This window comes from Conger conger, chromosome 17 (assembly GCF_963514075.1).
Source record: "Conger conger chromosome 17, fConCon1.1, whole genome shotgun sequence".
Taxonomy (NCBI): domain Eukaryota; kingdom Metazoa; phylum Chordata; class Actinopteri; order Anguilliformes; family Congridae; genus Conger; species Conger conger.
Window position 1 is genome coordinate 26,273,888 of NC_083776.1, and position 130,251 is coordinate 26,404,138.

At 45.1% G+C, this 130,251-nt stretch overlaps 6 protein-coding genes across 8 annotated transcripts in view; 2 read left to right on the top strand and 4 right to left on the bottom strand.

Moving 5' to 3' along the window:
* LOC133116290 (partitioning defective 3 homolog B-like) overlaps positions 1-6,857 on the bottom strand; it is a 107,196-nt gene extending 100,339 nt beyond the window's left edge. Inside the window, exons 1-3 of the mRNA XM_061225729.1 lie at positions 6,760-6,857; positions 909-994; positions 139-192 (exon numbers count right to left, since the gene is read on the bottom strand). The gene's annotated coding sequence lies outside the window, so the exon portion shown is untranslated. The remainder of the gene's footprint in view (positions 1-138; positions 193-908; positions 995-6,759) is intronic.
* A 2,904-nt stretch (positions 6,858-9,761) lies between these two features.
* On the bottom strand, positions 9,762-13,453 carry cpo (carboxypeptidase O). The gene is made up of 8 exons (XM_061227180.1): positions 13,372-13,453; positions 13,045-13,146; positions 12,611-12,715; positions 12,315-12,431; positions 12,099-12,195; positions 11,324-11,526; positions 11,107-11,191; positions 9,762-10,686 (listed from the first exon to the last, which is right to left on the bottom strand). Exons 1-8 carry the CDS (start codon positions 13,378-13,380, stop codon positions 10,382-10,384), a joined length of 1,023 nt encoding a protein of 340 aa, XP_061083164.1. The 5' UTR covers positions 13,381-13,453; the 3' UTR covers positions 9,762-10,381.
* Positions 13,454-19,031: 5,578 nt separating this feature from the next.
* LOC133117127 (melanoregulin-like) lies at positions 19,032-23,749 on the top strand. The gene is made up of 5 exons (XM_061227273.1): positions 19,032-19,255; positions 19,895-20,036; positions 22,854-22,944; positions 23,068-23,231; positions 23,492-23,749. The coding sequence occupies exons 1-5, from the start codon at positions 19,170-19,172 to the stop codon at positions 23,564-23,566; spliced, it is 558 nt and encodes a 185-aa protein (XP_061083257.1). The 5' UTR covers positions 19,032-19,169; the 3' UTR covers positions 23,567-23,749.
* A 24,094-nt stretch (positions 23,750-47,843) lies between these two features.
* LOC133117100 (fibronectin-like) lies at positions 47,844-83,717 on the top strand. 2 transcript variants are annotated; one of them, XM_061227226.1, is made up of 44 exons: positions 47,844-48,210; positions 48,802-48,927; positions 49,203-49,340; positions 49,449-49,580; positions 49,877-50,014; positions 50,669-50,827; positions 52,116-52,313; positions 52,804-52,986; positions 53,445-53,624; positions 55,099-55,254; positions 56,072-56,200; positions 57,136-57,276; positions 58,906-59,027; positions 59,817-59,985; positions 60,142-60,324; positions 60,662-60,787; positions 61,004-61,093; positions 61,179-61,373; positions 61,929-62,207; positions 62,495-62,758; positions 62,850-62,944; positions 63,068-63,236; positions 63,887-63,973; positions 64,246-64,437; positions 66,069-66,347; positions 67,598-67,864; positions 68,247-68,363; positions 68,804-68,968; positions 70,226-70,381; positions 70,828-70,941; positions 71,693-71,962; positions 72,792-72,979; positions 73,848-73,935; positions 74,987-75,166; positions 75,418-75,507; positions 75,639-75,821; positions 76,792-76,881; positions 77,703-78,151; positions 78,669-78,807; positions 79,710-79,871; positions 79,998-80,123; positions 80,831-80,937; positions 81,043-81,156; positions 82,758-83,717. In XM_061227226.1, exons 1-44 carry the CDS (start codon positions 48,057-48,059, stop codon positions 82,830-82,832), a joined length of 7,164 nt encoding a protein of 2,387 aa, XP_061083210.1. In that variant the 5' UTR covers positions 47,844-48,056; the 3' UTR covers positions 82,833-83,717. The 2 variants fall into 2 exon arrangements, with proteins under 2 accessions (XP_061083210.1, XP_061083212.1); XM_061227228.1 differs by lacking the exon at positions 66,069-66,347.
* A 787-nt stretch (positions 83,718-84,504) lies between these two features.
* On the bottom strand, positions 84,505-108,775 carry cfap65 (cilia and flagella associated protein 65). Its single transcript, XM_061225730.1, has 32 exons — positions 108,701-108,775; positions 107,558-107,736; positions 105,650-105,752; positions 104,408-104,574; positions 103,631-103,830; positions 102,941-103,065; positions 102,322-102,544; positions 101,463-101,731; positions 100,885-101,091; positions 99,825-100,163; positions 99,297-99,434; positions 98,796-99,035; positions 97,624-97,848; positions 97,335-97,481; positions 97,092-97,254; positions 96,878-97,006; positions 96,043-96,256; positions 95,546-95,674; positions 95,138-95,314; positions 94,984-95,050; positions 93,879-93,989; positions 92,877-93,068; positions 91,863-92,006; positions 91,250-91,399; positions 89,508-89,615; positions 88,824-88,967; positions 88,506-88,556; positions 87,806-88,026; positions 87,249-87,356; positions 86,648-87,112; positions 86,185-86,319; positions 84,505-84,636 (listed from the first exon to the last, which is right to left on the bottom strand). The coding sequence occupies exons 1-32, from the start codon at positions 108,773-108,775 to the stop codon at positions 84,567-84,569; spliced, it is 5,415 nt and encodes a 1,804-aa protein (XP_061081714.1). The 3' UTR covers positions 84,505-84,566.
* Positions 108,776-116,339: 7,564 nt separating this feature from the next.
* Positions 116,340-120,797, bottom strand: LOC133117122 (motor neuron and pancreas homeobox protein 1-like). 2 transcript variants are annotated; one of them, XM_061227262.1, is made up of 3 exons: positions 120,356-120,797; positions 117,509-117,669; positions 116,340-116,690 (listed from the first exon to the last, which is right to left on the bottom strand). In XM_061227262.1, exons 1-3 carry the CDS (start codon positions 120,795-120,797, stop codon positions 116,340-116,342), a joined length of 954 nt encoding a protein of 317 aa, XP_061083246.1. The 2 variants fall into 2 exon arrangements, with proteins under 2 accessions (XP_061083246.1, XP_061083245.1); XM_061227261.1 differs by having other exon boundaries at positions 120,353-120,797.
* Between the last annotated feature and the right edge of the window lie 9,454 nt (positions 120,798-130,251).

Below are 130,251 nucleotides of genomic sequence, written 5' to 3' on the forward strand. Positions count from 1 at the left end.
TTCCAGGAAACGGATAAGATTTTAATCATGATTCATAGTTCATAGCTACAGGCATAGTTCCTCAGCGCTTACAGGCTAAAGCGATAAACAAATACCTCCATTAACAGGAACATCACTTCTGTGAAAGATGGGACTCACCTCTTTTCCAGCATGAAAATGCAGTCTTCAAACCCTCTATGGAATTCAGGAGTGCTGGAGATGACACGCACACACACACTTTAAATTTAAGAGTACTCGTGGGATTTGATGTGGGTGAGAATGGAATAGATGATTAATTATAATTATATTACTTAATATTCAATTTGAGGAAAACCATCATCACCCTCAAATTCAGATTATGCAACACTATTGTACTGCATGCAAAACAATGTACAGATTATGGTCTACTACTGTACAATACTGTTTGACTGTGACCCCACTTCTACAGGTACCCATTACCTGTAACCAGAATCCCCCTCTACAAGTACCTTTTACCTGTAACCAGAATCCCCTTCTACAGGTACCCTTTATCTGTAACCAGAATCCCCTTTTACAGGTACCCTTTACCAGTAACCAGAATCCCCTTCTACAAGTACCCATTACCTGTGACCAGAATCCCCTTTTACAGGTACCCATTACCAGTAACCAGAATCCCCTTTTACAGGTACCCTTTATCTGTAACCAGAATATATCATCCAGGTGTTGCACTGATGCCTGCGCCCTGCTCCATCCACCCAGTAAACCATGAATTCTAATTTATGACATAAAATCTGCATCAGTTACAAAAACATATAGACATCAGCCAGTACCAAACCTATAACTGGCTAGGAGTGGGTGTTAGACGAATGGAGAGAAGGATTCGAAGCCTTTGAATGGTTCACTTTATGCAGCACTATGCAGAAATTAGAGACTGTACAGAGGAGAGTTACCTGGGTTTACTGCGTCCCTCTCTCATAATCCTAGAGCCCATCCATTGATTATGCACAACAGAGGAAGGTCATGAAGTGCCCTTGTCCTGTGAGAGAACACACCCAAAATACATTCATATATCACAATCATCACATCACACTGAAATATCAATCAACACATATCACACTTTCTTTCTCTCTCACACACAACACACACTCACACACACACACACACAGACACTCACACCCACATTACACTCACATACAGGTATCATTCCTCACATACATATCACACTCACATATCACACTACTCTCTCTCGCTCTCTCTCTCTCACACACACACACAGAGACACGCACCCCCACATCACACTCACATACAGGTATCATTCATCACATACATATCACACTCACATATCATACTTTTCTCACAGATGATTCGTTTATTTTTCATACACACACACCACACTCATCACGCACATACACTCAGAGAGCACTTTATTTTTTAGACTTATTGCTCTTCTGCTGCTGTAGCCTAGGCACTTAGAGGTTTGACACGTGTGTTCAGAGATACTCTTCTGCATACCACTGTTGTAGACCCCCTCCTCAGACCTCTCTCATTAACAACACGTTTGTTTTTGGCCCAAAGAACTGCTGCTCGCTGGATGTTTTTTTTGTTTTTCGCACCATTCTCTGTAAACTTTGGAGACTGTTGTGGGTGAAAATACCAGGAGATCAGCAATACTCAAACCACCCTGTCTGGCACCAACAATCGTTCTACAGTCAAAGTCACGAAGATCGCATTTCGTCCCCATTCTGACATTTGGTCTGAAAAACAGCTGAACCTCTTGACCACGTCTGCATGCTTTGCATGATTGGCGGATGAAATATTTGTATTAACAAGCTGGTGTACAGGTCTACCTAATGAAGAGGTCACTGAGTGTACACCCACACACAAAATACAGATGTGTCCAGATGAAGAATCCCTGTGACTGCGAGCACAGCGGTCTCGCCGGAGTGGCCAGACAGAAACCAGATTGGTTGGGGTCGAGGAGGTCGTTATGTCGGAGATGGAGACAATTGATTGCAGACAGCACGCTGGAGTTTTAGATAAAAAAGAGAAGTGAGACAGGTCGGTGATTGTGTACATCTGCTGGCATCATTGAGGGCTTTTGAGGAGAGGGGTGAGCGATCAGCAGGGATGGTCATATGACTCCCTCTCGCTCTCACACACACACTCGTACATTCACACAGGCGCTCTGTTCCCCCGGAGTCCATCAGATCACCCTGACAGATACTCCCCGTGCTCTTGCTGAGCGGGAGAAGTGATGGCGGGTGATAGGAATCGCGGGCAGGCGGAGCCGCGGCGGTGAAAGCAGTTTGTCTGGCTGCCAGGCAGGAGGCTACGGGCCGAGATCCAGTCTCGGCTTCCTTCACTATCATCGTCCCCTTTTTCTGTTCACTTAAACAGATTTACAGCTTCGTGTCCTTTTTATTTCTCCTTCAGTTTGAATAATTGTGCCTCCTACTTCTGTTCCACCTGCACCCAAATAAGGGGGACTCTGAGGCACGTGCACTCTTCTGCCTGACCCACCTGCAAGCCAGTGGCCATTTTACACGCAGTACTACCACCTACGGAAGGAGCGTAAGCACCGCTAATCGAACAATACTGTAGGTTCCCAGGTGCAACATTAGAAGGAACTAGTTTAGTGGTGAGACACATATCTGCCCTAGTGGTGAGACACAGATATCTGCGCTAGTGGTGAGACACAGATATCTGCGCTAGTGGTGAGACACAGATATCTGTGCTAGTGGTGAGACACAGACATCTGCGCTAGCTAGAAGAGACGGGCGGTGGAGAACCCATCGTGAAGGACTTACAGCAGTCTTCGGCTGTGTTAAAAACCACATACTGAGCATCGTACTATATTTAAATGAAAATCAGTCTGAAGTTTAGTATGACTGGTCTGAGTAGTATGCTAGCATGCGGTTTCGAACACAGCCTCAGTCAGCCAGTGACGACCAAGCCTTGAAACCGTGACGAATGCACAGTAGAGGCTGCATATCTAGACTTTACTTTGGCAAAAACATTTGGTAGCACTACACAGCACAGAGCACAGAGGTGACAGAGCGGTAAAGATGTGGACAATTGGAACGGTCTGTTCATCTGAGCGGCGTTTCATACCACGCATTACATGTCACCAAGTCTTACGGCCGAGAGAAAAAAATCTGTAGAAATTTGGTTCACTTTAAAATTGAAGAAGGGGTGAAAAATTTGATATGTGTGTGTGTGCATACATGTACATGCGCGTATGCGTTTGTACATGTTGTATGTGTGTGAGCGTGCACCCGTGTGTGCGTGCGTGTGTCTATGTGTGCGTGGGTATTTGAGCGTGCGCGTATACATACAGAATGTGCGTGTGTATCGCACAAAGCGGACCCTGGTATATTGCGAGCAGCCAGGTTATATCAACTTCTCAGGCAGAGCACTGTTCTGTCAGTTACCCTGCACTGTAGACGCATTCTTGTTTTATCTATTTTAATTTTAATCTCTAATTATCATGCACCAGGTGCGTCGCACTCATCCTGCATCGAATAGCTCACATTTAATTAGATGTTTCTTTGTTCACAGTCTCAGATTTTAATTAATGAGCTGAGCTAAATTAAAATTGTCTAATGAGATGTTATCCTAACACCAGACATTTCACTTGTTCCTCCGTGGCAGACAGGTGGGGGTGGGGCTGAGAAACGGGGTGGTCGCTGTGTGTCCCCCCAGACGTGACGGATCGAGTGAAGAACACTGCTGTCTGAAGCACTGCTCGGGGGGGTCCGGACCGCATTTGGGCTAATAAAATCCAGCGATTCATACACAGCTTGAGCTGTACATCAGCAGTATGCCCAGATGTACAGCAGAGTTACAGTATGTTTTCCCCGTATCTTCTCATGCATAAATGAGGAGCGTTTGTTCAGATGATGCACGCTGTCACGAACGCCAGCCGTTCCACCGGTGATGTGGCAGTTTCAGTGTCATTATTTAGAGGAATGAAGATGGCAGGAGAGGAAGGAGAAAGAGCTTCTTTGGGGGGCAAATGCTTCCCGCTAGCTCAAAGATGTACGAAGTAAATATATAAAATATTAGTGCAGACACAATACAAAAGACAAAAAAAAAAGCCATCTTGCACTACCTGTTTGTTGGAGTGACAAACAAACTTTGATTTGATGCGCTCGTCTACTGAATAAAACAGATATACTGTAAATCAAATAAGATGGCTTATTTAGAAACACACTCTTAATTAATTATCATGGAATGTAAGGATTATATGTTGCACTTCTTTGTATTTTTCACTCTTATAATTTTTGTATTTGCATGTTTAAAGTTTGGTATAGAGGCTGTCAGTGCCACTGTCCCAAGCTCCTGTGGAACACAGCGAAGCAGACAGAAACTGCTGTAACAAGCTTCACTGTAACAAGCTTCACTGAACTCAAAATGTTTCTCTGCATCAGGTGTTGGTGCTGTCATGGGTGGACAGAGGAGCTCAGTCTATTTATGATTCTGATTTATATTGATTCATACTTAATTATAGTGATGTTGATGTGGAATGACATAAGCAGTGAAGGCAATTGGAAAGCCTCTTGCACAGGAGTAAATCTTCAGACCACAATCATGGAAAATAACTGACTGAACAGTAATTGAAAGTGCACACCTAATCTATAGCAATACATTACAGCTTACTCATTTTTATTGTTTTTGTAGTATTCAGAATCAATTCCAAAACAACCATAATCAAAAGTAATATCTGACGAGTTCTCTCTGTGGTGCATGTGCGTTTGGGGGGGGAGTGAATCTTCTCTTTTCTCATATTGGCCAATATACTAACAACTGGATTTAAATAATGAAACTGGCTTATGGCATTCATTAGACCCTACCAGAAAGTTTGTAATATCGATAACTCCAAATATGTAATTAATATATCTCTTAATTATGCCGCTGCCTTATCATGACCATTATGTTTCAAATTTATGTGAAAACTAAAGCCAGACTTCAGTGCTGCCTGTATGCTACCACTGTATACACAGCATAAACACACACACATAGAAACATGTTCGGGAGAATTTAACATACTGTCTGTAGCACACTTCCAACTGTGAGTTTACCATGACCAGAAAGTCTACCAGGGACAGCAGAAAGACATCACTTAAGACCGTAATAAAATAATACAAGGAGTCGTTTTGATGCATACAGTGGCTTAGTGTAAGGCTGAATCACAACTTTAAAAACAGTATGAATCAAACTCACAATGAATGCTTTTGATACGAGCAGAAAAAACAGCTCCTCAAGTCCCAGGTCTGGAGGTTCTGACAATGTGGCACGAACAGAGCATTTCCACAGGTATTTCAGCCGTTTCATGGATATCACAGGCGTGACGGAAATGGATTAAACTCTTGTGTTTCTGGAGTAGACAGAACGGAATAATTGTGTGTGAAAGATACATACACACAAAGCAGCACTAATCTGATTGCGGCAGAGTTTAATAACTGCTCCAGCGATATACACACAATCACTAGTGTACATGTGCACACATGCACACGTATGTGCACACGCACATACACATCCACATTTACCCACCGGACATGAGAATGTAATTCTCTGGGAATTTATCAAATACAATAGTAATTTACCTTATACAGCACTTCACAGTATATCGGTAATTTACATGATATAATACTTAGACGGATGCAGTAATTACTAAATATCTGCGGTATTAAGGATTTTAGGTTTATCAGTTGCCATTGTGTAAAATTGCATTTTTGCAGCTTCCGTCTTTCCTGCCAGAGTGACTTGCTGGAACAGAATGGTTACATTTCTGGGTTTGAGTAAAAACAGCTCAAATCGAATTACGCAGGCGGAATTATATCCCGCTTGACTGGAATACATAGAACTGACATCCATTATGGCATTAAGGTAAAACTCAGTCCAACAGAGCCATCCATCTGATGGGTACAAGGGAGCCTTGAAACGGGCACATTCCAAATAAGTAAGCCAGCCGCAAACTACAGTACACTGCATTTCTGATTTAATTCAACATAGGCAGTATGCCGCCTGCCCATTTTCACTGATACCGAAGAAGAGCAAAAATAAAACGGGTACCCCCTTAACAGAAGCATTATACTCTGGACCAATGACATTCTCGTGGAAAACTGATTAATGCCAGAAACATTGAGTACATGAACACATTGATATGCACATGGCCAGGCTCTGTTTTTTGGGAGGACGCTTAAGCTGGTGGAAGGAGTATAGCAACCACACACAGAAACTAGTCTTGTTTACACAACAGCCTTGCCTAAAGCTTGGAGCAGTCAGACTTTCGCTGGGGTTTTTTTGTTACAGTATGTGCGTTTAATTCATAGCCCACAGCTAACCGGGTTGTTGAGTGTTTCACCAACTCTTGCCTCTAGTTAAGGACTACAGTGAGCTCTAGTGGTGACTACGTTCCTACTCAGTCACATTGCGCACTTAAATTGATATTGACGCAATTGGATAGCGTTGCATAGTGTTCTTCCACATAAAGGCAGATTTCATACATTTCTAATATCCCTACTTTCACTGGCTGCTAGGGTATGATTATGTGCGGTTAATTTCGTAGGTACAGACGAAATTAGTCTTCATACGAACTGAAAAAAAGTTTGTTTTTGTTTTTTTCATTATTACAATACACATTAAAACTATACATAATTATCCACGGTGTAATGGCGACGCCCAACCGCACTCTCTTCTGCATGGGTTCATTGTTACCTACACCTAATGAGGCGAAATCCGTCTGCGGCGTGTGTGCCTGTGGGAGACGATACAAAAGAAAAGTAAAGCGGTACTTACCCGCAGCATTACACAGCAGGACTCGCCAGCGTCTCATGCTTCGCTGACGTTCCAACTTCTGACAGCCACCTCAAGCCTGTATGTAGCTAGGTACGGTGGTATTGGGATTTCACACGAAGGCACCTTGGGGCGTAATTAAGAACACAGGTGTTCCCAAATTTCTTTGGTTCACGTGATTAACCCGCAAATGATTACTTAATCATTTGTAATTGGAAATCTGTTATTTTTTTAGATTAACTGTCAGTTATGCACATTTATATTTTGAATTTTCTCCACTAATTTCGTTTCCTCTTGCAAAGTCGTCCAAAATTAAGAATCATTATTATTCTGATGTTGGATGACAAGTTACATGATAGTAGCAGTAGCCCTCGGTATATGGTAGTAAGTCTTTGGCTTGAGTATAGCACCAGTTCATAAAATATATGGTAGCATTTACAGTAATTAGCGGCAGTAATATTGGGAATAGTGGTAGCCCTCCTGTAAAATCCAGCTATGCCAGCTCGACTAGCTTGAAAATTGAGCTGGTCAAGTTGGTCATAAGCTGGTGTAGCTGGGTATGAGATGGTCAACCAGCACGGGCAAGCTGGTCATAAAGTTGGTCTAGCTGGGAGCTGGTTTGAACTGGTCAAGCAGCTCAACCACGTCGAGCTGGGAGCTGGTCTGAACTGGTCAACCAGCCACCAGCTGTTGCAAAACCTAGCATGAGCAGTTTTCCACAGGGAGTACTCGGCTAATATTATTATTTGTAGAAGCAGTGGAAGTTGTAATAGTATTAGTATCCCTAGTACAGTACTTGTCCGACAGGACACCCCCAGTTAGTCTTTTTAAGTTCTCCTCGGTTCCTACTGTATGCTATTGTGTGTTTTTAACAGGCCTGCTGTTAGCAATAGTGAGAAAGCACACCTTTCACCTGTAGGGCTTGACTGCGCCTCTTTACTGTAATCTCTGCTCACTGTGGTTTCCATGGTGATGGAAGGACAGGCGTGCAGACAGAGTAAAAACAATACAATTGGGAGCACAGTCCTGGCAGATATATCTTTCCAACCTAATTATCATCCTGTTAAACATATGACAGGGTAGTAATGGAAACAACTGTCATGTGTGGTTTGTCTTTTTCTCTTTATATCAGACATATTTGTAAAATTAATAATGCAGTTTTGTGTGTGTGTGTGTGTGTGTGTGTGTGTGTGTGTGTGTGTGTGTGTCGTTTGACATCCCATTACCCACATAACACGACTTCCATGGGGAGAGTTTATTCCGACCTTCAATTACCAGTACGGACTGTTTCAGTTAAGAACATTATAATCATATGTTTGTGACCTCACATCTTAAGGGGTTAAAGAGTTGTTTTTTTTATTTTTTTATTTTTTACATTGGCAAAGAGGTGAGGCTCATCTTTACAACAGCGTTTAAGATTTTTATTTAAGAGTTTAATTTAATGCCAGAGATTACTATGAAATCCAAAACATCCAAGGGAGGTGTAGGATCAGCAATGCCTGTAATTACGAAATGGTACAAGCCTGTCTTTCCACAGAGAAGACTGTGTTAACTGTGTCAGCCGTCTTAACATCAGGGATGTTGGGAATGGTAATATTTCATTCCTGTAGTCAATACAAATCCATACGGACGCTGTAGATAGTGTTTAGTATGTATGATTATCATTAGAGTCTAGTTGTAGTATGCAGAAATCATGTTACAGGTTAAAGAGGATGAACTAATCACCTTGGTCTGGAAATGCTGAGGATGACTGTAGTGACTATAAACCATGAAGATTACAATCTCACAGCATCTGCTTCCTGGAAGCCAGACTGGGAGCCATTTTATTCAACCTCACCATACGGCAACAACCCCACCATACAGCTACTGCAATGACGACTATTATGACCGTTTTTATTATTATTAGTGTTATTATTATTATTATTACTGAACATTGCAACATTTGCAGAAGAGAAGAGACTTGCGTCCTTTAACTGTAATATTACAAATCCTTCCTAACAGTGAAACTGGTACAGCCATTACCCTCCTAACCCCTCCTGCCCAGCAGGTGGGAGTTCTGGTGTCCAGTAACTACCTGCTTATGTAAGCTCTGCTGCCATCCGTCTACAATAAAGATTATGCAATCCAAGCCGCAGGATGATGACATCGCACAGTGCCATTTTTCATCTTTCAAAACTTAAAAAGCTGCCCCAATGTTGAAAAGATTCAATCAGCCATGTGGCAGAGACTCATTCCAGCAATCAACTGCACACTGAGATAACAAGACGTCTGAACCGGGTGAGATGAAGAAACACCATACAATCTGCATGAATCGCAGATCATTTATATAACCGATAACCAATGTAATCTTTCACACCCTGCTTTTACCCAGTCACATGTTCAAAACGTGATGTCACAGCAGGTGTCACGTGGCTTGGCAGTTTACAGGAATACAACATGGATCAGGAGCGTCATACAGCCGTAGAAGTAAAGCAGGTCTACACTGGCCACAGCATGTTCAACCACCAGCTATCATCAATCTTGTATTTCAGCCACAGATAATTAAATGAAGCATTCAATTTAAAGGGGCACAGTGGTTCAAGTAGATGCAGTCGTCTTTAAGACTCAGTACTGCTCTTGATTCTTAGGACCTGACAGGAGCATTCTCAGCTACACAGAAGAACCTACACTATAAGAAAAAGATGTACAAAGCCTGCCTGTCTCCTAAGATTGCACAAATGCTCATCACTAAGGTGGTACCCTATAAGTACATAAAATTGTACCCCTCATAATACATTCATTTGTATATTTTGTTTGTCAAAGGTACATATTAGTGACTAAATAGAACATGATTGTACTTTCAAAGTACATTTGGAATAAAGAACAAAAATGTGCCCTCACTCCCCATCAGAAACAGAACACAAGCAAAACCAGACCTTTTTCCATAGTACAAGATAAATGCTAAATGCACATTATTCGAGATAAATTGGAAGAAATTACATAAGGAAGAAAGGGCCATTTTGTAGATTGTGTTGATGCACTATGTAATTACGGATTGTTAAATCCCAGAATAAGCGAAATAAGGAAAAACCGAAGGATCATTAGTGAACCCATCTGCTTTTCCGACAAAGAAATCAGTAAACAACAATCAGCTCTTAGCAGATCGTCTGCAAGAATAAAGCCTACTAAGAGCAACACTGCCCTCTGCAGTACAACAGAGGAAATGCAGGACATCAATTCTAGAGATGGGGTTCACAGGCTGCCCATGTATTTTGGTTGTTTTTCTTTGAACTCATTTTCTGCAAGTGGCTTTAACCATAAACTAAACCACGGGCAGAAAATGAGTTCAAGGAAAAACAACAACCATGCCCTCAAAGCATTTAAGAAAAAAACAATGGAAAACACATTTTCAACAACCTTAATGACCAATATATAGCTAGGCTGCAAAAAACTTGCAGTGAACTGTCAATGGTGATTACATCAGATTTTCAAATATCAAAGCTTATGTTTGGAAACTTATACCCAATGTGGGCTGTTTCCCCAAAAGCCCAGAAAGATAAATAAATCAAAAGAAAAATATACAAACAGTGAATGAATTCTCAGTGAATTACAGGTAAAAAGTGATGTCCTGCACAGTGCTGGGAGTTTACAGAAGGCCAGCCGTGGTGAGAGCGCAGGCCAGCAGAGTGCTCCAGACGGCCACGGTTGCCGTGGCAGTGCTGGGTGTTGTGACTGGTGCGGTTGTTGTGGTTGTGGTGGTGAGGTTAAAGGCTTTGTCGTGGACGTAGTTCATGATGGAGCGCGCTCCCACGTACGCCTCCTCACAGGCCGGCTGGATCTGCTCCTCCGGGAGCTTGAACCCGTGCTCGCCCTCGTCCCGCAGCTCAAAGGTGAAGGAGAACGGGATCCCGATGAGCCGAGCCCAATCACGAGAAGAACCAGAATTCGGATCTAAAACCGGAAGAAGAAAAAAAAAAAACACTCAGGAACAAAGTAATTCGCAGGTGAGATGGTATAACACAGGCATCATCAAATCACGGTCCTCGAGGACTGAGAACTGCTGGTTTTCCACCCTCCCTTTTCCTGGGTAGGTCTGTCTCTGGCCAAACACTAGCATTAATTGTTCAGTTAATTACCTGGTCACTAATATAACAACAAATATAGGGCAGTTTGATTAGAGGCTAGCCAAAGAAGTTTAATGATACTGGCATACTTTATCAATAAATAAAGGATACTTTATCCTGTACAGCAGAACTCTGATTCCGCGACCTGTGCAACATGCTCTGCTTGTTCACGAGTGCCGTACACACCACACACACTGCGTCATACACGTATAAAGCTTTAAGCCTTGTGAAAGTGAGCTGCACTTACACAGAACATCAGGGGAGGTGCCCACGGTGTAATGCATCCCGTGTACCCCCTTCATCTCCTGAGCAGCTGCCAGACCAACCTGCATCTGTGGGGAAACACAGAGAAACACACTCATTATATGGATGAATGCATCGAGCGCAATACAGGATGCTCTCTCTCTCTCTCTCTCTCTCTCTCTGTGTGTGTGTGTGTGTGTGTGTGTGTGTCTCAGACTCACCAGCTCTTCATAGTTGGGGGCAGAGATCTGTGGGTGCCCGTAGGGTACGAGGATCAGTTGCCCGTAGGAGTGTATGGTCAGAAAGCAGAGAATGTCCTGAGCCCTCTTTTCCACAAACTCGGTCAATGACATTGCTTCAATCTCGGACAGGGGCTTAGATCCACAGTATATTTCAGAACAACAGTTCCTGGATATCCCCACCACTGAGGGAGAGGTAGAGGGAGAGAGCATTATTTCACATCTGTTCTTCATTATGAAAAATACTTTCTACAAATACATTTGATAGCGGATGACTTCTTTCTCACAATACCACATTACTCCAAGGTATCACCATCCATGAATATGCTGCGCATGTTTAATCTAATGAACACTGCAAATTAACGCAAGCTGTGTTGTGACGGTGAAATCAATCTGAATGTTGTTAACTAAAGGTGCCAATGTTTGTTTCTTTGCCAGTCAAAATAGAGACACATCTTTACAGACAGCCGCAGGTATAGAATATTCCTCTTTATGGCTTATTGTTATGGATATGGTGAACAATGCAGAGAGAGGTGCAATGTGCAATGTAGAGTTGCAGCACAATGCCTATTGTAATGTATTGTACTTCAGACTTCAGATATACATTTGAAACTCTGACTCTTAGTAGATCCACTACTGAATGAAAGTGAAGAGAATAAATACAAATAATGAGAATTTATCCAATTCATGCACTCGTTTCAATGAGTGCATTTACAAATATACATTCTTCAAATGTCAGGCATCTAGAGAAACTCACTGCCCCAGTTGGCATAGAAGTTGCGGTTGAGGTCTGTGCCGTAGCAGGAGCAGTCCGTTTCTTGGGGCTTTGATCTGGTTTTCCTCCAAAGACGAGTCTGAAATTATAAGAGCCACCACTTCACTCAATAAAAGGTCACATCCCAGTTTTTCTCGAGAAAATCTTCAAAGAAAACCAGATTCAAAAGGACAGCACGCAGAGGAAAGAGGAACTCACACTTTCATTAATCCAGGAATACTGGTAGCCGTCGACGTTAAGCACAGGAGTGACGTAGAAATCCACGTTTTTCAGCATGAGGTTCAAATGCTCGTCTGTTTTGTATGTCTGCAAAATCTGTTTTTGAAAGATGAGTTACAGTATGCGGTCACATGTAGACCCCGCCCCCACCCCTGCCTCTGCGACAACCACAATGGCCCCGCCCCTCAGCACACGGCATGCATCAACCAATACAGCCCTCCCTATTGGCCCATTCCCGCATTGCGCCAAGCAGAACCAGCCACCCCTGGCCTCACCTCTTTGACAAACCACTGGCAGAAGGCTGGAGCGATCCACTCTCGGGCGTGTATCCCACAGTCCATCCAGATCACCTTCTTCTGACTGCTGGACTCCAGGCCAATCTGGGAGGCAATAGGCAAACGACTGCCATGTTAAACACCCATTTGAACTCCGTCACCCATCTTCCCCAGCGGTGCGTTACAGGTAAATGTGTCCCCAGGGGCAAACACAGCACTGTGCACCCACATTAAGGGCAAACCCCACACCAGCAGCTACTACAGTAAACAGTGTGCACCTCTGTGTGTGACGAGAGGTGAGCTTCTTGCAAAGGGAGCCTCTTACCGGCTGATAGGTTTCACTCCCATCACGCTCCTCTGCTGCTCGTTTGCAGCGCCCCCTGCTTGTAGGATGCGGGAGCACGGAGCAGTGCCTGGAGCAGAACAGGATTTACCTTGAGAAGGGTGATGTTATTGCCTTCGTACGTCTTGCCATACACCTCAGAAGACACCAGCCCTGGGTACTCCTGCTCCAGTTGCTCCATCCACGTGGATATCTGGAAAGCACAAGCAGCGGCTCAGCATGTTGGTCTGAGAGCGGGTGGTGTCTCTGAGCTCTGGGCTAAACGCAGGAGGACGGTGTCTGAGCTCTGGGCTAAACGCAGGAGGACGGTGTCTGAGCTCTGGGCTAAACGCAGGAGGACGGTGTCTCTGAGCTCTGGGCTAAACGCAGGAGGATGGTGTCTGAGCTCTGGGCTTAGCGTGAGGGTGGGGTGGCTCACCTCGTCCATAGGGTGGTACTTGGTGTAATTGTAATTCTCCACAGCCCTACAAACACCAGGACAGAATAACAATGAGGTCAAAGGTTCAAGCTTCAGATTAAAAAAGAATCTGCATAGATGGCACTACAGAACTACACACAGGAGCACATGCAGACACAGACACAAGCAAACACACTCGGCACTACTATCAAACATACATATATATATACATAGTGCTAGTGTATGACCAAAACTGCCAAACACACACACACACAGCAATAGTATCCCTCTGAGACCCTGCGGATGATAAATTCTGGCTTCCATGTGCTCCATCCAGTATCTCTTAACAAAAGACATTCAATTTTAATTAAATTAAATATATATTTAGAAAATTCTTTCACTGCAAAAAGTTTTTGTCATCCAAGACGCTTGTATTCTGTCGAAAAATACAATGGGTCTCAGGAGGATAAGATCATAACTGCAAAACGCACATATGCATACTCTACAATATTAAAAGCATAACCGTAACACTTTACAATAAGGTTACATGAATTGGCATTAACTAATGTAGTTGTAAAACGAGCTAATGAGAAGTTAATGTGTACAGCTTTGTTTATGTATTTGTATATAATGAATTCATGTTAACAACTACATTAGGCAAAGCCAATTCATAGTGGATAAGCCAATTCATTGCAATGAGAAAAACAGCTGTATTTGTTAATGGTTAACAAATTGTTTTTTGTTAACTAATTCATGTATTTGTTCCCAATTAATTAATGAGTTAAGACCCATTCTTATAATGTTATTGTACAGTGTGACCAACATAACTATTACACACATGCACACCCGCGGCACTAAAGAACAACCATAACAAGCGGAAAGTGCTAGGTGTGCTCATATCTTCATGAGGATAAATACTGAACAGATACACTCTGCAGGAAGAACCTGTGGCTGCACCCTTCACCCCCCCCACCCCCACAACATGGCCGCAGCTCACCTGTAAGAAGCTCCATTACTGCTCTGCATGAACAGAGCCAGCAGAATCAGCCCAGCACAACCCAGCATGGCCATACTCACTCCAGTGTCCTACTGACTGCGCAGGCCTCCTTAAATATGCACTCACTGTCCACTCACTCTGGTGTGTCACCCTGCTTTTACTACAGTCAGCAGGTGTCATCAAAGCCAACATGCAGACTAGCCCCTCCCCTCACTTCGTCAAACCCACCACCCCCCTCCGTACCCTCCTGACCATAAAGACCGGGCCCATAAATCAATCTTATCTGTGACGTACATTGATAATAGTGTTCTTTTTTTAACCCCCTTTTAACCACCACAGGCATTTTTTCGTCTTCTTGGATGAGGTCCTGTACACTTGCTTTGCTATTAAATTGAGGGTCAGAATACTGTTTGTGTATTTATAGAACTATGAGAAGAACAGGGTTGGGATGCATCGCACGTTTTTTAAACATGCATATGCATGGGCTATACTTTTATGGAAGACTGTGTACCCTTAATCGCATGCCTGCTTGTATACGTTTGTCTGTCGGCAGTTAGATAAAGTTATTCTACCCTGCTGTATGATAGAGATGCTTGTTTGTTTGTTTAGAGCTGATTTCCGCAGGAACATTTATACACATGGCTGGAATGTGGAAAGTGATAAGTGACAGTTTTGACGTACTGTAAAATAGTATAGTATATAGAGTGCATAGTATATCAGAGAGCTTGCTGCTTTGTTTCAGAGAATGCACCATGGTGATGTGTGGCGAATACTCTCCATGCTGCATGTAATGAAGAGTGCCTTATCACTAGAACACTTTGAAAATAAAAATTATACATTAGAAATTAACAAACACACACACACACACACACAATTGATTGAAGCTTAGTTCCATTTAACTCAATATTCTGGAGACTGCAGTGCTCTGTACGCAGTTGAGGGCAGGCTAATCAACAGGCAAATCAACCAGCCCGATTAAAATAATCCATGAAGAGAAACAAAACCTTGGAGAAAGCGAAAGTATACATTTTAAACAAGATACTCAAGTCGGAGGGACTACCACCTATTTTCAGTGATGTTGTACGTTGTATGTTGTACGTTGTTTTATGCGGACAAAACAGGAATTGAGTTTGACTGAATGTGAATCTCCCGACAGGATAAAAATCCTGTAAAAAAGAAAAAGAAAACTGGAATTTTACGAACTGGTCATTTTGAATGTAAAAGTTAAGTTTGTGCGTGCGCATATGTGCGAGTGTGTGCTGTAAGGGTAATTTTCTGAATTTATTCTCAATTGACAATGTGTGTTAACAAAGACTATCACATGATTGCAAATTTTAGTGATAATCCTTATTACTATTAGACCACTTTCTGAATTAAGTGCTTACTATGAGTCTTTCTCTGTCTCTCTCCCAGCAGAAAGACAGCCTTTGACCTTAATGTCTCTGCTTCTCAGCTAGCACATTCTGATCTTACAGCACGGTCAACAAGGGGTAATTCAGAAGACAAAATACTGATAAATGTAAGTGACCAGCTTCATGTCTTTCTGTTTTGGTAAAGCCCCCTTTCTGGAAAAGTGTGTATAAGAGTCTTACTATGTCTGATTCAAATCAGAAAGCCGGTAAGCTTTCTCACTTTCTGTTATTTCTTTGCAAATAAATACGAAAGTTAAACTCAAGTATAGCTATCGCTGTTTTTACTGGGATCTGTTTCATCAGACGATGCTCACCTGTGAAATGTTAAAAAGGGCATTTTTCCCTAACAGTGCACACGTGAGTGTGTGCGCAGGCACACAAGTAGAAGGTTCAAGGGTGAGTGGGGAGAATGTGCTGTTAACTGCACTCTGTTCCCATCACTCAATCAGTGATTATCTCTGCGATAGAGGGGCAATAAGATTCATACAGCCCTGGCTCAGGGGCAATACTCAGCTCAGCCCAAAAGCACCACCCAGGAGCACCTTATGATACTTGGCTTAGTGAAGGGAAAACGTCATCACACCTGCACAAGGTTTTGAGAGATTCCCAGATTATTTCTGCTTCATAGATTATTTCAGGCAGCTAAATCAGTTACATCAGATGAGTTTAAGAGACTTTTGCATTTAGATTTGCTATGAACAGCAGGACTAATTTCACACTGTAATGGATGGTGCGAGTAAGTAAGTAAAAGTAAGCAAAAATAAGTAAGTAAGTAAAAGTAAGCAAGAATAAGCAAGTAAAAATAAGTAAAAGTAAATAAAAATAAGAAAGGAAAAGTAAGTAAGTAAAAATAAGCAAAAAGTAAGTAAAAAAATAAGTAAGTAAGTTGTGATGGAGAGGCACACTGGTGAGTTGTGATGGAGAGGCACACTGGTGAGTTGTGATGGAAAGGCACACTGATGAGTTGTGATGGAGAGGCACACTGGTGAGTTGTGATGGAGAGGCACACTGGTGAGTTGTGATGGAGAGGCACACTTGCAGCACAAAGACGCGCAAGGAGGGATGGGGAAATGTGAATGCCAGCAACCAGAAGATTTCGCAATGAGAATTTAAATGTGTTTTTATAACATCAATAACATTTCTCTTACATTTTTCACGGTATGTAAATGATAAACCCATTAATTTTCTTAAAATTGGATAGCACTCTATCCAATTCACCGGACTTCAAATTGGGCAGAAAATAGTTTTTGTTGAATGAAGCAAGTTTCTGTCCCCAACTTGAATTTACATTCTGAAATACAACTTCTGATTTTAAATGAAATGTGTTTATTTCAAGAATCTGTTCCTCAATAAAATTTACCTCATTGAGTGTTCATTTTCATTCTGTGGTGTTAATGCTGTCTGAAATTTGGTCTCATACCAATTCCATTGTGCTGCAAAGTACTAAATAATAATATATAATATACCATTTCAGCAGTGGCATTGATTGATTGATATATTCTATTGATTATTTCAGAGACACATAACTTACACAGGAATCATGGCAAGACATATAAAGTATTTATCTATAGATTTGTGAGAAAAATGGCATTATCGGCGCATATTAGAAATATGTGGATTGATATTTTTCATTTCAGTAAGTTATCCTTCCATTATACAGCCATTATTTGCTGCAGCAGTTGTGTTTAATCAACCAGACATGCCCCACCTGCAATTACAGTTATAAATAGAACTACGCAGTCAATAAAGGCAAATATAGGCCTATTACAAAGGTTATAAACAGTGGTACTCCACCAACCCAAGCAGAACATCAGTGGTCACAGTTCATGGATAGAGAGTTGGGAACACTCAGTAGAACTATGGATATGGGCTTTATCTCCACAATAAATTATTGAGTCACATCCTGTGATAACACTTATTTTCCTACAGCCAGCCGCTGTACTTAAGAGAAAAATTATTAACTAGACTTTTAATCATGAATATAATCACAATGCAAAAGTGATGAGTGCAAAACTTCATTCATGTGGCTGAAGATGGAATAATGTACTGGAACAGGAGTGGGGGTACATAACACGCCCTCGCTTGACTTTTGAGGGGTTTTTTTTGCAGGGCACGAAAATGGTGAAGTTGGAATGCACACTTTGAAATAATAACCTGCTGCGAATCTCACATTATCCAGGATTAGATCCGGATCAGGACTGCCCCTCGTCAACTCAATGAACGAACACAGAGGACCAAACAAAATAAAATGTATTTAATCACATTTAGACAATAATAAAAGCAACAATGAAAGATATCTGTGGTGAAATCTGCTAATCACCTACTTTACACAATGCCTTCACAAAATGAACGTACTGTGAATTTAATCTCCAGTGGTTCTGTGGTTTAACAAATCATGAATGCTGCCTGACCCCCTTAACAATTCAGGGGTTCAGGGGTGCCATAAATTAGTATGACTCCAAGGGCCCTGAATAACAGGAGCCTTTGAAAATATATTAGGATTATCTAGGGTGCTTTTGCAATGGGTGCTGAACGATTTTTTCATGGGGATAAAAATCCCTGGTGGCACCCCCCTGGATAAGCTCTACAGAGCCAGGTCTAATGAGTAAAATAAAGAGCAAAATAAAAGTCACTGGTAACCTAGTGTAATTGTTTCCAAGGTCCGTTGATATTTGCAGATCATGCATACACACGTGAACAAAGAAATTATTAACAATCAAATCTAGTGCCTTATTAGTGACACGGATAACTAAACCAGTCACGGGTTCTGCACTGGTCCTGTTTGGCTGTGTCGAACTGTACCAAGGCATTGTTTTTAATGCGGTATCCAGACCACGTCGTAATTGTAAAAATACTCAAGTTCTTCTAAAGGGGGGAAATTCTGTGATTAGGGGATGGTAGGCACACTTTTGACTCTTTGCCATATTTCCCTGACATAATCTCATTAAGTCTCATGAAGTCAGAATTAAAGGTTAAAGTCTCAGCAACATGTTAACGTCCAGAAATGTTTTGTAAAGTTAGATAACTAATGATTCAAGTCATGTTGCGCACTTGTGCCAACCAGTCCATCTCCCCACCAATACATCTCCCAAATTGGGGCAATGCGTAAAATAAAATAAATATCCCGCAAAAAAATATCAAACATCGTTTATTTAATCTTCGTTCGAAACTTTTAGATTAGCTTGAAAAATCATTAAAATCTCTTTGTCGTTTCCTCTTCTCGCTTGCAGCTCTCGAGTGGGACTGTCCGTGATGGGGGTAAATCCCAGCGCGCTGTTCAGCTCGGTGAGCCGGCACCGATGAACGTCACGCGGTGCAGTTGAGGGTACAGGGCGACTCCGCACTAAGTGCTAGAGCGTGAAAAGTTTTTGAAACAGTCGATTTAATGCTGAGGAACGACCGCTACCTCGATGGGGCTGACGGACATCTTTTACTCCGTGTTCTGCTGTAGATGTTATGTGCAGCAGGAAATCGAAGAAAAGGACGCAATATTAAGGTACTGATTTGGGCTCAACAGCTGTAGGCGATTGATTGTCGATACTGTCGTTCATGTAACTGGTGAATCCACTTATGTTCGCTTTCAGTTAATTAAATTAAATCAATGTAATTTAATGGGTTTTTATCTTTTTTGCCATCTAAGATATATATTTTCATTTTCGCTTGATGTCTTTTCAACGTATTTTGAAATGAATTAATAAATTAGACGGGATTGCAGCCAGACCCCTACTACACTGTAGAATGAATATCCAAGAATAAAACTCCGGAGCCTGCAAAATAGAAAATCTGGACGTGTGTGTCCTTGAGTAATACATTGATAGAAAATCACTCGGCGAACGTAACTGCCTAACAGTGATTAGGCTATAATATAATATTTATGATGGAAAATTACACAGGTGAATGGTGTAATTTAACCATCATAAATAGTATAATCACCGGCATCTTTTGCATCACCAGTAATTATTTAACTTTAACTGAGACCATAAGACACATTACATCTCTTAAGTGTGTGTGTGTGTGTTGGGGGGGGTGGTTGACTGGAGTAGCAGCACGCTGCCTGAGGGTGGAGAGGCAGAGTTCAGAGTTTGTGGTCAGGTCGGTGCTAGGTGCTGGGTGTGACCGTGAGCGCCCCCTGCAGGACCAGCACGCTCTGTGCGGGTGAGCAGAGCCGCGACCCGGAAGGGGCCATGTGGACCCCCGACTCAGTCAGAGAACCCCAATCTGACGGAGACCTGCATGCCTTTATCATGATGAGGAACCAGGTGGACAAGGACACAGAGGTGAGTGACTGTACTCCTGAACACACCACAGCTGAGCACCACCCGTGCAATTCATTCAGTTACATTTTATTTATATAGCTCTTTTCACAGAGACCGCCACAAACGCACTTTACAGGGTAACAGAGGGGCAAAAAGAGAAAGGGAAAACGCTCCAAAATAGCGAGTACAGGACGGTAAAAACTCTCTCCCCAGTGGGGAGAAGAAACATTGGCAGGAAAAAAATCGGGAGGAACCTGGCTAGGCATGATGGATAAAACAATAATGGAGTAAGAAAATCTATTCAATTGCATGCAGTTACATATGCACTGAACACGACACCTGACAACCCCGAGCTATGCTCTGGAGCAAGAGCATAGGCATGGTCATGCAGTTATATCAGGGATTCTGTAAACCATGCATCATATCCAATTGTATCGCACAAGTTTAAACAGGTCTAATTCCAAGCACATTCACATACACTCATTTCTTATTGATTTCGTTATGAAATTTAAAATATTCAGTGTGTTTGGACACACACCATTTAGACCAATCAGGGAGGTTTCTTGGACACACACTTGGAGTGCTTTTGAGTTGAGTTTTAGTGAATTACGCAAAATTCAGATGAATGGTTTGGCAGATTCATGCACGCTCTGGTGGGAGATCTCCTGGTGAGAGCAGTGGATTCTCCAGAAATCATTCTGTAAAATTAGTGACAGACTGATTCCTGGAATGTCTGGGAAACGAGTCTCACACAAGGCCTGTGACAGGAAACAAGAGGGCCTTCTCTGCGAGACCTTCTCTTCTTAAAGAGGAGCACACAGTCACCCCCCCCCCCCCCCCCCCCCATACTCAAACACGTCACAGCTGCAGGTCAAGGAGGGGTACGGTAATGCAATCATTGAATCAGGACTGCATAACCACAGGAGCCGTGGCAGAGACAGCCAGACACAGACAAACAGACAGACAGGTAGGCAGACAGACTGACACAGAAGGACAGGTAGGCAGACAGACAGACACGCACACACATAAGCATAAGCAGGAACACACTGAATCAGAGTGTTTTAAACAGGAAGCTGAAGGGGGGATCACTCTTGTGCATGTTTCCCTCACGTTTGTGCTGACACAGCTCATCCTCACGCATGACTGACACTATGAGAGGCGCAGAAGTTGCACGAGAAGCGATATTTCACAATATTTTATTGTGAAATGTTATATTTCAAGAGGAAAGAAATATGTGGAATGCAGTCGTTCTGTTCCTCTAACCTGCTTAGAAGCAGACGCCCAAGCTACATTCCACGCACACAGACGATGCTTGTGAGGGCAAGCATGTGATGCGTTTTTGTTGGCTGATTTGGTTAGCGGGTGCTGGCATAGGGCACAGACAGAGAAGGTGGTACTGAGGAATGTACAGAGTGGAAGTCTGGGAAACGTAGTGAGGAAAGGCCCACGGCTGTGAAGGAAAATGGAGACCATCTCTGCACAGTCCTGTTATCACTCACACGCTACACACCTGAGAGTTTGTGTGAAATCTGCAGCCTTCTTTCAGCAAATGTTAAGGGACCTTGCTATGGAGTCCTTTTACGCCTGACCAGCACCCTGACAGATGTCATGGCAGGGAGTCTTGTAACCAGCAAAGGTTACTGAAACAAAATGGCCTCCTGGTATGAAAGTTTCCCTACATGTGCTCTGTTTCCCCTGCAAAGTAGACACTGAGATCTGAGGGTGAAGCACTACTGAACATAATTTCCACACTAATGCGCGCCAGTTTTCTCCATGCCTGTGATGTTAATAAAGCATTTCCTGCTTTGCTCAGTGAAGAGGCTGTAGGCCACATGCTCTTCATTCACTCACTCACTCAGTAAGTGAATACAAGGTAACCCAATAGAACGGATTTGGTGCCAGACTTCTTTGTTGGTGGTGCAGTTTCCCTGTTGGTAAGGTTCCCACTCAGAAAGGTAGAGTAGGGATTCTTGGTGCTGTGGGTTCTGTTCGCTCTGGCTGCAGTACCCGCACAGAACCTGGCCAGCTCTTTACAGACTCTTTATTCATTCAGACAGCTATTTTTAATTCATTCATTCAGAGGTGTAGAGGGTGACCAGTGACCACTTCAACTTTGCTGTTCTATATATATTCAATAGAGAACATGTAAAACATTAGCCTTATTGGATTTGTCATTATTTGCTCTTGTTGGTTGTTGGGGGGTTGTTGGCACCCAAAAAGTCACTCGGAAGTGGAAATCGGAGTGTGCTGATTTTGGAGTGTCATATCTCTGGCATTAAGTTATGATCTAAATCATGCTACTTGGCCATTTCTTCTCAATATTTGATGGCTGACTACATCAGCACCACTTGGTGTATGGCTTCCCAATTTTCTAAGACTGACTAAGAATAAAGTTTCCAAGCAACATGAAACGTCATTTTCATCATTATTGGCATTTTTGGCAGACGCTCTTATCCAGAGCGACGTACAGTTGATTAGACTAAGCAGGAGACAATCCTCCCCTAGAGCAATGCAGGGTTAAGGGCCTTGCTCAAGGGCCCAACGGCTGTGCGGATCTTATTGTGGCTACACCGGAATTAGAACCACCGACCTTACGTGTCCCAGTCCTTTACCTTAACCACTACGCTACAGGCCGTCCCAGGTTTCAAAAGGTTTAATAGCCCTACTTGTGTCCAAGAACTTGAGTTGAAACTATAATGGCTTTTGATCAGTTCAAACGGGACCAAATTTGTATGCAGCACAGTGCTGGGCTCCATTAGACGTCTTGCATTGAACCATGTGGACAGAAATCTGCTGAAGGCTGTGAGCTCAGTTCCTTCCTCTCGCTCTCCGTGTCAGGAGTGGGAGAAGCTGAACTACGACATTCACACTCTGAAGTACGCCCAACGGGAGGTCAGCACCCGCTGGAAAAAGATCCTGCTGCAGCTGGGTGAGACAGACACCATCACTCACAGGCTTTTGATGAGCCTGCAGTGCGACATGTTCACCAGCAGCTTTGTGCGTACCGTGTTTGGGTGTGTGTGAATGTGCGTGTGCGTGCTCTGTTGCCCAGGCTACCAGGGGGAGGTGGACCGGCTGCTGAGGGTGAGTAGGCGGGGCACTCTGAGTCACTGTGCCAACCTGCCCGTCGCCACGCAGCTCCTGCGCACGCTGTGGGCCGAGTCCAGCCTCTTCCCCACCGGATACTGTGCCCAGGACACGTACCTCTTTGTCATGGTAACGCACGCCCTGCACAACCCAGCACCGCATCCAAAAACATCCACACGACTGTCAAATAACATGGGGTTGTTTCATCGCAAGTTCTGTTTGAGAACATTTTAAATTCATAGTTTCATTGGCAATTTTAGTGGTCATTACTGTAATTTGTAGCAAGTAATATAATAATTGTAAGCATTTGTCTGGTTTATGATTTGACATGTAATGTATTATGGAAGTATTTAGTATTTATTGTAGTCGTTCTTCTGCTGATTTTGCAGGATCGCCTGGTCTCTCTCGACAGTGCCAACGACTTTGTCAGATTGGCGAAGGAGAAATACCCAAAGAACAGATAGGAGGGAGACCCAGAAAGAAGAAGATGAGAGAGAATGAGAATACAGCTGTCTACAGCTCCATGCATTATAACGCTGTGCATACATTCTCATTTCAGAGCACAAATGTCACTTGATGCCAGGCTACGATAGGTACAAGGTACAAATCTGCAAGACAACTTCTGAAACTGTGCAGTCACTGGACAACCATCAATGCACCAAGTGGGTTATGGAAATGAATTACCTACATTAATATACAGTTATGCTCTTTACAGATGACATGGATCTGTGATGCAATCCATATGATGTAAATTCTGTAACATATATTTGTGTTTTTTTAAACGTGTATTTTCTTTTGCTGAAAGACCAATTTAAATGCTGAAAATAAAACTGAATATTGAGAAATAATCACCTATTCCTATTCACTAGTGCTTTAACATTGTAAAGTAGTGTTTGGTACACATACAATAGTACACATACAAAGATCTCCTGGTTTGCTATGTGCGCTTGCAATTCTTACATCTAATCAGCAGAGGTCAGTAATGTCCACCTTTTAAGGATTGTGGAAAAAAGCCTAAATACAATTCAGAAAAAATTTAAAATGTGTGGATAAATAAAGATAACAGGGGTTATGGACTTTTTTTTTTACAAAATATTGCCAATGAGGCAAGATCGTTTAAGTTTTTAAGTTTTAAGTTTTTTCAATAGGGTAAGACAATTTCACTAATCAAGCAAAAAGTAACTTAAAACGAGCAAATATTTTCTACTTGAGAGAAATGGCTAGGGAGGGAGGACGCTCACCCAAAACCGTTGTGCGGAGCAGACAAACAGAACCATCACGAAAAGACCTGAAGACACTCTTTTGCAATAAATTACTTGTGAGTATAATAAAAATGTCACTTGAGAGAAAGAAATAAGATTATAGGGGTGGAGGCTGGCTTGGGTAGAAGGTGTTGGACTATCCGAGTGTCACATATTGGCAACACAGAGCAGCAGGCTGCAGCCATTACCTGGCTTTGTGAGACAGCATTATAAGTCCATGTCACTCACAGGCCCACCAGAACATTCTGGAAACTCCATAAATATAGAACACTTTGGAAACTGCACCCTTATGCTGACTGAACAGTCATGAAACACTAGCAGCAGTACCAGCCCTGATCGCCGAGACAAGCCAGATTCCAGCACTGCAGAGAGAAAACAAAGCATCGCGCAGGAAGGCAGACACGTACACACGTACTTTCATGGCCTGCGAATCACGCTGACACACTTACACCCACACTGGGGTGTGAATTGCCACACTTTTGCTCAGTTACACTTGCTGGGTGTGGAACACACTTAACACCCACCGTGTGGCGTCGCAGTTCAGGTAGAACATCCAGAGGAGGCTAGGCGGCCCTAATGAACCCTTGACCCTAACAGTGATCCATAACCCGGACCTCTGTTGTGACATTAGGTAAACACAGGTCTGAACTGAGAAGATTACAGTTGTGGGTGTAGCATGCACAAGTGTGTACACGGGCGGGTGAGCACGAGGTCACAGGGAACTTACGAAACCCGTTTGTGGCCAATAGACACGGTTCTATTATTTTATCGCTGCATCAGGCACTGCTATGTGTGTGTGTGTGTGTGTGTGTGTGAGTGTGTGAGTGTGTGAGTGCCTGCCTATGTGTGTGATGTGTGTGTGTGTGTGTGTGCGTGTGTGCGCGAGTGTGTGAGTGTGTGAGTGTGTGTGTGTGTGTGTGTGTGTGTGTGTGTGAGTGTGTGTGTGTGTGTGTGTGCCTATGTGTGTGATGTATGTGTATATGTGTGTGCCTATGTGTGTGATGTGTGTGCATGTGTGTCCATGAGCATGCTTTACAGCCCTGCTGGGTACAACCCTTTGGCCTCGCTCTCTATTCCTTTAAAAGAGAAGTGAAAGTGCGTAAGCTGTGTTTGTGCATTTCTGCCACTCTTCTATCACGCCCTTCAAGTCTGCATACTGTAGGCGGGTTGTGGCTGACCAAGAGAGAACAGGGAATCTAAGGACACTAGCTGACACTGGAGTACTGTCGGGTGTGATACTCACTGACTCCTCCTGACCAGTCACAGATCACCCACCAACTTGTCTTGACCAGAGTTCACCATCTCCTCATAGCAGCTGGATATTTATTCCTCAAGATTACAACAGCAGTTAACAATGTATTCCTCTCAAGAGAACTAAACTCACAAACCCACAGAATGTCACACTGACCCCCCCCTCCCCCATAAAGCCTCATCCCTCATCCTTTCAAAAAGGATTTTTTAAAAACCTGAGCCGTGCAGTAATGATTCCATGCCACGGTTTATTTGTGAGGAACATAATATCCTGTCCCAGAACATATGACTGTGAGAATGTGCAGACTCGGTATCACAGCCCCCTTAGCATACACCAGTTCAAAGGATTAACAGTCTGGGAGTGTTTCTTTCATCAAACTCAGAACTGGGAGGGAAACATGTCAAACTGTGCCTGGTCCAGTCAGGAAACGCTTAAACCGAGTGTAAACTAATCACTTAAACCAACTGTTCATCTCCTTCCGAATGCCAAACAAATGAGATGACTGAGACCAAGATCCAGCCACGACCACACTGGCTGCAGAACCAAAGTTTTCAAACCATGAAAATCTTCAAGCACAACACAAGAATTCTAATGTCCATTTCTAACTGTGTTGAGTGTGTGTGTGTGTGTGTGTGTGTGTGTGTGTGTGTATACTTCTGAGCCCCTAACAATCTCCTCACCAGTTAGGTATTTTGTGTGAACTGTTTTCAGACATACTAATGGCTGCTGCTAACATTTAAGAATTTAACAAGGTAACAAGAAATAGCAAAATGATTTTAAGAGCCCCTCAGGAGTGGGGGAGCACTTTCTGGGAAAAAAAATAATAATTAAAAAATCTGACAAAAGGATGAAACCAAGGTTTCAAAGTGCAGTTGTCACATATATTTAATGTGGTTTCTCTGTGACTCAACTCAGTGAATATTTTGGTACTAAACATCAATCAGCATTATTCGCAGATTCTCTGCTGCCACTGAAGCATTTTTCCGAGGGCTTGATGGGAGATGGATTCCAGAAACAGAGCTTGTTTTAGTATATTTAATTAAACCAGGACTTTCACCCCCATGATCCAACCCAGAAAATGCTCTGTAACCATCTGTTGATAGAACACACTCCAGAGGGGGTTTCAATACTCATGCTTTGATGGTAGCAGAGAGACACAAGGATTCACAAACTGATGCCAGGACCCAAAGTCATGAAAACACAACATTAAACAGTGATGTCATCACCCTAGCTCATCACCAACAGCAGTAACACAACTAATGATTTTCAATCCTCGGGTCTGGTACAGCATTTTGAGCAATTTGTATGATAATAGAGTCTTAAATACAGTGACTCATGTAGTACACACACACACACACACAATTCCAGGTGCTTGACCAGGACGAACGCCCTCAACCCTTGAAAAACATGCGCACACTGTCAGTACTGGTGGAATACTGGGAGTCATTGAGTTAAAGACTTTCTTTTTATATGCTGTTTTTGTTGCAGTCAAGTAACACTGCACTTAAAAAACAAGATGGGAGACAAATTATTATTGCATAAAAAGCCATAATAACAATTACAATAGTAATACAATAATAATAACAATAATAACAATGAATAGCAACAATTGGGATCATAATAATATTAGTATTGGTATTAGTATTAGGATCAGCCTGAGTAATAGTAGTATTAAGAGTGTCCACATATGGGAAAGAACCCTCTGGTCTTTCACCACTGTGCCACACTGAGGCTGAAATCCCTCACATCTCACTAATGATTAACCACCGCATCCAGTCTGTCGCACTTTGAGTAAACTGATCTGTTGCAGGTGATTCACTGTGCTGCAGAGTCAACAAAAGATACATTTCTCGCTCCCTGTTCGATGCTCAATTCCCAAAAGTCGTTCCGAAAGGGCAAAGAGTCAAAACGTATTTGAGGCCAAAGGTCAAGGGTTATCTAACGTCATGAACAGTGCTGCTGCTTCAGAGGAAGAGAGAGGAAAATCAGGCTGGATTTGGGTGATGTCAAACCTGCCACGAAACTGCACAATCCCACAAATAAATCTACAAGAACACCATGTAGGGAGGTATATTAGCACAGAGTATACTGACATTCAGATTAAAGAGGTGTCCAGGTACACAGTGTAGAGAGGCATATAAGCATATTGCATATATAAGTATACTACCACACAATGTAGAAAAGGTAAATGAGCACACAGAATAGAGAGGTGTATTAGAACACAGTACAGGGGTGTATAACTGACACATACAATATAAAGTAACATAGGTTCAATAGAGGAACATTCTGTCTGTGCCCCACTGGTCACCACTGCAGACCCAAAAGCCTTTTCACAGTGCACTCCTGTATTTTCATCAGTTCACATGTCTGAGGAACAGCAGGCTTCCTCTGGGTCCGTTATCACATGTGCCCAGACCAGCAGCATGGAAAAGCCTTTGTTTCACAGCGCTCGGGAACAATGGGCCTGCGGAAGTTTAACCGCCTGAGTGAACTGTGCGTGCGTGGACACCGCAGCCCCTGAAGCCGAAGTCTCAGCACACACAGCGGGACTTACAGTCTTACCCACAAACTGGGTGCAGGCCTGTGTTCCAACCAATCAGTTACACCTGATTCTACTAACCATAGTCCTAGCCAAGACTCTAATGGTTAACTGGTTCTCACTAGGTAAGACTGAGTATCCCTGATAAACAGCATCACACCACCACCCCTGTTTCAGCAGGAAAGAACAACATCTCTGCCAGAATCACAATGGACTCCACAGAAACAGTAACATCCTTCCCTCTCGTGACAGGAAAACGGGTCTAACGCACCAGCATAGTGACTTCATCCACAGGTCAGCATCGGTTAATCCGAAAATGTGGCAGCCCGCAGCGCGTAGCCCGTGTTGACAGCAGAAGGTTGGAGAGCATCCCGTGTTGACACGCCCGCGTAGCTTTGGTGGTTTCAGCACAGGCACTAGACAGAGGCCACAGACATGCACATATCAGCAAGGAGAAGGAAGGAGAAGTGGAGAGGGTTGTGAGGGGAGGGAAGGATCGAGAGGAGGCTTGAGAGAGTGGAGAGGGCATAGAGGGAGCAATCCACTGCATCCTGTAGAGACTGAGGAGAAACTGGACCCAACCACGTTTTGCTTCAGCCCTAATGTCATTTCCAGAATGTTCTATCGTGAGGTATGGCCTTCCCTGTCAGAGCTGAAATTAGGACAAAACAGGACAAAAACACATTAGCTTGTTTCTGCCTCATTCCCATGGCAGCGTGGGGTTATTTTTCCATAGTGGAGGGGAAAATGTATTTCAAGAGAGGGGTGAAGTTATTGCATATAAATTGGCGGGCGAGTTTACCCTCTGATGTAGAGCGCATTTTTGCGCTTGAGCGGAGAAAGCTGGGTAAGTAATTAAAATAATGCGGTTTCAGAATGTCGAGTGTGGCACTCCAGCACTTGCATTGTTTTACTTCACCTCCTGCATTGTCTGAGTGGCCTTACAAACGCAAGGGAAACTGCGCCTTGAGCCAGTATGACGTAAATCAGGCTGTGAAAACCATCAAAAGAAAACCTAAGACTCCACAATTATACAGTCATATGCAAAAAATTCCAAAAGCCTTTTACAATTAATATCTTGGTGAACAGAAGCAAACCTGAACTGTAAATGCTACAGAGTTACACATTAGACCTTTCTGCAAATTTTAAAGCAAAATTGCTTTTTATTGTAATTTTCACTGTATATAGTAAATCATAGAAAAGTAAAAGGGACCTGTGCAAAGGTTTGGGAACCCTTTTGGATTCTTTTTTTCTTACTTTCTAAAAAGATGAATACTAAGGCCCAGACCCAGGTGATTTACTCATTATGGCTTCAATGAGTCAGGTGAGTATAATTCCAGGGCTGAATTGTTTTATTCTGAAGTAACTCCATGCCTTCTAAAGTATCTAAATGCAGTGGCTGTTCTGTCTGATGGTAACAACCATGTGTTTCTCTAAACAGTTGTCCAAGGATGTTAGAATGAAGATGGTTCATTTCCACCAAAAAGGAGAAGGCTACAAAAGCTCTCTCAATGTTTCAAATGGTCTATTTCCACTATCAGAAACATTATTAGAAAATGGAAGATAAATGGGACAGTTGAAGTCAAGGCAAGGTCTGGAAGTGTTCTGATGGAATGGCCCGAGGCTTGGTGAGAAATGTTCAGAAGAACCCACACATCACTGCAAAAGAGCTGCAAAAAAGTGTAGCAGGCACAGGTGTAGTTTTATAAACCAATTCCTGAAAAAAGCAATATGGTTTGAAAACTAAATTCAATTAGAAGCTCTGAAAAATAAAGGAGATCTAGCAGAGACGGAAAAATAACAAACACGGCTTTCAAAGGGTTCAAATTCCTGGCCTTACGAAGGCAATGAGACGCACCTGGGCGGTTCACCAATCATCTGAGCTGTGTGCACCTGCAGGTGGGGCCGCTGCTGTCCATGGTCCTGAATGTCTCCAGCCTTTAATCAGGGTTAATGAAGAGGGTTCGCACAGACTGTGTGCCAAAACAGAACTAAACATTTCCTTATGTTTCGATAGCATCAAAGCACAATCAATCCCAGACAAACCTCTACTCCTCTCCACCCCAATGTGGTCTCAAACGACAAATATAGTTTCACTAAAATCATGATGATGTAATAGTGGTAGTGGTAGTGCTGGTAGTAGTAGTAGTAGTAGTAGTAGTAGTAGTAGTAGTAGACCTAATAGGAGTGGGGATTATCAGTCAGAATAGTAGGAGTAGTAAGTCTTTGTTTTCCCAGCAGTGTGTTTGTAGCTAGTCTGAGGAAATGCTTCAGAATGTCCCTTTAATCTGAACAGGCCTGGTTAACACCCCATTAACTCCCTCATTACCACAGAATCAACTGCAGCTTGTTATCAGCCATTATTACAGCTTCAGGCTAAGTGTCACTGCTCTAAAACCAAGCACTGCGGTTCGGGTTTAGGTCATATTATGGCGGTGCAATCAGCACCAATAAGCCCAGTTAATATTCTTCCTGTGAGTCACTACATGCATAACTTTCAGTATCCCTGTTTCGCTGTTATGCCGTTCTGTACTGCATGTAGGCCAATGTGTGCATTTGATATGACATAGGTTTGGTCTAAACTACGCCTTCTGCCCCAGAGTTAGTTACTGCAGGCTCAAGGAAAAACAGACTGGACAGGGTCAGTTTCTGCCAGCTCTGTTTTGAAAGGAAAAGCCTGACGCATACCGAAAGCTCAAGGGTCACTGGAGGCCAGGCCCCGTGTTAGCAGGGCTGCGTCTGAAGATAAAGCCACGCAGGATACAACCAACACTCCTCTCACGAGCAGCACAGGGCACTCTGCAGCACGACACAAAATAACCTAAAAGTCCAAACTAATAATACCGTTTATTAGAATTTTACATGCATTTGTAAGCAGCATGACACATTGAGCCCATCTCAAAATGAGTCAGCGAGAAAGTGGGGTGAAAAAAATAAATAAAAAGATAAATAAACTGTGTAAAAATGCACTGCTCATTGAAGTTCACAGCACATTAATGATCAGGCAGCGCAGCGACAGCCATGCAAGGATAGGCGAGACCTCACACCAGACATCTCGGATGCTGATTGGAGCTGAATTCAAAAAACGATGTGCAGAACAGCTAAAATCTCTACTTTTTTACGCAACTGCAAGGGACAGCAAACAGATCAAACGTTGCACAACGCAGAGAGTGACTGGAAACTGACGCTGGCGGTCTATCAAATCCTGCGAGCATGAAAGTACAAGGCCCTGAAGTGACCTGCGGCCCACGACACAGACCTTAAATTATTCTGTGAGCAGGGATCCAGACCAGGGGCGGGAGACGCACCACATTCATCTTGAAATGGCAATCATAACTGTGCATACTCACCTCAGGAGCCAGTCATGATTCTGGACCCACCCATTGGCTGATGCAGTCCTATGAAGCCTCCTACTGACGCATCACAAAGAAAACCTCAGACTGCTCCTATCAAGGCTATTTCTGTCCGCTTATCAGGTTTCCGTCATTTGTGGCCACAGCGAAATAAACACTCACGGTCTTGTCAAGGCTCCATAAATTCCTCATCTTGCACCTCTGGCTGATGGTTGCCTTTGGCTTTTATCTTATTTTATTTTTGTATTTTCCGTTGTGTTTTCCCACAGGGAAACACTGGGCGTTTGTCTCGGTTCTGCGGGAAACAAATGCATTCAGAAAACAGCTGTTTTTGTTGGCACACAAAGTAGGCTACTGCATTCTCCCTTCTCATTGGCCGTTGGTTGACCGTCACTGATAGTGAACAAGTATCTGGTGTGTTTAAATGATGGCCTCAAGAGCAAGCCTTGTTTATCTAACCATACACCCTCTGTCTGTTCCAACTACGCAGGTCTTAAAACTTCTGTTTATCTTTAGTGCCACGAACGCAGAACTTAAGACCCCTCAGCATGCTTAGTCTCAGAGGTAAACTGATGGGACACGCTGTAACCCCCTTCCACACCAAACTTAGTGTGACATTTGGACACTAAGTCCTGCGGGTAAGCAGGGCATGAAGAAATCTTGTTGAGGGTGCCCGGATTGGTGTCTGAACAGCTAGCATAGCTATCCAATACTTAAAGACATTATTCTGTGGTACAATGTCACCCACTGAGCTACTCATGAAATGAAATTTCAAAAAGGGCATGGCGGCCTGTTGCAGTGTTAAGAATAAACTCCTTAACAATATGCTCCTGCATTTTATGGTATTGCAGTAGTTACAGCATGTAGCCCTCAGTTAAGTTTCTCATTCTGTGGAAAAATATATATTACTGCCAGTCTGAGGAATCCCACACAGAAAAGGAAAGCAGGCTACAGCACCACAGGAAGGGAGGGCTTGTGTAGGCAGGGCGTGTCCGTACCACCGTTCCAGCATGAATACTGTCAGTCGCCGAATACAGCAGCACATTAATTATAGTCCTCAAAACAAGGGCTATGCAGCCCAGCTAGACTGCAAAATGCGATAGACTGACTGAAACGGTACAGACCTACAAGTATGGCCATTTCATATTAACAGAAAAATGAATAGTTGAATACCACAAGAAATGAGGCAAAACATTCCGCACGTCTGCACTGGATGTACCAATACAGGCTTTTTTATGACGAGCAGTGAGATTTGGGGAAAAGCCACATTAAACAGCCGATGACTCAGCCCTGTGGTCTTATTGACAGCGGGAGAGCAGAGACACACTATATTCCTCTCACTGCTGCTGTGAGAGACCCTGATTCTTGCTGAACCACCTTTAAGAAAACATTGCCTCAGAGCCAAAATCTGCCCTTAGTCTGACCCACACCAGCCTGGCACTTGACCCAGTTGTTCTGGGTCTGCAAGTGGAATGTTTGGGTTTTGTGCAGTTGTTTGGAAAACATTTGAACTATATGGCAGGAGAAGTCTACAGTTAGAAACAGCATGATTCTGTGATAGGATGTGCGATAAGACACGGGGGGGGCTTCCACACAAAGCACTTGTCCCAGCTGACAATGGACTGAAAGGGGAATTCCAAACGCAAAGAGTTAAGAGGTACAGATGAGGGAGATTGTTGACTTTTATTTTGCGATTACTGAGTCTACTTTGCCCACAGCCCACGGCAACAACCCACAAACCGTGCTGTAAATCACAGCCCTGGGGGTTCAAACAAGACCTGGCAGCCAATCAGAGCCCAGAACTCCAAGCACAAACAGAGCCGGCTGCAGCCCAGAAAGGGTGGTGTCACTTTATCACAGTGTGAATCACAGATGCGTATGATCTGCACAGTCACCATCGGCAATACGCCTGCTCTTACATACGAGACAGCATTCTTCCCTTACAGCTTCTCTTACAGCCATCACAGTAACACTGTGACAGGCGTTGAAATCAATTTACTGACTTTCATTGTCTAAACTGACTCTGATCCTCACGTTGACAAATGCCAATAACACTCCAAAGGCTAGAATGAAGACAAGATACTGAAAGTTCTCTTATACCTGCACAAAGGAAGCAATTCAACAAACCTGACCAATCATAAGCATATGTGAAGCCATTTATCCCAAACATTATGGTGCCCTGAACTGAGGGGGTGGGGGTGTTTCTACATGTTGAAACCGCAGTGTATAAAATACCCGTAAATAAAAACTGAGAAAGTTAATATGTGGATAAAGTGCACAATTTCAGTAAAAATCGGAAACGTGAATACTTATATACTGAATACAGTATATAAGTGACACAGTGGCTGTGACCATGTTGAAGCTCCAGGGGGCTCTGTCGCAGGGTCATAGTTATACGTGTAACAAAGCCTCCATTCTCTACCCTCTGCCTCCAGACTGGTGTCTCATTGGTGCGGAGCTGACAGACAGCTGGTCATATCCTAATTAATTAGATTAAACATGCTGACTGCCCTGTGCTCCATTCGCCACAGTAACAAGCACCACAACTACACCATGTCTCTCAGTCCTGCTGAATCCTCTCACTGCCCGGGGAGAAGAGAGATAATTGGGGAGAGAGGGGAGGGTACCCACAAGCCTGCCCTAGTTCATTCTGTTCTCTCAGATAAAAACTATGAATACAGAATAGAGATCAGTGCTGCACACAGGAGAGAAGCCATAGCTCACAACAGCAGACAGACAGTCACAGGAATGGTCAATATCATCTCCCAGCAGTGAACAGTATGATGAAAGAAGTGACACTGTGCTCAGAAAAGAAGTTGCTATGCTCAAGAAAGTGGTCACGATGGTCACAGAAGTAGTCATTTGACTCACTTAAGTGGTCATTGCACTCTCAAAATTAGCTATTACACTAAAAAAGTGGTCCTTTGAATCAAACAAGTGGTCACTCAGTATTCTCAGAAAAGCTGTCGCCAGGCTCAATTAAGCGGTCACTACAGTCACAGAAGGGGTCATTTTGCTCCTTTTATTTCAGTTATTTAGTGTCGCCATGGTAGCATGCTTGTCTGATACACAGACCTGAGCTGAAACAACCAGTAGACCTTTGCTTAACTTCTTTGTCCCAGCCCTGTCAAAAAAGAAGCCATTTTTAAGCAATCCTGCTTCCTGTTTCTGAAGTACTGGGCCCACATAACTGCACTGCTCTGCTGGAACATGTTCTTATCAACAGACATCAGTATAAGTAGCACTATCTGATTTTCTTTGTGTTTATTCAGACTCTTAACTGTGTGAGAGTTACCAAATCCCAGCCTGGCTTTGGCAATTGCAATCCTATAGAACAAGCTGTGCTCATTGCCTCTACCCAGACCAAGGTTAATGTTTACCAGGTGGAATCCTGCTCACTAACAGACTGAGAAAATGTAACCTGTCTATTGGACAGGTGTCCTGCAAATGGTACTGACAACGCCAGACAACACCAAGACCCTAGCCTTTAGTTCAGCCCCTCCCCTTTATACGACATGTCCCATCAGTTCCCATGACAAAACTAATTCCAACAATACTAATCAAATACAGTGTTTTTATGTTGATGATGCAGACGTTATGGAATTTCAGCCTCTTTGCAAAACCACAGAAAGTTTTGTACATTTCCCAAGAAAAAATAAGAGAAAAAAACAAGACCTGTACCTCCACTCCGTGGGAACCGCAGACAGCACATGCTAAAGAAAACATACCCTGCAGCCTAAAAACAAACAGACTTTTTTATTGTTTTGGCCCCAGACTTATCCAAGAACCGCAAATTGAAATTGCTTGTTTAAAGTCATCAGGCCATGTAGAGTCAGAATATAAATCATTGCCTTTTTGGGTTAAATCTTTTGTGACCTGTATGCTGGCAGCAGGTTTGCACTTTGTTTGCAGTGATGAGGAAGTGCTTTGGAGGAAGTAATTAGAGCACATCATCTCTCGCGTTTGACGCAGGGGGCAGACCATGTAGCGTTTCCTGAAATCGGATGAAATTATCTGCGGGCACATTCGGCTCCTCTTGAAGTCACGGCTTGGCTGATCTCCAGAGAGAGGACATCAGACGGATTCTGCCTCTCTCTTATCAACGGCCCCGGGCTGGCACTTCACGTCAGGACATGTCCCATCTTCCTCCTCCATCTTGTTCCCCAGCTGAGCTCTGGCACACATTCTAAGATTCACCAGATTACTCAGCCGTCTTAACCCAATACTGAACACTTCTGACCATCTCTCAACCATTACATTCCAATTTCTTACATTGAAAACTCTTTATGGGCCTTGACCAAGTGCTGTACAGTGACAGTGAATAGCCCATCGGTCTACATCAGGGCTGCCAAACCTTGTTCCTGGAGATATCTACTCTCCTGCAGGCTTTCATTTCAATCCTAATTTGGAATACCTGCTAAGCAACTCAACTGGATCTCTAGCTGAACGAGGTGCGCTTTGGTAGGGTTGGAATGAAAACCTACAGGACAGTAGATCTCCAAGAACAAGGTTGGGCAGCCCTGCTGTACTGTAATACAGCACAGTAAGCTCTGTTTACCCAACAGGAGCCTGCAGGGGATAAGAAGCAGAGCGGACTGAAGGAATGCAGGAGCGGACTGCCTGACTGTAGGCTCTGGCTAAGATCATCTGTTCCACCTCAGCAGGGTGTGAGGGCAGAAGAACTGGGAACACTTTTCTTGTTAGTGTGCTTGGCGTTTAAGGTAATTATTAGCTTATTGCTTTACATACGCCACTTGAAGGTGGCAACCTGCCATCTGCTATTGTATCTACAGTACCAACTCAGTTAGGGACAGCATTTAGGTTTGGGATCAGCCAAGGTTTGGTCACGTGAGGAAACATACAGGTCTCCTTGAGTTCTGGGGTCCCTCAAAATTGGCCCCCCAAGCCCAGAACAATGTTTGGACACAATGTTTCGGAATAGTGCCAGGGAACACCTGGCTACACTTGGCTACACTTGGCTACACTTGGCTTACACAGTCCAGTCAGCTGTTATTCTGCACAGTGACCAGACCATAATGCACACAAGATTAAGGAAGTCTTGGAAAGTCATACTAACAATAATAATAATGATGTATGCCTATGCCCTTCATTTGACAACTGGCTGTAGTTATTTTAAACTTCAGGACAGACTTGAGTTTTGCTTTGAATGCAATAATGTCCCGCATTATTTATGATCACTTCCCGCCCTGTATGAAACAAATGAAAACATCCTTATTAAAGGCAAATGGTGTCCTGCACAGTAGAAAAACACAACACTTGTGGAAGCATTAATCATCAAGGCAAGCTCGTAAATCCTAGCCTGCTCTCACTCTGTTCCGTGTCTTTCAGGTCCTACGGAAACCCCACCAAGGACCAGCATACGTCATTAGAGAGCAGCAGCAGTTGCCGAGGGTGACACACAGACATGAAACTGCTCTCACAGTCCACGGGCTTGTGCAACATTATCACTACCATCCAAACTCATCTGTCCTGACTAGACTTCCTCCTCCACTTCTTATCAGCCTCTTTTTGCCTGCGTCTGCAAAATCCTGACAAAACGTTGCAGTGTGCTGGCTTCTTATTGTGATTCATTTTTATTTAGCCTTTTCTCGTTAGATTGCATGAACTCAGTTGGGATACATGAGGCATGTACAATACAGAAATATGGTGCTCTGATGCACATTTAGACAGAAATGTGATGTATATTCATACATGTCCATGGCACGTTCATGCATACATGGTGTTCCGATTCATATTTGTTGTCCATGTAGACATGGTGTCACTGCAGGAACATGGGTGGAGGAATCCCAAATCCATATCAAAGTGCCCCATATCTATTTATTTATGTCCAACCCACTGTGAGAATGAATACACATACACTGAACACACCAAAGAGACTGGGCACAATGCCCACAAACATACGGGGCACAATGAATGCACAACATTTTGCAACAAAAATATATATTGATTTGGGCAAGTGATGAGAGCCATTTCCACAGTCTTACTCTCACACATTCCCAATATGGGGTGGGAAACAGACTGTGTACCATGAACAGACCATGAGTCATTAAGATAAACCATTTCAGGCCCAGACTGACCTTGCAGCACATAACCCACAGAACGGAGGGAATTTGATTCTGATCACAGACTGCACAAACCCAGCCAAGTCATGGGAATGCTTTTCCTGTTAGTGTGCTTGGCGTTTAAGGTAATGATTTGCTTATTGCTTTACATACGCAACTTCTTGTTTGTAATTTCAATTCCAGCTACTGGTCAGTGTTTAAAAGGGAGAGGGAGAGGGCGAGAGAATAGACATGTGTACTGTGTGCATGTCTGTGGCTGTGTGTAAAAATATGTGGGTGGGTGTGAGAGGGTGGTGTGGGTCCATAGGAGTGTGTTGTGAGGACAGGTCTGTTTTTCATAGTAACACCACCAGAGGCCATAAACCTGCTGTAGCTCTGTTAGCAGCCGTCCTGCACTTGCTTCTTGTCATGGTCATTAAACTCTGAGGTATTTCCCCCAGCCAGCTGCATGGACCCACACTGCTCTGGAAACAAATAATCACTCCCCATTGTAGCTCCTACCTCCTCACCTCCCAAAGCTGCCCCTACCTCCTCACCTCCCAAAGCTGCTCCTACCCTCACCTCCCAAAGCTGCTTCTACCCCCTCACCTCCCAAACCAGTTTCTACCTCCTCACCTCCCAAAGCTGCTCCTACCTACACACATCCAAAAGCTGCACCTAGCTCCTCAGTCCTCACTGCTGCAACAACCTCCCAGTTAAAGGCTCCTTGTTTACATGTGCCCAGGGACTATTCATCATGATCATGATGAATAGTCCCTGGGTCTCGGGACAGAAACCATTGGCCAGAGTTCAAAATTGGGAAGTTCTTGTCTCTGGCCAGGGATGACAGAGAGAGGTTGAGTGTGGGGTCTGTGTCATCATGATTTCTGCCTTTGTTTGGTCTCCCCTGTGAGGTTGTAGGCATGTCATCTTTACAGGCTCCTTACTCTCACAGGTCAAAAACAAGCTATTGTTATGGATCCTGGAAGACAACACTGAGCATGTCAGAGTCAGCATCAAAGACAAAATCAAAGATGGGTCAAAGAGTCAAAGACAACATCATCAATGGATGAATGGATGATAGTGATGAGGGATGGATGACGTTTGCACTGAGGCAGGCAAGTCTCTCTGAGACAGACATGAACAGGCAGGCACACCCTATATCCCCACACAGAAGGCAGGTGGCGTGGAACCTACAGTTCCGCAGCAGTGCTGAGCCATGGAGACCACCGGGAAGAGAAGTGGAGACAAGGGAAACAAAGGGGCCAAAAAGGAAACTCCAATATTATCCAGACTTGTTTTGAGTTATGATACCCAACTTGACCTTTCAGGGTTCAGTCATTTCATCAACATGGTATTTTCACAACTGTAGTCCACAATCAAGAAGGAAACGTATATTTGCAAACCGGCCGATCGCAAGCCCAAGAGTTACTGTACTGTACTTCCCAAAATTACTCCCAACACCCAAAAGGCTTGTGATATTTTGCGGCTGGCTAACGCATAAGGAACAGAGAGTGAGAACTGAGGTCATGGTCATGACATTTGATTGCTTGCCTTGCCTATATGCTGCCATTCAATCAAATATTTGACCTCCAAAATTATGCTGCAGTACAGATTAGTGGCAAGGGTGTCAAGGCATGTACGGAGTTGTTTCCGTCCTGTTTTGCACAGTCCCTACATCAAAGACCAGAGGGATATTGCACCTCACCTCACCTCAGCCCGAGAGTGCCTGGTTACACATAAGTCCTTATTGCACCCATAATTGATAGGTTGTGTCATTATTTATCACTAGCAGGCTTCGGAGAGTGAAGAGGAAACCACATTCCTGCAGAGGACGTGAGGTTTACAAGCAGCCCTGCGGAGTGATGGCACAGTAAATATTAGAGAAATGTGCAGCGAGATCAACACCCCAGCGAGCACCAGGCTCCCTCAGCGCTCGTTAGAAATTCTTCACTGACAGACAGAGCGCTTCCCACGGCTGCACAGGGGCCATCCTGTCGGGTCGCTCTGAACAAGCTGTACACACAGAACACGCTCGTAACACATGAATACACCCCGTATGGCAAAAACATCCTAAAACACACCAATAATACTCCTAATGCACTAAAACATCAAAATGACATGTTTGCGTGGGCCAAAATAAAACTGCCGTTTCAAAACAAATCACAAAGCAATTTTACAGGGGGACTACAATCGCCACAGGCTCACCATATACTGAGTTGAGTAAATCTAACCTTTGTATAAAGAATTAAGACTTATTTTTGCATCTAGATCCAGGGGATCCCAACACAAGACCCCTTATTCTGTTAGAATTCCCTGGCTTGTAGACTTCATTGCATTACATTACGTTGTAGAATGAGAGTTTTCAAAATTCAAATTTGAATGAAAAATTCCGAAGTTCTGATGATGATCCATAGACTTAAAAAGGAAATATTGAGACAAAGAGAGAGAAAAAAATCTGGCTAGTTTTGCAGTTTGAATAATTCCATCATTGTAAACAAACATGAGAACAACGGGACACTTATGTCTACTATCAACACGCACAGGCAGCAGATAAGCACACTGACAATAGCAGCTAGGCTGTCCAAGTCTCTGTCCAAGTGGCAAGCTCTCAACTGTCATTAATGTGTCAGATCCAGAAAAGCAAGAGCCGTTAAGAGACCAACTAGGTCAGTGTGAATCACAGAAAAGTTCAAGCACACTGGATTGCCTTATTTTGAGCTGCACAAAATGCAAATATGAAGAGTGTTCGCATTGTACCTTAGCTAATGTAGCTAGGTACCATTAACTGGTAAGGCTTGGGGTCTCAGTTCTCTCGTCCTGCATTGTATGAAAACAAAATGCCGCAGTCATCTCGAGATAGGTAGGTCATGTTCCCTAGCCAGTTAAAACCAAAGTCTATACCTGAAGAGCACAACATTTTGAATCTTAATCTGGAAATTTAATTTCCTGTGTTTTTAGACTTTTCACTTTCACTTTCAAAAATAGAAAACACTTTAATTTGTTTCGGATTTTTCCCATTTTCTCCTAAATCTATTCCAATTACCCATGTTAACTGCCTACGATACACCATCTACAGCCCGTCCCCTGGTGGCCCTGGGAGATCTAATGATTCGGAGAACGACCCGCTTTCTCCAAGCCGCATCACCTCATCCCGCCGACAGTGGGGCTACTGGTGTCCACACTGAAATAACTAATACCAGCATTATTCCATGGCAGGAACACACACAGTGTGCAACCATTCATAACAGTGATGGTGGCAAGTCTACCTCAGCATTGTGACGGAGTAAACACCAACCTCATTAGCAGGCAACCCACCAGGTTTTAGATTAAAGGCACTTCTCTGCTTCCATATACAAGCCTTAGCCAATCGCATACTGTCTCTCAAACACAGCCAGAAAATAATGCAGAAAAGTAAACCAAGTCAGCGGACCCATCAGAGGTGTGAAAAAAAGATCTAAAAAGTAATTTGTTCAAAACGGTTGAAATTTTAGTCAGACACTTTTCCATGTAGGCCTGTAATTTAGACATTTTTTGCAGTCAGGAGCGAGTTGGGTTATGACACAAAGTTTGAGCTGAACCCAGAGTCTGGTTCCCATACCTCATCTGCAAGGTTGTGCAAACAGTAGCCTGACAGGCAGGGCTGAGGGGGGCCCATGACTGGGTGAAGTGAGAGAGCTGTGGGGAGCGACTGAGCAGCAGGTGGCTCATTTCAGCGCAGCTGGGACTTACATTCTACCCCAAAATTGAGTCCAGGCTCTGCAGGACATGAAGATTTTTGGATGAATTAACCGTACAGCAGAGGAACATATAGGTAACAACAGGTGAAGATGCCAGTGGCCTAAACTTTATGCATTGTGCTACACATCTGTCAAACAGCAGGGAAGATCGGATCAGTCTTTTATCAAGGTCCCGATAACCAAAAGGCCCCTGTAGCTGCTCTCGCAAACAAAATGACTGCATTCCACTTCTGCAAAGGGCAAGTCATTCATGCTCTACCCTACTTACTTACAGTCTCCACATTACCTGTGTGGAAGAGCATCATCAATCCAAACACAAGCCCCTATATCCAGGACTATGAATCATTACATGTCATGTAATGATTGGATCAATGATAGGCAAGTATGGATGCGTGGCCTCCATGACCAAGACAATACAGTGCATACCCAGACAAGCGCGCCAACCCAAACAGATACAAGTCAAGACACGAGATGTAAATGTGTCTGTTTAACACAAGGAGGAGCTGTAGAGGCATTATTTGCAGCATTCTGTCCTACACAATATTCCTGTTTAAAAGTATGAATATTACCTGTGAAGTTACAGTAGCACTGTGCAGGAAGTGCTGCTGCTGACAAGCTTGCAGTAATCCGATGCCCTCCCTTTGGGAGAGAATCCAGCTCTATGCACCCGTCATCACCCCACCCCACCCCCACCCCCGCCCCGACTCCATCCTGTATTCGGGCTTGGGGGCTTCCTCAAGGCTCAACAATGAAACTTCAGGCCAGACCCACTGTCTAGACAGGAACCAAATAACTAATCGGGGCACCGACTGCCCTACTAAACCCTCTCTGCACATTGTTACAGTGCTAACTCCCCACACGGTAGCCCCCTCCTCCCAGTTCAGCTTTGAGGCCAAGCCTGCATCATGCAAAATAGTTTATGTCTGCAGTTTCTGTTTCAGCTGGCTCTCACACAAGCAGCTCACTAAACCAGCCCCATGAAATTAGGCTTTTCTTGGCCTGTTCAAGTCGTGGTTGCCTTTGGTGCTAAATAGATCTTGCAAAGAATTCAACCAACGTTGGAAAAGTATAAAACAAAAAGTGAAAAATGTGAACGCTCTAATTGATTTCTATAATTTTCTCATACCTCTCATTCAATTTCGTGGTGGCTTTGTCTGGGCAAGGGTTGCCCTCACAGTTAAACGACATGCTTAGGTGGAGACCGTGTGATGCAGTCTGTCAGGCTGCTGGCTTTTAATCCATAAACAACCCCCCCCCCCCCCTCATTCAGCTGGGGGTTTTGATTTCCTGTTGTGGCAGTTTCTGTACGGCAATGTGCAACCATAACATTATATAAGGAGGGAGACAGCCTGCACCTTTAAAGGTTTAGAAAGGTTATCACTCACTCAGAACGTCACACTTCAGATAATTCAGGAAAAACCTTAGTATGTGCCACCTCTTCCTTCTGCTTGTAATTAAGAATATAAACACAAAGTGTGACTGAGTACCTGCTCAGATTAAACCTCAGACTGAACTATACAACCATGTAAATCTATAGTGTCACCTGTGACACACACCTGTAACACCACAGACTCAGGGTACAGTGGACCTGGAGGGACAGGGGGTCAAATCTACATGAGTGTAGAACACTTCTCTCAGTTTAACAGTGTGTTTATGGATCTCTGTAAAAACAACACCATGACTGTGGTCTGGTTCCACAGCCTTTGTTTTAACAGGCAATAAAAAAAATGAAATTGCTACAGTATATATTGCATGGTCTTATCTCCCCCCCCCATACAAAATTATGTTTGTAGGTTATGAGTTCAAACATGCATCTGCTGAAAGGGTGGAACTGGTTTGTTTATGATGATGCCAATTCACAAACGATCTAGAAAGCTTGCACCCCCAAATCTGTTACATGTCTTTTTGTGGTGTTTGGGGAAGGGGGAAATAATTCCTTAGGCATTGATGACCCCACCCTTGACTTAGCCAAACCTCAGAAGCAACTCCAACCACATGCTACTTTGGCACCCTCCTCGACTCTCTGTACAACAGTTCTGTTCTAAAACTGAGGACAGCATCTCTCCCCTGCAGCCCTGAGACAGGATCACAATTCCCTTCTGATTACATCATGCTGCCATTTTATCAAATGTAATTGCAGAGAACAGGCTGTTATTTGTGAGTCATGGGCTTAAAGGTAAACAGAATTATTTTCATGAACAGGAAAATGCTTATAACGGCAAGGCATGACATCCAGCAGTGGCACTGTCGGCAGTCAAACGGGAACACTTCATGTGTATCTTACGAACACTTCATGTGTATCTTACGAGCACTTCATGTGTATCTTACGAACACTTCATGTGTATCTTACGAGCACTTCATGTGTATCTTACGAGCACTTCATGTGTATCTTACAAGCACTTCATGTGTATTTTACTAGTTATGGATGTGTTGCTTTAACTTGTGGAAGAACCTAGGCACTTGTAAGTCGCTTTAGATTAAAAGCGTCTGCCAAAAAAAAAAAAAAAAGTTCTCAGTTTTATGTCACAGATTCCTGTTTCACATGACAGGAGTGGGGATGAAAGTAAAAAAAAGCCATGACTGAGGCTGAGAATGAGCACTGAAGGACAATAAAGACACTCAAAATGGAGGATGGTGAGTCTGGTATCATCTCTGTCGATGGGTGTTTCAGGAGAGCAGCTGTGTTTTAGGAGTGAGAGAAATGTGCGGTACAGGGGTGGGGTGCTGGACAGGGGTGGGGTGCTGGAGTTATGAGTGTGATGAACCACAGAATGAGCCTCGGGGGAGGATGAGGTCATGGAGTGGGGGGAAGAGGTGGAGAGTCCAGGCAGAAAGCGCTGAATCTGAGCATACCCTACAAACCCCGATTTTTCTCAAAAACATCCTGGTGTCGTTTTTTTGGACGGACCTTCTGGTGCGAACACACAATGACAGTCCTAAAGCGTGACCCCGTGTCAAATTTATGAATCGGCTGCCGCCATTATTGTTACCAGAGTTAAATGTCAAACTGAATAGCCTAATTGCCTAATTAGCATTATTCAAGAATTAAATTTTGTTATAAGGTATAAATACGTAAAAACAACTAATGTTAAAACATCTTATCCTAAAGAAAGGTGATTATCAACTCCCCTAACACACACAGAGACACACACTCATGAAATGCATACAAACATGTATACACATGCATAAGCGCACACAGGGACACGCTACCAAAAACACACCCTCACATGACTGGGGGGAGGGGGGTAGTTGATCGAAGTTGGGCATAAACACAGCTTGAGAAGAGCTGGACATGGTTAGGCAGGGTGCAGGCAGGTGGAGGTGGGGGTGGGGCAGGCACGGTCTTCTCTGCCAAGTTTTACTTTAATAATTAACTGGAACGTATGGATTCATTCCTATCATGCCCCTCAACTCATATCCAAACCTCCAATACGACTTAAGGAATTTTTTTAAATAATGAATAAATCTCGTATAGCGGTTATTGAATGCCACTTGATTTCGCTCTATGTAAATAAGTGCAGGGGGGTTCCTGTCCCAGGGCTGGCCCAAGTGAACTTTTCCCCCGTCGTTGATTAAACACAGGGCTGAGCTGACAGCTCAATCACCCCCCTCCAGAGGCCAGGGCTCTGCTCTCCCGAATGAAAGAGCGCATATCTCCTCCTCTCACTGGCCAACACAGGGGAGGACTTCAGCCTCCAGCCAAGGACACACATCTCTATCAAACTTTGCTTTCCTAATGCTGCCGATTGCTTGTCCTCACAGGTGTTTATTGGTTGTGATTGGTTTCAGCAGAGTTCACGGAATGGAGGCTGATAAACCGTATGGGTTGGGTACAGACGATGAAATCAACTCCTTCTCTGCAGTTTTGCCTTACTGTTACATGGCTGCACTTGCATGTCTGTTACACTGTGGCATGTGTTACATGGCTGCATGGTAGTTACACTTGCATGGGTGCATGACTGGTAAACTGCTGCATAGCTGCATGGTTGTTATACTCTTGCATGGCTGCATGGTTGTTACACTGTTGCATGACTGCATGGTTGTTACACTGTTGCATGGCTGGTACACTGTTGCATGGTTGCATGGCTGGAACACTGTTGCATGGCTGCATGGTTGTTACACGGCTGCATGGTTGTTACACTGTTGCATGGCTGCATGGTTGTTACACTGTTGCATGGATGGTACACTGTTGCATGGTTGCATGGCTGGTACACTGTTGCATGGCTGCATGGTTGTTACACTGTTGCATGGCTGCATGGTTGTTAGACTGTTGCATAGCTGCATGGTTGTTACACGGCTGCATGGTTGTTACACTGTTGCATGGCTGCATGATTGGTACACTGTTGCATGGGTGCATGACTGGTAAATTGCTGCATGGCTGCATGGTTGGTACACTGTTGCATGGCTGCATGGTTGTTAGACTTGCATGGCTGCATGGTTGTTACACTGTTGCATGGTTGCATGGCTGGTACACTGTTGCATGGCTGCATGGTTGGTACACTGTTGCATGGCTGCATGGTTGGTACACTGGTGCATGTGAGCACCCGTGTTGCTGCATCCTGTTGTCATCTTCAATGGTTTTCTGGCTACTTATCTGACAATGAGGTTGTACAGGACCAGCTGTTGCAACACTACACTCTTGAATACCATTACAATTTTTACAATCCCAGGATACACAGGCTGACCTTGCATTAAAACTGCATCCTAATCAGACAACATTTCAGCAAACAAATAACTGTTAATATCCCCGCTAAACTGGAGTCAAGCTGCACGATGTATGGATGGAATACGGTTAATGTTATGATTAGTTTGGTCTTCTTCTGGTCAATAAAATTGTCAACAAAAACTAAATAGGGCTTCCGGGCTTTCTACTGTAGTTTACTTTCACATTTCGATAATGACAGGCAACAGCACCATTTCCAGACCTGATATGAGACAGTGCTTACTTCAGACAGAAGCTCAAATTACCAAGCTTCACCCTGCTCTCGGATTGGCTCAGAGGCCTCACTCTGCTCTCGGATTGGCTATGAGGCTTTATCCTGCTCAGGAATTGGCTGAGAGGTTTCATCCTGCTCTCTGATTGGCTCAGAAGTTTTACCAGGCTCTGACTGGCTCAGAGGTTAAAGGGTCATTGCTCATGAGATTTCATGCACAGTGTCAGGAAGACTGACTTGACTTTCTAAGCAGACAGTCCTTCTGACTTTTTAAAAATGAACGCATGCAAGAGTTTGCTATGGAAGTGTGTCGAGAAGGAAGAATCCTCGATTCTCACAGAATTCTCCCAGCCACTGGGCACTGGAGACTCAAGTGAGGTACCAGTCTCCCTGAACAGAGAGAACAGACATCTGGGCCTGTGTAATGAGTTACACATGGGGCTGAGAGCACAAGCTGTATCAATCTCTTCTGTCCTGTGTGGAGTTAACTCTGTTCAGCATGCAGTATTAAGTCCATCTATAGGTGTGGCATTAACTCCGTTCAATGTGCAGTTTTAGATTTTACTGTTCATGGTTTGGAAAGGCTTGATATGATTATAGTCCTTCTAAAATAAAAAAATATGATACATTTTACAATTGTCACATATAATAAAGAGCAACGAGGAAACAAACAAAGACAAATACGCACAGAGGCTGTTATTTTGGTTTGCATTGTTATACTGTAGGTTGTTATGTGTTGTTATTGTAACACTATATTTGAATTTCAAGGCACAAACCATAGAATGCCATGCTCATAGAACAACAACCTTGATAGCAGATTGCAGTTTATAACAACCTTCAGAATAGTGTCATAATATAACTGAAATTTGCAGCCTACATTTTAACAGAATAATGTCATGGTTATGACACTGCTGTATTGGCTGTATTTCAACTTCAAAATTTCAAGAACTCTCTCAAACATTATCCAGTCTAAAATAATACATTTTACAATCCTGGATGTATGAAAATTTGACTGGTACCAGAACTACTCTTTAACAATAGATTACTCTAGGTTTATGGAATGAATCATTACTATCACAAAATAACCTGTATACCATGAAAAACATGCTAAAATAAAGCATATAGAACAGCAGCTTTTCCTTTCTTAACTATGTGAAACTCTATTTTTCTTAAATGGGTTCAAAAAAGGACTTATTTGGTAATCTGGTGGCTCTACTCTCCTAAATTCTAGTCAGTCTAGAAGATCAAAACACAGACTGAAAAAATGCAGTGTTTCCATTATAATTGCTTGAGGTTACTCACAATGGTTGCATTTCAAAGATGCACTGATAGCCCTTTGAAACGTACAAGATAGCTATCCCACCGCCACCATGCCCCCATTATAGGACATGGATCTAGCCATGTTAGGGGTAAAATAAAAATGAAGTAAAAAAGTAAAGAACGAATAAAAATAAATAATACGTTTTCCTAAAGTACATGTTTTTGTCCTTATTCTTGCTGGTAGACGATTAAAGAACAATCTTCCGTGCTGACGTCAAAAAAGAAAAATGTGAAACCTCTTCCTGCCGAGAGGGGGTATATCCCCGAATAAAACCGTTCTCGCGCACAGCGCTCCTTCTAGTCAGACAGGCTGCGCGCGACGGGGGCCAGTTAGTCTGGAACGCAGCTGGACATTTGAGAAGGACCAAACAATACAGCCTCCGCTAAAACAGAAAAACTGCGCCTTCTCTTTTCATATACACATTTAATGTATAGGCTACACAAGCCCAAAGGATAAAGCACCCCACAACGGACTTTCCTTAATATCTCAAAATGACCAGTAGCCCATTAACAGGGTTACTAGTTGCGCTCTGCATCTGGAGCGGGGTCCGCTGTATGCCGAAGGTCCCGGGCAGAGGCAAACGCCAGGCTCAGCACCAAATTTACCCTCATATCGACGAAGCATCATCTGTCCAACGAATTCAAGGTAAGTTCACCGTTGCGTGGATTCAAAATTACTATTTTATTAATTGCATACGGTAACTTTGTCTTTTATGGAAACTATTTGGACGTCCAACGGGTATTCTGGATGCTACTTAGAGCAGATTAGATTTGAATTCCAAAGAATGCGCACTTGTGTGCTTTAATGGTGACATAACACTGATTACATTTTTATTTCCGCAGCGCCTGGGTTTGATGAAAACTACAATTAGCATAGCCGAGTACATTATTTTGAAAGTTGGTAGATGACACACAATTGAAGATAAACCAGTTATTTTTTCGAAAAAGATGTTTACACATGATAATTTACTAGCATGAATGTGCGTTGAAACCAATATGCACTCATGCCTACGCGTTGTGTTGTATAAAATGGTTTTATGGATATAATCAATTGTCAGATTAATCTACAAGGCCCAAGTCCTCTATTCTTAGCACTTGAAATTGTACTTCCCTGTCGGGTCTTTCACCGCACTTGTCCCTGGTTATGGGTATGTACTTTGTTGTACGTCGCTCTGGATAAGAGCGTCTGGCAAATGGCAATAATGTAATGGTTGTGGTTCATCCATCTTCCCCCTAGACGGCTGCATTGACAACGGTCGGTATTATACAGTGAATGACCAGTGGGAGCGGTCCTATCTGGGCGGCACGCTAATCTGCACTTGTCTTGGAGCCGCCGGAACTAAATGTAAAACAAAACCTGAAGGTGAGTTTGGTTTTTCACTGATGAAAGGTCAAGGTGGGGCATAGTTCGGTGGTATAGAATAGAATCTCAATTCATGTGGGCCTATTAAGCAACAGTTTTTTCCACCATGGGGAATACATCGGATAAGTAGGCTCATTTTGTGTCAAATGTAAATAATTGAGAAGTTATTCACAACTCAAATTGGATTTAACTGAAAAGTAACCGACTTCGTTCTTGTTGTAATCATGCGCTCGGCTACTTTGTGCTTCTTATGAACTGTTGTTCCCGTTCTGCAGCCGAGGAGACTTGCTATGATAAAATAAACGCGCGATCGTATCGGGTGGGGGAAACCTATGAGCGCCCCAAGGAAGGGATGATCTGGGACTGCACGTGTATCGGCTCCGGGCGGGGTAAAATCAGCTGCACGATTGCAAGTGAGTGGATCATTTAAAAGTACCAGTGAGTACGTTTTCTACGTTTGAACGAGTATGGGCTCGTGAACGCGCACTGCGATGACTGACATGTTCGGCTCACTTCCTCAGACCGCTGTCACGAGGGAGGCCAGTCCTATAAGATCGGGGACACCTGGAGGAGACCGCACGACACCGGAAGTTATATGCTGGAGTGCGTCTGCTTGGGCAACGGCAAAGGAGAGTGGACGTGCAAGCCCGTGGGTGAGAAAGCTGGAGGGTGAAGTTCTTGCAGCACTTCGAAAAAGTGGCCCAAGTTGACCTCTAAAGCCAAGTTTGCCAAGAACATCAGGATTCTGACGATTATTTGACAATGTTTTAAACATTGACAGGCCACCTTCCCATTTCCCGTTATTCAAACACAATACCTGATGCAATGTTTCACAAGCTGTACAAGTCTATCAAAAACACTTTTTCCTGAAAGAGTATTTTGGCCTCGGTGAGAGCAACATGGATGGGGCGCTGCTGTTAAACGGTGTACGCCTGTCCCTTCTGTGTAGCGGAGCGTTGCTATGACAACACAGCGGGCATGTCCTACGTGGTGGGCGAGATCTGGGAGAAGCCGTACCAGGGCTGGATGATGGTGGACTGCACCTGCCTGGGGGAGGGAAGTGGCCGTATCACCTGCACGTCCAGAAGTAAGTCCCTGTACCCGGCACTGCCCACTCCATGGCCCGGATGCAGCACATGCACAGCTACTGACTGACCAAGCCCCTATACACACACACGCACACGCACACACACTTACCCGATGGGCTTCTCCTGAAAGCAAGAGGAGAGATCCTCAAAGAAAAGCACAGACTGATAGAGACTGGCTGCCAGAGACTGTTTACTAGCATTCTAATAAAAAGTTTATTCTGGCTCTTTAGAAGGAAAGACGGCCTTTTGTTGAGTCTGATGATCGATTTCCCCTTGTAACTTTTTTCAATGTTGCAGACTTTGGCCAAAGCCTTCGCGTGTCCTGCCAGATGTCTTTCATTATCCTGTAAATACTTACTGTCCACGCCTTAATGACATCATGCGCCTCAATTTTCTGTGTGTGTGTGTGCGTGTGTGTGCGGGGGGGGGGCATCATCTGCAGCTGCACTGGAACAGCAGGAGGAAAATGAAGGCATATTTCAGCCCTTCTGAAAGATTTTTGGGTTCCACAGAGGTTTCATAATGCAACACAATGTCACGACCCCCTCGGAACAGAAAGCACTCTATCCTGATGGAAACCAATGAGCCAGAAGCAACTCTGAGCAGTTACGTCACTCCAGATGTGACATCACCCTCTCCTGCGTCCCCCTCAGACCGCTGTAACGACCAAGACACGCGGACCTCGTACCGCATCGGAGACACCTGGAGCAAGGCGGACGCGCTGGGGAACATCCTGCAGTGCCTGTGCACGGGGAACGGGCGCGGAGAGTGGAAGTGTGAGAGACACGCATCCCAGCACACCAGCAGCGTGGGTGAGAGACACCACACACACACACACACACACACGTCCCTGCACACCAGCAGAGTGGGTGAGAGACACCACACACACACACACACACACACACAGACTGAGACTGAGACACGCGTCCCTGCACACCAGCAGTGTGGGTGAGAGCCGCACGCAGACACGACACGCACAAACACGCACATCCAAACACATGCACATCCACACACACAAACAAACAAACATCCACACACACACACACCCACACCCACAAACTCAGACAGGCACCTGTACACAGAGTAAGGAGGGAGAGTCGCACACTATATGCCAGACAATGTGACTTTAATAACACCGAAAAGTTCTGCCATTAGGCTCGGGAACATATGTGACCTGCTCTGTAAAAATCAGTGGTGTAATGAGTTAAGACACACAGATTATGAAATGCAAGGTAATGTTCTATAAAATGAAGATGAAAGCCTAAAACAGGCCAAGTCACGTAATCATCGATATGTGTGAATTGACTTACAAACGATTATGTTAGAGCAGGGCACATATACAGTATGCAGTGGCGAGCCCTTACCGAGTCCCTCATGAACCTGTCCACATCGACACATACCTACACCTCAATCACGTACATCGACACATACCTACACCTCTACCACGTACATCGACACATACCTACACCTCAATCAGGTACATCGACACATACCTACACCTCTACCACGTACATCGACACATACCTACACCTCAATCACGTACATCGACACATACCTACACCTCTACCACGTACATCGACACATACCTACACCTCTACCACGTACATCGACACATACCTACACCTCTACCACGTACATCTACACATACCTACACCTCAATCACGTACATCGACACATACCTACACCTCTACCACGTACATCGACACATACCTACACCTCAATCACGTACATCGACACATACCTACACCTCTACCACGTACATCTACACATACCTACACCTCTACCACGTACATCGACACATACCTACACCTCTACCACGTACATCGACACATATCTACACCTCTACCATGTACATCGACACATACCTACACCTCTACCACGTACATCGACACATACCTACACCTCAATCATATACATCGACACATACCTACACATCCGTGACTTGGGCAAGACAGTGACCTGCATACCTGCATACACAGGCATACACACAGGCACACGCACACACCTAGTTAAAACCACCACGACACACACTGAAACCCTACACGTCTGGTGTTTAATGTCTTTGGTAAAGTGTGAAGGCCTCTGCTGTGTGAAATGCAGGCACTGGGTCTCGCCTTGGGACCAGCATCCAGCCGGCAGTGTACCAGCCCCTGCCACACCCTGAGCCCCCCACGGAGGGGGCCTGTCGGACGGACTCGGGCGTGTACTACCACCTGGGCATGCGCTGGATCCGCGCGCAGGGCAGCAAGCAGATGCTGTGCACCTGCCTGGGCAACGGAGTCAGCTGCGAGGAGTGGGGTCAGTGCTCTGACCTTTGACCTTTAACCTCTACTGCCTTCGACTGCATCATACAACACAGTGAACACCCTCAGTGGTTTTACTTCTTAGCAACAAGTGTGTTCCTCAAAAAGAGGTTACACAGGTTTGTTACTGAATAGCTTACACATGTGTGCTACTGAGTAACTGGTGTGCAACTGAAATAAAGGGTCACACAGTCGGTCACAGAACAACACACATCCCGGTATATTACAGAAATATGAGTGTGCCATGTCTTTTCAGTCGGTACATATCTCTGTGTTTGTTCTGTAGACAGACACACACACATTTACACGTCTCTGTTTGTTCTGTTGACGGACACATGCACGTCTCTCTGTTTGCTCTGTAGACGGACACACTCACGTTTACACGTCTCTGTCTGTTCTGTAGATGGACACACGCATGTTTACACGTTTCTGTGTTTGTTCTGTAGACAGACACGCATGTTTACACGTCTGTGTTTGCCCTGCAGACGGACACACGCAGGTGTATGGAGGGACCTCCAATGGAAAGCCCTGCGTTTTCCCCTTCGTCTCCCAGGGAAAGACCTACTACTCCTGCACCTCAGAGGGCCGCAGCGACGGACTGCTCTGGTGCAGCACCACCTCCAACCACGACGCTGAGCGGCAATCCTCCTTCTGCACCACCAAGAACGGTGAGCAGAGCGCACGGGAGGGGGACCCAGAACCCAGCTCACACAAAATGTTCTCACAATGTTCGTGAAATGTTTCATCAACGTTATAACATTGCCACAACATTGCAGCGACATTGTGAGAACATGCAGCAAATTGTATCCAGACTCACATTCTCTCTCAAACCAAAACATAAGCAGATATAAACAGAGTGGTGGCTGGAGTTTCATCAGCTCGCCCTCCATGTTTAATAATGTGTGATTTAGGACTGCATTTTCCATGAAGAACAAGTGCCTACAATGACTGATGGGACAATGAGGTTTCAGTTACCCAATACTGGGTGGAACTACAAAGTGCTGTCAATCATTGTTCATTTTGAACCAGTCAGATTATTTGTCATCTCCACAGCAAAATACTGATTGGTTCAGATTTCTTGAAGCCTCACATTGAGACTGACATTGCTTCTTCTGGTTCATAACAGCAGTGCTCGTGACGACCAGAGGAGGCAACTCCAACGGAGCACTGTGCCAGTTCCCCTTCCTGTACAACAGCCGCAACTACACAGAGTGCACCTCGGACGGGCGGAGCGACGGCATGAAGTGGTGCGGCACCACCACCAACTACGACAGCGAGAAGCGCTTCGGCTTCTGCCCCATGGCCGGTGAGACGCCCGCCGCAGGACTGGAACGATCCTGCCCTTAAGAGAGGGAGGGAGAGGGAGAGAGGGAGGTAGAGAGAGAGAGAGAGAGAGGGAGAGAGGTAGAGGGTAGAGAGAGGGAGAGAGGTAGAGGGTAGAGAGAGGGAGAAAGGTAGAGGGTAGAGAGAGGGAGAGAGGTAGAGGGTAGAGAGAGGGAGAGCGGTAGAGGGTAGAGAGAGGGAGAAAGGTAGAGGGTAGAGAGAGGGAGAGAGGTAGAGGGTAGAGAGAGGGAGAGAGAGGGAGGGAGGGAGAGAGAGAGTTAGAGGGAGAGCGAGGGAGAGAGGGAGGTAGAGGAAAAGAGGGAGAGGAACAGAGGGAGAGAGGGAAAGGAAGAGAGAGGGAGGGGAAGAGGAAGAGAGAGGGAGCTTGGCTGAAATAATGGGAGGCTGTGATGGAGGATAGGATGTTCCTGTTTTTATGATTAAATCAGAAAGAGTTCATTATCAGAATTACATTTGTAAACAGAGGCAGAGGAATTGGGAATGTCAAAAGCACACAGTTTAAGAGCTTTTGCACTCAGATACTGTAGCTGATCGCAGGAGAGAAAGTTTCGCGATAAAGCAGAATACTAGTGGCCCAGAGACATTTGGGATCTGAAATTAGTATTCCCTGAAAATTCAGGACAGATTTGTGCCCTGTAGCCTATAGCAGGGATTGATATATGTGGCATTCCATTCTCATTATTATTATTAGTAAAGGATAAGTATGTGACAGACTGAGAAGGGTGGATGGGGCCATGGGGACTGTTATTTTATTGGGTGTAGTTACCGTTTTGGAGAATGTACCAGTGAAAGAGCCTGCAGTGCAGTTTTTAAGTGTTGCTAAGTGAATGGGGCTGAATTGGCTGGAGAAGCCGTGGTAATCTGGCTCAGAGGCAGTAATTGCTCCAGCCCCAGGGCTGGGGGGAACTGACCCTGGGAGTGGCCCTTTGGAGACGGAGAGACTGGCAGCGCTCCAGAGACGTCAGGCCCTGCCCCAGGACACCACCGTTCAGCTTTTAACCATTTCAACACACGCTTCAATTAAAAGAAATAATAATAATCAACCGACCAGTTAAAAATCTTTTTTCCCTTATTGGAGGGTTTACACAATGGTTTCCACAAGTTGAGCCTTTGCTAAAAGCTCAAACAGAAACAAAAGGAATATAGAATAACAAAACGCAGACACGCTGCTTTGCCAGCTACTGCTCAGGTTGGGTGGAGTTAACGCTGACATCTCAGCATCTCTGGTGTTCAGTTTGTTTCTGATCAAGAGCCCTTTTCATTAGACACATGATTCTGCTCTGCAAGTGAATGTTTGCATTTTAGCATGACGCCCGGTTCTGAAAGTGAATTCACAACTGCGATTGGTCATATTGTAGCATGTGACACTGCACAGGGGAACGTACAGCTGGGATTGGTTACAATGCGTCATGTGACTGACTGCCGTGTGCCTGCAGCTCATGAGGAGGTGTGCACGACCAGCGAGGGCATCATGTACCGCGTGGGCGACCAGTGGGACAAGCGGCACGACATGCTGGGTCACATGATGCGCTGCACCTGCATGGGGAACGGGCGGGGCGAGTGGACCTGCATCGCCTACTCCCAGCTGAAAGGTGAGACCCTAGTGGTCGTCCTCATCACCTGACCATGCATCAGCCACTGTTCATTGGTCAGGAAGATATAACAAAGATTTTAGAATCAGAGGTCTTCAGATATCTGAAAGAGATTCCTGAATTACCATCATACTTCTTGTATATTCAACTGTACAATTTTAGGGATGCTTAATCTTAAGGCTCGGACACACCAAACCGACGGTCGGCCGCGGAGCGCCGACAAAGATCGCCTCGCGTCGATACGCGTCGTTAATGTTGGCTGTGCCGAACACACCGCAACGACGGTCCGCCGACGGCCGAGTTGCACGTACGTTCTGCGCCTGCGTGAGGGGTAATAACTCTCCACACCAGCAGGTGGCGGTAGTCTGTATTTGTCTTTCAAAAAATGGAAACCGGAAGACCGGGGAATGCATTTGCATTGCGTTGGACCTAGAAGCAGCCATTGTCTCGCTCACAACAAACAGTTTGCAGCAATCTCTCATCGACGGCTCCGGGGGCAACATGTTGAATCGGCGTCGGAGCCCTCCAAAACGGGACACACCGGAAAGACTCGGCCGACAGGGCGCCGCCGACAGGGCGCCACGTCGGTTTGGTGTGTCCGGGCCTTTAAAGACAAACTTGCATAGCTATGGTTAATAACACGAAGCAAGAATAAAATAGGTGGTTGTATTTGGTGCACTTGTAATAATATCCTAACTGATCAGCTGCAGGATAAGACCATAAAAGACAAAGACATGGGCTCCATTGAGGGCAGCCAGTCAGTCTTTTTGTGTTTGCTTCATTGTGACATCATTTCCTGTTCTCCATCTTGTGGCAGACCAGTGCATTGTGGACGGGCTGACCTATGAGGTGAACCACACCTTCACTAAACGGCACGAGGAGGGCTACATGATGAACTGCACTTGCTATGGCCAGGGTCGGGGCCGCTGGAAGTGTGATGCCATTGGTGAGCTCCAGCATTGGTGCATCTTCCCTGTATACGCTGTGACTGACCAATAGCAGGCTACAGTGTGGTTTACTTAAAGGGGCAGTTCACCCAAAAATTGAATTAAGGTATGTTTCCATTTACCCACATTATTATTTGCCATCCAGATAACTTGTCACATTTCAGTGAAACATTCTGAATATTCCCTGAAGCCCGCCCTGGTAAAATGGACGTTGCAGATCCAAAGCACCAGAAATAAAAAAATGAAATAAAAAATGAAACAGCAACCACATGTAATCCCGCAGTTCCTCACATATATCCGCAGAATTTCCACTTTCCAGATCTACTACTACTTTCTGAACAACAGCAACTGCAATGTCTGTGTGTAATACTGGTTGAAACTAGAAATTACATGAGCGTACACAAACATGCCTTAATTTTATTTTCGGGAAAACTGGCCCTTTAAGCTCCCTGACTGATGTGCAGGGAGGCCTGTAGCGTAGTGGTTAAGGTAAATGACTGGGACACGCAAGGTCAGTGGTTCTAATCCCGGTGTAGCCACAATAAGATCCACGCAGCTGTTGGGCCCTTGAGCAAAGCCCTTAACCCTGCATTACTCCAGAAGAGGATTGTCTCCTGCTTAGTCTAATCAACTGTACATCACTCTGGATAAGAGCGCCTGCCAAATGCAAATAATGTAATGTAATGCATAGCGAATACTCTTTGATTGCTGAAATTCTCAGATTCATGCAGGCTCCCCCTCTCAACACAGTTCATGCCTTTGAAAACACAAAGCGTACCCCTTTGTGACAAATGACCTTAAATACACGTTTCCTGGGAAGGAATCATTAGGAGAGTCCAGTCTCTGCCAGACAAATAAGTGACACAACAGAATAATACACACAGTAATTAGAAGGCACTGTACCGTAGAGTGTAATGATGCAATGTGTGCTCAGACCAGTGCCAGGAGCCGGAGAACAAACAGTTCTACCAGATCGGAGAGTCCTGGGACAAGCACATCCATGGCATCCGCTACAGGTGCCAGTGCTATGGCAACGGCATCGGAGAACTCAGCTGTGAGCCACAGAACTACCCGGGTGAGCACGACGGCTACCATGCAACTGCTGTGCTCTGATTCTACAGGCGAATGGCCCAATGCTTTTGATTTCTCCACCACCGTGCATGCAGTTTTGGGTTCAGGGCACTGGCTTAAGGGCTGGTTAGAGGTGGTAGACACCATATAGTAGAACATTACTAAGTTGTGGATGGGTGGCAGTGACACACCTGATTATTCTGCTACAAAGCGCAGAATGAGATTTTACTCAATCCACCTGAAGGCATATCTATTGCCAGTTTATTTGTTAAAACAAAATTCCAGATTTAGCAGAGCACTAAAAAGGGAATTAAGGGTCAAATTAATAAATCTGAATCCAGGGGTTTTGCCCCGCTCACAGCCTTCACTCCCTGGGGGAGACAGATGGCGGCTTCTGAACTGGTTACCGGTTCAGCTTTACATATACTCCCCCTCTCTTCTTCTCCCTCTTTTCTTTTCATACTCTCTCAGCTTCATGACTAAACATAAGGTGTGATGGTACCAGCAGATGTGCTGTTGTTCTAATCTGATGCTTGTTTTTCCACACATCTTGCCACTCATTCTTGATGAAGAGTGCCACCTCTGGCAGGGTGGAGAAATGCAGGCTGTATGTGTGTTCAAAGCCGCTGTGCTGGAGAGTGCTCTCTGCGTGAATCACGAGGTGTGGCGTTTCCTTTGAGGTGGCCAGATTTTTCAAAGGGGTTCCTTGTGTTTCACTTCCTCAGGTGCCAGGCTTTGGGTTGGTAGCATCCTTCAAAGTAAACGTACCTTCAGTCCGTTCCATTTAGGTACATGAAAAACCCTGAATACGGATCCAAAAAGAAGGGAAAGCCACCGCCCCTTCGGTTCACAGAGCGTGTGCCAAGCCTTCTCCTCCCCCCTTGCAAGCCAGTTTCAGCTTTACATGGGTTATGGGGGAAAAATATGGCTTTTTTCTTTATTTCTTCATCTCTTTTTTAGTGGTGGGTTCTCCGCGCCTAATCCCTCCCTGCCCTAAATGGCATGCAGCTGTTGTGCTGAATGTCTGGGAACCCATGAGAGACGGTGGAAGGCAATGCTTGAATAAGTGGGATTTAAACACTGTGTAGAATCCACCTGGTCTGTGGGCTCTCATGCCTGTAATTGGGAGAAATTGAGACCAGATTGCAGCGGGGGGCCTGGGGCACCCTGCCCTGGCTAAGGGGGTGGGACGGGGGGCTATCAGACCTCCCCTTCTCGGTTCCATGGACAGGGTGCGAGCTCATTGGCTGCATTTGAATCGGGCTACATGGTTCTCTGATGCAGTGTCTGGTATGTTTCTTCCACACACTGAGAAGCTGTGCAATTGCAGCTGTTTTTACAGCGTTTGTTCGAAATTGCTTGAGTGTGACTGAAATTACCCCTACTTGGACTCTGCCCAAGTTGAGGAGGGCTGTTGATTTGGTTACGGTTCTATATTGCCGTGTAAGGAATTATAGGGAAATGTTTTATAGCGTAGCATAATGTTGCAAACTGTAGGTTAGCACAGTGTAGTTCATCATATAAATGGCTCCTTTTTTATTTTCGAAGCTTTTAAAATAAACACGACAATTCATTTGGAAGTTAACACCCTCCCCAAAATTCATAGTGCTCTTCTACCCTCGCTGACTCCCAGGTGGACACCGCCCAGTCCAGGTGATCATCACAGAGACAGGGAACCAGGCAAACTCCCACCCCATCCAGTGGAACACACCGCCCTCCACCCACATCATCCAGTACTCCCTCAAGTGGAGATTGGTGAGCTTCCAACATCACACCTGAGGGCCTTTGCCCCTTCCGATCCCCATCCCCCATTTTAAGCGTGAATACTGTCATTTTAGACAACTAGGCTACATAAACCTTGCAATGGCAGCAAATCAAAAAAAGGCCAATAATATACAAAGAATCGATCTGTCCAAAAACATTTCTACAGCAATTGGGGAAATGATGCAAAAGAAGATGTGCAATGCTGTACATTCTAGGCAAAGGCTTTTTAATGTTGTATTTGAAAGAGACTTGGGGCAAACCAATGCAGAGGTTGTGCAAACAACTACTGGAACATTTGCATAAACAAGAGAGCAGGTAGTTTGAACACACAAAGCCTGGAGTCATTGACCCAAAGTGCTCCAGCACAAACAACTGACCGAGGTCAGACTGCTGCCCGAATGTTAAATTACCCACCATATCGTGGAAGCAATGCCTAAGACTTCACAAGAAAGGTGTTGTTTCATAATAAAATATTACCCATCACGTGTGTACCCATCACAATAGTTATTTTTGTTTTTGCAGCAAGTAAAAATTGAAACCTGGAAACAGACCACCATTATGTAGAACCCACCTGGGTGACCAGCAGCCATCTTGCACCAGAATGTTCACCACTTATTAACTAAGGTGGAGAGGGAGAAAATGACTGCGCAAGTTAACCTGGCCACCTCGCTTCCCACAGTTTGAGAAAGTCAGTTTGGGAATTCTGGCAGGGTACCTGGGAGCCCCTCACTGCACACCATGGGATTTTTAATGACTGCAGTGAATTACTCCTCCCCTCAGAAAAACAGCCACCAAGCATGGATTGAGGTCGTCCTCCCCGGCCACTTGAACTCCTACACCATCGGCGGGCTCAAATCAGGCGTCACCTACGAGGGCCAGCTGATCAGCATCCTGCGCTCCGGCACGCGTGAGGTCACCCGCTTTGACTTCACCACCAACGCCAACTCACGTGAGCGTCCCGAAATCCACATCCACCATCCACACTTTGTGTGATATGACTATCATATGTTGCAGGTGTGGGGGCCTATATCCACTTCTATTTCTCAGTGAAACACAGGGCGTTTAGGATAATGAGTTGAGCCTTTTGCCCCCACCCCTCAAACAGTGACTGGGATCATCTCACAAGGAGAGACCACCCCACCCCCGGTCATGGTAGACACTTCGGAATCGGTGACGGAGATCACTTCCAGCAGCTTCGTCATCTCCTGGGTGTCGGCGTCAGGCACGGTGTCCGGGTTCCGGGTGGAGTACGAGCTGAGCGAGGAGGGCGCAACGGCCACTGTAGTGGGTGAGTACCATGTGACCGAGTCAGTACCATGTGACCTGAGTCAGTACCATGTGACCCTAGTCAGTACCATGTGACCCTAGTCAGTGCCATGTGACCGAGTCAGTACCATGTGACCTGAGTCAGTGCCATGTGACCTGAGTCAGTGCCATGTGATCTAATCTGGACAAAAACATTTACAGCATTAAATTTTTGACACCTTCTGACACAAACTATGTCTATTAAAATGTATTAGTTACCTTATAATACAAAGAATTATTCATATTAGTGGACATTGCTTGTTTGGTGCCCTCATCAAGCCAGCATTAGTATTTAAACTGATCAAAGCTCTGCCCTCCAGACCTGCCCGGCACTTCTAACTCGGTCAACATCAAAGAGCTGCTGCCCGGACGCAAGTACACTGTGAACGTCTACGAAGTGACGGACGAGGGGAAGAACCTCATCCTCACCACCTCCCAGACCACAGGTCAGCCTCTCTCCAACCCTCACCCACAACTCTGTAAACGGACCGGAGGACCACCGCATAATCATACAAACTCAACAAACCATCCTAGCCCCCAGTGTGTACAGCACTGAGGGAAAACAACAGATAATAAGAACCACCTCATTGCATTCACGAGTGTTTTGTACACCGAGTTTCAACAGGCCCTTAAACACTCCCCTCCCCTCCCCCTCCCCATAGCTCCTGATGCCCCAAGCAATGAAGTAGTGAAGGAGGTTGAAGAGAAGTCCATAGTGATCACCTGGTCCAAGCCCCTGGCACCAATCACAGGTGAGCATCCTCTCGCATTCCGTGCCCCGAGCCACGTCACCGGTCGCCACGGAGACTCTCTAACCCCTCCGCCTCGGGTGTGCAGGTTACCGCGTGGTGTACACCCCGTCAATAGAGGGCAGCAGCACGGAGCTCACCCTGCCCGACACGGCCACCTCCATCACGCTGAGCGACCTACGGCCCGGCCTGCTGTACAACATCAGCATCTACGCCGTGGAGGAGAACCAGGAGAGCGAGCCCGTCTTCATACAGGTCAACACCGCGGGAGACCCACTGCCCGGTACTTACCCATACAAGCCCCAACGTTCTGCTATAAACAGCTTTATATATGTTCTACTACCTAATTATACTGTAAACCAAAAATGTTCTGCTATAGCCACCTAAACCCAAACATAATTGCTTAATCTTCCGCTCCACCCAAATACACCCAAACTGTACTGCCCCTATGCTACAATATCTGTCCAATCACAGAAACAGAAAGTGCCATACCCGCCAACATGCAAATTTATTCGTATTTTATTTTATTTACCAGGGACCGTGCACATTAATCAAGATTTTCAGTTCCCCCATCAATGTAAATGCGCCAATGAGTTAGCTAATGACCTCATTTTCATCTGTAGTCCCTAACCTGTATGCCTCAAATCTCAGAAACATTCAGGTTCATAAAGATCACTAGTTGCAGCAATTTGTACTGTTTGATTGTGGATACTTTGGTGAAAAAAATGCATTTTCTGGTGCTTTTTGCTTGGTACTGTATAGCAATGACATAGAAGAGAACACGGTTGTGTGCGCTTCCTGTCACATGACAACTTCCTCGTTTGCCTCTTTTCCGCAGAGCCAGCGGCAGCTCCAACAAACCTGCAGTTCTACGAAGTGACTGATAACAAAATCACCATCACCTGGAACGGCCCCCCCAGCCAGGTGTCGGGGTACCGCGTGGTCTATGGTCCCGTGGGCACCGGGGGCACCTCTGAGACGCAGATCCGAATGCCCGTCACCGGGAACGCCTACATGGAAGTGACCCCCCTGCGGCCCGGAACCCTCTACCGCTTCTACATTTACACGGTCCACGGGGGCGTGCAGAGCCCCCCTCTGGTGGGGGAGCAGGCCACCAGTGAGTGCATCAGGGGCGGGGGGTCAAATCTGAGCCTCACTTTGCTGTTGGCATGACACATCTTCACACATTTTTCCGGCATTAATTCTAGTAACCTTAAAACTTCTTATGTCAGTTGAACAAAAACATAATGTTCCTTGTTACACAGTTGTATTGGTCAAAGTTGCTCATTTTATTATTATTATTAAAATACAGGTCCTAGTTTGCGCTCGGCATTGCTGACACACCACGTGGATTTCACAGCATTCTCACAGCAGAGGCTAACACACGCGGCCTTCCCTCCCCAGAGCCGGACGCCCCCACGGGCCTAATCGTCACCAACGTCACGGATGAGACCGCCGGGCTCGTGTGGGGGGTCCCCAGTGCCACCATCACAGGGTACCGCCTGTTCCTGACGGTGGAGGGCTCCAGCCCAAAGCAGTACCGGATCCCCGCACCCCAGTCCCAGTACATCCTGCAGGGCTTGCAGCCGGGCACAGAGCACACGGCCACCCTGCACTCTGAGGGAGACGGTGGGATCAGCGAGGGGACCAGCGTCATCTTCACCACTGGTGAGTGCCCCGCCTTGTAGCGGTCGCCGGATGATGATGTTCTTTTGACTGCTCAAGTTGTGACACATCTTTGCCCCGCCCCCTCTCCCAGCTAAGCCAATAGGAGGCGCTCCTCGCTTCACCACTGATGTCACTGACACCTCCATCATCATCTCCTGGACCCCAGTGCCCACGCATGGATTCAAGGTGAGCTTCTGCTGAAGGAAAAAAAGTGGCTGCTCTTCCACCCCATCTTGCAGCCCCTGAGCGCTTGCTCCTGTGTGTTTGGCTTGACCTCTGACCCCTGACCCCTGTCTATGCTCTTCCCAGCTGACAGTGAGGCCCAGCCAGGGTGGTGAGGCTCCCCGAGTCGTGACCTCTGAATCAGGCAGCTTCTACATCTCGGGCCTGACTCCCGGAGTGGAGTACACCTACTCCATGCAGCCGGTCGTCAACGGGCAGAACCACGGGCCCTCCATCACCCGCCACATCACCACACGTGAGAGCCAAGCAGCCGCTTCCTGTTCACCGCCATTCCAACAGCACAGCTGACAAAAATCCTTCTTTCAGATACTTTTTAAATATATTGATTTGCTCCGTTTCAAGTATATGGATTTGTTCTGGACCAAATGTTTAAAGAACATTAGGGTTCGAACATGAGGGTTCTTCTTGGTTAGTTTATCGGATTCATCTTCAAGGGTTCAAGTTTTTATCTATGTGATCAGTCTTGCACTTGAAACTATATTTCAGTACGTTTATCCCTGGTTATGATTTACACTTTATTGTATGTCACTCTGGATAAAAGCATCTGCCAAATGACTCTAATGTAATGTAAATGTAATGAGTTAGAGTTAAGCAGTATTCGGAACTAGATTCCCAAAATCCAAAAGGATATTTTATGTACATTCCAATATTTTCTGGTTTTTACAATTTACACAATTATGTGATGAATGATAAACAGAACCAGCGCAGGCGACTAACAAACCAGAAATCAAAGTTAGGCCTTACTTACTCATTTTCATGTCAGTAACCCTCCGGATGCACACACACTGCGTGTTTATAATAATGAGTGAGCTGCTATGGAGACATGATTAAGGGGACAGAAACCCTCCAGTCTGCACATGCTCACTGTGTTCCCCTGTCCTGCAGGCCTGTCTCCTCCCACTGACCTTACCCTGGACTCGAACCCTGACACGGGAGAGGTCACAGTCAATTGGAGGGAGACCGCAACACCTGGTAAACACAGACACTCTCCCCTTCTGCCCTTAGTGCTGCAAGGCCAACCTTGGCCCTCAGGCACCTGCCTCTCAGAACAAGTGCGTCTCTTCCTCAAATTCAGTTTCACGTTCTTACTAAAGTCTGCTTTTGAAATCCCTACCCTGGCACAGCTGTAACTTCCATGAAACCGAGCTTAGAAAAAGTATTTTAGGTCTAACAAAACAGAAGAAGTTCAGTTTTAACGTTCAAACGCGGTGCAATCATTTCCTCTGCCCTCTGCTCCCACACAGACATCACAGGATACCGTGTGACATGGACCCCAAGCAACGGGCAGCAGGGGAATTCTCTGGAGGAGTTTGTGAAGGCGGGTCACACCTCCTGTGCCCTGGAGAACCTGACCCCGGGGGTGGAGTATACGGTCAGCGTTATCTCCGTGAAGGACGGCATGGAGAGTGAGCCCGTCTCCACCAAGGTCACCCAAGGTAGGCCGGCACCGGATCTACCACTGTCCCTCTCTCGCACCCACTGTAGTAACCAGGCTGTGAGTAGGCCAGGTGTAACAGATCCTCCTGGAGGAGATACTGCATCAGCATCAAAGCCAAGCCAGGGTATGCCTGTTCTATGCTCCGCATTGGAGGAGTTGGATCACGCATTGTTTTTGTCCATTTCCCTATCCCACTACCCATAAACCCTAGTGGCAGGGACAAGTGCTGCATCCCAGTGGTTCTCTGACCACGTCCCCGACCCTGATCATGTCCCTTAGTGCATTTTATGTCTGTGTCGTTCGCTTGCTTGTGTTTGAAGCTGTAATTGTGCCACTTTACTAATGCGTATGCTCACTTGCTGAATGCTGTATATCTACCAAAATTATAATGCTATACCACTCTAGAAACCCCTGAGTTTGCATCATCAGCTCAGAGGGGTCATAAGCAAGCTCAGCAATCTAACGGCTGTACAATTAAGTATCTGATTGCCTTTGGATATGGCATTTCAACATATTTTTCAAAGCATGGCAGTTCATTTGAAAATGCTTATTCGGTGCTTATTTGTTGTTGAATCACTATAATGTTACATATAATGATATACAATGGCTTCAATGGAAAGTATTCAGACCCCTTGATTTTTTGGACACTTTATTGTGTTGCAGATTAAATTTTAAATGGATAAAATGGCCAATGTTTGCCTATCAATATGTTTAGAAATCTTAGCAAATTGAGCAATTACAGCTTCTAGTCTTCTTGGGTAAGTCTCGAAAAGATTTGCACACCTGGATTGTGTAGGTTCTCCCATCGCTGCAGAGGACTTCCGAAGCTCTGTTAGAGTGACCGTTGGGCTCTTGGTCACCTCCCTGACCAAGGCCCTTTGGCCAAACGAGCAACTTTAAGAAGAGCCCTGATAGTTACAAACTTCTTCCATTTCTGGGAACACTGAAAGCTTTAGAAATTGTTTTATACCCTTGGTCTGATCTATGCCTCACCATAATTTTATTGCAAAAGTCTACAGAGAATTATTTGGACTTCTTTGAATTGTGGGCGCTTAGATACACAGGTGGGCTATGTCCAATCAATTAAATTTGAGTTCTAGACACATCAAGGATAATTCAATCAAACAAGATGCACCTGACCACAATTTGGAGTACCACAGCAAAGGGTGAAAGGGTAAAAAACTGAAGCAACATTTACATAAGTATTCATTTATTTTGAATAAATTATTCTAAAATAATTATAAACATTTCACTTCATCAGTGTAGATTGATGGGCAAAAATGGCAATTTTATCCATTGAAAATTAAATCGAACACAAAGTGTGCAAAAAGTGAAGGGGTCTGAATACTTTCTGAAACCGCTATGCATATGATTTGAAGTTCATAATTCTGCAATATCAATGTCAGTTACATTCATGATGAATGCACTAATTAACACAGCTGGGCCTGTAATGGTAAGCCATCCTAATATCACATGATCACATGCCTTGAGTGACACTGATTGGGAGCTTCGTGGTCATGTTTAATTCATGAACATCGCCGCTTGTGTGCCTCGTCTTGTTTTATTTATTTATTTATTTATTTTTGTTTTGTCTTGTCTGGCTGTTCCGCTGCATTCCTAACCCGCTAGATGTGCCCCCGCTTACTGACCTCGATTTTGTCGAGGTCACCAACACCACCATCTCCGTGAGGTGGATCCCGCTTAACTATACGGCGGCTAACGTCACGGGCTACCGCGTCACGGTAACGGTGGCGGGGGAGAGCATCCCCGTTTTCCAAGACGTGGTGGAGCCCACGACTGGGCATTACACAGTGTACGGACTGAAGCCCGGCATCGACTACGACTTCAGCATCATCACCATCACTGAGGCGGGAGAGAGCAAACCCGCCACACACACCCAGCAAACTGGTGAATTTGCCTTTGGTTTTTTTAGTGGGGAACTGGCCTCTAAAGTTGGGGAAGGGGTTCTAAGATGGGGGGGAAAGGGTTTGAAAGTACAGAGGTGACTCTAGCATACAGAGGTCAACGGAGGAAAGGGGATCTGAGGCCGTTTAGTCTTCAGTTGACAAATCAGATTTCCGTACATCTGATAGCATATGTGGTCATCTATTTACACTTGACTGAGGTGCATAACTGATTCTTTGTGTTTAGACTGAGATCACATTTCTCCAGGTTGTTGAACTTAGTGTCCCATCTGGTCTTAGACTTCCCTTGTACTTACTGTGGGACATTATGTGGTGACAGGAGAAAGTGTACGAAGTGTTCAAATTCAGAATGTGGAATCCAACCTAGATGCAATTCCTATCAAATTAGGACAAATCCAATCCAAATTGTGTGTTATAAAATGCAGCATGCATCAAATTTGATAAATTGTACATCATCGTCACCTAAAATTGCAAGTGTAAATGGAGCATTAATACAGAAAGGGGTTCTAAATGTAATCACGTAAAGATTACCTCTTCCTGCTCTCTGAAGTAGGCCTAGACTACAACTTCAAATGGCTTGGAAAAGTCTGGTGTTGTCAGTTCACTTTAAAAACGTTTTTTTACCTTTAAATGTAAGCAGGTAGGGATTTGAGGTGATTCTTTTATTTTACATAAACAGACAGAGCTACATTTCACTGTTCCTGTCAGCTTATATTTGTATTGCATGTTCACTCCAGTTCCAGTTAAAAGTTGTTAATCATTAGTGCAGCCAGGCTTGGTTCTGCAGCCAGGTCCGTGAGTCAGGGGTGCATGTGGTAAACAGTAGAGTTGGCCTGACGGTCAGTGTCATCGTCCCATTTTATTTTTTTTATCAAAAGTGTTTTAACAAAGACTCGACAGCAGCAACTGCCAAATGCCAGGCATCCAAATTTATGAAATTAACTCAATGAATCCTAGCGATCGATGTCTCCATGTAGACAATGTGGAGAAAGCCATTTACCCAATGAGACCAGCACAGGGAGTGTGGTGGCTTCCAGCTTTGTGCCACATCATTTAGCTGCAGGCCTGCCAATCATATACATTTTTTAGGTAGAGATAAATCAAGCTTCCAACTGTCTCTGGGACAGCATGGAACATCTCTGTTAATAATATTGGATAAAGTTTGCGGTGTCATCGTTCCTCCTGACTGACCGAAGAGACCTTGCGCCCCCTCCCCTCCCCTCCCCCGAACAGCACTGGACTCACCCACCGGCATGTCCTTCTCTGAGATCTCCACAAACTCCTTCACCGTCCACTGGGTGGCGCCCCGCGCCCACATCACCGGCTACAGGATCCGTCACCAGCCGGCCAGCGGCGGCCGATCCAGGGAGGAGAGGCTGCCCCCCTCCCGTACCCACTTCACCCTGACGGGCCTGTCGCCCATGACCCAGTACATCATCCACATCTATGCCGTCAGTGGGGCCCTGGAGAGCTCGCCCCTCATCGGCCAGCGAGCCACCAGTATGACCCCTCATACCCCCTGCTCTCTACTGTTACTCTCATCTCTCTATCCTTCCAGTGCTTTCCCCTTATTCCTCCCCTTCCATTCTTCTCTGTCCTCCCTCCTTTCTCAATACCACCACCATTCCTTCCCCCATCCACCCTTTTCTCTAACCACTCGCACTCTCCTCTACCCTCTTGTGCTCCCTCTTTCTCTCTCCATCCCTCCTTCTTTCCTCCATCACCAACTCTTTACCCTCTCCCCATCTTCCTCTGATCTCCATCCACTCGCTCCACTCTCACCAACATCATCTGTATCTCCGCACCCCTCTCAATCCTTCATCACGTTCCTCTGGTAGTGTTAGGTATGTAGGGTGACATGGGCTCCCATTTGCTCTCTCAGTTTCAGACGCCCCTACTGACCTGGAGGTAACCACCTCCACCCCCACCAGCATCACTATCCGCTGGGACGCCCCCCCTGTCACTGTCCGCTACTATAGGATCACCCACGGAGAGACAGGTCTGTGCACCTTATTCTCATGTCATTCTTGTACACCAGTGCTCTCCAAACCCTGGGTCTGCTCAGTGTAGTTTTCACCTTGAAACCAGCAGGAGACCACTGTTATATATACCATTATTATCCAACGATGTATCATTACAGTACTGCTGTATGAATGGAACTGTAGTCAGGCTTATTTACTTTGGCATGAGTGACTTTGCCAATGTTCTTGAGCTCATTCGGATGATAAACAGCAGTGAATTTGTTAAATGTATATAAGTGACATTTTTGTTAGTTCCATGGGTTTGTGGTCAAGTGATGATCATCCGCTGTGTGTTTGCTAGTTAATCATGCTTGTGAGTGTAATGGGTTTCAGTTAAAGTGTGGATATTCAGTGAGTGTGTTTGTCAGTTTTTTTAGTTTGTGGCATTAATATGGATGGGACTTCCTTCCCGTCCCAGGTGGACTGAGTCCCACAAAGGAGTTCACCATCCCAGGCTCCCAGTCCAGCGCCACCATCGAGAGCCTGCGGCCTGGCACTGACTACACCATTACCGTGTACGCCGTCACAGGGAGGGGGGACAGCCCAGCCTCCAGCACCCCCATCTACATCACCTACAAAACAGGTGCGTGCTATGCACAAGACATGCTATGCTAAATACAGGCACAAGACAGGCACGCACTATGCCAAATACAGGCACAAGACAGGTTAGCGTTATGCTAAATACAGGCACAAGACAGGCACACACTATTCTAAATACAGGCACAAGACAGTTCAGCATTATGCTAAATTCAGGCACAAGACAGGTTAGCTTTATGCTAAATTCAGGCACAAGGCACATTAGCGCTATGCTAAATGGAGGCACAAGACACGTGCACTCTATGCAAAATGCAGGCATAAGTCTGATACATACTATTATAAACACAGGCACAAGACCGGTACATGCTGAGTGCGCTTAAGGTGCATCAGTATGTTGCCCCATTATGTTTTGCGTTTCAGATAATTATATTGTTGGTTGGCCAGTAGGGGGCAATCTTCTCTCCGGTCAAATTATCCCCAATGCCCCAGTGGAGTGACAGCGACACTGTGCTGTAGGTTCAGATTAGACATTAAACTGAGGTCCTGACTAACTGTGGTCATAAAGAACCAACCCTGGTTTTTTCAACCAGACACCTGATCATCCCCTGATTTAATCGGCAAAAACATTCACCCTCTTCACCTCAGCTGGTGTGTGATCAGCATTCTGGCGCAAAATGGCAGCCATACATCACCCAGGTGGGTGCTACACATTGGTGGTGGTTGAGACGAGTTCCCCCCCCTCATCACTCAACACTTGTGTCTAGAAAAGCGTTATGTAAATATCAGGATCTATCAATCCACCCATTGTGCTGTTTCACACACTGTGTCCTTTCAAAGGAAATTTACATGACATTACATGATTGACATTTGGCAGACCAGAATGACATAAAACAAAGTGCAAACTGCATACCCATAACCTTGGACTGAAAAGACCCCCTGAAAGACCCTTCGAGGGAAGTACAATTTCAAGGTCCAGATTTGGGCCTGTTTGATTAATCTGACAATGGATTATTTCTAAAACTGTTTTCATACAGCACAACATGACAGAATGATTTACACGTACGTAAGAACAATAAACAGCTTACTTGGCAATAATTGAAAGTTTAAAATGATTAGAATTACACTTGTATTCCATCCACTCTCAACATCTCAGAAACCATAGGACCCTGCGTATGGTGTATGATCTCCACTGGATCTGCAGCCCGCTCTCCTCCAGTATTAAGTTCATCAGAAATGCTTTGAGGGGCTTGAAATGGCTCTGAAATCCCTCTTTCTCTCTTGCCCTCTGTCCCTCTCTCTTCAGACATCGAGGCTCCGACAGACATGAAGGTAACTGATGTGAAGGACCGCACCATAACGGTTCGTTGGACCCCTGCAAAAGGCCCCGTAACGGGATACAGGGTCACCGGGGCCCCCAAAAATGGCCAAGGTCCCACTTTCACCGAGGTGGTGGGCCCTGGTAAGCTCAGAGAAACAGGTCACACTTCCATTGGCTGCACCACACTATTGTGGCAGACAGAGGGCACTAACCATTTAATTTGCATGTGCCTAATGGGACAGCATTAACTGTGCATTAACCTGTAATTATTCATTCACTGATTAATGTTTATAGTACAGTGGTGATTCAATGTCATATGCACAGCACTGGAGTTACCATTGATACCAATCGCAATCATGTCAATCAGTCATGATCTGGCTCAGTCAAAATCCCTCTTTCCTCTGGTATGTTTGTCAATGATGGGTCCAGGGCAAAATTCCCACCTGGTCAGTGCTGTGTGGAGTGGTCAGTGTTGGTTGCAGTTGTCAGTGCTGTGTGGAGTGGTCAGTGTTGGTTGCAGTGGTCAGGGCTGTGTGTGGAGTGGTCAGTACAGTGGTCGGTCTCTGAAGTCTCTCCCTTGCTTGTAGATCAGACGGAGCTGACCTTCTCTGGCCTGATGCCCACAGTGGAGTACCAGCTGAGTGTGTTTGCTCTGGGCCAGGATGGGGAGAGCCCACCGCTGGTGGAGACTGCCGTTACCAGTGAGTCCAGTGCACAGACACCCTCACAAACACAACTGCTCAATGGTTCAATGTGCACTGCTCCAATTTTAGCCATGTTTGCGGAGATCAGCTCAATTTGCACACACCCAAACATCACCAACTCTGTTTGCAGTCTCATAGCTGTACCCATAATTTTCTTATAGGTGCTGACATTCAACAGTTAGGAACGTAATACTCATATTGTTATAGGAACACAGACCACAGGTAGAATAGTTACCAACAACAGTAGGCTGGTGTTGAGGTTCAAAGGGCACTGTGGTCCCCTTCCGTGGATGAACAGAGCCAGAATGCTAATCTGAAAAGCCAATCAGATTGCAAGGCAAGGGGGTTCATGCTGCTCAATACACCCTCGTATTCCTATCACCCCTCAAGGGAAACCGGCTACAGTATACATTACATTACATTACATTATTGGCATTTGGCAGATGCTCTTATCCAGAGCGACGTACAGTTGATTAGACTAAGCAGGAGACAATCCTCCCCTGGAGCAATGCCTTGCTCAAGGGCCCAACGGCTGTACGGATCTTATTGTGGCTACACCGGGACAGGAACCGACCTTGCGTATCCCAGTTACCTTAACCACTACGCTACAGGCCGCCCCCACAAAGCTGAACACAATATCGAGCTGGTCATGAATCAGATAAGACAAGACTGACCCTGTAAACCAATCAGAGTGTGAGGAGAGGATGTTCCCACACACTCACATTCCCTTCTCCCCACCCCATCGCAGATGTGGACCACCCCAGAGACCTGACCTTCTCGGAAGTGGAGTCCACATCCCTGCGGATCTCGTGGGACGCCCCCGACGGGGCAGTGACGGCGTACAGGGTGCTGTACTCCAGCCCGGAGGACGGGGAGCGCGAGCTGTTCCCCGCCCCGCACCACACCCAGGAGACCACCCAGCTCCGGGGCCTGCGGCCTGGCACAGAATACACCGTCAAGGTCATCGCCCTCAACGGCCGCACCCCCAGCCCCCCACTGGTGGGGACCCAGGCCACAAGTAGGTCCCCCAAAACCACGCACCACCGCTACATTAAGACACAAGGCTCCATAGTGGCATGTCTGATGGAGGTAAGGGCTGTTATACAGCCTGCAAACCATCCCTAGCCCTGCCCACACCAGTGCCCCTACAGCCCCTAACCCTGCCCATACCAGTGCCCTTACAGCCCCTAACCCTGCCCACACCAATGCCCCTACAGCCCCTAACCCTGCCCACACCAGTGCCCCTACAGCCCCTAACCCTGTCTACACCAGTGCCCCTACAGCCCCTAACCCTGTCTACACCAGTGCCCCTACAGCCCCTAACCCTGTCTACACCAGTGCCCCTACAGCTCCTAACCCTGTCTACACCAGTGCCCCTACAGCCCCTAACCCTGTCTAAACCAGTGCCCCTACAGCCCCTAACCCTGTCTACACCAGTGCCCCTACAGCTCCTAACCCTGTCTACACCAGTGCCCCTACAGCCCCTAACCCTGTCTACACCAGTACCCCTACAGCCCCTAACCCTGTCTACACCAGTGCCCCTACAGCCCCTAACCCTGCCCTTGCCCTCATCAGTGTCCTCTAGAGCCCCTAACCCTGCCCACACCAGTGTCCTCTAGAGCCGCTAACCCTGACCTTGACCACTCCAGTGTCCGGTAGAGCCCCCAACCCTGAGAAAGAAAGCACTGCAATCACTCAGAATTTGAGTGTCTGCTAAATGATGCAACACGGATAATTAGCCTGTTTGTAATTCACTCTGGATAAGGGCACCTGCTTCAATAAATAAGATCAGATAATCACAAGTGGTGTTTAAAATAAGATGAGACTTCCCGGGTGTATTCTCCCAGCCATCCCTGCTCCCACACACCTGGAGTTCAGTCGGGTGGGCCCCACCGACGTCTACATCTCCTGGCTTCCGCCCAACGCCCGTCTCACTGGCTACCGTGTGGTCATCAACCCCAAGACCAAGTCCGGCCCCAGCAAAGAGTACAACCTGCCCCCCGCCACCACAGAGGTGGCTGTACCGGGACTCATGGTGAGGCTTTCCGTCTGTCTGGGAGCGAGGCTGAAAGAGCGGTTTAGTAGCGCTTTGCTTTTCTCTCCCCACCAGTTTCCCAAATGTAGTTTAAGAACGGGATTTGGTCAGAAGTAATTAGAGACTGGGAACTGAAAGTGTTCGCAGTCCCACCCAGAATATCTCTGACCAGGGAAGCCACGGCAGCTGGGTTCTCATCTGCAGCTCAGGGGTGGATCAAAGTGTCTTTCAGCTTCAAAAATAAATCACAAGAGACTTTAATTTAGACCATTCTGTGTGTCAATAGCTCCATCCTCACCTCTTTTATCAGTTTATTTATTTATTTGATTGGAATTTTACATTTTATGTTGATATCAATGCATTTGACATGATTCAACACTATACATGTTTATACTTGTCAACTGAAAGTGCTTCCAGAACAGTGGGCTCATTCCAATCGCTTATTTTTCTCTAGCCTTTTTCTTGCTCCTAACCAGGAAGTCGATCAAGGTCCGCCAACTTTAACGCTGGAAGCAGAAATTAAGTTTCACAAGTTTCCTTTCTTGTGAGGAAACAAGAGCGTATCCTTTGCGGAAGCATTTCTTCCTAAAGCGTGACATATTAATGATCGACCGACATCTGTAACTGGCGTGGCTTCGAAATGACATTTGAAGGAGCAAGGATATTCCATTAGCCTAATTCACATTCTCGATTTCCCTGTCTTTCCTTCTTTTTCTTTCATCTTTTCCTAGCCTCACCTGATGGGTGGAGCTGGGGGAAAGCAAAGGAAAAGGGTTGGAATGAGCCAAGTGTCTCTGATGTGATATTTACTCCTAGGTGCAGTGTCTCCATCTCTCTCTGATGATGTCATACCTATTCCCCTGTGCAGGTAGCCACCACGTATGTAGTGCAGGTCTATGCCCTGAAGGGCTCTCTCACCAGCCGTCCTGTGCAAGGGGAGGTCACCACCATAGACAGTAAGCCACCAAAATCTAAAATCCATTTCATCTTTGTTATCCCTATGATGGTGCATATTGATAAAGTTCTTAATTTGAGACTTTTAACCAATAACTATAATAACTAGGTTTACCAAATTATGAAGGAATTCATAAATTAATAAGCTTGATTTTAACTGCTATGATTTCCTTATTGATCGTAGACTTGTACAAGGCCCACATTGCTGCACTGCTCTGAATCACACCAGTGATAAAGCTGTTCTTTATTACTTAAATGGCATTAATATGCAGCAAAATACCAGACTGAGGGTAAACATTCTGCTCTTACAGTGTTAAGCTGGGCTATCTCTTACGGTGAGGAAATAGCAGTGCTAGCCGTGAGCTAACACGCATACAGGGCATGTTCTGTGCATTAACATGATTGGAGGAACTGCAAGGCATTTCAAAGTAATATCAATTTAAAATGCCTGAAAGTTATTTTGTAAAAACTAAATTGTTAATGCCAGATAGCTATGACTCCAAGCAGTTTTACTTCCTAAGCATTCAAGTGGGAGAGGTGTCATGATGTTAAATGACCTTTAAGGTTCTTTCCTAGCACTTTTCTTGAGATCCACCACAATTATCCTGTATTAGTTGTGCCTCTCCACCCCTATAATGACTTGCAGTGGATGTGGAGCTCTTTTTTAGTACATTCTTGCAGTTGATGCCTTTTGGTTCCAAATGTATGTTTATTAAATGTATGTTACTGTACATACATTTGTATTAGTATATATGGAAGTATACATGTATTTTGATTTTGCTAATCATTTCATATTATTCATCTACTTTTCATTTTTCCCAAGGTCAGTCTTAGATGGAGTGGGGGTGGGAGGATGGGAGATGGGTGGTTGAACCCACTGTATGCATTTAAGTATCTATGTGGCATGTTTTCAGGTTTCATGTAATATTAATATAAATGCAATAAGAGAACTTTGAGGAATATCACAGGCCTAGTTCTCTCCCCCCTGGGTTATTTCTAAACGCATAGTTCAACAGTCGGCATTTTGTTTGTTTTTAAACCCTCCTGCTGTAGACATCAGCCCCCCTCGACGCGTACGCATCACTGAAGTGACGGACGCCTCAATCCAACTCACCTGGCGTTCCAAGACTGAGCCATTCACCGGGTACCTCATCGAAACCAAGCCTGTCACTGGCAGTCACGCCCCCATCGAGACAACCATCTCCCCGGAGCTTCGCTCATACACCATCACTGGTACCAGTACCCTGATATTACAGCAGCTCCTAGATCTTCCACTGTGTTATTACAACTGCTCACATATCATCACAGATCATCATGAAATATAAAACAATGTTCCTATAGCATCTACGGTGTTATTACAGTGGTATAACAGCTGCAATTATATAATACCTGGTGTTATCACAATGATTTGTCTCTTAGTCATACAGACTAGCTGTAGGCCTATATTGCTTTTTGGGGATTGATAATGGCTGATTCTCTCTTAGGACTGGAGCCCAGCACTTCGTACACCATCCACATTTACACCCTGAACGGAGCGAATCGAAGCCCCCCGTTCACCCTCACCACCAGCACAGGTATGACCCTCAACCGCCCCCACTGCCCACAGCGACTGTGGCTCCTCTCCACTGGAGGTAAAATGCTCCCACTCTCATCAGTCAGTTTCACGTTTCTTCATTTGATTGTTTTTGCTCTTCTTGTTTTGCAGGAAAGCCGTTGGTGGAGGCTCCCACCAACATCCGCTTCACCTCTCTGACCACTAGCACCATCTCCTTTACCTGGCAGGCCCCTCGTACCCCCATCACTGCGTACGCCGTCCGCTACGAGGAGACTGGGAAAACCCCTAAAGAGATCACCCTTCCAGGCGCTGCCCACAGCACGACCCTCACTGGTACCCACCTTGCCCTCTCCACCAGGCTTTCACAGAGCCATGTTTTCATAACATTACATTACATTAATGGCATTTGGCAGACGCTCTTATCCAGAGCGATGTACAGTTGATTAGACTAAGCAGGAGACAATCCTCCCCTGGAGCAATGCAGGGGTCTTGCTCAAGGGCCCAATGGCTGTGCGGATCATATAGTGGCTACACTGGGGATTGAGCCACCGACCTTGCGGGTCCCAGTCATGTACCTTAACCACTACGCTACAGGCCGCTTTCACAGAGCTAGGGTCAGGTTTTCACAGAGACAGGACCAGTCTCTCTAGCCAAGAGCAGCAGTTCCTCCACTCAGGTTAACTCATCCAGACATTTCATTTGGGCAGTATTGGACATTCTACTGGGCAGCTAATCACAGCCCTGGGATCAGCAGTAGGCCAACCACGTAAAATCTATTTGGAGATTAATGGCTAATTCACAGTTCAGTTCATTCACATCTCCATTTGGCGATGGTGACAGATGGGAATTATGTCAGTTCACTGACCAATCATAGGATCAGAATGTTAGGACAGTACACTTCTAACCAATACTCCGTAAAAGCACAGTGTCATCACCATAGTAATGTATGTGACCACAGCCAACAGGAGGCAGTTCAAACAAAACAACCCAAATGCCATATGAACTAGTATGAAGCTGTATCGCATCACTTTAAAGTTGCTGACTTCATTGACTAATGATCGGCCACATGCCAATTTTTTTGCTTTTCCATGCACAGCCAAGTATGAATATAAATTGGCCAACTTGCCTAACTGGGCAATTACAAAAAAATATATATATATATATTGTACACTGTTTAAAGTAACCTTTGTTTAAAGACACAGCTAATCTCCACTAATGTGCAATTAGTGGATGCAGATCTGCACACAGCTAATCTGCATCTCCTATGATTTCAACAGCCCATTGTTGCTTTTTTCCCCCTCAGGTTTAAAACCAGCCACTGAGTACATCATTAAGGTCTTTGCTGTGCAGAATACCCACAGAAGCATACCTCTTCTGGGCAAGGCCAAAACTCGTAAGTACACACACACACACACACAACACACACACACACACAACACACACACACACACACAACACACACATACAATGCCCTCCATAAGACCCATCATTTATTTATTTGCCTCTGTACACCATAATTTGAGATTTGACATTTTTGTTTCACCTTGTAGAAATCACAGCAGTGCTCATACAGTCCCCCCTTTTCAGGGCACCATAATGTTTGGGACACAGAAATGTTATGTGAATTAAAGCAGTCATGTTTAGTATTTTGTATTTTGTATCAACATCATCAGAGTCTGGATATCTTATTTTCAGGTAGTCCGACAAGCGATACAAAAATAATTATTTTCGTATCTAATGCATATCTGGCAGCAGTACGGTGGTTTGAAAAACAAGTTAGTGCATGATAGCATGATGTGACCGTTGCTTAAGGTACAGCTGCATGTTGTTTAAAGCCTGCCGTTATAACAGTCCCTCTGAGCACCATTACTGGCCTCCCATCAGCACTCTGACCCCAACCCCAACCCTATTCCCAACCCTATTCCCAACCCTATCCCCAACCCCATCCCCAACCCCAACCCTAACCCCAACCCTATTCCCAACCCTATCCCCAACCCCAACCCTATTCCCAACCCAATTCCCAACCCTATCCCCAACCCTAACCCCAATCCTATCCCCAACCCTATCCCCAGCCCTATCCCCAACCCTATCCCCAACCCCAACCCTAACCCCAACCCTATCCCCAACCCTATCCCCAACCCCAACCCTATTCCCAACCCTAACCCCAACTCTATCCCCAACCGTAACCCCAACCCTATCCCTTCTGTCCTCCAGAACCAGGCACCTCCCTGCTGGTTCCCGAGCTCCCTTCTCAGTTCCGGCCAGGCCAAGGCATCCTGGACGTGCCGGAGGACGTGGCCCCAGACAACCGGGTGCACGTGGCGGGCACCAACGGGCAGAACACAGTGGGCCAGGGGGGCCAGCACATCTACACCGAGTACCAGAACCAGGGCAACCTGGGGCCGGGCCAGCCACTGCCGCCCCAGCTGCGCGAGCCCCAGGTGTACATCCCGCTGTCCGGGCCGGACGGGGCGCGGGTGCCCGTGGTGCGCGTCAACGAGCGCTTCTTCCCGGGGGTACCCTTCAGCTTCCCCAACAACGACACCAAGCTGCCCCAGGAGGCCCTCACCAGGACCAGCATCAGCTGGCAGCCGCAGCAGCACAGCAACGAGTACATGGTGTCCTGCTACCCCCTCAACCCGCTCGACAACAAGGTCATCCAGGTCAGCACGCGCTACGCGCTACACGCACACCGTGACACAAACGCACGCGGCGCGGGTAATCAGATAAGCGCAGGCACTCTCTAGACTTCCCATAGGGATGGGAATGTGTAATCGAATAAGAATCAATTTCTTGTTTTGTGCCATCGACTTTTTCGGGAGGCAGTTTACTTTGAAACGGACACGTATTCTAAAAAAAAAAAACATTTATTTTCTTTTTTTTCTGTGTTGGAAGATGCATTCTGTTTCACCGGTAGAGCCATTTAATGTTTGCTGGGTGATGCGATGAAACGCGCATCACGGCACAAAATGTGACTTTTAGAGGTAAAATGAATGGGTACATATCCTAATAATTGATTATTCATACCACCCACCAATTATTCAGCCACGAAAAGTGTGAGTTTTTCATATCCCTACTACTCACAGTCCACCTGCATGCAAAGAGAGAAGGGGAGGCCTAGTCCAAGACAGCAGTAGAACAGCAGATAAGACTAAAGGTGAATCCACATGGTTTCCACAGGCTCAGCTGCCTGGGACCTCGACTGGGGCTACACTCATAGGTCTGACGTCAGGAGCATCGTATAGAGTGGTCGTCGAGAGTCTAAACGGAAACAGCAAGACTACAGTGCTGGAGAAGGTCATCAACGTTGGGGACACAGGTACAGCATAGGCACAGTAGATATGCTCTAGCCTGGTACAGCATATGCACAGTAGATATCCTCTGGCCAGGTACATTATATGCACAGTAGATATTCTCTAGCCTGGTACAGCATATGCACAGTAGATATCCTCTAGCCTGGTACAGCATATGCACAGTAGATATCCTCTAGCCTGGTACAGCATACACACAGTAGATATCCTCCACCTGGTACAGCATATGCACAGTAGATATCCTCTTGTCTTGTACAGCATACACACAGTAGATATCCTCCACCAGGTACAGCATACGCACAGTAGATATCCTCTTGTCTTGTACAGCATACGCACAGTAGATATCCTCTTGTCTTGTACAGCATACGCACAGTAGATATCCTCTTGTCTTGTACAGCATACACACAGTAGATATCCTCCGGCCTGGTGCTCATATATTAATTCAAATTTGTTCTATTCTACAAACTCCAAGGAGGAATAAGGAGTTTCTGTAATGAGCAATTGCATTTGTGTGGCTTGACACTTACCATGAAAAACACAACCAAACAAAACGAAGATGAAGCACTTTCAGTTTGCATTCTTAAAGCATCTGGTTTAGTTCCTTACTCTGCATGGGCAAATTGATTTTGTATGGATCAGCAGTCAACAGCAAGGTATACAGAAAGTCCTAACATGATTCAGTCAGAGGGCGCAGTGTTGTTCTATCATTTATACTGCAGTTCTAAAAGGTATAACAACATTGACTTGATCCAGGTAAGATCATAATGAGCAACAATGCTGCCGATTAGTCTTCAAACTCCAAGATGGACGCATTGAGATTACTGTATTAGAACACCAGCGTTAATAGTGTGCACGTGAAACTGCTGCCATTTGCTGACCGTGTGTTCCTCCTCCTCATCACCCTGCCCAGTGTCCGAGGGCGTGGCCCCCCAGCAGGATATGTGCTATGACACCTTCACCGGCTCATACTACGCAGTGGGCGGGGAGTGGGAGCGCATGTCCGACACAGGCTTCAAGCTCTGGTGCACCTGCCTGGGCCTGGGCAGCGGCCATTTCCGCTGCGATTCATCCAGTGAGTGGCTCAGCCTTCCCAGCATGCCTTTCACTGAACTTGCTCTGGCGCGAGAAACGCACACGAATACGAAACTGTTCCGACCCACCATCACCAGCTCTCCCCCTTCCTCTCTCTCTCTCTCAGAGTGGTGTCATGACAACGGCATTAACTACCGCATCAGTGAGAAGTGGGAGCGGCCCGCTGAGAACGGTCACATGATGAGCTGCACCTGCCTGGGCAATGGGAAGGGCGAATTCAAGTGCGAGCCACGTAAGCTCCCCCCTCCTGCACAACTGATGTCCAAACCGCAGCACAAACCTCATGTTTCAGCAGCACAAACCTCATGTTTCAGCAGCACAAACCTCATGTTTCAGCAGCACAAACCTCATGCGTCGGAGTGAATCCAGTCGAATCATGTTTAATGTCTGTAGCGTAGTGGCTAAGGTGCATGACTTCGAGATGCAAGGTCGGCGGTTCAATCCCCGGTGTAGCCACAATAAGATCCGCACAGCCATTGGGCCCTTGAGCAAGGCCCTTAACCCTGCATTGCTCCAGGGGAGGATTGTCTCCTGCTTAGTCCAATCAACTGTACATCGCTCGGGATAAGAGTGTCTGCCAAGTGCCATTAATGTAATAATGTAATGTCTACTGCTGTTGTAAATAATCATAACTAAAAAGAATTAAGTCTTATGTAACTCCGTAGAACACAGTTTACTCACAGTGCATTCTGCATGCTGTTGGGTTTATAGTGTTCGAGTTTAGTGAGGGTGCAATTTGTGCCAATGTGCGCAGCATTTGGGTAAACAACTGACAGCAGCGATTGGGCTGGGTATAGTTATCATGCCTTCAGGTAAAGCACCGATTGGGATGGGTACAGTCATGATGCCTTTAGGTAAAACAGCGATTAGGTTGGGTAGGGTAAAGATGCATTTAGTGCTAGAGTTATGTTCAATGCCAATGCATGCGTTTCTACGCAGATGAGTCCACCTGCTATGATGATGGGAAGACGTACCAGGTTGGGAACCAATGGCAGAAAGAGTATCTGGGAGCCATCTGCACTTGCACCTGCTATGGCGGACAGCAGGTAAGACTTTCCCTCCTACATGGGGCTGCACCTGTGTGAATGTGTCAGGTGTGTAAAGGCATGTTGTGTGATGAAGACGGGTACATAAAGTGTATTCTCCCTCAGGGTTGGCGCTGTGAGAACTGTCGGCGCCCAGGCGGAGACGTGAGCGTGGACCTCCTGCAGCCCGTTCGCACAGACGGGATGGATCGCTACAGGGACAACACACTGCGCAAAGTGGTGGGTCACCAACGAGCTTCTCAACCAGCCAGTACAGCGCCGCAGGCAAAAAGACAGCCACCCTTCCAAACCAAAACCCGACAAAAATGTAGCCAGCATCAAAATGAACACAGATGCTGACATGAATCCAGTCTATATCATAACAAGCACATCCAATGGCACAGGTATTTGTGCATTACTGCATAAAAGTCACATCACCCATGGCAAACAGACCATGACCAATGCAATTAACAGAATTGTATTTAAGCACAACGCAAATTGCATTGGGTTTTTTTCCAGTTAGTAAAGTCAGACAACAATTGCACAACATTCACTGGATATAATAATCGTGTTCAAATTCATTTGACATCCGTTTCAACACAAATATGAAAATAGGCCTACGCCCGACCACGATTGCAACAAAACCCAGCCGTGAAACAGAACCAAATAAGCGAAATTAAATGAGAATCGTGGTGTACTTACAGATTTGTGAGCAGTCAGGTCCGTGTTTCCGTGCACTGCAGCGTGGAATGGTTTTATCCAAACAATTTTATGCAAACGACTTGGGAGAAATACTCGAATGCGATCGAAATCGAATCAGTGTTTTTGCGCAATAGTTTCGGTTAGGTAAGCGCGTGCATAGCCACAACCAGCGAGGGGATCAGAAGTTCATCAGAATCAGAATCAGAATCAGAATCTCTTTATTCGCCATGTAGTTTTACGTACATGGAATTTGCTGTGGTTTGTGGGTGCATACAAACAACATAAAGAATGAAACCAAAAAAATAGGAACATAGATATATAATAAGGTGGAATGTGATCTGGGTAAAAATAAGTAAATATATACAATACAACATAATGCTGAAGCGGGGTATATGAAGTATTGTTAAAGTGCAGAATATAAAATATATAAAATATAAATAAAATTTAAAAAATATATAGTTTATGAAGTTTTATGGGGGAGGGATAAAAGTCTGTGACAATGGGGACCCTTGGGCCTTGTTGATGAGGCCAGCTGCCGATGGGTAGAAGGGATTCATGGCATCCATTTTATTTTTTCAAACCAAACCGTCAACCAGCTGACATGTACGGAATTGGAGGCTCGGTTCCAAAATCATCGGGGTCTGTTCCACAATCCAGGATTGCTGCGTTAGCCAGATAACTGCACGGAGTAAAACCTGCTTACTAGCCGACAGGAATTTATTTAACAATTTAAAATCTAACGAGTAAACTGTACACATAGGATACATTGCATCAACTTTTAAAATGAACCGCTTGTGGGGTTTTCGTGGAAATTGACAATAGCTAATACGACAAAGAAACATTTTGAAAGGGACATTTTGAACTCCATATAAAATGTCGGATTTTATATAAAATGTGGGATTTAGTCTTATTGAACGAATGGAGATGTATTATTAAGTGTAATTAATTGGAAAAGACTGACTGTAATAGCCCTCTTTTTAAACGACTTGTGACTGTAAAAGTGTCTAAAAACCTAAATTGGAAAAAATAATAACATGACGAAAGAGGCCTTCCTCTGCTAATGAAAAGTGTAGTGGACCTATGGTGTAAATAAATAAATAAAAAACATTGTATTAACTGTACTTTTCCCTCTCCTGTAGAATATCCACTGCCCTATCGAGTGCCTCAGACCGGAGCTACTTGCAGATGCCGACACGCAAAACCCGAGGGAGTAAATGGGACAACGATCACTGAACACAACCCCACACCATCCCATCATTCTTCCCTGGGTAGCCCTCACCTGAGACCATCCCAGCACCCAAGCATTCCCTTACCACACCCCAACCATGCCCAGGTGGCCCCCAGCCCCCCATCCCTCTGCAGCTCCACCTCAGGTGCTTCAGACAGGGCTTTCATTGTGTGCGTGTCTGTCATGTTGTCAGTTAAAATTTTTCTGTTTTTCTTCCCTTTTTGACACACTGTAAATAAAAGAAATTAAGGAGCCCCCCCCCCAAGCCTGTGGAGGTTTGAGTTTGAGAGGTTCTTGCCCCACAGGGACCTCTGTAGGTGAGTGGTGGAGTTTGGGGGACCCCTGTGGGTGGGTGGTAGTGTAGTTTGGGGGGGGGACCCCTGTGTGTATGAGCATTCAGGGCCACCTCCCCTCCCATAACTCCCAAACTCCTGTCTGAAACAGAGGCCCTGTGCCTGGCGGCATTCAGAAATATAACAATGATACTTTTTTAAAACACTGTCTAGTGTTCTTTACATTTCTCCATACTTACTGTCTTCTTTACTTGCATGAAGAAGCTGAGAAATGAAGGTGTTTGTTTTTGCTTGTGCACATGCATACTGTGTGTTTTGTGCTCTGTGCTATGTGCACTGGGCTCCTCTCAGAAAGAGTGATTTCTGACCATTGACACCCAGTTTTCTGCACTTAATTCGGTTGTAATTTTTCAGACCTTCAAATATTTTATTTAATCCCTTTTAACCAGGCATTCAGTGTGAAAGCAACATTTTGGGGTGTAAACTTTGTTTTTATTTTTATACTGTAGGTGAAAGCGTCTTTACTACTGTGGACAGAAATCCCCTTTTTAATAAAGTTCAACAAAGAACCAAAATAAGGGCGTGATGTCTCATTTCTGAAATGTCCAAAGTGTGACCTTGTTCATCATTATAAAAGTAATTGAAAATACACAGGAAATTAAGATGGCCGCTCACTGTTCGTGCATCCCAATACTCAAAACATGTATCCACCTTTCCTCCACGACCACCTTGTCTCCTACCTGGAAGTATGTGGAGTAAAGGAGGAATGAAAGGAGGATACATTCTTTGAATATGCACATTAAGTTCACAATGTAGACCTTTCCTTCCTCACTCAGGGAACCCCAACAGCTCCACCTGCTGGTCAGATTGTTGTTATTACAGCATATTCATATCCATTGGATTTCAGTTGTTCCAGCCAGAAACATACCATGCCATTTTATTGATTTGTGTCTTAAAAAATCACAGGATTGTTATTCACAGGAGTGGATCCCACACATCAGTGCAAAAATGTGTTTGACGAGATTTTCATGACTTACTGTGTTTGTCACATTATACGATACCCTCATATTTCTACAGGTATGTCCATATAAATACAATTCATGATTTTTGGTCTCAAATGAAATGGTGTATTATTAAGTGTAATTCAGTACACTGTATTAACTAACAGGAGTTTGAAGTGATACTTTACCCCTTTAATTGTCCAATATGACCAGAAGGAAATATTTAATTTTGTAATTATTGTTTTTTTATTTAGCATTTGTGCATACAAAGGCCAAATTACAACATCTTAACTGTATAATATAACTAAATGTTGAAATATGTGAAAAACTAGCTTGACTATAAATTAGATTTAATATAATGCCTTTCAAAACATGATAGTATCAAAAAGGAATTCAAGTTGAGTAAACTGTCTGTCCATCATCTGATTAAATGACTTCCCTGCTGTTGTCAGCTGTCCCTGCAGAAGGCTTCTGAGAGCTGCATCTGGGAGACTTCCTGTGAAAACAGGAAGCCCACACTTTATTCCTCCCACCTGTAGTAGACCGGGCTCATAGCACGGCTGACAGCCAAATAGACTCACCTGATGTTCTGTAGTGAGATGCAGGTGTGGTATATGAAGCAGATGAGGTACAGGCGTTGTGTGGGTGTAGTATAACACAGGTGTTGTGTGGTATAGTACAGGTGTTGTGTGGTATAGTACAGGCGCTGTGTGGTATAGTACAGGCGTTGTGTGGGTGTAGTATAGTACAGGTGTTGTGTGGTATAGTACAGGCGCTGTGTGGTATAGTACAGGCGCTGTGTGGTATAGTACAGGCGTTGTGTGGTATAGTACATGCACTGTGTGGTATAGTACAGGCGTTGTGTGGTATAGTACATGCAATGTGTGGTATAGTACAGGCGCTGTGTGGTATAGTACAGGCGTTGTGTGGGTGTAGTATAGTACAGGCGCTGTGTGGTATAGTACAGGCGTTGTGTGGTATAGTACATGCACTGTGTGGTATAGTACAGGCGTTGTGTGGTATAGTACAAGCGTTGTGTGGTATAGTACAGGCGCTGTGTGGTATAGTACAGGCGCTGTGTGGTATAGTACAGGCACTGTGTGGTATAGTACAGGCGTTGTGTGGTATAGTACATGCACTGTGTGGTATAGTACAGGCGTTGTGTGGTATAGTACATGCGTTGTGTGGTATAGTACATGCACTGTGTGGTATAGTACAGGCGTTGTGTGGGTGTAGTATAGTACAGGCGTTGTGTGGTATAGTACATGCGTTGTGTGGTATAGTACAGGCGCTGTGTGGTATAGTACAGGCGTTGTGTGGTATAGTACATGCACTGTGTGGTATAGTACAGGCGTTGTGAGGGTGTAATATAGTACAGGCGTTGTTTGGTATAGTACAGGCGTTGTGTGGGTGTAGTATAGTACAGGCGTTGTGTGGTATAGTACAGGTGTTGTGTGGTATAGTACAGGCGCTGTGTGGTATAGTACAGGTGTTGTGTGGTATAGTACATGCGTTGTGTGGTATAGTACATGCACTGTGTGGTATAGTACAGGCGCTGTGTGGTATAGTACATGCGTTTTGTGGTATAGTACATGCGCTGTGTGGTATAGTACAGGTGTTGTGTTGTATAGTACAGGCACTGTGTGGTATAGTACAGGCGTTGTGTGGTATAGTACAGGCGTTGTGTGGTATAGTACATGCACTGTGTGGTATAGTACATGCGCTGTGTGGTATAGTACAGGCGCTGTGTGGTATAGTACATGCGTTGTGTGGTATAGTACATGCGCTGTGCGGTATAGTACAGGCGTTGTGTGGGTGTAGTATAGCACAGGTGTTGTGTTGTATAGTACATGCACTGTGTGGTATAGTACAGGCGCTGTGTGGTATAGTACATGCGTTGTGTGGTATAGTACATGCGCTGGGTGGTATAGTACAGGCGTTGTGTGGGTGTAGTATAGCACAGGTGTTGTGTTGTATAGTACAGGCACTGTGTGGTATAGTACAGGCGTTGTGTGAAGCGTGGTGCAGGTGCAGGTGTGTTTACCTGGACGCAGATGGCGGGAGCGCGATGGTGCGTGGGCGGGCCGTCAGAAGCACCTCGCCCAGGAAGGCTTCAGTCATCAGGTTCTGCAGTGTGTTCAGCAGCACATCCTCCACCAGGTCAGCAAACTCTGGCAGCCTGGGGATGTGCACAAATACACACCCAAACATTTTAGTCTAGTATTTGCACAAAAATATAATGGAAAAGTTATTTCTATTACTTTTAGCAATAGTAATAGAAATAAGACTGACTAATTTCAAGATTTGCAACTGGGATAAGGCAACTGACTTGGCAAGCAAAAAGTAAATTAAAAGAAGCTTTTATTTTCTATTTGAGAGAAAAGATAAGATTTTAAGTCTCACTACAAGACAAAAACATTGATGAGAGAATATATAAGAAGTAGTAACATGAGCAGACTCCTAAATAAGCTGTGCGCGTGTCGTGAGTGCTGAGCCGCCCTGCTCACCCGCGGATGCTCTCCTGTAAAGGCAGCTCCAGTTCTGACTCGCCCACTGACTCGTTACTGAGCTCAGACTCGCTCACGCCATCCTCCTGGAGCTGTGTGTCCTGGGGCGGCTGGGACTCACACAGCGTGTCCTGCTGGAGCAGTGACTCCAGCAGTGTGTTCTGCTGAAGCTGTGACTCATTCAGCGGGTCCTGGTGAATCTGTGACTCATTCAGTGGGTCCTGGTCAATCTGTGACTCCTGCAGTGTGCTCTGATGAGTCTCTGACTCCTGTGTGCTGTGGTGGAGCGGTGACTCGCTCGCTGTGTTTCGATGGAGCTGTGACTCGGGGCTGAGGTCCAGAGAGGGCCCCTCAGCGGAAGAGACGCTCTGGGGCTGGGGAGAGCGTATCTGGCTGAAATAAGGCACAGGGTCTGCTGAGCTGCCCACTAAAGACTGCTGGAACTGGGGGTCATCAATGAGGCTCCTGTACAAAGAAAATAAATATATATGTATTACATTCTCACACACACACACAAACAGACACACACACTCATATACGCATGCGGACACAAGCACATACTCAACACACAATCTCGTGCACGCACAGGTATACTGCTTACCTGAGGAGAGTGGAGACAGCATGAGTGATGATCTCTCTTTCTGCACCATGGCTGAACAGTGATCTGTCACCGGAGTCAGGGAGGCTGGGCAGTTTGGGATTCTGAGTTCTGTAAATACAACACAGTACTGCTCATCTGTTGGGCCTCATTCACAATATCACAATGCAGTACTGCACTGCTGAGCTGAGGATTTACCTCCAGATATCACACATACGCACACACACACACACATACAGGAAAGAGCTGTGCGAATTCCATACACAGGGCTACATGTATAAATTTCACAAACAGGGCTACCTGTGTGTGTAGTACCTGTGTATGTAGTGTGTGTGTAGTGTGTATGTGTAGTGTGTGTGGGTACCTGTGTAGTGTGTGGTACCTGTGTATGTAGTGTGTGTGTAGTGTGTGTGGGTACCTGTGTAGTGTGTGGTACCTGTGTATGTAGTGTGTGTGTAGTGTGTGTGGGTACCTGTGTAGTGTGCGGTACCTGTGTATGTAGTGTGTGTGTGTGTGGTACCTGTGTATGTAGTGTGTGTGTGTGTGTGTGTGTGTGGTACCTGTGTATGTAGTGTGTGTTGAGGCGGGAGAGGGAACAGCTCTGGAGCTCAGGGGAGGAGTGGGAGCGGGCGGTGACGCCCAGGTGCACCAGGAAGGGGCGGGGCTGCTCCGGCCTCCTCCACACCTCGGCGGCCTTTCTCTGGGCACGCTTCTCCTCCCGGCTGGGCCTCACCTCCATCACCCCTAACACATCACTGCTACTGCAGATGGGAGGCAAGGTCTGAGAGGGAGTAATTAAAAATATTCATCTTTATTGAACAACATTCACTATGTTTTACATTACATTACATTACATTACATTACAAGGCATTTAGCAGATGCTCTTATCCAGAGTGACGTAGAATGAAGTGCAGATTGAACACAGGAACAAGTGTGAAGAGGACCCTAGAGGACAGTACAGTCCAATATATCTTCCACACAGCCACTATTATAAATTGATCACCATTCAGGATCAATTCAATGCCTGCATTTATGGAGCCATATTCCAATATTAAATTGTAAAAGATAACATATTGTCCTATATATTGTTGTATGTAAAGAAAACCCTCTTAAAATAAATCTTTGTTATTTGTCAGGTGATAGGACTGAAAATAAAACCTGGTTCTATTGAGAGATAAGGGGTGAGTCTTGAGTGCTGCCGTGTAACTCCAGGCATGAGAGCCAATGGGAGCACTCTGTTGGGACTTTAGATAAACTCACCTTGTACTTTCTCATCATGCTGCCAGCTCTCTGTGTGGGTGTCACACACTCCTACAGATAAGATATTAAGCAAGTGTCAGAGCGGTTCATGGAGAGCACATTTTCATATTCAAACAAGGAGGACGTGTGTTTAAGATATTTACTGAATATTAACTTTTCAGGGGCACTTGCGTTTTTTCTGGACAAAGGCACGTGAATACAGATAGGTGAGACGTATGCAGTGTTTGGTAAATGTGTGTAGGTACAGTGTGAGTCAGGTGTTGAAACGGCTGTAAGCAGAATGCTGGACTGTAGGCGTCTGCTCAGGTGGTCCCTCACCTGGGTGTGGTTGTCCAGCAGGCAGTGGCTGGGCGGTTCGATGCCCTGCTCTGTGAAGGTGAACTCATTCCTCTGCCTCTCTCTCTCCTGCTCCCACCGCTGCAGCTCCTCCTCGTACTGCGCCATGGCGCGCTCTGTCGTCACCTAGCAACAGGCCACATGCTTCATGACATCACATATTCGCTCATCACACGACATATATCTACGTACCTCACCCCGAACATCTCTACCTGGAAGAGCAATGGCTTAGTATGTGTGTGAGTGTGGGTGTGTGTGTGTTGCAGTTGGAGGGTGTGGGTGTGTATGTGTGTGAGTGTGGGTGGGTGTGTATGTATGTGTGTGTGTGTGTGTGTGTGTGTGTGTGTGTTGCAGTTGGAGTGTGTATGTGTGTGTGTGTGTATGTGTGTGAGTGTGGGTGTGTGTGTATGTATGTGTGTGTGGGTGTGTGTGTGTGTGTGTTGCAGTTGGAGGGTGTGGGTGTGTGTATGTGTGTGGGTGTGTGTGTGTGTGTTGCAGTTGGAGTGTGTGGGTGTGTGTATGTGTGTGGGTGTGTGTGTGTTGCAGTTGGAGGGTGTGGGTGTGTGTATGTGTGTGGGTGTGTGTGTGTGTTGCAGTTGGAGTGTGTGTGTGTGTGTGTATGTGTGTGAGTGTTGGTGTGTGTGTGCGTGTGTTGTAAGCTCTCACCTGGCAGATGAGGTCCAGCAGGTAGAAGCTGGGGCTGCCTGAGACCTGTAAAGTGAGGATGCAGAGAGCACTCTGTCCTGCAGCCAAGAGCCCGCTGTCAGGAACCACCTGCACCTGTAAATACACACCACATATACACACTGCAACATACAACACACACTACCACCTGCACCTGTAAATACACACCACATATAACACACTGCAACATACAACACACACTACCACCTGCACCTGTAAATACACACCACATACAACACACTGCAACATACAACACACACTACCACCTGCACCTGTAAATACACACCACATATAACACACTGCAACATACAACACACACTACCACCTGCACCTGTAAATACACACCACATACAACACACTGCAACATACAACACACACTACCACCTGCACCTGTAAATACACACCACATATAACACACTGCAACATACAACACACACTACCACCTGCACCTGTAAATACACACCACATACAACACACTGCAACATACAACACACACTACCACCTGCACCTGTAAATACACACCACATATTACACACTGCAACATACAACACACACTACCGCCTGCACCTGTAAATACACACCACATGTAACACACTGCAACATACAACACACACTACCACCTGCACCTGTAAATACACACCACATATAACACACTGCAACATACAACACACACTACCACCTGTAAATACACACCACATATAACACACTGCAACATACAACACACACTACCACCTGTAAATACACACCACATATAACACACTGCAACATACAACACACTACCACCTGCACCTGTAAATACACACCACATATAACACACTGCAACATACAACACACACTACCACCTGCACCTGTAAATACACACCACATATAACACACTGCAACATACAACACACACTACCACCTGCACCTGTAAATACACACCACGTATAACACACTGCAACATACAACACACACTACCACCTGCACCTGTAAATACACACCACATATAACACACTGCAACATACAACACACACTACCACCTGCACCTGTAAATACACACCACATACAACACACTGCAACATACAACACACACTACCACCTGCACCTGTAAATACACACCACATATAACACACTACAACATACAACACACACTACCACCTGCACCTGTAAATACACACCACATATAACACACTGCAACATACAACACACACTACCACCTTCACCTGTAAATACACCACATATAACACACTATTCCATACAACACACACTACCACCTGCACCTGTAAATACACACCACATATAACACACTGCAACATACAACACACACTACCACCTGCACCTGTAAACATATTACACATTAAACACACTACCACATGCAACACACACTACCACCTGCACCTGCAAATACACATCACATACAACACACTATACCATACAACGTACACTACCACCTTCACCTGTAAATACACACCACATATAACACACTATCCCATACAACACAGACTACCACCTTCACCTGTAAATACACACCACATATAACACACTATCCCATACAACATACACTACCACCTGCACCTGCAAATACACATCACATACAACACACTATCACATACAACACAAACAACACCATATGACACACTACATAACCTACACACATACACCACATTAAACACACTACCTGCACCATGGTATATACAGTATACACCACATCAAACACACACAAGTGCACACACACACACACACACACAGACCTGCTGGTGGCGGTGCCGGGGCAGATTCCAGCTGTAGAGGACTCTCTCAGTGCGGGAGACGTTGGTGAGGAACAGGATACGGGTGCTGCGGGAGCAGACAGGGATATCCCCCAGAGAGACCCACTCCTCTGACAGGAACACCAGCTGCATACAGACACAGCCAGCGGAGAGACAGACACAGACACACAGCCAGGGGTGAGACAGACACAGACACACAGCCAGGGGAGAGACAGACACAGACACAAAGCCAGGAGAGAGACACACACACAGGAGAGAGACAGACACAGTTAGGAGAGAGACACACACAGGAGAAAGACACACAGCCAGGAAAGAGACACACAGCCAGGAGCAAGACAGACACAGTCAGAACAGGGTGACACAGACACCCAGAAGAGACAATGCCCACTGTACATTATAGTACCGGTAGTGTAATAGTGTACTAGGATTAAACAAACAGTCACACATTTCTTATATACACCAGATTCCACACACAAAATCCAGTGGCATAATGGGAAAGCGTGAGAATCTTATTTTAGGATTTCATTGTTAGGTTAACCGAGGCACATAAATGTCATGGTGATGGCGAGGTGCAGGTGACACTTCTCACCTGTCCAGGTAAGGCCACTCTCTGTGTGCTCGGCAGGGAGGGGGGTCCGCCTCGGGCCTCCCCCGCACCCCGACTGTCCCAGCCCCGGCCCTCGAACCGCACCAGCACAGAGTCCCCATCCAGCACATGCACAGGGACATCCACCTGGGAGAGAGCTCCCTGCATTACTGCCTGGTGCTCACTTAGCAAACGGTTAGATTAGGGCCTTGCTCAAGGGCCCAACAGCTGTGCGGATCTTCTGTTCAACCACCAACCTTCTGCGTCCCAGTTAGGCACCTTAGCCACTACGCTACAGGCTGCCCCCAACACACCAACGCATTCAAATGATTAATACGAGCGATAGAGGCAGACCTGACTAACTTTCCCACACCGGTGAGTAAAAATGAAAAATCACTAAAGCAATAATGTCAGAGTTTGTTAAATAGCTGTCAGGGGGTGATTCTAAGCCCCCATTAAATCAATGTTATTTGGCTAACAAAGCTAACGGCTAACAGGGAGTGAGATATGTGTAGTCGAGGCAGGAGGGCTTGAGCCCGTCATGTCCTCAATTTATCACACACTTCATGGTGAGTAGATCAGCGGACCTGGGTCTTAAAAATGTGAACTATCCCTTAAACCATGCTAACCAAGAATCAAAGTACATATTCTAAATCCACACAGAGCACATGCATAACAAGCCTCCCTGCTGAAAAAAACAGCCCAAGCTAGGTTTTGAAACAGCTGGTAGCTGGTTGGCTAGTTTAGACCAGCTCCATACCCAACATTGTTTGACCAGCTGAAGCTATGTTTTGAAACAGCTGGTAGCTGGTAATTTCAAGCTGGTCGTAGCCGGCTTTACAGCAGGGCTAAGAACAGAAGCATAAACCAATAAAATGTAATGTATTCTAAAACCATAAAAATACAATAACCAGTAGCACAATATGGAGGGTGTGCAGGTGAACACAAACGACACACGGAGAGACAGGGTAACACAGTGAGACAGAGAGAGACGCAGGGGTGGTGAGGATTACGCACTGTGTAGGTTTTGACCTCCAGGGGAGAGAAGATCCACTCGAGACCAGCCGTGTGGCCAGGCTGCACCTCTCCACGGGGGGTCAGACACTGCAGGACCGGGTGCCCAAAATGATCCTCTGTCAGCTGCTCCAGGGGTGCCGTATCAATGTGGTACCTTACAGGGACCGCCCCTCCATTATACAGCTCATACACCTGTACAGAGTAACACAGTGTATTATACACACCTGTACAGAGTAACACAGTGTATTATACACACCTGTACAGAGTAACACACTGTATTATACACACCTGTACAGAGTAACACACTGTATTATACACACATGTACAGTGTAACACACTGTATTATACACACCTGTACAGAGTAACACACTGTATTATACACACCTGTACAGAGTAACACACTGTATCATATACACCTGTACAGAGTAACACACTGTATTATACACACCTGTACAGAGTAACACACTGTATTATACACACCTGTACAGAGTAACACACTGTATTATACACACATGTACAGAGTAACACACTGTATTATACACACCTGTACAGAGTAACACACTGTATTATACACACCTGTACAGAGTAACACACTGTATTATACACACATGTACAGTGTAACACACTGTATTATACACACCTGTACAGAGTAACACACTGTATTATACACACCTGTACAGAGTAACACACTGTATTATACACACCTGTACAGAGTAACACACTGTATTATACACACCTGTACAGAGTAACACACTGTAATATATACACCTGTACAGAGTAACATACTGTATTATATACACCTGTACAGAGTAACACACTGACAGTTTAATGCTAAGTTAGGAGTGCCTTATCATGAGGTAATGACACTCCTTGGAATGACTATCACCCAATCACAATGCGAGGTGAGGTATACACTGTGGTATAAAAATCATTAATATTAACATGAAGCAGAGGAAGGAGCTTCAGAGCAGAAGGCGCAGAGAAGGTTCCGGACACGCTCACCTGTCTGGGGGGGCTGAAGCCCCCGATGGCCACGGGGGTGAAGGTGTGTTGGCTGGAGGAGAAGTGAACGTAGGGCATGTCTCTCTCCACCGTCACGCCAACGAAGTTCAGCTGGAAACAGATGAACACACGCGCGCATACACACAGGCACAGTCTGTACTGAAGTTTAAATTCAACATTCATCCTATGCACAGGGTACATACAGGGTATGTATGAATTACATATTGTCTATCTGCTTAAGTTTCCAATAAATGACACATACACTCACTGAGCAATTTATTGGGTAGACCTGTATACCAGCTTGTGAATGTAAATATTGAATCAGCCAGTCATGTGGCAGCACTTAAATGCATAAAAGCATGCAGACATGGTCAAGAGGTTCAGCTGTTATTCAGACCATATGGTAGAATGGAGAAGAAATGTGATTTTGACCGTGGAATGATTGTTGGTGCCAAACAGGGTGGTTTGAGTATCTCGGAAACTGCTGATCTCATGTGATTTTCACACACAAGAATCTCTGGTTGTTGTTGCAAAGAAAAACAAAAACATCCAGTGAGCAGCAGTTCTGCGAGTAAAAACACATTGTTCATGAGAGACGTCAGAAGAGAAGGGCCAGACTGGTCAAAGCTGACAGGAAGGTGACAGTAACGCAAATAACCACACATTAGCAGAAGAGCATCTCTTAACACACAATACCTCAAACCTCTAAGTGGATAGGCAACAGCAGCAGAAGACCAGGTCTAAAAAATAAGTTTAATAAACAGCTAATAAAATGCTCACTGAGTGCATATTCAAATGGTAAATGGTTGGCATTTATATAGCTCCTTTATCCAAAGCACTGTACAATTGATGCTTCTCATTCACCCATTCATACACACTCACACACCAACGGCAATTGGCTGCCATGCAAGGCACTAACCAGCTCGTCAGGAGCATTTGGGGGTTAGGTGTCTTGGTCAGGGACACAACCCGGGCGGGGGATCGAACCGGCAACCCTCCGACTGCCAGACGACTGCTCTTACTGCCTGAGCCATGTCACCCCAGATTTATTATATTCATTATGCTCTACAGTGGGAAGGAGGGATAATGGGAAAGGGAATCTCACCAGGATTTCTCTGCCATGGGACAATTTCAGAAGGACTGGGAGGAGGTCAGTTCCAGCAAAATCATGCCTGAGAGGATGAGAGATTATCAACATTTGATATAAAAATTATTGACATGTGACATCCTTTTTGATGTGAATTGTCTGTATGTCTGACCTGTGAGTGAGCTGCACTGCCCTCTGCTGGCCAGGCTGGAGAGTTCCAGAGCGGGGGGAGACGGAGAACAGCCGCTGCTCCTGCACCTTCATGTGCAGCAGCTCTGTGGGGCTGAACTCCACACTCTCCGCCCAGCACTCCAGCTCCAGCTGCTGGTCCTCCGGGAACAGGAAGCACCTGAGGAAGAGGAGGAGCAGGGCTGAGAGGGGGCGGGGCTGTGCTGTGAGGGGGCGGAGCTGTGCTGTGGGGGGGAGGAGTTGTGCTGAGAGAGGGGGCGGAGCTGTGCTGTGAGGGGGCGGGACTGTGATGTGAGGGGGCGTAGCTGTGCTGTGAGGGGGAGGAGCTGTGCTGTGAGGGGGCGGAGCAGTGTGGTACAGACACAAGTCAAACACACACACACAGACCCACCAGTCCACAGGGATGCTGCCGGGGTTCTCCAGCATCAGCAGCACACTGGAGGGCTCAGAACCCAGCGGCGCTGCACTGAAGTTGCAGTCCAACAGCACCGGAGTGAAGAAGGAGGGAGAGCCCTGCAGACTACAGAGACACACCATGAACCAGACACACACACACAAAACACACACACACCATGAGCCCCACATATACTCACACACACCATGAGCCAAATATACTCATACACACAAAACACACATACACACACACACCATGAGCCAGACAAACACACGGCATGAGCCAAATATACACATACACACAGAACACACATACACACACACACACCATGAGCCAGACACACCATGAACCCAATATACACACACACACAGAACATCAGCCAAGAACAGCTCAGACTTCCTAAAACACGAACATAATACGCAGTGATTGCTCTAAGTGAAATAACATGTAGCGAAGTGGAGCTGTTGAAGAGCAGTGTGACTCAGTGTGTGCACCTGTGTCGGGTGGGCACCCTGTAGGTGAGTTCGGGGGGGGTGGGGTCGCGGCGCAGGTAGGCGTTGAGGGGGTCCAGGGAGAAGAGCCCCCACAGCTGCAGCTTGCTGAGCCCCTCCACCCCCCCACTGCCCCGCACGTCTGTCACCTGCAGCACCGGGAACACACCCTCCGCCTTCACCTCACACAGGTACTGCGGCCCCGCCAGCTCCGAGCCTGAGGGAGAGAACAGCCAATCAGCTCCGAGCCTGAGGGAGAGAACAGCCAATCGGCTCCGAGCCTGAGAGAGAGAACAGCCAATCAGCTCCGAGCCTGAGGGAGAGAACAGCCAATCAGCTCCGAGCCTGAGGGGGAGAACAGCCAATCAGCTCCGAGCCTGAGGGAGAGAACAGCCAATCAGCTCCGAGCCTGAGGGAGAGAACAGCCAATCAGCTCCGAGCCTGAGGGAGAGAACAGCCAATCAGCTCCGAGCCTGAGGGAGAGAACAGCCAATCAGCTCTGAGCCTGAGGGAGAGAACAGCCAATCAGCTCTGAGCCTGAGGGAGAGAACAGCCAATCAGCTCCGAGTCTGAGGGAGAGAAACACCAATCAGCTCTGAGCCTGAGGAAGAGAACAGCCAATCAGCTCTGAGCCTGAGGGAGAGAGACCCTAATCAGCTGAGGGAGAGAAGAGCTACTCAGCTCTGAGTCTGAGGGAGTGAACGGCCATTCAGCTCTGAGCCTGAGGGAGAGAACAGCGAATCAGCTCTGAGCCCAAGGGGAGGGGGGAGGCAGGGGAATCAGGCACCAATCACAGCCACTAATACAGGCCACATAGCCACACAGCCGGAGTCAGTACCCGAGGAGCTGAGGATCCGGTAGCTGATGGTCCAGCAGTACTGGGCTCTGTGGGCCAGTCTGACTCTGGAACGCAGCACCATTCTGGACCGGGCCGGTACCGTGCCTCTGGGACTGTCCAGCTGCAGGGCTGCAGGGGGGAGGGAGGAGAGAGGTCAGACACCCCAAAGACCAGCACAGTTAACAGAGGCTCACATTCACTCACTCTCCCTTACCCAGAGCCTCCCTGCCACTGTCCTCCTGCCCGGGGCCCACAATGCACTGCTTCACCTCCAGGGAGAAGCTGAGGGGGCAGGGGCCGTTGTTGACCAGCGGCAGGTCACATGACTGACAGCTGCCAGCCAGTAACTGGCCCAGGTCTGTGACAGCCTGCTCTGCCTGAGGACGCAGAGATTCTGTTACAGTCGCACTGCAGACGATAATCACGTGACCAACAGTCAAAACGAACAGTCACAGACCTGGAGGGAGCCAGTGGAGGCCAGCCCCACCACCTGGAGAAACAGGCGGGACTTCTTGCTCCCTGGCACCTGGGTTGGCCAGAAGGTCAGGCAGGGCCTCAGATTGTACTGCATTTCAGCCAATGGGGCGAAGGACCACTTCAGCACCTGGGACCAGCCAATCAAGGTTTACAACATTCAATTATAGAGCGCCTGGAACAAGCTAATCACTGCACAGCTTACAGGACTGAATCACACGAGTAGACTTCCGGATAGAGAGGAAAGCGTGCGGAAAGACAGCCCCACCCACCTGGGCCTCGCTGGGCTGCAGGACGCCGCTCTCTGGTTGGACGGAGAGCACTCGGGCGTCGGGGCTGGGGATTCGCCAGTGGAAGTGCAGGGGGAGGCGGCTCGTGTTCTTCAGGGTGTGAGAGCGGAGCGAGGTGTACCCCAGCGCCGTGGGCTTAAAGAACAGCACACCGTCCCCCTCCAGAGACACGCGCGGCTTCTCCACAACGTACAGCACTGTCAGAGCCTGGAGCGCGCACACACACACACACACACACACACACACACACACACATTAACACACACACACACACACATTAACACACACACACACACATTAACACATACACACACACACACACACACACATTAACACATACACACACACACATTAACACATACACACACACACACACACACACATTAACACATACACACACACACATTAACACATACACACACACACACACATACATTAACACATACACACACACACACATACATTAACACATACACACACACACACACATTAAACACATACACACACACACACATTAACACATACATACACACACACACACACACATTAACACACACACACATACCCACACATTAACACACACACACAAACGCACACACACATTAACACATACACACACACACACGCATTAAACACATACACACACACACATACATTAACACATACATACACACACACACACACGCATTAAACACATACACACACACACATTAACACATACATACACACACACACATTAACACACACACACACACATTAAACACAGAACAGCACACACACATTAACACATTAAACACATACACACACACAAAATACCACATTATACACTGACCACTATTAGAGCCTGGAGCACACACACACACACACACATTAAACACATGAAACACATACACACACAATACCACATTATACACTGACCACTGTTAGAGCCTGGAGCACACACACACAAACACACACACACAGATTAAACACATGAAACACATACACACACAATACCACATTATATACTGACCACTGTTAGACCCTGGAGCACACACACACACGCACACAATACCACACACACAGAACCATACACACAAAAACAATCACTCCCAATGCTAACCACCATGAAATACAGTCACCACACTGAATAGCGAGTCATGCTCTCCTGGTACCTGTGTGTATTTGGGAGTGGCGTTGATCTGCATGGAGATGGACAGTGTGGGGGTCTGGTCCTCTGTTGGGACGCCCCTCAGCGTGAGGACCTGCAGGGCTCCGGGCTGCACCAGGCCGATGGAGGGGTGCACGCTGACTGAGGGGGACCCCTCCGAGCCCAAGCTGAAGGCCAGGGGCAGGTCCCCCACGTTCTGGAGAAGAGCAGTCCTGTAGCACACCTCAGCCAGCGCTGGGAACACCTGGAGAGGGGGGCAGAGAGTAGAGAGAATCCTTACAGCAAATCTCTGTCAAAGAAATAAAACTGACATCAATATTTTAACAGCAAAATCCAACCAACCCAGCAGAAAAACAGCAAAAAACATTTTGAATAATCTTCCAAGAAGCTTCACTGGAGCAGCAGACCTCTCACAGTGCGGTGCCACCAGACACACACCCCCCCCCCCCCCTCCTGGTGTAAAGCAGACACACGTAGTATCTGACTGATGCATACTCAGACTCACCACCAGGGGGCGCTGCAGGGAGAAGCGGGGGGTGAAGTGCTCGCAGCCGGGCTGGAAGGAGTGTCCGCTGACCCTGACGGTCACACACCAGGGCGGGCAGACCGTGTGCTCCTCCACCAGCCGATGGTCCCGCAAAACCTGCAGGGCCCAGACAGACATCAGCCACCGATATGATACACACACTCACAAAGGCCAACATTTTACACACACACACACACACACATTACTTTTACACATAACTCACTCATACAGTACAGTTTTAAAACATTATTCAAACATAAGGTGAGGTATTTACGCATTCACACATTATTCACTTGTACCTTGCAACTACAAATTCACTCACACACACGTATACTTATACATCATCATTCATAAAGTATGATATTCACACACATCCATTCATACAATACCCAGATACTTATTTTCCACTCAGTGCGTATGCATTACTCCGTCATACAGTTGCGTATTGACACCTCATGCGGTCACGCAGGGCGTTGGGCTGATGTGAGTTGGATGGAGCAGCAGTACCGTGTACCAGGCGAAGCACTCCAGCTGGGCCCCGTGGAGGGTGTTGCGCTGCAGGGGAGCGTAGGTGACCCTGAAGGCGGTGCTCTTGAGGGGGGGCAGGTCGCAGGATGCGGGGGAGACGGAGAAGGGAGAGTCGGGGTTGGAGGTCCAGGCGAGGCTGAGCCGGCCCTTGGTGTGGTTGGTTATGGAGAGGGGGAGGGAGCGGGGCCCGTCCGGGAACAGCAGCTCAGCCGGGGCCACCGTCACATGGGCCCCCACGCCCGCGGAGTCAGCCCCGCCCTGGAAGTACTCCTCCACGAGGTTCCTCTCGGTCATATCACCGCTTTCCACAGGGGGGCGCTCAAGTGCAGCCTGCAGATTCATACACAGCCACAGTCTGAGTTAGACACACACACACACACAGAGCCACAGTCTGAGTTAGACACACACACACACACACACACACACACAGCCACAGTCTGAGTTAGACACACACAGAGCCACAGTCTGAGTGAGACACACACACACACAGCCACAGTCTGAGTTAGACACACACACACACACACACACAGAGCCACAGTCTGAGTTAGACACACACACACACACAGCCACAGTCTGAGTTAGACACACACACACACAGAGCCACAGTCTGAGTGAGACACACACACACACAGCCACAGTCTGAGTTAGACACACACACACACACACAGCCACAGTCTGAGTTAGACACACACACACACAGCCAGTCTGAGTTAGACACACACACAGCCACAGTCTGAGTTAGACACACACACAGCCACAGTCTGAGTTAGACACACACACAGCCACAGTCTGAGTTAGACACACACACACAGCCACAGTCTGAGTTAGACACACACACACAGCCACAGTCTGAGATAGACACACACACACACACACAGCCACAGTCAGAGTGAGACACACACACAGCCAGTCTGAGTTAGACACACACACACACACACACAGAGCCACAGTATGAGTTACACACACACAGGCACAGACTGACTCACCCTCACATACACACTCATACACACTTACTTACACCACTACCCCGTCCACACACAGCACTGACCTCAGGCAGCAGCAGCGCCCCCTCCTGGTCGAGCTGCAGGCTTCCCGCTGCCAGCATGGCGCTCAGGATGTCGGGGGGGTAGCAGGTTAGCCCCCGGGCCAGGTGCAGGTCGTACAGCTTCAGGTGCTCGGAGCTCAGGATCGCTGGCTTCAGTTCCTCTGAGTGACAGGTGCCAATCAAGTCCAGGAACAGAGGGTCCTGGAGACCAGGCAAAGAGAATTTACTCACCTTTGACATGATTCATAATTCAACACAATATTTATAAAACAGAAAATATGATATTGATCAGTTATTAGTAGTCCTAATGTTTTATCAGTTTCATTTTGACCAGAGGGTCCCAGGTTTGAATCAATTTGAGGCAGAAATATTCAAATTTGCAATGAATTTTGTTTGTTTTTTGGAGGCAAATATTAATTCTCGATGGAGTATTTTCTTTGTGCTTGGTCCCCCACAGATACTTGATATTTTAGATGTGTATATGTTCCACACACCACACTGTGTCAGCCTGGTGCGGCAGAGAGGTGAGGTGCGGTGTGGTGTTTGGTGTGTGGCGCGCCGGCCTCGCCCACCCTGTGCAGCAGCAGGCAGGGCGCCCTCCGGTGGTGGGCGATGGGCCGCTGCGGACGGAAGCGCACGCGCAGGGTGAGCCGGCTGTCGCCGGGCAACGTGCCGCAGGGCGGGTCCACGGTGAACACGCTGTGCCCCGAGGCGTCCGTGTCGAACTGGAAGTGCCCCTCCGCGGCGGCCGAGTTAGCCATCTCTACGGTCCGCCACGCCTCCCCACCCGGGGACACGCAGCCGAAGTCCAGCACCGCCGCACGCAGTGTCACCTCCGGGCCTGGGGGGGCAGCAGAGGGAGAGAGACAGGGCTACAACACAACAACTAACACCTGTGAAGAGCTGTTTCACTGTCTATTTTGCGCATGACCAATACATACTGTCTAAAAGAGTGTTACAGTACAGTGATGGTTGTAGGCCAACCCAGGAGTTGAAATTGAGTGGTGGCTGGTGGAATGTGACGATTGCAGTTTCTATGAAGCAACTTGCTTTTTTAAAGCACATAACAGTTTCTAAATTCATAGTTGATTGTTAACAGATGTAATTTAACTCATATAACAGAATGTGAAACTCTCTTAAGCTTACGTTAACCACAGACTTTGTTTCCCACAGGAAACACAAATCCCTATAGGACATCGGAAATCTGCCGAGGGAAGCCATGGCTCAAAATCTTCCACGTTTTAGGACTACAAACTGTTGCACTCTTTTAACCCAGAGAGATAAACACATGCTTTCTAAAACTGTGAAAAACACACTTTTTTCGCAATGAAATAAACTGTCTAACACTGTGAAAAAACAAAATGTTCTAGCACTAAAATAAACAGTGTCTTTTGTAACACCAGTGAGTGCAGTCTGATTGGCCGATGTCACCTGTGCTGTTGCCGTGCAGTTTGAGTAAGGCCGTGCTGGGGGCGCCGTGGCAGGTGAGGCACAGGTACTCCACACTGCTGCAGTCCGGCCTCAGGGGGGAGAAGCACACGGACACCTTCACCCTGTCCCCCGGGGACAAACGCCCCTCACGCGCCTCGCACCCAAACACAGAGCCCTCCAGAGGCACCCGCCCTACCCCCGCCAGCCTGAAGGAGGCGCTCACCTGCCGAGGAGAGAGCGAGAGAGGAAGAGGGGGATGGGAGGGAGGAGAGAGAGAGAGGGAGGGAGGGAGGGAGAGGGGGAGGGGAGGGAGGAGAGAGAATAAGAGAGAGGGAGGGAAAGTGCAAGGGAGAGGAAAGGGGTAGGGAGAGGGGGAGGGGAGGGAGGGAGAGGGGGAGGGGAGAATAAGAGAGAGGGGGAAGGAGAGAGGGAGAGAGAGGGGGGGGAGGGGAGGGAGAGGAGAGAATAAGAGAGAAGGAGGGAGGGAGAGAGAGATTTGTGTAAATGGCATCATCTGTGTATTTCCTGCTTTAGATAAATGCATAAGTCCTGTTTTCATACTAGTAAAGTAGATTTGAAAAAGAATGAATATTGATGAGCTAGGCGGCTAGTCTCTCACAGAGGATGGGTTGAGGATGTAGAAGTGTCTCTCCAGGGATTGGCTGATGGGCACACTGCCGAACTCCAGCACATTGCAGCCATCCTCCTGCTCCACGCCACACAGCTGTAAGTGGGGGTATTTGGCTGTGGAGGAGGGGAACACACAGCTGTAAGTGGGGGTATTTGGCTGTGGATGAGGGGAACACACAGCTGTAAGTGGGGGTATTTGGCTGTGGATGAGGGACACACACAGCTGTAAGTAGGGGTATTTGGCTGTGGATAAGGGGAACACACAGCTGTTAGTGGGGGTATTTGGCTGTGGATGAGGGGAACACACAGCTGTAAGTGGGGGTATTTGGCTGTGGAGGAGGGGAACACACAGCTGTAAGTGGGGGTATTTGGCTGTGGATAAGGGGAACACACAGCTGTAAGTGGGGGTATTTGGCTGTGGATGAGGGGAACACACAGCTGTAAGTGGGGGTATTTGTCTGTGGATAAGGGACACAACAGTTGTAAGTGGGGGTATTTGGCTGTGGATGAGGGGAACACACAGCTGTAAGTGGGGGTATTTGGCTGTGGATAAGGGACACACACAGCTGTAAGTGGGGGTATTTGGTATTTAACAGCAGTTATTTGGGGCACTTTGGAGGCACAGTGATATTTGACCTAACAAAGACAAAATCAATGTCAGATATTCAAAATCACTCACCCAGGCCTTGTAAGAGAACGCTGCACTGGCACTCCCCCTGCTCTCCAAACACACAGGCTGCTGCCTGCTGGAACACTAGCGCCCCCTGTGGTCTGAACATCACTGTCATATGGCATTCCTCCCCTGGGCCCAGAACACCGGTCTCTGGAGACAGCTGGAATGGCTCGCTCACTTTCCACAGGAAGTGCGTCTGCAGCTTACTAAGAGACAGAAAGTGTGTTTGCAGTTACTGACAGAGACAGGAAGCACATCTGCAGCTTACTGACAGAGGGAGGAAGTGTGTCTGCAGCTTACTGACGGAAACAGGGAGTGTGTCTGCAACTTCCTGACGGAAACAGGAAGTGTGTCTGCAACTTCCTGACAGAAACAGGAAGTGTGTCTGCAGTTAATGACGGAGACAGTGTGTTTGTAGGTACTGGCAGAGGCAGATGTGTTTCTAGCTTATCGACACATACAGTGTCTGTCAAAATAAGAAGTTTGATGATGAAAACAGACGAATTAGCCCATCTAGGCTTGTCCTTTTGCCTGCTTTCTGGCAAGAGGTGCGGCATTATCCAGCAGTGTTAGGCCTGACCTGAGACACTCCAACCTGCTGCTCTGTTCTCTGCCTCTGCTACATGCCCTGGTAAACTATGCAGGCAGGACATAAATAAAGCACACTCAGAAATATATCAACAGATGGGACACCCATCATCTCATGGGCACAAGTCGGCAAGCGAAAGCTAACAACCGCTCATTAAGTCCCACTGTCCCCAGTCCCAGCTGTGCAGACTCTACCTGGTGTTGTGGAGCAGGAAGGAGGCCTGGGAGCTGTCTAGGACGCCACAGGGGGCCAGCAGCACCGATTCGGGGGCCACCAGGGCGTGCTGTGGGAGAGTGGCGCGCAGGGACACCTGGAACGTCCCCAAGCTGCTGTGGAATTCAATGCTGTCCGAATGTTCATGCTGCGTGGAGAGAGTACACACATTGTGGAGAGAGTACACACAGCGTGGAGAGAGCACACACAGCGTGGAGAGAGTACACACAGCGTGGAGAGAGCACACACAGCGTGGAGAGAGTACACACAGCGTGGAGAGAGCACACATGGAGTGGAGAGTGCACACACGGCGTGGAGAGAGCACACACGGCGTGGAGTGGAGAGAGCACACACGGCGTGGAGAGAGCACACACGGATTGGAGAGAGTACACACGGCGTGGAGAGAGCACACGTGGAGTGGAGAGAGCACGCACGGCGTGGAGAGAGTACACACGGCGTGGAGAGAGTACACACGGCGTGGAGAGAGCACACACGGCGTGGAGAGAGTACACACAGCGTGGAGAGAGCACACACAGCGTGGAGAGAGCACACACAGCGTGGAGAGAGCACACACAGCGTGGAGTGGAGAGAGCACACACGGCGTGGAGTGGAGAGAACACACACGGCGTGGAGTGGAGAGAGCACACACAGCGTGGAGAGATTACACTGCAACCAGGCCTCACACTCTATATGCAGAGGTGGAAAATCCAGGGTCATAAAGTTCAATTCCTCACCAGTATTTTGTTCCAATCACCTCGATTTGCTAATTGTCACAGTTCTTCAGCCAGGAGGTAGAACTAATTCACAAAATCAGCAGGCTGACTTCATTGGTGGAAGAAACAGAAGGCAGGACTTTTGCTTTCCTACCCCTGGATTTTGCACCCCTGTTTATATGTACTGTATATGTATGTACTAATTATTTTTTAGATTGAAATGAGCAGCAGTATCAGCACTGCTATAGTATATATAAGACATTGCCATTTCAGAATTACACTTTGCAAAGAGCATCCTTCACACAGAAATACATTTAAGACTATTTACTACACAAAGAGTTAAGACCCAACTAAGACTGTGTTGATGCTGATAAGGCATATATTAACGGTTTAAACACAGGTCCAGCCGTGTGACTGTGGAAACACGGTAGGGCTGTATTAATGATGCAGGCACAGGTACGGTCATGTGACCCTGTAAACACAGGTGGGGCTGTGCGTTGGGGCTGTTACCCTCTCCAGCGGGCGGAAGGTGATTGGCAGGGTGGAGGTGGTGCCGGGGCTCAGGACCATGGTGTGGGGAAACAGGGTGGAGAAGACCCGTGAGGCAGGGGCCCTAGGGAACCACACACCACAATCAACACAACACCATTATACACTACAGCACACACCACAATCAACACAACACCATTATACACTACTGCACACACCACAATCAACACAACACCATCATACACTACTGCACTACAGCACACACCACAATCACCACAACACCATCATACACTACTGCACACACCACAATCAACACAACACCATTATACACTACTGCACACACCACAATCAACACAACACCATCATACACTACTGCACTACAGCACACACCACAATCAACACAACACCATCATACACTACTGCACTACAGCACAATCAACACAACACCATCATACACTACTGCACACACCACAATCAACACAACACCATCATACACTACTGCACACACCACAATCAACACAACACCATCATACACTACTGCACACACCACAATCAACACAACACCAGCATACACTACTGCACACACCACAATCAACACAACAACATCATACACTACTGCACTACAGCACAATCAACACAACACCATCATACACTACAGCACTACAGCACACACCACAATCAACACAACACCATCATACACTACTGCACACACCACAATCAACACAACACCATTATACACTACTGCACTACAGCACACACCACAATCAACACAACACCATCATACACTACTGCACACACCACAATCAACACAACACCATTATACACTACTGCACACACCACAATCAACACAACACCATCATACACTACTGCACACACCACAATCAACACAACACCATCATACACTACTGCACACACCACAATCAACACAACACCATCATACACTACTGCACACACCACAATCAACACAACACCATCATACACTACTGCACTACAGCACACACCACAATCAACACAACACCATCATACACTACTGCACACACCACAATCAACACATCACCATCATACACTACAGCACACACCACAATCAACACAACACCATCATACACTACTGCACTACAGCACAATCAACACAACACCATCATACACTACTGCCCACACACAATCAACACAACACCATCATACACTACTGCACACACCACAATCAACACAACACCATCATACACTACTGCACACACCACAATCAACACAACACCATCATACACTACTGCACACACCACAATCAACACAACACCATCATACACTACTGCACACACCACAATCAACACAACAACATCATACACTACTGCACACACCACAATCAACACAACAACATCATACACTACTGCACACACCACAATCAACACAACACCATTATACACTACAGCACACACCACAATCAACACAACACCATCATACACTACTGCACTAAAGTACACACCACAATCAACACAACACCATCATACACTACAGCACTACAGCACACACCACAATCAACACAACACCATCATACACTACTGCACACACCACAATCAACACAACACCATCATACACTACTGCACACACCACAATCAACACAACACCATTATACACTACTGCACACACCACAATCAACACAACACCATCATACACTACTGCACACACCACAATCAACACAACAACATCATACACTACTGCACACACCACAATCAACACAACACCATTATACACTACTGCACACACCACAATCAACACAACACCATCATACACTACTGCACACACCACAATCAACACAACAGCATCATACACTAGAGCACTACAGCACACACCACAATCAACACAACACCATCATACACTACTGCACTACAGCATATGAAGAATACTTTCAGGGTTGCTTGCGTGGGCGGGACTCACCTGAAGCTGAGCTTGTGCAGTTTGGTGTGCACGTTCTTCAGGGGCAGGCTCTTCGTGTACTCCCTGCCCAGCTCCCAGCTGTCCCACACCAGCTCCGCCAGCGTCTCCACGCCCAGGTAGCGCGTGCGCTTGGACGTGCCCACCCTCTGCAGCGTCCCCGACCGCCTGGACACCGCCCCCTGCAGGACACGCAGCGCTAAGACCCCTGCTGCAGCACCGCAGACCACAGTGAGACGCTAACGCCGGGGTCGGACACCCTGGTCCTGGAGAGCCGCAGGGTGTGCTGGCTCTGGCTGTGACTCAGCACTAGTTGATCAATGAAAGCAGTTGGTTACACATTTAACTCAGCTCACCTATCCTCTTGAGTTGAAATCAGCTGCTGATTTTAAGGTGAAAACAAAAACCAGCAGACCCGGTGGCTCTCCGGGAACAGGGATGCCGATACTAACAACCGGCAGAACAACCACGACACCATTGCAACCATGTAGTGACTATGCACGGCCACCAGAGGGAGCAGATAGATCAGCTCAAAGCTGGAGAAACCAGCGGATATGAACACGTCGAGGAGGCCTCCACAAAAATGTTGAAGGAAGAAAGATGGCAATATCAACTATCAGCAATATCAAATATCTCTCACACGCTGGTGCAGCTGAAGAGTGCAGTTGGAGGAGAGGAGGCAGTGTGGGACAGGTGGCTCTCAGCACCCCCATGTCCTCTCATGCCCTCCAGCAAACAGCACATCACGCTTTCCCTCAGGATTTATTCCTGATTTTATTTTTGATTTTATTCATTCTGATAATCTGCACCAGCCACTGATGAATACTGCAAAATAAACTTTATTTAAGATTACTGAACATACCTGTGCAAAGGCCTCCCCTGCAAAGTCTCATGCTCCGGATTTCTCACGACACCAAATCCAATTTGACTAAATTTTTCTGAATACATCTTGAACATGAATCACTGACCATATATTGAACTCTTTTTCCAATCAGAATTCCCTGAAATATGTGAACGCAGTAATAGTGTTCACAGACACATTAAGCACTTTGCAACATATTAAAGTGATTTCTTTCCTCAGGTGTACATTCTGGTACCATGACAACCCAAAGAGTGACACAGGTCCATAAGAGCCAGAGCCCCTACCTGTCCATTTTTGGTGCAGCGTGATCTCTGGTGGAGGTCAGAGGTCAAAGGATTCACTGGATTCTCTGCCAACATCACACCTGAGGATGGACAGACAGACAGGACCAGGTGAGACATAGCAATGCTGCAGAGGAGGGACATCGTCTGATGATCATATTTACACCCTGGTATTAGGTTTGTCACTGTTTATTGGAACTGTTTTTGTGTCCAAATATGATTTAGCTGTGTAGGCACACAAGCACACCTACGCATACCAATGATTCCCGCCGCCAATGCAAAACATAACCCAGCATTCAAACAGTTACTGCTTTTAATAAAGTGTATTACCAAAACCGGGCTTTTTTTCTTGTGTTTGTACAGCGGTTACTGCCGGACAGATGCAAATTTATGGCCCGCGTCTCTCATTCCTTTACCTTCCCATTAACTTAAGTGACACGAAAAGGAAAGGAGAAATCCCAACCAATAACGGTGATTACTTAAAAAGATCACACAATCTGTTCATATTTCCGTAATGAGACCGACATTCTTCTGATTGATTAAACTACAGGGTGTAAATATTTTACAGGGTCGTGTCGCTTAAGTTATTGTTCTTGATTTATAATCTGACAAATTGAAATATACATATTTATTTATTTAACTATGAAATGAGGCTTTCTGGTAACCATTTAGAGCGGAGAAGTCGCTCGGGTCATATTGACCGCGCAGGGTGACTTTAATAATATACAGCCGCCATAATAGGCAGCGGAACATATTTTCTATACACACACACTCACATAGTATTGGATCTTTGCCTTATTGGTTTATATAAGTAGGCTACAACCTGTCAGCAGTTCTGTCAAATCAGCATCACGAGAAAACCCACCGGGGATCTAAACGTGGAGTGTGACATTTTCCGGGAACGATTGCCCTGGCGTTTGAGTTCATTTGAAATGCTCAGTTTTGGCGCTTACTATCGTTGTAGCATCATTAATAATAGTTACTATTCTTCAAATAATTACATATATAGGCCTAATAGCTACAGCACAGCTAGTCAGTTAGCCATGCAATATAAAAATACGTAAAACACGGTGGCTTCAGAAAGTATTCAGACCCCTTCACTTTTTGCACACTTTATTGTATTGCAGATTTAATTTAAAATGGATAAAATAGCTATTTTTGCCCATCAATCTACACTCAATAACCCATAATGACAAAGTGAAAACATGCTTTAGATTTTTAATAAATGTAATAAATAAATAAAAACATGTTTTCGCTTTGTCATTAGGGGTTATTGTATGGCACTTTTAGCCATTTAAAATTCAATATTAGCTATATAACAATCTACAATACTAAAAGGGGTGCAAAAAGTGGTGTGAATACTTTCTGAAGCCACTGTACATGCACCTAAAAATACCTGTCAGCGAGGGGGTAGCCAAGGTAATGACTGACAGCATGTAGCCTATAATATGCCTTAGCATTCATTATACACCAGAAATAAGACATATTCCCAATTGCAAAGAAGCAAGGTAACATTTTAAATTAGCTACGCCTACTAAAACAAATAGTAAATAACCATTCTACCCTTTTATCTCACAGGTCTTGAGGTAACATACATACCTTGACGGTAGCACCTAATTAAACTATATACCGTTACCCATTATTGTGTGTGTAACGTTACCATGTGAAATTAAAAGATTATTAAGCTGCTTTGATTAAAAGCGCCTGCCAAGTGAGTAAGTTACACATTTTAATTGTACTAGTACGCACCTTTTCTTCTACTCCAAGATAACGTTAGATAGTCGGCACCTTTCTCAATTAATCTAGTTACATAGCTATCAACTAAAAAAACAAAACGTGCTGCTTAGTTAGTAAAAATGGCTATGTAGTTTAGAACAGTCGGCCTATTTCTACGGCAAACAACAAACCATTCGATATAAACTTCGGGCTTGGAAGGCACGTTCCGGTTTCCATAGTAGTGTCCAATTGTTTCTCGAGCATATCCATAGCAACCACGGCAGCCGTACATGGACATATAGCACCAAGGCATCTGGCCCGATCAGACAGTATGCTTACAATGGGCTATCCGACATTCGTCTAGTATTACATTGTCATTATATTTTGAAACTGCTTTACTTTAAAAATACTTCACAAAAATATTTCATTTCGTAAGAATTATTTGAATTTATCAAATATCTTTATCGGCTTGGGATAAAACATTTTGCCCCCAAAGCTTGGATCGATAGCCCATACACTATAGCCTATACATATTTTTATTTTTATTTTTATTTTTTTATTATTATTATTCTGAACAAACAATATCGTATGACAAGGACACAGAAGACACATATAATATATATATATATATATATATATAACATATAATACATCAACACAGTCCAGGGATTTAAAATTAGTCAACCAGTTTCAGTGAAATTAACACAATAATAGGCTACAGTCTTTATGGCTTTAGAGTTTTTTGAGTACTTCATAGATTCTATGTAATAATTGGCATTGGGAAAGAAAGGCTTAGAAGCGCTGAACTTGGACTTCTGAATAAGATATTTAGCTAATTTAAAATCCAATTTATCATAAAATATTGCCGTCACTGTCCTACTTGTAGTCAAAGACATCAATCAAAACATCTTTGAAATTAAAAGGAACAAACTGTTCAGAACATCGTTGAGAAGAAAGAAAGCAATAGCTTATGTTTGGGACCATTGCCTTGCCAAGCACTGTCCAAGGAGATTCGAGGCATTTGCTTGAACTTGAGCAGTTAAGGTGCTTCTGTATGTTTCAGAATTCATTCTGCTGCTGCTTTCAGCAGTTACATTATCAATGAAGGCAAGTGAACCAGCGCATGTGACAGCCTTCATGCCCAAACTAGAACACCTGAGGGTAGATCCCCCTCGACAGCATCATGATACCTCAAGGAACCACAGCAAATACAATTTTCTTTTACAGTTACAAAATGTAATATTTTTATAGAAAAAAATCTGAATAACTATACAACTGATCATTTTAATCCAGTGACTTATGTTTGCTCATTGGCCCAAATTCTAGTCCAGTAGCTTGGATCATTAAACAATGTTTAATAAACAATGTTCAATGTTTAGACAGTTCTAAATCAGCTCAGAGACAGTGCAGACAGATTCTAGATTGTTCCATCAAACAAGGCTGTGTATGGTAATCCTGAGCTTTATACTGGATTTATACCAGTTCTCTCTAATCATCACACAAATCTGGTGCATTCTGCTGCAAGCCCTTTACCTTCACTATGCAAGTGTAAGCCATAAATCTAATTAAGCTTTGGAATATCAAAAATAAAAATGTGGATTGCCAGGGAACTGCAGCGAGATAACTGAGATAAACAAATGAAATTAATCAGTCTGAATTCATTTAATCCATCAGTCTAAATTTGTTTAATCACAAACAAATCCCATCCCCATTATCCATATTATCTATTATATATCATATTATATGATTCTCGATTAGTAAAAAATCTATTCTGCCACTGACAGCAAGTTGAACCTTTCCTTCCCATAAGCACACGTACATGCAGATTCATATCGTCTTTCTCTTTGTCCTCTGGTTCACCTTCCATTTCTCCCCTCCCCTCTGGTTTACTGTAATTACCATTATTATTCAGTGGGGAGGTTCACTGTGGCTGCTGTGCATAAGCCTCTGCTATCATATATAAATGCTGAGGTGAGGGAGCTCGGAGTGCACTTTATGTTTTGGACAAATAGCTGTGACTTCCTATTTTGGATGAACAGCTATGCACACTTTGTTTTGGACAAAGCCCAGAGCAGTGTCTACAGTACGCAAACAATGCACAAATCTAACTTCTTGAGAAAGTCCTTTTACTCAATATTCACAAGCTGGTATTAGAAACATTCCCACAAGTGTCTCTGTAAAAGCAGGGCACTGTTTCTGCTATTCACCCAAAACACATTAAATAAAACCTGCATATTTTGCCTGGACAAGAATGTTAAAATGGAGTCTTTGTGTGCAGCAACAGTGATGGCACAGTAGTGTGGCATACTGTACAATCGTTCTCTTTGAAAATAAAGAAATAAAACAAAATACGAGGACTATCATCATAATCACTTTCCGCACTGTTAATTTTAACACATTACATCTCCTCTCTGCGTCTGACTGCTTCTGGCCGGCAATGAAAAGCAAGACCTCCATCAGCTTTCATGAGACAGTGTAGCATAGAATCCGCTAGTTAAAAATACATTTAATCACTATATAAACATGTAGCCCACACCGTGCAGGAGTTATGCTGTGTCTCCTTCCCTTTTCGTATTTAATCATTGCCCTCACACTGCCTCCCAGTACACTTCCCCTTCTGGTTCACGCCGATCATTCAGGTTTTATTCTCGCAAATTAAATGGGCTCAGTGACATCACTATCAGGAGCTGATTATTTTATTTCCCATTCATTAACTTAATTATTTGCCCATCAGTAAACCTGCCTTAATAATTCATATTTGAAGGCTCGTATGGCCATAAATAAGAAGTGCCTGCTTGGTTATTATGTATGCACGGCCAATTCAGCCAATGCACCTAATCTGTGTCTTTGTCCAAAGGAGGAAGGGGTGACAGGAACCAGAGGAAAACATGCAACTTTATTCATTATTAATGTATTGTTTAATGTGCAGAAATATTTGCACCAGGTATCTAATTTTTCTGATTTTATTTTACGATCAGTTGCAGCTGAGATCCTCACTGTATGCAGCATATAAAATAGTTTTACTCTGGCACCACTGTGGGTGGAAGCGCTGGGTGTCACCATGCCTGATTGACAGCGTGGTGTTCCTCGTCCATGTTTCTCCATGAGTCCATGAGTCCAAGAGGCGCTCGTACAAAATGTCAAACAATCCCTGTCACAATAGTATTTTAGATTAAGTTATCCATGTTAATTTGACCTTCCTATTGGGATTATAATATCTGTAATGTTCTCAAAGCAAATGCTTGGATCAAAGTAGTCTTGGTTTTGGTTATTCCTGGCCAGTAGCTGTTTGGCCAGTAGGGGGAAGCATTTCCTCTGAGCGATAAACTAGACGCTGCTGTAGAAAATGCTGTCGTTTTGTTGAGATTTTAAATTGAGATACAAAGTTTATGTGGTCGTTTGAAGTCCCATCGCCAACCCCTGTTCAAGTGGCTGTGCAAGTCATAGCTTCTCCATCACCTGATCATTCTGCCTCAAAATGACTGCTGTGCATCCCACAAGTGTACATAACTATCGCCACCCTTCCCAGCTAATCTCACTGTAAGTTTCACTTAGAGCTAGGGTTTCTCCTTAAAATACTGTAACACATAGGTCAATATTTTATTATGATTATAGCATGATTTGCATCCCAACATTAACAGGATGGCAAAAAAGCACCATTGTGTACATCAAGGGCTAATGCCACATCAAGGGTAGTTTGTATGTGAATTATTAATATGCACATGTGGATGAGAAATATGAAAGAAGGATTAACTTTGGCATTTACATTCTGCCAAACCTCAGTTTGCCATAACTCAGGATGGGACGGGAGTCTTCTCCTCAAAGCTGTTGGAAGTATTTTAGGTCATTTTTCCTTTTACTGTTTCTTCACTCAAACAAAGGAAGCACTGCAGAAGGGCATTCTGGGATATGAGCCCAGAGCACTGCCATTCATTGGTCCACACCTCTACTCGCAAACGAACACAGATTCTGAAGGTTTCTCCATCATGGATGCCAAGTCGACCGTTTACTGGACATATCAACACCTTTACTCCTGCACTATTACTGCAAAGACAACTGGGTTCAGTCACCAAATCCTCTATAAAAGGGTATATAGTCCAAAAAAGAGGGAAAAAGTGATGTTGCAACAAAAATACTTATATTCTTGTTTTGAAGCAAATGGTTGTGAGCAATAAGTTTAAGAATATCATTTATCATTGGGCTAAGACATAATATGATGTACTTTTGAAGTAGCAACTTTCTTTCCCAGCAACCTTTTTTCCCATAAAATTGGACTTATCCGGTTGAATTCCTCGGGGCTCCATTTCAGGAACTGAATAGTAGGCCCGTAGCTGTCTCTCTGACTGAAAAGCCTCTAGCAGAGAATAAAAGCTCTCTCATCTAGCAGCCAGGAAAACAGTCAACACCACAAAACACTTTTATTCATTTTACACAAGGTTGCCCGCTTCCAAAATTTGGTTTGTTTTTATTTTTTGTCTTTTTTTTTTCAAACACCAACACAGACATGTTAACAGATAAATACAAGTTTTCGTCATTCGCTTTCTTTTCTTTCTTTCTTACTTCAAAGGCAATAAATTACACAAAACTTAAAATCGATAAATAACATTAATATACAATAAAAACTCAAAAACAAGTAAAACAGGGGAACAACATGTAATTGTACCAGCTGAATGGAGAGCTCATGTGAAATATCCCAGCCGTTTCACAGTGTCATGACTGCAGTGTGGGCCAGTCGAGTGCGCAGAGTGAGCTTAAGGAGAACGGACATTTCTGAGCAAAAACTCAAACTCACAAATTCACCATAAAATAAGGAACCCATTCTCAGTACTGAGGACCAGGAATTAGCATTTACCGCAAATGTTTACAGAGTAACACAACACAAAAATAAATGCCCCATTTTCACAGCTATTAAAATATGCGAAATGAAAAGATTAACAACGGGCATATAAGGGGCCGTCCCCGAGCTCAGGTGTGTCATCTTCGATTTTTTGAGAAAAAGAACTGTTGACAAAAGCTGTCTTTTTCTGCGCTGCTGTACCCTACACACAAAATTGTGTGTGTAGCTCAGATCCAGATAAATGACAATACTTGGCTCAGATACTGTGAAATTATGACATTTGGTCAGGTGACTTTTAGTGTAACGTACAATTTATTGTTGGAATCAGTGAATTTCTAGGCCAAATTGAAGTGTGTAGGGGGGTGCCGTGTGTTGTATTTGGCTTTCGTTGAACACGGTGTGTCCGTAATCCATTATGGATGATACAGCGGTGCACTTATGTCCTCAGTCTATAATCTATAATGAATACTATAATTACTGCAAGTAATGAAAATGTTGCACAAGTCATGGAAAAAGTATCATTAGATTAAATCTGAGTTATCTCAGGACAGTCACAGACATCTGGGTTATTGCTGTTACTCCAGCAATGGATAGCTTATTTGCACTTTTAAACTAGCTTTGGTCCCTAAGGATCTTGGCCAAAACATTGTTCTTTCAGATACCAGCACATATAAATTGTTGGAGAACACAAGTGTGGTGAATCTCTACTTCCCTTGTGTACACATATACAGACACACATACATGTGTAAGTGTCTATTTACATTTGGAATGGTCGGAGTGAACTGCATGGGCCTCTGATAAATACTGAAAATTACCAGCACTCGTGAATATATGAAGAGTAGTCATATACGTAATAATTGGTTGGAAGAGACTATCAGGATCTGAGCTGATTTGCATTGGAGCAAAAAGTGCTTCAACAGGAAGCTCAAATCGTGAGCGTCTCTAGTTCAGTCGATATCAGCTCATGGAAATGCTATAGGAGCAGTCACACACTGTCACGTGACTGCATAAACTCTGCTTCAGCTCAATAAAACCAAGACATGTCCCCCACTGGACTTCGCGAGAGAAGTGTCCGCACCCCCGCCCACTTCACAACCCTGCCCCAATCTTCCTGTCGCCCCCTGCCTCCTCCAGCTCGTCCTCAGAGTAGGGACTGTGGGGGCTGTAGTTCAGCTCTGCCACGTGCTGCAGGAAATCTGAGGGGCGTGCCAGGCCCACATTGCCCCCAGTGGAGACTGCAAACTCCCGCCCAACGTCCTCTTCCTCCTCCCCCTCCTCTTCCTCCAGGTCGTCCTCGTCAGGCTCCACCCTTCTGGAGTTGCCCGACTTGTTGGCCGTCTTGCCCCCCCTCTGCCTCTCCCCGTCTCCCTGGGAGGCCTGCTCCTTCGCCTTCCGGCTGCGTTTCCACTTCATCCTCCTGTTCTGGAACCAGATCTTCACCTGCTCAGGTGGACGACAGCACACAGGTAACATTATCACACCTGCGCACACAGACAACAGCACACAGGTACGTGTGCCTACCACACCTGCACACACAGACACGCATAACAGCACATAGCCAAGATTATCAAACCTGCACGCACAAACAACAGCATGCAGGTAACATTATCACACCTGCACACACAAACAACAGCACACAGGTAACATTATCACACCTGCATGCACAAACAACAGCACACAGGTACGTGTCACTACCACACCTGCACACACAGACACACATGACAGCACACAGGTACATTACCATACCTGTACACACAAACAACAGCACACAGGTAATATTATCACACATGCCCACACAGGCAACAGCATACAGGTACATATCACCAGCACACTTGCATACACATAGACAACAGCACACAGGTACGCTACCACAACTGCACACACATAGACAACAGCACACAGGAACATATCACAAACATTCACACATTTTTATTATTTATTTCAAACTGCAAATAAACTTAAATTGTCATAAAAGGTCTAATTTCTATGTCAGGGATGTCTGGTACCTTATATTAACTCACTGTCAGTGTTCAAATATGTCACTATTTTCACACAGGTTGTAAAATTGACAAATCAATCAACTTACACAGCTAAGTCATTCTGGGAAGCAGAAAGCAGTGGCTTCTCCAGATTTAGAGGCTGCTGACAACGACTGAAACAAAGCATGACCTGGCTATTTGTTGTTTTACTTGAATTTTGGAGGCACACATACATACATACATACACACACACACACACACACACACACACAGTCTGACCTGTGTCTCTGTCAGCATCAGGGAAGTAGCAACCTCAAAGCGTTTGGGGCGGGACAGGTACTTGTTGAGTTTAAACTGGTTCTCCAACTCCAGGAGCTGTTGACTGGTGAAGGCAGTTCGAGGCCTCCTGCATTTCCCCATCAGCCCCGACTGTGGGGAGGCTAGAGACAAAACCAAGAGGAACAGAATGAGAGGGGGCACAAAAACAGAACTGAAGGTCCGCTGTGCAACATATCGGATCTCTGAAGACAAATGTAGCTGCCTTTACAGCTTATAAACTCATACAGGCTAGTCCAGAACTACCCTGCAACGAGAGTTTTAAAACGGACTAACGCCTTAGGTGAGGTATTTGCCAACTCGTTGTTGCGATATATAGGCCTACAATGACGAAGACTGTGGTGATTTAAAAAAAACTTCCATGTTTCATTTATTCCTTATTTTCAGATATTCAATCTTTGGTCGGTACAAAAGTGCGTATGCCGGCAGTCGTAATGATAACAGCTTTATTTATTTTTATTGTTGACAAGAGGACGTGGAGATATCACAGTGGCTCGGCTATAAAACGCCAGAGAGCGCCATTAACTTAATGAAAATTCAATGAACGCGTATTGAACTTTATTGATGCAGTACAGAATGGTTACGTGTTTGTTTATTGTTTCCTTTTACACCGCGGCTATTTAATTGAGTTAACGTTTATAGAGAAATAAATGGATGAAAAATAAGAACATGCGATTAGGCTACAGTTAGTTGTAAATCCAAGTCAAATATATTTCAGAGCTTGGTTATAAAATAAAGAGTGATGCTTAAGTTACAATTTCCCCAAATTTCTTTCATGTGCTATGTTCTGTCTTTTCAAACCACCGATGAAATACAGCCTTCACGTGGTGACCATGCGGTCATGAAGGATTTTTCCATTTACTGGAGGCCTATATTAGCGTATTTAAGTCACTCATACAGATCAAGCAGGACGTTTGGGCCGAATTAAATAATTGTTCTTCAATTCGACCATGCAGATGAAATACTATTATTATTATTATTATTATTATTATTATTATTATTATTATTATTCTCAATTAATCCATATTGGTATTAGACCATTTATTCGCCAACACAAAATAGGATATAGGCATCGATAGCACAACAACGAAAAGTTGGTAATCGGCAATTTTACATAATGCTAACTAATTTCAGATATGATAATAAATATTAGAATTCCTGTATGTTTTTCGAAGAATAAACGATAGAGTGTCTGATGAAAGCCGCAATTGTCTCCTAAAAGATAATGATTAGTTTTCCTTAATCAACATATAATAAAGGTTGATGATTATTATGATGCCGATGATTATGATGATGATGATGATGATGATGATGATAAGAAGAAGAAGAATGGTAATTTAATAAACGCCCAGCTATTTTTAAAATAACCAAATAGTAGGCTAGCGATTGCAGATTAATAGTCATAGAGTCTACAAATTCAGTAGGTTTGTTTTAGTTTGAGGCAAGTATCAAGAGACATTTCTGCTTAATTAGCTATATGAATTCGGAAATAAATAAATAATAATAATAAGAATTATAATAATAATAATTATTATTATTATTATTATTATTATTATTATTATTATTATCATTATTATTATTATTATTATTATTATTTATAGTATTTTAGGTCTTAGTTTGTTTCATAGTGCTAATAGTTTTCCAGGTTGCATCCTGCGAGATAAACAGTGGCGGTCTCGAGTGTGGAATCATAGGCTATGCTTTATCACTCTCCAAAGGGACCGACCCTCTGAAATGTGTTTTAATCGCTCTCTGTGAACTTCTCTCGCGGCTAGCTTTACAGGACCTCAGTTTAATAAGTGAACCAATTGGGGTTATAAACGCTGTGTTTACCAAGTAACAAATTAACCCACATAAGCTTTCATAAGCCGTGTGGGTGCGTGCGTGAGTATATGTGGTGTGTGTGTGTGTGTGTGTGTGTGTGTGTGTGTGTGTGTATGTGTGTGTGTGTGTTCCCTCTCTTGCTTTGCCTCACCTTTGGATCGACAATAAGGAACACTATGCTTTTCAACACCTAAAAGCTGTTACATTCGATTCTTTGTATAGGAGGTTGTAAAACCATGACATCAGCATCATTCCACTTTAGCCACTTGGCGATTGCAGAGAAAGAATCTGACTGCAATACATTGTTCGTATAAGGACTCTAGCGATACAATACATAATGTATAAGTAGTAGTAGCTATTATAAAGATAAACTCACTGTGCCCGCATGTGTGTATTAGCGTTCAACTTTTCATTTTGTTCCCTTAAAATAGACCTATCCCTCAGTCCAAACATGAATATCGGAAAGAGTTGAACAGAGTTTGACAGCGATGAAAACCCACAGAATATTAATTGAATATAAAATTGCAATAGTGGGATGAAGAAGCCAAGAAGACCAACAACATTCCCTTGCAAACAAGCATATTCAGTGTCACTCACTGGCAAAATAGTCATGTGTTTTATGTCTATTTGGTTCAGACGTTAGCTCCCAGCTTTGCCCATTAGCATGTTTCCATATCACACCTGCCAAAATCTTCATTTATTATACATTGCTATGTCGCCTCCAGCAGCATAGCTTACACGTTTCCCATGTACAGGTAAATAAACACATTTTAAATAGCAATATAATCACAACAATTAGCCCAATACAGATGCTACTCATAATAAGAACAAGAGGAAGGAGCAGAAGGGAAAATGTGAATACTTATGGTTATTTAGCATGACTAATATTACTATCAATACAAAGTCATTATTAATGTTACAGTGTAATATGCTAAATGGACTTTCTGGCCCAGCTGCACTTACTGCTGTAGTCTGGAAGGCGTGGCACCATGATCCCGGCCCGGATCCAGTGCTCCAACGGGAAGGACCCAGCCATGGCTGCGGCTTTGAGGTGCTCTGGGTATGTTGGATTCAGCTGGGTGAAGCCGGAGTAGGAGAAGGCGGGATGCTGGCCACCCAGGGCGGAGATTGGATACATGGATGCCGGATACATGCCGTGGATCGTCCCCTGTGGCAGCGAAGCGAGTCCTGGGTGCGGGAGGTTCAGCAGACCAGGTTTGGGTATGATTCCAGTCTGGAGCTGGAGAGCTCCCGTTGTCCCTCGGGGAGAAGGAGTCTCTGCGCGCCGGCAAGACACCGGGCTGCCGGCGGGACTATCACTACTCAGTCCAGGAGAGACATCCCGAGTCCCTCGATGAGGTTCGTCCGCCAGCAGGGCATCGATTCTAAAGTTCTTAGATTTCTCCATTACCACGGTCTCCAGGATCTTAACTTCAAAAAAATCCACCGCGGACTAACTGAACTCCAAGAAATCACTTCACTTTCTTACTTTGGTACTTTGTGAAGTGAGTGCAACTCTCACTGATGTTTATTTAAAAACTGTATTTCAAAATTCTGTGCTTTAAATCACCCATAGAGTGGTGATACATGTCTTTTACTGAAACGATTCTGTTGTTGAACAAATAGCAAATAGTCAAATTAGCAAATATAAGCTGCCAAACGTATGCGCGTTTCACGTCAACTTCGCAGAGCCGTGGCTGTCAACTAACGGCAATGTCACAAACATCTCGCAGTGCTTTCCATACCTGCAAGCCAACAACCTTCCCCCTCCCTCACAATTACGTCTATTAATCCGATGCTGCAGTTAGTCTTAGTCTCCGTCTCTGTTTCAATTCATGCTCTGGGTGATACAAAATATAAAGTTAAAGAATTCTAAATATTCGGCTTGTTGTTCAAATAAACACAATAACAATAAAATATAAATGGAAATACCAACAGGCGTTACGATTTATATCTGTTATTTGCTACCTCAAGTCTCGCATTTATCCTTTCACGAGCTGATCTTCGCGTTTTGTCCTCCTCTTCTTCGTGGTTTAAGACAACCTTACCTGCTCCAACTTAAAAACGCCCTCTCCTGTATTCAGTCCCCCACCCTGCCTATTGTCCCGGATCCGATTGGCTCATCAGCTGCCCTAAGAGGTCAGACCCCTCGACAGCTTTCTAATTAACTAATTACACACTCATTTACCCCCTCCTCCAGCACAGTTTAGCGACTCTCGCGCCCCTCGTTTCCTGGCCAAGTAAAACCAGTTCAAGTCGGCTAACGATTCAAAAGACGTGTTGTGAGGAGTTGTACATGTGATTTTTGTAAAGTTAAGCGTTGGTATTGCTTTGTAAAATGTGTCCAGTGTCAAGTTTATTTGTTTATTTGTTCAAATGTATATGCTATACTGGCTATAGCTTTGTAACACAGCCTAATATTTTGTGATATCATAATTGGCTAAATTAATTCATGAAATTAAATACAATCGTAAAGGATATACATCTTGCCTATTCGAATTTTAATCATAAGAGGATATAAGCAACATAATAATAATCAGTATTATTATTGGTATTATTATTATTTAATTTATTAAGCCTATTATTATAATAATTATTGTAATAATAATAATAATAATAATAATAATAATTATTATTATTATTATTATTATTATAGCCCACAATCGGTCATAATGACAAAGTCAATAATTGCATTGTAATAGGACAATGCGAATATTTCATTGGTACATTATGAAATGTATCCAGTTAATAATAGAATAGTAACTAAGCAACCCCATAACGTCGTTGGCAGTTCAGTCGCCTAAAGCATCCTTTATGATTCGTTATTGGGATTCGACTTTTTCAGTGGGTTTTATTTAACAGAAATAGCCTATTATTTTTTTAGTAACAATTAACTATTGCCTCTTAGAAAGAAAAGTTCTTAACATTCGGCTACTTTAAAGGAAGGTCTGGCGAACTTCGTGAATACGGGTAAGGCTTTTTTTTTGTTCTGAAAATGTATCTCGGATGGTAAAAAATAAATATTTTAGCAAATACAATCCACTATGAGATAAAGTAAGCTAGTAGATAGTATAGACTAAATTAACGATTATCCATGATAATATATTACATTGAAAAAACTAAAGTTTAAATGTTTACACACTGCATTCCTTATGAGGATAGACTCGTTAGCATTTTCTGACTAATACTTGGGAAGAGGTTATCCTAATATCATGTGATTTATATTTTAATTAGTGCAATTTTAACGACTTGCTGATTTTAAAAATCCAGGCTAAAATACCTAGGTAATTAAATTTTACGAGCTAGAATTATACATAAACCATAAACGAGTGCATTAGTAAGGGGTGTGATTTAGCATCGGATCTCCAATCCTTTGGTCCTCGAGCAGAAACCCCCCGGTCCTCTTGTGGGGAGTATTTATTGCGTCTTCTATTAACCATTAGAACAATTAGAAACGACGAAACCTCGAAGACAACCCAGCCGAAAGTGATGTGCCTAAACGTGCCGGAGCTGCGGACACGCCGCACAGTCCGATAATCTCCTTAATTAACACGTCTACTACCGTAAGCATAATCATGCACGGTTACAAGGGTAGACCTGCGGCAAATACAAGAAGACATCCTACCCACATTATCAACTGCTGCGTTCAACGAGTGAATGGTTAAACGCCTATACAGGAATAGGGAAGTAGAGTGTTTGCTCTACTGGAAGAATAGCCCACAGGAGCAATATTCCCTTCACTCAATACACCTTATGACACCTGCGCCCTCAAGGACCACCTACACACGTCGAGCTCTTTTGTTCGAGGGTGAAGGGAAGGTATAATCTTTTGTTTACCAATGCAAACAGAGGCTCACAAACGCGTTCCTCTTCGCTCCAGCGTGTGAAGCGGGGATGTTGAAGGAATGCGTGCAGGTGTGTGAATATAGGTGGTCTGACAAGAACCTACTGGGAAAACATCCCTCATTCCGAAAATACATTACGAGCTACCGTTCCAATCCCGCAGATGTTCGCCAGTACGGCACAACACAGCTTGCGACATTTACGACATCCGTTCACCCGATCTGTGTGAAGTAAACGTATTGCCGATACCTACAAAATATTGAGCAACCCTCACTATCGTATTATTATTATTATTATTATTATTATTATTATTATTAGCAGCATCAGTAGCAGTAGCAGTAGCAGCAGCAGTAGTAGGCCGAGTAGTGGCGGTATCATAATCATCATAAACAGCAGAAGTTAATATGAGCAATATACTAAATATACATTTTCTATGTTAAATGTTTTAAACACTTGTCACCTAAATTCGCAAACTAAAGGCAGATTTAAAGGCCACTTATAATTACCAGAAATAAGATAGCCTATTATTATGCAGAATATTGGATGAATAGGCTATGGATACATTTTAGCTTTATTTTAGCTGCTCTTGAAACAGATTTGATTGGAGATTGAGGTAATTGATTTATCAAATTACAGCATTTCAGTGAATAAAAATTCGTTCAATACTCTGCAATCAATTGAATAATTAATTAACCAATAGACCAACAGCAAGGAACCTATAACCCCGTGTTCATATAGTTTCATTATTTTTTTAGAGCGAGGGAAATGTAGACTACTCTTTAGAGGTCTTGGGATTGTTATCATTATTGCATGATAATGATATATTGATGATGATGATTATGACGACGATGTTATTATTATTATTGTTGTTGATATTGTTGCTGTTATTAGGCCTATTATTATGATTATGACATAAGTATGCTAATTTACAGATACAGGCTGAGACACGCTGCAGTGCCTCCGTTGAATGGTTAGCGCTCACCATTGTTCGGGCCTAAGAGCCCGCGCGTTCCAGTTGAGGAAATGAAATCAGGGTTTCCGAAAGCAGTGTAAACTTAATTACAGATGAGAGGACACGCCCCTCATAATGACGGGGGTGTCATAAAATCAGGTTAAGGTCACAGTAAGGATACACGCATATGTCAGTTGGCTAATTAATCACCAGACAGGTCATGCATTCCGGTATCTGAATAAAGAATCTCTTCATTTAAAATTGAAGAAACGGCACGAAATGTTACGCTTAAATCTGTAATATATGTTGTAAGAGATCACAGGGGGAAATGTCGTCTACATTTAGATAACACTGTTCAGGCCTATTCGCTAAACAAGAATGTTTTGTATCTTCGTTGTTACGCACTTATATTGGCATGCTGCCTAAATAGTCACATTCACTGAAACTGTTATGAGATTGGTGCATTCAGTTTAATATCTGGTCGTGCGAAAAAAACATTCTATGAACTTTCCATTATTTCAGCGCATTGTGTAGCCAAGGCTAATGCAGGATTTGTTTCACAATTTTGAAATATTAAAGAATATTAAACACCTCCGCAACCTATGAATCGTATTTAATGACGTCCCATTATTTCCAGGAGAACTGAAATTTCTGTTAAAATATCCTTAAAATAGAACTTAGAAGTATAATTTATGTTATTATTATTATTATTATTATTATTATTATTATTATTATTAATGTATTTATCTGATTATTATTAGTAGTATTACTACTACTACTACGACTGATAATAATAATAATAATAATAATAATAATAATAATAATAATAATCATAATCATAATCATAATCATAATAATATAGTTGTTGTTGTTGTTGTTGTAACTGCTACATGGTATAAACAGAATTTCCGGATATGCTTCGGTTAGATATAGAAGACATAAGAAACATAAACCCTTACATCATAAAGGTTTTTACAGAATTTATTTCAAAGCTTGCTGTGGGGGATTCTGGTTATCGATCTTTGATAACGTCGTTTCAGTATTCAGTCGCCTGTCACACATTCTTTCAAAAAGTGAGAGATGAAAGAAAGCCGCGCGCGTTTGATTACATTGGGTTAATTGATCTGAGGTAGTCGGACAAACAAAGTCGTAGCAACCAGGACCAAGATTATTGTAGAAATTCAAAATATCCAAATCATAGAGAATTGAAAAAAAATGTATGTATGAAAATAACATAAACGTCGGTTTCTGTTTCAGCCTTACACGAATCTTATTGTAGCTGTTGCGTTTGACCCGAGATGATTGGAAAAGTGACACTCGTTGCGCGCCCGCCCCCTCCCCCCCTCCTCTCCTATCACCGGGATTACGGCCTGTCGCCCGCGCTGATATAGAGCTAATTTGCTCAGGGGAAATCAACAACTGCAGCGGAGTGCTTTCCGCAAACTCCCACCCCTTCTATTCTTTCGTAGCTTTTATGATTTAAAAGTAATTTAAATAGCCGGCAACTGGTAAATCCGTCACCTGGAGCCAGTGACACAAATGCACAAATTAAATTGAATCAGCAAGAGGAATGGCATTGCTACCCTAATGTCAGGTCCCTAATTTAAGTACTCTGTAAGCCCCCTTCAAGAATGCACAAGTGCACAGACACTCACACATTTGTAATATGCAACGAACAAAAAAAATGTCTCAATTGTTTTATTGGGGCAGTCAGCCTAATGAATGATATTGCGCATTGTGCAAAATTGAATGGAAATTCACAGCCTGCGTGCCAGCCATGGTCTCTGATAGGCATGGTGCTGTTCTGCTGCTGCTGTGCATGCGTGTGGGAGCGCACATGCATGTGTGTGCGCGTGTGTCCGCATATGTGTGTGTGTGCAATAGTGCGTATTGGGGTGGTTACGGGACTAAATATGTAGGATTTAAAGGAGACGGAGGAGCCAGTCGCAGCAGTATAAGCAGTGTTACAGCAATAGTTCCCAGAATCCCCTGCTTTGTAAGAAATTAGCACACTGGAAATACAGGCTGTGGTTTTTCTTCAGGCCTGAGATATGGACTCCACTGTATTCTATTGTGTTGAATGAATCAAAGCAGGGCACAGGCCATATATGGGTACCAGACACTGAAAACTAATTACAGCAAGGCATCTTTGGGTACCAGAAGCTTTCAGCCAATCAGATCATGGCAAAGGAAATCACCAGGCACCAGAGAAGAACAGCAGCCAGTCAGATCAGTGATTGACAGGTGGACGGAATGAAAGGGTCAAGCTGAGAGGAGTGTGATTGGTTTTCGGCACAGTGTTGGGTTGGGTCAGAATTGTTGGGTTGTGTGCATTTGAGTGTTAATCAGGGGCATGTTGTCGAGGAGGTGGGGGGGGGGGGTGGTTACTTCTCTTACTGAAAGGACATATCGCCATGTCTCAGCTACCAGCCTCACAAACCCAGCTGGCAGGCAGATATTTGCTTTCCCGTTCATTAACATACTTGAGTAAACAGGATTTTAGATAACTCAAGTGTTTTTCTACCTTGGATTGTGATGGGCAATACTCATAATAATACCAAAAGGTGTACTTTATTTGGATAGACACAGACTACACAGCTCTAGATTTAACTCTAGAGGGTTAGAACACACATGTGGGCTAAGACAACGGCCACCACAGATACAAGCTGCTGGGAAAGCTTTAAAAGGTGAACCACTATCATCAACCAAAAGTATATGAACAACTACTTTGGTTAGTGAAGCTTGGGAGAAGCTATCACTCAGATGGAGGGAATGCCTACAACTCCCAAAATGCAATACTAGCCTCTCGCCGCCATGTTCTCATCTACAGGTTTTTTAACAAACTGTGTTTGAAATTAAAATGTCTTTGTTACATTACATTACATTACATTACATTACAGGCATTTGGCAGACACTCTTATACAGAGCGACATACAACAAAGTGCATATCCATAACCAGGGACAAATGCGCTTGTCCTCATTTAAAATGTGTAAGATAACCATTGGCAAGTAATCATATGTTGAATTTTATCACAAAGAAATGTGAAATTACAGCCGCACAAAGGAGTTATACAGTATGTGAAATAGAGCCGTCATTTCCTATCCAACTGAACAGAGTAAACATGGGTCCTGTCAGGACCCAGGGTCAGCAGATCAGCTGCTCTCCAGCTGTGGCTCTGCAGGTTATTTTCATTGTAAACTTGAGTAATATGGGAGCCTGGCTGAGGTTGACCTGCCCTTGGACCTGTGTGGTGCCTCCGAGTTGCCCATTAGTCTGTGCTACAGACCTGAGGGTAAACACGGCCATGTTTGTGGGAATGAGTAAGGGTTTGACCTCTTCTGCTTTCAAATGTCATTTGCTGAAAAGCCGGCTGCGGGTTTCTCACACTGAAACCCCGCCCTCTGAACCTTCACGAATGCCTCCTATTGGCTTTCTCACACATGAATACAGGATCTGTGCCACAATAACAGCAAACAATGCATCAGGAAACATGTAAAACACACACACACACACACATACACACATAAACACATACACAAGCATTGCACACACACACACACACGCAAGCATAGCACACACACGATTACTCACGCAGGTATACACAGGTGCGCGCACACACACACACACACACACACACACACATATATATGCATGTACACACCCAGTTGCGTGCATGCACACACACACACACAAACGGGTACACACATGCACATACACACCCACTGTGCACACACACAAACACATATACACATGCACATACATACCCAGGACACACACACAAACGGGTACACACATGCACATACACACCCACTGTGCACACACACAAACGCATACATACATGCACGTACAGTACACACCCGGGCGCACACACACAGAGATGCACACACAGGGGAACACACAGGTGATCTCATGGTTTGTCTGATGATGCACCGGTGAGTCAAAGTTTATCAATTAATTCCTGGGCCATAAACTTTAGTGCCTGCGGAGTTTACAGAACATTAAAGAGCTTATCGCCAATTATGGGCATATTTTTCAATCATTATCACAGTGTTAAGTCGATCTGTGGGTAGTAAATGATTGACTTTTCCCAGGGCCTATTTTTTCCAGTAATCATTCTCAGAGTCAGCAGTTTATTTACTCACAGGCCAGATGAGAGTTTGTTCACAGCCGATAAGCCACCTCTGACAGCCCTGGAAAAAGGCGCTTTCCCGCGTTTCACAGAACCGGCCGAGATGCACAACTTCACCGAAAAACCGCATGGACCGTCCTTCATGGGCACGCCTGTATCACCCCCACAAACCCCGCCGCGAGGCAGGCAGTGCCAAACTAACACCTGCTTCAGTATCGATTGTGAGCCAAATATCAGTGCTCATACATTTGGTCGATACTGCTAGAAAGACCAACTGTCAAGCAGGTACACCTGATATGCACCTGATATGCACAACTGTCCACAGTGCACACGTTTCCTTCTGCAGTCAAACGGCTTCATTCAGGTTACAATGAATGAGCTGCATTTACACCGACCTGCTTTCGTTTTAGGACCACACTACCTGAGGTGTTTGTACAGTAATTTAATCCATGTCAAAGCAATACAGCCCTCTTTTATTGATGAACAAATGTAATATATCCCTGGTTTATTTCCAGACAAATGTGATATGGTCCTTGATTGCTTAAACACAAGTGCAATATATTCCTTTTTTACGGACAAATATGACAAGGCTCTATTTACCGTATAAACACAATATCTTCCTCATTTATTTTCAGACAAATATGATTTTGCAGTTCAGTCACTCAGCAGATGTTTTTCCCCAAAGTGACTTAAAGCTGCAGGTATACCCAATCAATTCTGAATCCAGGAGACACTTCTGGTCTGGGGCAAGGTGTTAGCAGGCCAGAATAATGCAGAACTCCAGACAGCGTGCGACCCACTGCCCCTGCACCACGATGGTGCGCTTTTTTCAGAACACAATGGCCTTTTTATTAAGTACAATGGCTACTCCGCCTCTCTGTTAATTAGACTAATTCCCACACAGTTAGAGTGGGCAGATAAATCATGGTGTGCCTGGCCAGACCTTGGGACCCTAATTAATGTCAGCTCATTAAAAGAGATAAAGGTATTTATCAGACTTTTTTCTCTTTTTCATGTCATCCATTAACTAGTATTGAACCTCGTATGAGAGAGCCCAGGAGCTGTGGCAGTGGTCTCTGCATCCCTGTGCCACAGGTCCTGGGGTCCTGCCCAGGTTTGGGGGGACTTCCTGTGGGAGCAGGATATCTATAGGACAGGGTGTCATCTGATGGACGTTTCTTCAGTTCTTGCGAGTGAGTGAGTCGTCAATGTCTTTTCCCTATGACTACTCTGAGTAAAACCAGCACAAAATGTGTTTTTCATGAAACTTAACATCATCACATTCCTGAACAGAACAAGTGGGCACCTGTCCTTCATTATGTGTGAAAGGTGAGACTCATTTAATTTAACCAACCTTATTTGGTGAACATAATTTCATATCATATTTATACATCAATCTCAGTATTTAAAAATACACTGGAAACCCTAACCAGGAATGATAGATGTAACAGCGCTTTCACATTTCATCTTGTGAAATAGGGGGCTGGAATGCCACACAGCCTGTTATTACTATCATTAATAAACTATGATGTTTTACAGCTTCTGCTCCACAGACAGAGGAAATCGTTTTTTCCACAGGGATAAGCAGAGCTGCAGGCAGGCCTGATGTGTAATCTCCAGGCTGAGATTGTGAAGCTGCGCTCAGCACTCTGAAGTTTCTGCTGCTCTGAAGAACACCCTGTTTGTTCTTTCCACACAGCCTTCAGACAGACAGAGAGAGTGTGAGCTTTATAGTCCTCTAATGAGCCTTTACAGCTAACTGCTCTGCCTTTACTGTCCCAAACAACAGCTCCATTGTGCTCTGCTGATAAACACAGGTTATCGCACCGGAGACATAATTACTCTCACCCTGTTATCCTTACATCTCTTGGCCCGAAGCTAATCACCTCTCCATTATAAAATAATAAAATACACAAACATAATCAGGTGACCACAAT

Coding starts and splice junctions, on each gene's coding strand:
- LOC133117127 (XM_061227273.1), top strand. CDS start 19,170: ATGGGGCTGACGGACATCTTTTACTCCGTGTTCTGCTGTAGATGTTAT. Junction 20,037..22,853: donor AGGTGGACAAGGACACAGAG/GTGAGTGACTGT, acceptor TCTCCGTGTCAG/GAGTGGGAGAAGCTGAACTA. Junction 23,232..23,491: donor ACACGTACCTCTTTGTCATG/GTAACGCACGCC, acceptor CTGATTTTGCAG/GATCGCCTGGTCTCTCTCGA.
- LOC133117100 (XM_061227226.1), top strand. CDS start 48,057: ATGACCAGTAGCCCATTAACAGGGTTACTAGTTGCGCTCTGCATCTGG. Junction 75,508..75,638: donor CACCCTCACCACCAGCACAG/GTATGACCCTCA, acceptor CTTGTTTTGCAG/GAAAGCCGTTGGTGGAGGCT. Junction 80,124..80,830: donor CGAATTCAAGTGCGAGCCAC/GTAAGCTCCCCC, acceptor GTTTCTACGCAG/ATGAGTCCACCTGCTATGAT.
- cpo (XM_061227180.1), bottom strand. Junction 11,527..12,098: donor CTTCTATGCCAACTGGGGCA/GTGAGTTTCTCT, acceptor CCTCTCCCTCAG/TGGTGGGGATATCCAGGAAC. Junction 11,192..11,323: donor CCCCCAACTATGAAGAGCTG/GTGAGTCTGAGA, acceptor GTTTCCCCACAG/ATGCAGGTTGGTCTGGCAGC.
- LOC133117122 (XM_061227261.1), bottom strand. CDS start 120,797: ATGGAGAAATCTAAGAACTTTAGAATCGATGCCCTGCTGGCGGACGAA. Junction 117,670..120,352: donor ACGCCTTCCAGACTACAGCA/GTAAGTGCAGCT, acceptor TTTTGTCTCTAG/CCTCCCCACAGTCGGGGCTG. Junction 116,691..117,508: donor TGATGCTGACAGAGACACAG/GTCAGACTGTGT, acceptor CCACCTGAGCAG/GTGAAGATCTGGTTCCAGAA.
- cfap65 (XM_061225730.1), bottom strand. CDS start 108,775: ATGTTGGCAGAGAATCCAGTGAATCCTTTGACCTCTGACCTCCACCAG. Junction 103,831..104,407: donor TTCCTGCTCCACAACACCAG/GTAGAGTCTGCA, acceptor TCTGTCTCTTAG/TAAGCTGCAGACGCACTTCC. Junction 88,968..89,507: donor TGCTGGACCTCATCTGCCAG/GTGAGAGCTTAC, acceptor GCCTGTTGCTAG/GTGACGACAGAGCGCGCCAT.